General features: G+C 39.8%; 2 protein-coding genes, 2 long non-coding RNA genes and 1 pseudogene across 4 annotated transcripts; 1 reads left to right on the top strand and 4 right to left on the bottom strand.

The window, feature by feature from the left end:
• Positions 1-316: 316 nt before the first annotated feature.
• On the top strand, positions 317-28,120 carry LOC103720202 (annotated as a pseudogene).
• A 2,588-nt stretch (positions 28,121-30,708) lies between these two features.
• Positions 30,709-53,512, bottom strand: LOC103720192. The gene is made up of 4 exons (XM_008809792.3): positions 53,179-53,512; positions 48,768-48,962; positions 33,963-34,147; positions 30,709-31,196 (listed from the first exon to the last, which is right to left on the bottom strand). Exons 1-4 carry the CDS (start codon positions 53,465-53,467, stop codon positions 30,876-30,878), a joined length of 990 nt encoding a protein of 329 aa, XP_008808014.1. The 5' UTR covers positions 53,468-53,512; the 3' UTR covers positions 30,709-30,875.
• Positions 53,513-80,041: 26,529 nt separating this feature from the next.
• Positions 80,042-83,735, bottom strand: LOC103695638 (protein LONGIFOLIA 1-like). Its single transcript, XM_008777011.4, has 4 exons — positions 83,425-83,735; positions 81,962-83,335; positions 81,656-81,860; positions 80,042-81,258 (listed from the first exon to the last, which is right to left on the bottom strand). The coding sequence occupies exons 1-4, from the start codon at positions 83,584-83,586 to the stop codon at positions 80,657-80,659; spliced, it is 2,343 nt and encodes a 780-aa protein (XP_008775233.2). The 5' UTR covers positions 83,587-83,735; the 3' UTR covers positions 80,042-80,656.
• Positions 83,736-119,838: 36,103 nt separating this feature from the next.
• On the bottom strand, positions 119,839-122,111 carry LOC120111573. Its single transcript, XR_005512784.1, has 2 exons — positions 122,006-122,111; positions 119,839-121,247 (listed from the first exon to the last, which is right to left on the bottom strand). It is a non-coding gene; the product is annotated as an uncharacterized LOC120111573 (long non-coding RNA).
• Positions 122,112-122,639: 528 nt separating this feature from the next.
• LOC120111778 lies at positions 122,640-124,325 on the bottom strand. The gene is made up of 3 exons (XR_005513183.1): positions 124,288-124,325; positions 123,417-123,465; positions 122,640-122,656 (listed from the first exon to the last, which is right to left on the bottom strand). It is a non-coding gene; the product is annotated as an uncharacterized LOC120111778 (long non-coding RNA).
• Between the last annotated feature and the right edge of the window lie 19,854 nt (positions 124,326-144,179).

Genomic DNA, 144,179 nt, shown 5'->3' on the forward strand with positions numbered 1-144,179 from the left:
CAACATAGATGTTGATATGTCTTAAGTTTACAAGCTTTATAAGGGGATCTTTTTTCTAGCGAAGCAAATGGAGCGTAGCCCAATAAGCAAAGTGAGCGAAGTTGAAGAAAAAAGATCCCTCCAACAGCTATACTTGTTTTGTTTGGCTGCACTATTAGTTAGTTAGGGGTCCAAGGGTGCGAGGATGGAGCTCTTATAGGTTGGACTAACTTGATTATTGTAGAACACCAGTTCAAGTCTAAACTGACGTAGTCTATTATATATATATCTCTTGTAACCCTAAAGAAATAAAGAAATTAAATGTTCTACATATTAGATGTATTGGGGGATAAGGTTTATGAGGAAATCTTGTACTCTATAATGTTCAATTTTTTATAGTAAAACTTTTGTGTGATCTTTGCCTATGGACGTAGCTCAATAAACTAAACTACATAAATATTGTGTATTCTTATTCTTTTCTTTTTTTCCTTCTTTTTTTATTATTCTCTCTGCCTATTGCAACAATGAGTCATCATTCACCAGCAAAACTACCATCTATCAAGAAATTCTAAAAGCATGCTATTTATTAAAAAAACTGAATTTCTAGATTTAAAAAAGAAAAGAAAAATAATTGAATTGCATCCCTATTTTAAGGAGGAAAGTTTCCAGCATTCTCTCTTCATCTTTGATCAAAACCTACAAAAATTCTAATTCTTTTCTAAGAGTAACGGCACAAGAAATGTATATAAGATTGATCCTATTCTTTTACAGTTTATATATATAATTAGAACCAAAAAGGAAGAACCATGGGACCAGAATAAACATGATTCACCTCAGAAAAATTAGAACCAAAGATTTCGATCGAGTCCCTCAAACTTTGACCCAACCTGAAAATAGAAGAACCATGGGTCAAATTTATTTTGGCAATCTTAGACCCTAACCAAGGTTTATATGACATTTGGGTCAAGCTAAGCCTAGAGTCGATTCAATCCACGTCGAATCACCAGAAGGTTAATTACCTCTTCTTTTGTTAGCTTCTTGTTTCTTTTTTTTTGTCCTTCCTTGATGCACAAAGATCAATTATAAAATAATAATAATAGTAACAATACAAAAATTAGATCCAAAGGTATCGATCCATTCCCCATCGTCATATTTGAGGGAGATTTTTTTTGGATTTTTGCTGAAAGACAAGGTGCCAACATAGTTGCGGACATCATTCTCATCATAGAGATAATCCCATCAAATCCCATCGTTCACCCCCCATCAAATGGTGCATGTTCTACGATTTGTTTAACCTCTCCAATCATAATGTTTGAGAACGAGACAGAAGTGGAATCTTAGAACAGTGTTTCACACAAACTAATGATGTTTCATCCCATTTAGTTCATTACCATTCCCTTTATTCCCCAACTCCCTAACCGGAAATGCTCTTGAAACCTTGTTTGTTCTTTCTCTCGCTCCCCCACTTCTCTCTATATTAAAACCATACACAAACTTGCATATAAACTAACCTCTCTCTCTCTCTCTCTCTCTCTCTCTCTCTCTCATATCTCATATGGAATCCAGTCTTCTTCTTCCCTATGGGGGCTTCAAAGCTATTGCAAAAATCGACCGGAGACCAGCCTACAAGCTGAAACCACCTTCTTTGGTCGTCGCAGTGATGGCCGAGCCTAAGAAGGCGGTCGGCGGAACGACACCGGCCAAGGACAAGACAGCGTACAAAGACAACTGCTTCGACCGTCTCGCCATCCGCCACCTATCGGAGAGCGTCCAAGCAACGACAGGTTTATCATGGATTTTTCGGTTTAATTATTTTGGCGATTTATATTAATGAACAGAGAAAGTTGACGAGATATATATATATATATATATATATATATATATATATATATATATATATATATATATATATATATATATGTATGTATGTATGTATGTATGTATAAAGAAAAGAAAGAATCGTCTGAATTATATCCATGGTTCTCTAAATACCTTCCTCATGTCATTATGGATTTTATATTGGTTTTGGGGCCCTTTGGTTGCATTAAGGTTAGAATTGTTACAACGTAATGATGATAATATCACTGTTATTACACTAGTTGTTTCTTGCGTGATGTGAATTTGTTCTTCGAATGATGTTAAGTCTTTCTTTTAATTTCTCTGAGGGGCTAAGAAAACATAAATGTTCAGTTATTTGAAAGAAAATATTTCTTTTGGGCTTATACTGTTATAGACTATAACAGTTAATATTGGCCACAATGCAAACCAAAATTATAGCAGGTTTTGAGTTCCACTAGGAATAATTTTCTTATTTTTTTGTTTTTTAAAAAATCATCAGGTTCAAACTTAGCAAAGCTTCGTAAAAATTTGACCAAACCTAAAAAATAATAATGATAATAGTAGTGGTTATTGTTGTTGTTGTTGTTTCTTGCATAAATTCTTTTGATTTGCTTAGAGTGTCTACTATTTAATATTGATGGCTCCCAGGAATGAGGAACAAGAAGGAAGGCTATGAAAGCCTAGTGGAGGCTGCGATGATGGTTATGAGGAGCTATGATGCCAAGGGACAGCAGGAATTGGTGATTCAATCACTCAACAAGGCCTTTCCAGGATTCATACTAACAATGGCAAGTCTCCCTTTTGCTTGGACAAGGATCTATAATGAAGTTGATACTATAATTCTGTTTACGTAACGCATACATGCACTCGAAAAGAAAAAAAAAGGTTGGAAAATCATCTTTTTACACATAAATATCTCGGCGCAAATCTTTGGATCTGTGCTATATCATGAGTTTAATGCGTTGGACCCAACCATTTTGCCACCATGTGGCCCTCCATTAGATTAATTTTCATGTCCATTAGGGCACAATTTAGGTCCACTCTTAAGTCTAATGACTTTGTTTTTATTGGTGTAGAGTGTGATACAAACAAAAGACTTTGAGAGATCTACATTGAGAGAATGAGGCCAACATTGTTAATAGGTCATTGTGAAAAAAAATGTTGATACATCCTCATGAAAGTTGTGATTATGTGCTCGAGACTCAAAATTCGCCATGCATCGACATCAATAGACCCATACTCCATGGTTGAATATGCTCCAATTTTCGGAAGAATTAGGTGGTGCAGCCATTCACAAAATTGTGCAAATTGGTGGGTCCCATCAATCCATGATGGTCTCGATTTAATTAGCTATGCCTATATGAAACATGCACTACATCTATGTTCCAGTATGTGGGGAATATGCACCACTATGGATGGTAGGTGATGGATGTTTGGACCCTCAAGTGTGGTTCCAATCTCAATCACTAATAGCAATAAGTACGTATGTGAGAGGTGGTCTCTTGGACACATGGTTTAGGGCTGTTGCATGCCTAGTGAAAACTTCATACAACGAATGATGTTTATTTCACAATGACGGCTAGAGACACTATCTACAGTTGGTCCCTTAGTGAAATAAAATGATTCAACTGCACCATAGACTTGCTCACCAAACAACCTCTTACTTTTAATTAATTGGTTTATTATATAGCATATGCTTCATGGAAAATTCCATCTATGGATGAGATGGAAGGAAGCAGGTAGGATTCGCCCATTCACCTTTTTCTCAAGTCATCAACATGGAAAATAGTGATGGTGGATGCATGCATCTCCACATGTGACACCATAAAAACGAGATTTGGATATTAGATGGGCAGTGCATGTTCTCATTCTCCATAATTATACTTTTATTGTTATAGAAGGATGGGAAGGCATTAGGAGGGTAGGATTGGTTTATAGATACATATGAAACAAAATTGATTTAAAACAAGTTTCTAAAACTAAAATCGAAATGAAGCCAATCATATACAAAAATCGATCTGAAATTTGGTTCTGCTTGGTTCGATTTATCGAAGTGATATTTAATGAGTTGAGCTAAAAAGGACGGGCTAAGTGCAAACACAAAAATTTCATTTTATATATTAAAAATATTAAAAAATAGAAAAAATAATATATATATATATATATATATATATATATATATATATATATATATATATATATATATATATATATATATATATATATATATATATATATATATATATATATATATATATATATATATATATATATATATATGTACATACATAGGTCGGTTTAGTTTAATGTTTTTTTTAGAAATTCAAACCAAAATCAAACCAAATTTTTTTAATTCAAGCCTTTCTTAAATTGACACCAAACTGGATTTTTTTATTAAAAAAATGATATAAATTAAACCAAAAGGACCAGTTCGTGTTGGGTTCATGGTACAGTTGATGTTTTGCGCACCCCTAGAAGGCATCAATCAATAACTCACATATGTTCCTTGAATCAACTATAACTATCGAGGATCTAAGCTTGAACGAGCTAAGCCAAGCTCAAGTTCCAACGTAAGCCAATTATCAATTGAGACTAATATCGATTGTTCGTGAACAACTCTTTTAAGAGATAGGATAAAACGTCAAGATCTTTTTACGTTATATGTGATGCGGGATTTGCACCCAGTCACCAGCAGAGTCCCCACCGATCCGAGCAGCGGAAGAGAAAGTATCCCTCAGAAGGTATTGTCCGCTTTGGGTCCGATTCGGAGGTCGAGCGTACCCGGAGCCCTCCTCACGGCGCCTCACGGTTTTGCCCCACAAAAGGCGCCTCCTAAGGGAAGGGTTATTGAGCCCCCCATTATATGGCACAGACCTTCCCGCTACACGGTCGATGTGGGACTAAATTCGGGGAACCCCTCATAACACAGCCCCCCAGCGGGGAGGTCCTGTGCCCAGGTCGGCTCCTTACTGGATAGGCGGAGGGCCGAGGCCCTTCCTCTAGCACCATCTGATGCGGGATTTGCACCCCGTCACCAGCAGAGTCCCCACCGATCCGAGCAGCGGAAGAGAAAGTGTCCCTCAGAAGGTATTGTCCGCTTTGGGTCCGATTCGGTGGTCGAGCGTACCCGGAGCCCTCCTCACAGCGCCTCGCGGTTTTGCCTCACAAAAGGCGCCTCCTAAGGGAAGGGTTATTGAGCGCCCCATTATATGGCACAGACTTTCCCGCTACACGGTCGATGTGGGACTAAATTCGGAGAACCCCCCGTAACAATATGTTTTGAGATAATTAGTTTACATGAGCTGGCTCATGTAAAATATCGCTTGTTTAACAACCTTAATTTTATATATATATATATATATATATATATATATATATATAGAGAGAGAGAGAGAGAGAGAGTATGTGAATTAGGCTAGAATACTTCTGAGAGCATTTGGCTCCAAATGCTTCCTAATCAAAATCATTGAAGGATTTTTCAAAATAAAAATCAATATCAATGATGTATAAAATAGCTAGAAACCAAAAATGATTTAATTTGGAATTCTCTTACCTAAGCATCTGGCCAGCAAAAACAAAAGATAGTGTTGCTGGTGGTCCAAACCGAGAACGATTGACACGACGGTGTGAACGGGGTTCCGCCTGAGTTGTCTTGGTTGGTGTTGGTTGCGCTCCACCTTCCGCCAAGGAACCTGCAAACAAGCCTTGCACCACCACCAGGGTGGTGATGGCCCTCCGACGGTCAAGTCAGAGGAGATTGGAGGAGGAGAGATGATAATCACAAGTGGGAGAGAGTGCTCTGGGAGGTATTGCTTACCCCCCCTTCTCCCCCCAGCCGCATATATACCTGGCTGGGAGGTCTCTCAGGGGGGTTTGTCGTCGTGGGGCACGATAGAATGGCCACTGACATGGCCGTTACGGGGCGTCGTGGAGCAGCGCTGGGTACGGTCATGGCAGGGCGTAGTGGAGCTCCGCTTTGTACGGTTGATACAGGAGATCGTGGGCAGCATCGGGTACAGCCGTTGCAGGGAGTAGTGGAGCAGGAGGCCGCGGCGTGCCTCTGGAGAATAGCCTGTCGTTATCAAAAGATCTCCGACTCGGGGTCGGAATGCTGGATCATAGGGCAGCCGACCCGGGGTCGGGCTGCGAAGCCGAGGAGGTCCGACTCGGGGTCGGAGTGCTGGATCATAGGGCAGCCGACCCGGGGTCGGGCTGCGGAGCCGAGGAGGTCCGACTCGGGGTCGGAGTGCTGGATCATAGGGCAGCCGACCCGGGGTCGGGCTGCGGAGCCGAGGAGGTCCGACTCGGGGTCGGAGTGCTGGATCATAGGGCAGCCGACCCGGGGTCGGGCTGCGGAGCCGAGGAGGTCCGACTCGGGGTCGGAGTGCTGGATCATAGGGCAGCTGTAGCTTTCCTGGATACGCGTGCCGATCACGTGGGGCATGGCGGCTCAATTCCCCCATAACAGTAGCCCCCCACTTCCGAGCCTGGAACCAGAAGGGGAACAGGTGAAGGGAGTGATGTTTCGAGATTGCCGCCATCCTTCGGAGAGGCGCGCGCGCTTCAAGCTTCCCGCCTTCTTTATGGCGTATGGCGGTTGCTGCTGACCTGGCAACCTGAGGATTTCGGCGGACATCCTTCCTTAATGGTGTCGATTCGCCTTTGGGGTGCGAGCGACCCTTCGGCGGCCAGGCGTCTTCTGGCGTCATCGAGGTGTCACTTGCCCTTTCGCCTATTTAATCGGGGGCCCTCCCCCGTCCGTCTTCTTCTTTACGGACATTTTCGAGTTTCTCCTTTGCGCTACCATTGTTGCCGCCGAAACGTTCGCTTGCTTTTCCTTTGACGCTCTCGGAGCCGTTCTTCCTCCTCTTCAAGTGAGTTTCCCACTCTTCTACTTTGAGCTCTTCATACTTTTTCTTTTTGTACTAGTGCACCCCAGTCGTTCCGGCCTTTCCCTCCTTCTTGACCCCGTCCTGACCGTAGATTGGCCATTAGGGATGGGCGAAGTGGGAGCAGATAGCATCAAGTCAAAACTGGTCGCCGAGGACTTAGACGGATTTGTGGCTCGGTACCACCTTCCCGAGGCCTGCAATGTCACGCTCCCAGGGCCTGAGGAGAGGATGTCTCATCCTCCTCGAGGGAAGATCGCCATCAATGAGGGCATCCTCCAGGCCGGGTTCCGCTTTCCCCCTTCAGACCTAGTCTTACAGGTGCTCCGGGGTTTAGGAATGGCACCGACGCAACTGGTGCCGAACTCGTGGCGTGCTCTGACGGTCTTCCAGGTTCTCTGTCGCTTGCATGCGATTCCCGCCACCTTGAACGTTTTCTGGGAGCTCTACGGCCTGAGCGGCCACCCCCAGGACAAAGGGTGGTGGTGCTTCGCAGCGCGGCGAGGGTGCGGCCTTGTCAAGGAGGGTCCTACCTCCATTCACCACTGGAAGGAGCGCTTCTTTTTCGTTGATGCAGACCCCTCCTGGGAAATCAGGGCAATCTGGGGGACGCCGGTGAAGTCCCCAATTGGCCTGTCGAAGTTGTCGAGGGAGGATTCCGAGGGCGTCGCCGCCTTGAAGGGGTTGGTCGCCGAGGGCCAGCTTCCCCCGGTGGGCCGCCTTATTTCTGAGGATACCTTGGTGAACGTCGGTTTGAGCTCGGTCCCCACCGACCGTGAGTCCGCCATCGTTTCTTTAGCTCTTTTCTTCTCTTTCGTTCCTTCTTCCTTTCGGTTTCTCAGTCCCTGACCATCCCGTCCTTCTTGCAGAGGTCGACGACGTCATGCGGTCGGTGAAGTCGAAGGCTGTTGGTAGGGCGTCCCTGCTGGAAGCAGTCCGGAGGAGGAAACGAGCTCTTCCGAGCGGGGCCCCACCGGCGAAGAAGTCCCGTAAGGAGATACCTCCGATGCCGACCGACGAGTCCGGGCCCACCGGTCAGGGAGATGTCGTGGGCACCGACCGGCAGCTGACGCTGTATCAGCCCTCCGGTGGTAAGGTTGCCGCTACTCCGGAGGTGCCACCTGAGCCTGCTCAAGACGGACGGGTCGGACGTGATCGGTCCCCGACCCGGCCTTCGACTCGGTCGGCTCCTGATGACTCGAGGAGGGACGCGCCGAGGCCCCGGCCGAGCGGGACCCTATCAATTCCTGGGGCGACCCCCGCCCCGAGCGCGATCAGCCGGACTCTTCCCCAGGCGATGGATAAGGGTAAGGCTGCAGAACCACCATCCGGCTCCGGGGAGAAATCGGGGTCTGCCTTCACTACCGATGGCGCCCGAAATCTCATCGAAACAGTGTTGCTGGAGAAGGACCGTCGGCGGGTCCGGGAGTTGGATGTCTCTGACGTTGGGGCCGCCAGCTGCGTCTGTCTCATGTCGGTGAGTGTTCTTCTGGCCGTCTTTCACCATTTATTGGCTCTGTTGTTCTCCGCCTGACTCCCTTATTTTTCCTATTTCTTAGCTCGCCCAGTACATGATTCGTCTGGAGGAGTGCTACAAGGAACAGGCGGGGCTTTTGGCGAAGGCCGAGGACCGGCTGAAAGCAATGGAAGAGGGAGGCCGGGCTGCGGCAGGCAGGACGACCGGGGACCTCGAGGCGAGGCTCCGGGAGGCCGAAGAGCGGGCACTCGGCTTCGCCGCCCTGGAGGAGCAACTGTCAGAGGCTCGGGAGCAACTCAAAGCCGCCTCGGGCCTCGAAAGCAGGGTCAAGAAGGCGGAGGAACGGGCTGAAAAGCAGTCCCGGAAGATCGCGGACTATCGAGAGCGGTGGGAGAAGGCCCAGCGGTCTGCCGACAACGCCTGCGACCGAATCCGCTCTTTTGAAGCCAAACTAGGCGAACTGGAGTCGGCCCTGGAGAAGTCATGCACGGACGTCCAAGAGCTCCGTTCGCGCCTGAAGGAAGCCGAGGCCGCTCGGGTTGCTACCGAGGCGAAGCATAAAGAGGCTCAGGCTGATCTGCTGAGGGTCTCCTCTGAGGCCGAAGGCCGGATTGTGGCGAAGGTCTTGGAGGCCAAGGCTCAGATTATGGAGCGAGCTGAGGCGGAGCTGGCCGAGAAGAGGGCGGAAATCGGGCGTCAGGCGGTAGAGGCTTATCGCCAGTCCGCCGAGTTCGCCCATGATATGTCGGAGGCAGTGCGGACCTATCGCCAGTCTGACGAGTTTGTCCATGACGCGTCGGACGCGGGGGCCGAAGCCTTCACCTTGGGCTTCGAGGAGGGCCTGGCAAGGGTGTCGGCTAAGTATCCCGAAGTTGACCTGAGCGAGATCTCCCTCCTGGACTCCTCTCCGGCGCCATCGCCTGCTGGTTCTCCTGCTGCTTCCCTACCTCCCGCGGACGAGCCCGGCGTTTCCGACCCGGGAGTTCCTCCAAGCTGACCTCTTGTACCTTTCATTGTCTTTTTTATTTTTGTATGTCGGCGTTTTGCCCAATTGTATGGGCCTCGGCCCTGAAAATTAATGCACGTTGAATATTTCTTCATCTCGCCCTCGTCCTCTTTTTTTTTTTTTTTTTTTTTTTTTTTTTTAGCTCTTGGTTGCTTCTTGCTGACTTTTGATTCCCGAAGTTCTTCCGGCGCTAGGCCAGGCATCCGAGGGTTAAACCTCAGGAAACTCTTCCGGCGCTAAGCCAGGCATCCGAGGGTTAGGCCTCAGGAAATTCTTCCGGCGCTAAGCCAGGCATCCGAGGGTTAGGCCTCAGGAAATTCTTCCGGCGCTAAGCCAGGCATCCGAGGGTTAGGCCTCAGGAAACTCTTCCGGCGCTGAGCCAGGCATCCGAGGGTTAGGCCTCAGGAAACTCTTCCGGCGCTAAGCCAGGCATCCGAGGGTTAGGCCTCAGGAAATTCTTCCGGCGCTAAGCCAGGCATCCGAGGGTTAGGCCTCAGGAAACTCTTCCGGCGCTGAGCCAGGCATCCGAGGGTTAAGCCTCAGGAAACTCTTCCGGCGCTAGGCCAGGCATCCGAGGGTTAGTCCTCAGGAAATTCTTCCGGCGCTAAGCCAGGCATCCGAGGGTTAGGCCTCAGGAAATTCTTCCGGCGCTAGGCCAGGCATCCGAGGGTTAGGCCTCAGAAAATTCTTCCGGCGCTAAGCCAGGCATCCGAGGGTTAGGCCTCAGGAAATTCTTCCGGCGCTAAGCCAGGCATCCGAGGGTTAGGCCTCAGGGAATTCTTCCGCTCGCTGGTCGGCCAAGGCTGGCGCAAGCCGAAGCGACCGGTCGGGGCTTCCGGCTAGTCTGCTCCCGGGATGATCATCGGGTTAGCCAGGCATCTGAGGGTTGTCAAGCCTCAGGGAAATTCCGCTCGTTGGTCGGCCAAGGCTGGCGCAAGCCGAGGCGACCGGTCGGGGCTTCCGGCTAGTCTGCTCCCGGGATGATCATCGGGTTAGCCAGGCATCCGAGGGCCGAGCCTCGGGAGATTCCACTCGTTGGTCGGCCTAGGCTGGCGCAAGCCGAGGCGACCGGTCGGGGCTTCCGGCTAGTCTGCTCCCGGGATGATCATCGGGTTAGCCAGACATCTGAGGGTTGTCAAGCCTCAGGAAAATTCCGCTCGTTGGTCGGCCAAGGCTGGCGCAAGCCGAGGCGACCGGTCGGGGCTTCCGGCTAGTCTGCTCCCGGGATGATCATCGGGTTAGCCAGGCATCTGAGGGTTGTCAAGCCTCAGGGAAATTCCGCTCGTTGGTCGGCCAAGGCTGGCGCAAGCCGAGGCGACCGGTCGGGGCTTCCGGCTAGTCTGCTCCCGGGATGATCATCGGGTTAGCCAGGCATCCGAGGGCCGAGCCTCGGGAGATTCCACTCGTTGGTCGGCCTAGGCTGGCGCAAGCCGAGGCGACCGGTCGGGGCTTCCGGCTAGTCTGCTCCCGGGATGATCATCGGGTTAGCCAGGCATCTGAGGGTTGTCAAGCCTCAGGGAAATTCCGCTCGTTGGTCGGCCAAGGCTGGCGCAAGCCGAGGCGACCGGTCGGGGCTTCCGGCTAGTCTGCTCCCGGGATGATCATCGGGTTAGCCAGGCATCTGAGGGTTGTCAAGCCTCAGGGAAATTCCGCTCGTTGGTCGGCCAAGGCTGGCGCAAGCCGAGGCGACCGGTCGGGGCTTCCGGCTAGTCTGCTCCCGGGATGATCATCGGGTTAGCCAGGCATCCGAGGGCCGAGCCTCGGGAGATTCCACTCGTTGGTCGGCCTAGGCTGGCGCAAGCCGAGGCGACCGGTCGGGGCTTCCGGCTAGTCTGCTCCCGGGATGATCATCGGGTTAGCCAGGCATCCGAGGGTTGTCAAGCCTCAGGGAAATTCCGCTCGTTGGTCGGCCAAGGCTGGCGCAAGCCGAGGCGACCGGTCGGGGCTTCCGGCTAGTCTGCTCCCGGGATGATCATCGGGTTAGCCAGGCATCCGAGGGCCGAGCCTCGGGACATTCCACTCGTTGGTCGGCCACTTGTCGCTCGCCGCCCATCGGGGTTTCTCTGTGCCCAGCCGCGACCGTGTTTCTCCTCTCCTCCAAGCGTTGCCTGGGGGGAACACGAGAAGGGTATTAAACGCTAATTAATGCGTTACCTGAGAAATCGGATCGCCAGTTGCTGCTGGTGAGGAGTGTTAGTTGAGCGGCCGCGATACGCGGGTTCTTCGAGGACGATGCGGCCTGGGCGCGAGCGGAGACACGTGGACCTAGGGGTATACGTCACCCGGATCGTCCTGCACAAAGAATGCGATTTAAGGAGAATGACGCTTAGGAAATTGCGGGGAGATACGCCTCGGGAGCCGGAACGGCTCCGGATTCAGTGCGCCTGCATTTATTGGAGCCACCCGTATCGGAACTACCAGGGGGCCGCAGCTTGGCTATAAATACAGGTGCAGGTACGATGGAATTTGCCAAGCCGGAGCTGCAGGTTGCCATGGATCGCGGACCTCCTCCTTGGCATATGACTGAGAGACTCCTGTCGAAGGAAAGGGGAGGCGCTCCCCTTACAACTTCAGCCAACTAGCCGTTTCATCTGGGATCAACAAGGAGGGTCTCCCCGGCGGAACTCCGCTCTAGGCGTTTCATCCGGGATCACATCTCCCCTCCTTGAAGTTCAGCCTCCCGGTTGAGCTCTGCGCCGGACGCTCAATCCGGGACCGCGCCTCCATATACTCTTCCCCCTTGAATCCCTTCTCTTCCCTACCACTGGGGAAGATGGGAATATCCTTTGGAGGCGGCGTTCCCCTGGGGGCAGCGGGAGCTTCTTCTGCGGCGGCTCCTCCTCTTTTTGGTGAGGTGCTGGATGGCGCCTCCGGTTAGAAGCACCCACTTCTGGTGGGACTGCAGCCGCCCTGGGTTGAGGGTTTGGGTCCCCACCTCTTCTTTACTTTCTTTACTCCCTAATTCCCCTCTGGGAATTCCTTGTAATCACACGAGCACGCCACTGTAACCAGAAATTATTGAAATGAAAAGTATTGCACCTTTTTAAATTGTCTTTCTGGCCTTGTTGTTCTACTGGTAATACATCCGCAGGTTAGCGGAATTCCAGCCCCTTGGAATTTCTCGGCCATCTAGGGCTTCCAACTGGTAGGAGCCAGGTCGGTTTACCCAACGAACTTTATACGGGCCTTCCCAATTTGGCGCTAGCTTCCCACCTTCCGTAGGTTGAGATGCCTTAGCTCGCCTCAGCACCAGATCTCCAATTCTGAAAAGCTTCGGTCGGACTTTGGAGTTGTAATATCGGGCCACCCTCTGCTGATACATTGCCATCCGTACCTGAGCCATTTCCCTTGCCTCTTCCAAGAGATCCAAGTTCCCTCGGAGTTGCTCTGAATTGGCCTCGGGTCGGTGCGCGGCCACCCGAGGCGAGGGGAGTCCGAGCTCCATGGGGGCAACGGCTTCCGTGCCATAGGTTAGGCTGAAAGGCGTCTCTCCAGTAGGAGTCCGTTGTGTGGTCCGATACGCCCAAAGGACATTCTCGAGTTCCTCGACCCAAGCTTGCCCCGTCCGGCCGATCCGCGCTTTGATACCTTGGAGGATTGTCCGATTTGTGACCTCGGCCTCGCCGTTGGTTTGGGGATGCGACACGGATGTGAACCGATGCTCGATCCCGAATTCCTCGCAGAAGTCCCGGAAGTGCTTGTTATCAAACTGTCGACCGTTATCCGAGATGAGGACCCGAGGTACTCCAAATCGGACAATGATGTTCTTCTTCACGAACTTCCGGACTTGTGCCTCCGTGATGATGGCCAGTGGCTCTGCCTCCACCCACTTGGTGAAGTAGTCGATGGCGACAATCAAAAATTTCCGCTGGGCCGAAGCGACGGGGAATGGTCCGAGGATATCCATTCCCCACTGTGCGAAGGGCCAGGGCGCGGTGATTGGCGCCAAGGGGACAGAGGGGACTCTCTGGACGTTGGCGTGGCGCTGGCAGGCGTCGCATTTCCGCACGTGGTCCTTCGAGTCCTCCAACAAGGTCGGCCAATAGTAGCCTTGCCTCATGATCTTATGCGCCAAGGACCTAGCCCCCAAGTGCGATCCGCAGATGCCTTCGTGGACTTCGCCGAGGGCGTAGGCCGCTTCCGCGGGGCGGAGGCACCTTAAGAGGGGGGCGGTAAACGAGGTCCGATACAGCCTCCCTTCATAAAGTACGTAGTGGGCGGACTTCTTTACAAGCCGCCGGGCCTGATCTTCGTCTTCAGGGAGGATTCCTTCGGCGAGGTAGGCGACGAGCGGGTCCATCCAAGACGGCTCCGGATCAATTGCCATCACCGCTCCAGCCCCGTCAATGCTCGGGGCATCCAGGGTCTCCAGGTAGATTGCCCTCGACAAGTTGTGCGCGTCTGCGTCCACTAGGCGGGACAACCTGTCGGCCCTGGCATTTTCGCTCCTCGGGACCTGCTGAATGTCAACACTGCCGAGGTCGGGAATGAGTGTTTGCACCTTCCGGACGTAGCTCTGCATGGTCGGGCTCCGCGCCTCGAACTCCCCTCGAACCTGCCCGACCACCAGCTGGGAGTCGGTGAAGACTTTCAGACGCCGGATGCCGAGCTCCTTGGCGAGTTTGAGTCCCGCGACTAGGGCCTCGTACTCCGCCTCATTGTTGGTCACTGGAAATCCGAACCTCAAGGCATACTCGGCTATCACTCCATCGGGATTGGTGAGGACCAGCCCAGCCCCTCCACCTTCAGGGTTCGACGACCCGTCAATGTGGAGCGTCCAGATCGGGAGATCGAGGCTGGGTGTCTCCGGCGGCTTAGGTTCCGCCTCCTGCACAGTGCACTCAGCGAGAAAGTCCGCGAGCACCTGGGCCTTGATGGCTGGTCGGGGCTGGTAGCGGATGTCGAACTCACCAAGTTCTACTGCCCACTTCACCAGCCGTCCCGCATTCTCTGGATTGCTGAGAATCTGCCGCAGTGGTTGATCGGTCAAAAGGGTGACAGAATGAGCCTGGAAATAGGGGCGAAGCCTCCTGGTCGCAGTCAGCAGCGCGAAGGCGATCTTCTCAGCCTTCGTGTACCGCGTCTCGGCATCCCGGAGGACTCGGCTGATGTAGTATACAGGCTTCTGAAGTCTTGCCTCTTCCCGAACCAGTACTGCGCTGACTGCGGTTGGGGAGACCGCCAGGTAAAGGTAGAGCATCTCCCCCTCTTGCGGCTTGGACAGCAGGGGAGGAGACGCCATGTACTCCTTGAGCTGGTCGAACGCCGCATGACATTCGGCCGTCCAGAGGAAGTCTTTTGGGCGCTTCAACACCTTGAAGAATGGTTGGCAGCGTTCGGCCGACTTTGCCACAAATCGTCCGAGCGCGGCGACCCTTCCAGCGAGCTCCTGAACCTCCTTCACTTTGGTCGGAGGGGACATATCTTGGATGGCTTTGATCTTGTCCGGGTTGGCCTCGATCCCCCGCTGGTTGACAATGAAACCGAGGAACCTCCCGGCCGAAGCACCAAAAGCGCACTTCGCTGGGTTTAGCTTCATGCGAAACTTTCGCAAGGTGGTGAAAGTCTCCTCCAGATCTGCAATGTGCTGGTCTGCATGGCGGCTTTTTACCAGCATATCGTCCACGTACACCTCCATATTCCGGCCGATCTGCTCCTTGAAGATTTTATTGACGAGGCGCTGGTAAGTGGCGCCAGCGTTCTTCAGACCGAAGGGCATTACCTTGTAACAGTACAGCCCCCGGTCTGTTATGAAGGCAGTTTTCTCCTCGTCCTGTGGAGCCATCATTATTTGGTTGTAGCCGGAGAAGGCGTCCATAAAAGACAGTAGCTGATATCCGGAAGTCGCGTCGACCAGTTGGTCTATCCGTGGAAGCGGAAAGCTATCCTTGGGGCACGCCTTGTTCAGGTCGGTGTAGTCGACGCACATCCTCCACTTTCCGCTCGCCTTCCGGACAAGTACGACGTTTGCCAGCCACTCGGGGTAGCTCACCTCTCTTATGAAACCTGCCTCCAAGAGTTTGTCTACCTCCTGGTCGACCACCCGGATCCGATCCGGGGCACAGTGTCTCTTCTTTTGCTTTACTGGTCGGTGGGTCGGGTCGACGTTGAGGGCGTGAGAAACGACCTCCGGGTCGATCCCAGGTACATCGGCCGCCGACCAGGCAAACACATCTGCATTGGCTCGGAGGAATTCCACTAACCGGAGCCGAGCTTCCAAGTCGAGGTTGGCACCGACCCGGACCGTGCGGTCCGGGCGGCCTTCTTCGAGGGGAACTTCGATTACGCCCTCGGCCGGCTCCCCGTGCCGCAAGGCCACTTCGTCTCTGGCATCAAGTGACTCGACGCTTAGGGCCTCCATGGGCTTCTTCCCTTTGAGAGTTGCTAGGAAACACTGCCGTGCGGTCGGCTGGTCACCTCGGACCTCTCCAATCCCGGCCGCTGTGGGGAACCGCATGAGCAAATGGTAGGTAGAAACCACCGCGCGAAGGGCGTTCAGTCCGGGTCGTCCGAGGATAGCGTTGTAGGCCGAGGGGACACGGACGACCAAGAACCCGAGCCGCACCGTGGCTTCTGCGGGTGCAATGCCCGCAGTCACAGGCAGCTCGATGACACCTTCGGCCGAGATAGCGTCTCCAGTGAATCCTATGAGGGGGGTGGATGTTTTGTGCAACAATTGTCGGGAAAAGCCCATCTTTTGGAAGGCCTCGTAATACAAAATATCAGCTGAGCTTCCACTATCCACAAGAACACGCCTTACATCATAGTCCGCCATAGTGAGAGAGATCACCATGGCGTCATCGTGGGGAGTCTGAACCCCCTTTACATCTTCATCACAAAAAGTGATTACATTTCCGACCCGCTGCCTCTTCGCGACGGCCACTCCTGATACTTCCGCCGAGCCCCCTGCGTTCCTCACGGGCCGAGAGCAGCCCCCAGTGATGGTGTGGATCACTCCCGCAACGGGTCGATTCTGCTCCCGAGGCTCCTGAGGGGCCGGGTCGGCTGGACGCGGGTCTGCGGGGGGACGTCGGTCGTTTACATATCGACCGAGACGCCCTCGGCGAATGAGAGCCTCGATCTCGTCCCGAAGCTGGAAGCAGTCTTCGGTATCGTGGCCGTGGTCTCGGTGGTACTCACAGTACGCCCGAGAAGGCTTCCTCCCAGGGATCTTCTTCATCTGCCTCGGGACCGGGAGGTCCTCCCGCCCCTTGACCTCCATGAGGATCTGGGCCCGGGGGGCCAGGAGTGGGGTGTACCGGTTGAAGCGTCGGTGCGGAGAACGAGGGCGTGTGGCGCCGTGGTTCCTTGCTGGTGACGGGCTTCTGCGCCGGCGTTGAGGCGTCGGGCTCCTCCTCTGGGGTGCCTCTTTTCGCCTTTTCTTCCCGGGCTTTAGAGGGGCCTCGGCGGCCTCCTTGTTCCGGTGGGAGGCTGCCTCCTCGGCGTCTGCATACTGGTTTGCCCGAGACAACAGCTCCGGGAAGCTCCGCGGCAGGCGTTTGTCCAGGGAGAAGGTGAGTCTGCCCTTCCGGAAGCCTCGCTTCAGGGCTGAGAGAGCCACCTCCTGGCTCAAATTCCGGACCTCCAGTGTTGCCTTGTTGAAGCGGGTGAGATAATCCCGCAGGCTCTCTCCCTCGTTCTGCCGGACATCGAAGAGGGAGTCGGAGACCAGTCTTCGCCGGCTACTGACGGCGAAATGGCTGATGAAGAGACGGGTGAACTGGTGGAAGGACTGGATGGAATTAGCCTCCAGGCCGGCGAACCATGCCCTTGCCGGGCCGCGGAGGGTCGCCGGGAAGGCCTTGCAGAGGAGAGGATCCGATGCTCCATGGAGGAGCATAAGAGTCCTGAAACTCTCCACGTGGTCCCGTGGGTCCGCCGCCCCGTCGTAGGGTTCGATCGCCGGCATTTTGAACCCCGGCGGGTTTAGGGTTCGCAGGATCCTTGAGGCAAGCGCCGGCTGGGAGGAGATTTCCAAGTCGGCGAAGGGATCTTTGGAGTGGCCCTTCAGGACCTGGAGCTGTCTGTGGAGATCGTCCACCCGCCGGTCCAGGGAGCGCGACCGGTGGGTGGGAGACAAGGAGCGGCGCGAGGGGGACCGACTGGAGTGCGGGCCCCTCGAGGACTGGGGTGTCTGAGAACGCGCCCGGGTCCGCCTCTCGTACCCCGCGCAGCTCCGATGAGAAGGTCCTCGCAGAATGGACCGCACTCGAGAATCCTCCCCGCGCCGGCGCTCCTCTCCATGGGAGAGGAAGGAGCGCGGGTTGTGAGGAAGAGGCGAGTGCTCGGGGAGCAGCGGCTCCTGAGCCCGCTGCGGCACCCGAGAGATCACACCCTGCAGATTCTGCACTGCCTCCGCGACGGTGCGAACCTGCTGGGCTAGCTGGTCGAACTGAGCAGGTTCGACCGTCTGAATGGGAGGAGAAGCGGTGGAATGCTGCTGAGAGTGTGTTGGGGACGCAGCAGCCTCCCGGCCAGAGGCGCGAGAGGCTCCGCGACCGGAAGCATTGGAAGCTCCGCGACCACCTCGCCGTGCCATTACGATCGTTCGGAGGTTCAGGCCCTCCTTCTAGCGCCAACTGTTGCTGGTGGTCCAAACCGAGAACGATTGACACGACGGTGTGAACGGGGTTCCGCCTGAGTTGTCTTGGTTGGTGCTGGTTGCGCTCCACCTTCCGCCAAGGAACCTGCAAACAAGCCTTGCACCACCACCAGGGTGGTGATGGCCCTCCGACGGTCAAGTCAGAGGAGATTGGAGGAGGAGAGATGATAATCACAAGTGGGAGAGAGTGCTCTGGGAGGTATTGCTTACCCCCCCCTTCTCCCCCCAGCCGCATATATACCTGGCTGGGAGGTCTCTCAGGGGGGTTTGTCGTCGTGGGGCACGATAGAATGGCCACTGACATGGCCGTTACGGGGCGTCGTGGAGCAGCGCTGGGTACGGTCATGGCAGGGCGTAGTGGAGCTCCGCTTTGTACGGTTGATACAGGAGATCGTGGGCAGCATCGGGTACAGCCGTTGTAGGGAGTAGTGGAGCAGGAGGCCGCGGCGTGCCTCTGGAGAATAGCCTGTCGTTATCAAAAGATCTCCGACTCGGGGTCGGAATGCTGGATCATAGGGTCGGAGTGCTGGATCATAGGGCAGCTGTAGCTTTCCTGGATACGCGTGCCGATCACGTGGGGCATGGCGGCTCAATTCCCCCATAACAGATAGTAATATAGCTAGTGAACAGAAATATAACAAGGCTATTTGATTTGCAATTTCAAACCATTTATCTTGATCTAAATATTTTAAAATATATACAAATTAAATTTCAGCTAATATGGATATTTTCGAGTCATAAATCAAATTAAAACATAATATCATACTATTGAAATTGTCATTTTTGTTTTCCTTTAATGCATGAGTAAAAGATCTCGAAAATTCATGAGCTTTGGTTCTAGTAATTTTATATATTATGAATCATGAGCAATAGTGTTGAATTTTATTTTGAAAGACCCTTCATTGTTGTTTATTGGAAAATATTTGGAGTAAATGATCTCAAAACATTTCAACCTAACTCTCTCTGTCTCTATGTGTATATATGTGTATGTATGTGTTATTCTGAGTCATTTGTCTTGACTTATTTATTCCTCCAATTGACTCCTTCCATAATTACTTAAATCTTTTGGAAGCAAAGTACTTAGTTAATAATATACAATACTAACTTTTGTTTAGTATTATATTACACATATTATTTTTATAAGTTAATTTTAGAACTATACTGGTTAAAATATAATATAATATATAGCAATATCAAGGCATCACTTATAAGATTTTGTTTCTTTTTTTGTTTTTTTTTTAAAATAAACAGTGCCTTTCAAAATTTATTATGATCATGAATTGTGTTAAAGAGGAGACTCAAACTTTGGTTGGAAGAATCCAACCTCTAATGACTTTACCGATCAAATCAACTACCTTTAAAATATCACTTTTCATGACTATATATTATTACATATATCATATAGTACCTTATACTGTTATAGTTGTTTTTGGTGGAGTGGAAAAGAGGGAGATCATTTCTTAATGGCTAGGTAAGCATAAAAATAGAAAGATATAATTGACATATTAGATAGAACATAAATACAAGCATGCTAGCATTCATATGTACCTATGTACATACATATTTACATGTATGAATTTACGTACATATACGTACGTACATATATATGTATATATATATTATTTGTATGTGCGCACGCACATGTGGGTGCACGCATGCATGCGTGCATGCGTGTGTAAGGTATGCATTTATATTAAAAAGGAGACAAAATCAAAGTGGGGAAGAAAATGAAAAGCTCCTCTTCCCTACCCCTTCAGTGCTAATCAGAATGATCCAAATCTTCTTGCATACCTTATCAAGTATTCTTTTATGTTTTACAATTACATAAATGTCCCTAATTCTTAATAGATCCAAACTTAATTCTAATACCATCTTTATCCAGGACTTTACATTAAAAGCTTTCTTATTCCTTTCCTTTCCTTTCAAATTGACTAACAAACAACTATGGCTACTTCATTCCAGGCTTCTATATGGAACTAGAAATTCCCTTTTTGCACTCCAATAAGTAGCAAGATGCCACTTTTACAAGTTTGCCTTTTACTCCAAGTAAAATTTTTCAAGGTTTGCCAAATGCTTTTGTCAAAAGTAAAATTAAAAGATACACAATTCATGCTATTACATAGAATAGTTAATATTAGAATAATATTTTAATCAAAATAAGATTCGCTAAATCTATTTTTGGTTTTACAAAGTTCTTTGGTTGGAACTAACCCTCATTCCCAAAACTATTTTTTTAACAAACATAATCCTGCACTTTGTGAGTAAAACGTTACCTTGTTAAAGAATGTCATAAGATTTACAAATGATATATTATTTTGATGTTTGTTTTAGTAATACAATATAAAATTTCTAAAATATCAAATATCCTCATCATAATATTTGCAGTTTTATATTTGTTTCATAGCAATAAAATTTATCTTATAATATATATCATCTCCTAAAGATAATATGTCTCTCTTTTTCTTTAATCACTTCATTTTTATTTAATTTCAAGGATAATCAGTGATAATTTCTATAATGTTAGGTATAGCTAATAAAGAGTGTGCTCATGCTATATACATAATTATAGGCAATGTAGTTATGTCAGCATGCATTATTATTATTAAGATGTTCAAGTTTAATGTAACATAAATCTCGTAATTTGATATTAAAAAGTAACAATTCCTTCCATATAGTTAGTAAATATAGATATTAAGCTTCCGATCTTTTAATTGGAATTTACTATAAGGAGATAAAAGAGTGAAACCCCCTTTTTAAAGAGCTAAAATTGATTGTACAATCAAAACTTTGATCAACCATTTACAACTACATATCTCAAATGAAAAATTAATTTTTATATTTAGAATAAATTTCTAAATTAAGCTTTTTAATCTACCGTGAAATAGATTTTTATTCAATTAATCCTATATTGATTTTTGAGAATGATAAATGTACAATGAGAAACAAACTTCAATTATTGATACAAGGAAACCTATACGTAAGAGTTTAAAGTTTTTAGTATTCTTAATTCTTGAATCATGATAAATCAAATCCTCATGTAAGAAACAAAAATACTTACATAAAGTATTCTACAAATTAATAATATAATATTTAAAACTTATGATTCTCTTGCATCTCAGATAAAATTTTTATTGCCGCCATCGAAATTTTCAAGGGAATACTTCGCTACCTTCACTACAACATTTTTCTCTTGGCTAGTCGGATATTGTGAGGTACATCAACTTGTTGTCCTTTATATTTTCAGATATTAATTTATGACACCATTATTTAAGAAGCAAAGGCTAATGCATTCTAAATTTATTCTTAAAATGGCATTAATGTATAGGCAAATAGTTAATTAAAGTTAGCAATACAATTTTTGTTATAACTTATTGATAGTATTATAGCCAGGTTTGTCATTAGTTTTGTGCTATATTTAGATTATGCCATGAAAAGCCATGATAGAAAATACGCTAAATTCAGTTATTGTCAGGGATTTCAAACAAAAAAAATCAAAATTATATTTTTCTTTTAGAAGTTAGGAGAAAGATATACTCAAAATGACTTAAAAGTGAACAGAGATCTAACCATTAAAAGATTTATATGACAATATATAGGGTACATAACTCATGAAATTTTAATAGCATAAATAACATGATCCATTTCAATGAATTTAGCATCACTCTGCGCCTAATTTTTCACCAATAAAGAACATTCCAAGATTATGCTTATCCAGAAAGGCAAAACTTACCATGATGCAAAAAGAAGAAGAAGAAATACAAAACTTCACCTAAAAATTGTTATATGCCCTTGCCTTTTAATTTTTGAGATACCAAAATTATATTTTTCAGTATCATTAAATTTTCTATTTTTGGTGAGCAGTATCATTAAATTTGATATATTCAATATGAACATATAGCTGACCAGAGTTGCACTCAATCAAATGATAACATATTCATATGTTCCTAAGACAAATTATAGTTAAACATAGTATCCAGACAAATTATAAACACATTACACGTAACTTTTCCAGGAGTTAGTTTTACTCAAATAATTCTTTGTGTTTATATATAATTAAAGAAAAATTGGAACTGATGAAATCACCATCAATATTTCATGACAATATGGTAAAGATATTTGAGTACATAATTATATATAAGAACAGCCTAATTAGATTCACAGAACATTACAAATATGATGCCAACATTTGCATATGCTTACATATAACTTATATACATGCGTGCACATACATAATATCTTTGATTGTAATATCCAAAACATGAAATTTCATAGAGAGAGAGAGAGAGAGAGAGAGAGAGAGATTTACTTTACTCTACTTATAGTTTAAATGAACAAAATTACATGCATATACAAATACACATATACGTGTTTTGATATTTAGAGCAGTTGCTTAGATGCTGAAATGAACGGTGATGTTTTGAGATAAGGTCAGGGAATCAGAAGTGCAAGGAAAAATAGAGAAGAATGTAGTCTACATCCCTAAATGCAGGTACTCTTTAATTTCTCTCTATTACTCACAATATGGAAAAGAATATCATATCATTTATGATTGAGATAAACCTCGTAATCTAGAGTTCTCTACAAAAATAAATACCAAAAATTCTAAGGAAACTATTCCTAACATAACATTAGTTTTGGTCCTTACTCAGCTTTACCAACCAATAGAGCATCTAGATTCCAAAAAATACTAGAAAGATAACGATTCAAGACATGTGCCAATAATCTAACATTTCATAATATCTCTTTAGTTCTTCAGAATATATTGTATATCCTCGTAGATATCCCACTTTAAAAAAAAATTAATCTTAATCCATCTCTAACTGCAGCTAGTTTAACAGCACTCATTAGCATCCTATATTGTTTTAAAAGAAACCTGTAAATAATGAGCTACAAATCAGGAGGTAGCCCTCTCCTAAATACCTCTAACCCTCCCAGAATCTAGGTAGAAATTTGAATCTAAATCTCTAGTCAAACCATCAAATACAGCCATGGACAGACCTTACCAGCTTGGTTAGCAGGCATCTCCACTAACGCTTTAGTTGCATGCATGTTTGGGTATGCACCACTTATCTCCATTAGTTTTGCAAACTCCAAACTTCACCCCTAATTGAATTGTTTTCAGATCCGGAAATATTTGTGATAATAGTTATAGGAATTAAGCTCATTTGCTTCACCAGTGTTTCTACCCCAAATCGACAACCGCAAATACTTGTGGCGGGCTTCTAGGCCAGGTGAAAAAGTAAGTGGAGAAATCCAATGCGCAGTGCAATATTGTCAAAAAGTTGAAGGATGCCCGTTGATCTGTTCACCATTTAAACACCAGCCGTTGGAATGAACACCAAACTAAATGTCAAACCTAATTCACCCAAACAATTTCATTGAATTGGTGTAGATCAGACCAAATCAAACCTAGGTGAACTCAATTTGATCTGACTTGGTTCCTAAATCATGACTCCCTGCTGACTTTGATCGGTGCTGATCATGATTTAATCAAACTTGACCAAACCAAAGATCTAGCCCGTAAAAACGAGCAAACCGTCTCTATATGCAGCTCAATGCGCACTCAATTAGTAAACAAGCCAAGTGTGAACCTATAAACCAAACACGAAATTGTTTCAAACTGATATGAAAATAAACATAGAACATATAACTCGGATACATTCTAGAAAACTAATTATGTTAGTTTATTTATTTCAATACCTAAAATAGTTCAATGGATGAAGTTTTAATTTGGTGGATAAAGATTCCAACTGTTGGAATTAAGTTGATCGAATGAGATTAATTGTAAGTATCTACACAATCGAATCTATCGACCTCATGCTTTTGCAAATACTTTAAAAGAAGCCACTAGCAAGCAGCTCGAGTTCTGCTAAATATCAGTTCAGCTTGGTTAAACATTAACCTCAGCCAAAATGAAGGAAAGACATCTAGTTGTCACATGATCTGACTCGGGGCAAGAGAAAAAGCCTCTACGAAGTATTATCTTATCCTAGAAAATTGGGATTCAGGGAAGTTAATGAGCTGCCCTCCCACCTGTTTGGAGGAATCAGGGGGAATGGCAGATTCAAACACCCAAAGAGACCCTCAGGCATTCAGAGATAACAGAAACTAGTTACTTCTGCATTTGCTACCACCAGTTCTGTTTTTGTAGGTTCTTGGAGAGCACCAATTGCATAGGGATGTGCACAAACCTATGCAAGATTCCAACTCAAAGGTTCATCAAAGATTCACTTGGGATGCCCATCAACATGGTTCCAAGTAAGCTTCTGCTCCTGTCACATTAAATTGCCCTGTGATGCTTAAAATATTTGACATGCACACACCCACTGTAGTCGAAAAATCAAATCGATCAAGTCAGAGTCCACTAATCATTCGGTTCCAAGCAAAAATTGGTGCAATGTGAACCAATGGTGCGGCAACCAACACTGTGGACCAGAACCCATAGCAATCATGCCTCACCCAAGCCCACCAGGTCCAACATAGCACCGAGTTTCAGCACCAGTTGGCTGTCTAATTAGATCCAGTCCAATTAAGGTTGACCAAATCTGAACAGACCACCTGATTTAACCCCACCAAAATCAAACCCTAATATGTAATCAAAACCATAGGCCGAAAAAAAAGTCTGGTTGGCTGTGGATGATTCTTGATGTGATGATTTTTGAAATGATTCTTGATTTGATCATTACATATGACTACTTGAAACTTGCAGCAAGGAAGAAAAATAGAAAGCGATATCAGACATCAAATGTCCCCACCAATATTGACCCCAAGGAGACAAGCCGACTACAATTACATAAAGCACTACTAATACTACCAACTAGTGAAAATTCAATGCATACAAAAAATAATCAATAGCAAACACACTGTTCAGGTGGAGCAATAGCCTTATGAATGATGAAGTAGTATGACAAAGGGAAAAGAACAGGTATCAGGATCTTGACGTGATCAATTCCCTGGAAAAAGATCTACCACAAGGAAAAAAAAAGAACCACTGAAAAAAGAAATAGCACAAAAACATTAAAAAACAACACATCAAAAGAAAAATTTCAACCATCTCTATTGACAACCTTCAACCAGAATGTTCTTCAGTGCTTCGTGATCTTTAATTGTGAGCCAGTCAATTTACCAAGGCAGCAAGTTGGAAGAACACACACAAATTGCAATGCTTGAAATGACATCTTGAGAAAATTGACCATAACTAGCATTGTATTTCTACAGTACCTCGGAAAAAGCTAGGCTAACTGAACACGGCATATGCAGCATAATTCATAAATTTAATGATGCAATTGCTAGGTCAGGGGCCACCAAACAACCACTTAGGGAACAGTAAAGACTAACTGAGATCCACACAGTGAGTAAAGATACTTAGCATCAACTTCTCCATTTACATGCCAAAGAAATGAAAGGTCTCCCCGAGTCCAGTCCTACATACAAAGAATGTTGGGAATTCCCACCAGCAACCATTTTATTCCACTGATTTCCATTCATTAAGTGCTTGACTCTACAATTTTTTATTAATGCACTGCAATGTGTGTTCCATTGACAAGCCAACATCCCCAAATGCTTGTCTCCCAATTCTGTCAGATCTCACTCATTACAAGCACTTTCAGGGTAAATATCAGATCTGAATGCCATGCATGCATCCAAGCATATCTATAGATATATATAGAGTATCTTGTATATTGTCAAACTTGTAGAACTTATGATTCAATTCATTGGAATATCAAACAGTAAACGTCATTATTTAACTGTATGATACATACCATACAGGTAAATACAATGCAATTTAGATAAAAAGCATGCCAAAGTTTACTAACTGCAAGCAGTATAAAATTACAGCCATGTTCAGCGAAGAGAGTTACCATGAAGTTGCCTTTAGCAAAAAGCTTCCATTGCTATTTCACTATTTATACGTATTTTCTCTATTTGCAACCCATTAACTAAAAGAGAATTTTGTGCTGATGATTATTCTACCCCGCCTAGAGATAGAGCAATCACTAAATCTTCAAGGAAAATTACAGTTTCCCCTGAATAACATCATACGAACTCTGAAGCTATTTTCTAAACAATTATATAAAATCTCTCAAAATACAAAGCCAAGAGTAATTATCTTTCAAAGATTCTCAACAAATCTTATGACTTATGACCCATATCTACAATTTAACTTGATCTCCTCCAAGAATCCTAATCTATAATTCATTTTTTTCTAACTTTGATATAAATATATTGCCGCTTTCCCAAGTTGCAGAACTGCTGAACAGCTCATAAATATATCTAAACAGCAAACCAGTGCCGGCTGCATTTATGTCATTAGCTAATGATGATTATTAGAATAGTCCGCAAGTTGAAGAGTACATCAAATAAATTATGAGGCTATGCTTGGTAAATTTCAGATTTTGAAGATATGAGCTGTGAGATGATCTTCGGCCAGCACCCTCCAGCAGATGATCCAACATTGAAGCAACCTTGCTTCCGGACATCATGTAATGCCCCACTAATTCTAGCATGCATACAAGTGAAACAGATTCACTCTTTCATTTCTAGGTGTTTTATGCTCTCCTTGTACTTTGCAGGCATAGCAAAGCAAACACATGGTGTGAATTGCTCCAGTTGACAAAGGCTGAAGTGTTATGATCTGTTAGGATTATGTACAGGCAAGAAAAGTTCCAATCGTTTTAGAGGCCAATACAATTGATTTTAATTAATTGTTTCAATTGACAAATGTCACTGCCAATAACAGTTGTGATGTATAATAACCGACTTCTTATTGTCAGCAGAGGGCCTAAGAGCATCACTCACAGATAAACCTCTGCCACCCAAAATGAAGTTCCTAAGACTGCTAAAACAGTTTTGTGAAGCAGAGGTTGGAATGAAGTTCTTTTGTTGCATTTCAATGCATCCATACACCTCCATAAGCATGATGCACAAATACATGACTCTGTGAAGGATAAGAAGAATATAAAATTCAGAGAAATATCTAATTACAATAAAAAAACCATCTTATAAATCATGGCCAAATATTGTTTGTGCTACTTCTATCATCCAATTATATATTCCAACGGGATGCTATGATGTCAGACATTCTGTAGGTCATTCTACATTGGCCCAGATGGTCGCTCAACATTGGTCCCAGTTGTCCACAGGCAGGCATAATGAGATCCTCTAAAACAGAGACAGTATATCACCAATTGATGGTTTTAAATTAAAGCAACAGAAATTTTGTCTCCATAATTAGGCAACAGATATGATTCCCCAGCAGACTGCCGGTAGATTTAAAAGTGGGATGCAAACACAGTCCTGTAACAGAATAATGCTACTTCTAGCATTCTGAGATGACCGATATGCCCACTAAATCTTCAACAGATTCTATGCTTCAACATCAGGATTCAAGTGGAATAGAGGGTCACCTACTCTCTCATGCAGTTCCAACAGCTGGCTGCAATCCCAGGAAAGCTTCAAGAGAACAAGCTAGATCCAATTTTAGTTTTTTCATCTCGGATAATCTGCACTCCTTAGCAGTAGAGAAGTCAAACGTCCATACCACTTCAATGTCTTAGAACTTTTGAGGTTCTAGGTTATAGCTTGTTGGGTAGAATATCCTAGAGATATGAGAATGAAAGGCTCAGAATTTGACATCCTTCATAGACAATTGTCCTAAACTTGATAGCTGAAACAAATCTAAAAACTTGAGGAGGCGCAGTGCGTCAGCTCTCATGTTTCATGGATGGTGTGTAGTAAGAACATCCATTAAGCATAGAATTAGCAAAATAATTACCCAAAAACATCACAACTAATGCTTAGTGAACCCAATGATTATTCCTTTCCTCCTACCAAATTATGATGAAAGATTGCTGACCATAAATACCATTGTACATGCCTCTCAAGAGAATCAAGAGTGAACAATAAATTGCGATAACCATTCTTAAATAAAAATAATGATCTTGTCCAAGAACTATTGTGTCGGAACCGAGCCCCAAACCAGTTGTCCTGTGGCACAGGTCGGTATGGCCCCGTGTCGGTCCATACCGACACCATCGAGGGGGCGAAGGAGAGGAAGAACAGAAAAGAAAAATAAAGAGAGAAGGGGGAGAGTAGGAGGGAGGCTGACGGCCCCTTGCCGACTTTCGCTTAAAAATCGTAAAAAAAAGGGGCCCCCCTCCAGGAACCGGAGGCGAAACCCCTTCTCCATCTCCTCCGCGCGGCAGCTTCTGGCTCTCTACCTCCTCCCAGGCTCTCCGCCTCCTCCGTGCTGCGGCTCCTCGACCCTCCGCCGGCTGGCCTCCACCTCCCTCTCTCTTCCTTCATCTCCCTCTCCCTTCCTCCCCCGCTCTCTCTCTCTCTTCCTCTCTTTTCTTCTCCTCCCTCTCCGTCACCAGTTCTCGTCTTGGTTGCCGGAACCATCCCGGTCCGCTGCCGGTACGACTCGATATGCCCCGAACTGAGCAGTTTGGGACAGCTCCGCCAACCATGATCTTGTCTATAGATGAATAGTTTAGGTTTGTTATAAAGATAATCAACTCATAACTGCATTCCTAGAGAAAATGGTACGAGAATTTTGAACTTGAAGTGAGAAAATTGCATTTTCCATATTGCTGCACACACCTCCCCTAGTGCTCTGACAGTATAATGTTGGTGAGAGATTTGCTCAACCCAAATCCAGATGTGCTGTATAAATTTCAGTTCAATATTTAAGTCATTTCAAACCATTGTATAAATTGGTTAAGTCTGTAGGGCAAGATTTAACAATAAGGTCAAGTTTGGTTTCAAATACATTTAGAATCTAACATAACTTTGTGCTTAGTTTAAGGTGAAGATTAAATTTCATAAGTGTCAATATCACGTCTTCCTTTGCTTTTCTTTTTTTCTATAGAAGTAGGAGCAAAAAAAAACAATCATTGCTCACTACATGAACAGTTTTAATGACAAATCCTTATTCAGCATCTTTTTCTTATGGCCATAGTAAAAGTTGAACCACCAAATTTCTAAATGTTTAGCCGAATATGTATGACATTGAACCAGAACTTATAGTTTAAGAAGGTGCAAAAATTTTCTACAGTAACAATGCACTGTAAAAGTACATTGCAATTCATAAACCATGCATGCATTCATATGTAAGTTGGTGAGAGTCTGGTAACTTTTGGTTAGGTTCAATAAACCACAAGGTGCATTGACACACTACTGTCAAGTTAGGCTGACACAGGAACAAGTTATGGGTGATTCAGACCAAATACTAAATAGAATATTGATCAAGATGCCAACCAGTCCAACCCAAAAAACCAAAGGGTTTGGACTCGGTTGCTCTTATTAGATATGGGTCTAAGCCTGATTTAAAGGAACATGATCAATATGCTTTTTGCTTTTATATAGAAAGTTTAATTACCATATCGTTCCATAAAATGTCTATCATGGTGCCCTATTCCTTGGAACCATGCACAAGGCCCATATCAGTACCTACCAATATTATTTGCCACATCTAGCACATTGTAGTGGCATAATATAACCCAATATATGTCGAATCATAATTGAACTGCACATAAATACATTACAGACTATACTTGAAGCCAATTATATAATTTAGGAGGTTCAAATATTAATTTTCCGCTACTAGCACTTGATCTCTTGTGAGCTTCTTCTCTTAGTTATTACTTGCTCGATGAATATATATTTTAGCATTACTTATAATGATCATGGAAAAGCAGGTGGTACTGTACCAAAAAATAGTAGAGTTTCCTTTGGCTGCCAATGCCACCTATTCTAACTTGAGATGCAGTGGATGCCTTGAAATACCTACTATATTGAATATAACTGGCATGCATCTTAAGGTTCGATAAGCAGCATCAGCAGCCAGTGGAAAGTCACTAATCTAGCCTCGCTACTGGAGACAACCACATCCAAAATCAAGTTTTGGTGTTCAAAATTGTCTATTTCTCACTAGGAGGCAATAAAAATAACTTGACAGCAGAAGATTTCATATTATAGTTTAGTGTGCTTATTATGTAACTTATGGCAATCTACTACATCTTTCTGTTTGTGCATGCACAATGTCAGTCTGGTAATATAATACCATACTATGTTTGCCATTGACAGCAGAGGCACGAGAAATAATACTCTAATGTTCATCTAATCTAAAGAAAATTCAAAAAGCAGATACAATAACAAAATGAGAAAAACGGAAAAAAAAAGAGCTCTTGTGCATAGGTAGGCTATACAAGGGATTATGACATCTGCACATTAGTAGCTCAGCATCCAGTCCGTACTCATCTAATAATTTAGCCATAAAAAATTCACTCTGATACAAAGATGGAAAAGGAAAATGTATGAAAACTGGCAGATTTGTAAGGCAGCCTCCTTATGTTGTGTGGAGTTCAACTTGCTTTTATATATAGGTCAATGCATATCCATTACACTGTCATGGTACAAAGAATTTGACAATGAAAGATGAAAAGAAAATCTTTCCTTTTTATTCTTCTTTTGAGAAATATGGGTTTCTTGCCACCATCTCAAGTCAAAATCAAGATCTCTCCAGACCTCGCTGAAGAGCGGTACCAACTGGCCAAGATAAATCCAGTTGGTGAAATGAAAAGAAACTCAAAAGCAGAAATTACATCTTACTTCAATGGCTTAAGTCTGGCTTTGCTTACATTCATCTACTACCGCTTTACTAAAGACACCTGACTAGGTTCTAACCCCAAAACTTAAACAATGTCCTGCTTCAGACAAGCCCATACATGAACTGTTATTAACAGAGCTTAATAGCTGGTGAAATGTTATTAGATTAAGCTAGATTTATACCTTAAAATGCAAAATGTTTAATATGGAAAAAGTTGAACCACACTTCATCACAAGGGGAGCAATCAGGTAAGGGAACAATATATAAAAACAGAATGCATAAGCGAACTAAAACAACCCACATAAATTATTGAACATCAGTTTTTCTCCATCACTATATTGCATTCAGAAAATTGAAGAAGAAAGTTTATATTTGCATTAAAAGAAAACAGACAGATGCAAAAGAAAAACATGTAAATCTATAATATGTGTGTATATATGTAGAAATAACCATTTGCTTCGTGACACCCTTAATCAGTTGACTCCACTCCCCATATCAATGAACATAGGATTAGCTTCAAGTTGTTCCACAAATTTCTCAAGGATATTTTTCACAACCTCTTGGAATGAGACTCTTGTCAAATCTCCAGTAATGTCATTGATCACTGAGAAAATTTGATCATAAAGAAGAAGAACTGCTTCATTAGATTCAGGTGGAGGCAGACCCAACTTACGTCCTTTTGCCACAAAAAAACCTTGCAATGTTTCCTTGTTTCCTTCTCCACTTCTGTAAGCAATCCAATCCTGGAACAAACCCTCAATCTCATTGTCAAATAACTCCTTATCAGCCAAAATCTGCAAGTTTTGTTTTCAAAATATTAGTAATTATTTCGTAATGGAATATGGAAGCACATCCACAAACTGTAAATGAAACTTCAAAGACAGAGTTCTAAAGAAAACAAAATATTCATACACCATACTCAGCAACAAAAATTTAATTCTTGAAGTTTATAGCATGGTACAAATCATGGTTCACCGTACCAGCCCGAATCAGACTGTACGGGGTGCGGCACCAGTACGGAGTCCCATACCGAGACAGCAAACCTTGGTACAAATAGTTGTTAATTCTTCTTGTTACTTCTTCGTCGCAAGAAAGGTAAGCACAGAGCTAACAGGCGAAGGATGGTTTAGATTTCTGAATTTGAAGAGATTAAATAAGAGAACAAAGGAGGCTCAAGCTAAAGGAAGTGGAAAGGAAGAAAACATGAACCCCTCATAATGGTAAAGACTAAAGCCCTGAACAGATGGTATCTCAAATGGATTCACAAAGCTGGCTCTATACATAGGATGATGCATGCCAGTATTGTCATGGTTACGGTATAACAAGTAGCACAGTCCTGATGGTATTGTTCTGTGTATCATGAAATCGAACCACAAAACTCATACAACACAAATTAAAGAACCTACATGCTGTAAGAAATGTTACTGATGTGCAGAATGCAAGCCATAAATCAGAAAACATTGTGTAGATCATACACTACACCTTTAATCATCATAATTCTCATACCAGACGAATTTACTTGATACAAAATTGCTCAGACATTCTATCTGTATTGGACAACATGGGCATCTTTCACTTCCAGGAAAAGAGGCCTAGTGTTGTAACTGCTAATAACATGTACAAGAAGAGGTGACGAAGTGAGAAGACTTGTAGTGCTGAAAATTAATTAATGGAAAATTTAAATTCATAAAGAAAAACTGAACAGATTCTTGATCTTGATTATGATTATGTTGAATTGTTGATGCTATTGGGGAGGTCTGACTAGTAATATTAAATTATAAGCAATAATTGAAAGACTTAAAATGCTTGAAACGGAAAAAAACTATTAATGAAGCAGCATGAAGGTCAAAATCAGAAAATCTGGCCATTATCAAACATTACAAATGTTACAATTGTTGTCTTTAGGTTTAACAGGTCTATGCCACAAATGTTTTGGTTATCCATTACACCAATATAGGATAAATGTGCATGTATGATTTCCAGAAATGGAAGCTTTGTGTTGGATCTTCTTGGAAAGAACAAGAATAGATTGATTAAACTGGCAAGAACTTTATAAGGAAAAAATTTAGGTACTCATACAAAGCAAAAGATATATTTCTGATGACAAAAACAGTTGAATGTAGAAAAATTGAATGACTGTACTGACTGTAGTTATAACTATTCATACAACTAAAAGAAATATGTGGATAGAATTGTCCATTGAATAAGAAAGTGAAACTACAACATCAAGCACAATGGTTTCCCAAATTGTTGTATTCTTAAGACTTCTATTGCATATTATAAAAAAGAAAATTTAAGGTGCCAACTGGCATCAGTTTTTTTTCTCAGAAATAAAAATAGAAATTTTGTTTCTATTTTTTTCTAAATTTTTAACATATCAACATATTTGGCATAAATTATTTTTAAAAACAGAAACATAGCGATGATGGCGGTGATGGTAGTAACAAGGAGGGTGTTGATGGCGGGGACGGTCGAGGTATGGTAGAAGTGGTACTGGTGGTGACATGGGCACCACCAATGTGGCAAAGGCGGATGGCAGCAATGGTATGGTGGAGGTAGTGGCATCAGCAATGATGGTGGCGAGAGTACTAATTATGTGATGGAGGAGGCAATGATGGTGGCGTCGGTGTGGTCACAATGACAACAATGGTGGCAAGGGTGCTAGGACGATATGCCACAGGCGGCAATGCTAACGAGGACGGCATGGTGAAGGCAGCGACGGTGATGGGCGCGGTGGTGGCAGCGATGATGGCTGTAGAGACGATGATTGTGGTGGTGGCAAATGTGATGGCAGTGGTGGTGAAGATTGTGTTGGTGATGGTGGTAAAAAGATGAGTTTCTTATTTTTGAAAATATTAAAATTAAAGATTTCATACTTTTATTTTTTCTAGAATTCATGAAAGTGACTTTTGAAAAATAGAAAATAAAAACTATAGCACCAAAAATTATTTTTCTCGGCTTCTAATGATTTTATTTTTAAAAACAGAAAACAAGAAAAAAAAGTGATGCCAAACAAGCATTCAGCTTTCGACTTCCGAAGCTGAACATGTAGTTGTTAGAAACAAAAATCGGACGTGCTTTTTAAAATGATATGTGCGGTGAAAGTCTAAACATGAAAATGTAAATGAAGCCATACAATACATGGTTGCAAATTTTATGCCCATAGTCCTTTAACGATTGTAAGCCAGAGGGCTTCTCTGACCAGCATAACGGGATGAAAAGTCATATAAAACTAACAAACCCAAGAGCCACACATAATATCAAGGTTCAGCAACAAATATCCTTTATATCAAGGTTCAGCAACAAATATCCTTTATCAGTGTTACTTAATGAAGCCTCATAAGCTCAAGGTCTAGAGCTTCTATTTAATCTTTAAATTTATTCTTTAATCTGTATGAAGAAAAGGAAGGTCAGGGAGATCTCAGTCAAAATTTTCAATTGACAAGCAAAAGCAATTTTTTTTGTTCAATTTATAGCAGAAATATCTGAAAAAGTTATCCAGATAATTGAAGGAAAATCAAAACTGATATAAATGAAAATGAAAAGCAGAACTGTAGTACCTTTTTTAACTTTGAACCATTAAAAACCTTAACATTTTGGATAAAAGTTACATGCTTTTTAGCCAAAGCATCAGCAAGATCTTGTAGAATGGCTTGAAGTAATTGTGCAAATTGAGCCTGGCCCAATTGTTCTCCGCCCTCAGCTCCATGTTTCTTTAAAATGTTCTTAAGAAGATCGTTGGTTTCTGTTTACATCACCAGTACAATGTAGTAGAAGTCAACAAACCATTGAATAGTATAAGAATAACAAATTGCTAGCAAATGGTTGAATATAATCAAAATCAAAGTACGTCGTACCGGCCCAAACCCAGAACCGGACAGTAAAAAGCGTACCATACCATACTAGTTCGGTACCGGTATCCAGTACGGATGGTGTACCGACGCTCGGTATACCAAAAAATTCCATACCATACCGTACTAACACTGTGCTAGTGTGACACCAGTACGGGATTCGGTACCGAAATGGTGAACCTTGATCAGAATAATAGTACTATGGAAACTTATGAAGTAAAAGATGTTAATTTAATGCCTGACTGAGAGGATAAGAAATGCAACTTGACTTTTGTATCATGGGTGTCTGACCTTCTTTAGAATATATAGCTCCTTGTGCCCACCTCTTTAAATTCCATAGAACAATATTGCATCAAGCACTTTGCAGTGCTGCAATGATTCTATGCCGGCTGCTAGAATTGCTGATGGAATATAGTTGCATCATATATGTACTTACATCGCACAACTAACAGCTTGTATATCATCTGTGAGTAATGTTTGTGAAAGCTATTGGTAGTCAGTCAATATGTTTTGTGTACTCATTTGTCAAGCATTTCATTATCAATTTAATTTTTCTTCTAAAGAAGTTTATAAGAGAAAAAGTGAAACACAAGCCTATCTTCTGATCATATGACTAGAACCAAACCCATGTGAATAGGCAGAGAACATCCATACCATTACACCAACCAGGAAGCAACAAAATTACCACAAGTTCTTCAGTTTCAAACCGGCAAGATGCAGGATCTTGATGCTCAGATCTCACGATCAGGGCACCAGTAACAAAATCAGACTCCCACATATCCCATCTCTTAGCTTGTGGCTGAATCAGTGAAAGCTATAGAGCAATGTTGTTTTCAGTGGTCAAGTAGGAAGAGAAGTAGTTTTCCTATACCAAGTAAGTAGGGCTGTCAACGGGCCGAGCTGCTCGGGCCCGGCTCGGTAAAAGCCCAGCTCGAGCTCGGCTCGTTAGTCAAACTAGCCCGAGCCCAAAATGAGGCCCGTTTAAATCCGAGCCCGAACTCGAGCCTGAGCAACTCACGAGCCCAAACGAGCCTAAATGAGGGCTCAGTCCAATTAACAATTTAATTGGGTCCCAATTAAACTTGGACTCAACCCAATTAAATTTTATTTGGCTTAATCAATTTAAATCCGAATCTGATTGAACCCAGTTGGATTTAGATCAGAACCAACTTGACTGATTGAACCCAGTTTGATTTAGATCAGACCCAACCCGAGCTAACCCAAATCCATTTAATTTCTTTAAATCAGATTGGATTGGTTCGGGTTCGGACTCAACCCGTTAACCCAAACCCAACCCATTAACCCATTCCCTCCTCTTTCTTTTTCTTTTCTTCTCCTTTCTTCTCGGTTTCTCCAGAACCTTCCCAACCCCACCTCGACCCCCACCCACGACTCTGTTCTCCTCGTCCCCAAGCCCGAAGTCGATGCCCCCCTCCCCGCCCTCCCCTCCGACAACGGCTACGACAACAAGGACGACGACGGAGACGACGGAGTACACCCGATCCCAGCTCTCCGAGAAGCTCCGCTACCTTCGCAAGAAGTTCCGCATCATGTCCGGCCGCATCGCCCGCAGCCAGGACCCATCCTGCCTCACTCCGCATGACCGCGACCTTCACCTCTGCACCCGCCTCTAGCACCCTTCCTATGCCTCCTCTTCTCCCTTCTCCGCCCCCGATGTTGCTACCCCCGGCGGGGGAGGCAACAAGCGCCACTGCCCCCAACCCCCGCGCCCCATCCGGCCATTCCCGCGCCGAGGCTCCTACCTCCCAGTTTTCACTCCCTCCCCCGCGGCCGAGCCTGCGGCACCCACGGCCGTGCCCGCGGCCGACGCCCATGTCGGCGATGCTCGCGGCCGAAGCCGGCGGCCGTCGCACGCGACGACGAACCGGTGAGTCCTTTCTCTTTTCTTTTTTCTTTCTTTCCTTCTCTTCTTTTCTTTCTTTCTTTCTTTCCTTCGTTCTTCTCTCCGACGATGAACGGCTTTCTTTCTTTCCTTTGTTCTTCTCTCCGACGACGAACCGAGCTCGAGGATGGGGATGGGGATGGGGTGGGCTCAGGCTCGGGCAAACGAGCCTTCCGAGCTCAAAACCGAGCCGGGCTGTGCCAAGCGAGCTCGAGCCCGAGCCTAATATAGGGCTCGATACCGAGCCCGAGCCCAAGCCTGAAATTTTGTAGAGCAAGCCGAGCCGAGCCCACGCTCGGGCTCGGCTTAGCTTGATAACAACCCTACAAGTAAGAGGCTAATATTAGTTATTGTGTTAGGTAGTTTGAGTTAGTTATGTTTTTACTCTCAAAACCTTTTACTCTAACACAACACAAAAAATAGAGTTGTAACAGAATTGCATTATCAATTAGTATAATGGTGAATAAGGATTGCATCCAGGGTTGGCGGAACCATCCCGAACCGGATGGTTCCGGCCGCTCTGAGCCGTTCCAGCAGCAAACCGGCATGATTCCAGCAACGAAAACAAAATCCATTACCGGAGCGGGAGAAGAAGAAAGAAAGAGAGAAAAAGAGAGAGCGAGCGAAGGAAGGAGAGAGAGGGAGAGGAAGGAAGAGAGAGAGGTGGAGGCCGTCCAACGGAGGGCTGGCGGAAGCTGGCGAGTAGTGCGGAGGACGATCCTCCAGGCTCCGCAGCCAAAAAATAGGACAGGTCCTCTATTTCGTTCGAAATAGGGGTCCGGCGCTTTTTTTATTTTGCGATTTTTAAGTGAAATCGGCAAGCAATTTGCCGACTTCACTTAAAAATCACGAAATAAAAAAAAGGGGTCGAACCGCTGTTTCAATCGAAATAGAGAACCCGCTATGTTTTCCGACTACGGAGGTTTTCTCCGCCTCCTGCCCGAGTTACCGGCCTTCGACGGCCCTCCGGCAGCCTCCATCCCTCTCTCCCCCTTCTCTCTCTCTTTTAATCTCTCCCCCACCTCCTCTACTGTGTCGATATGGGTCTGACACGGTACAGTGCGGACCCGTACCATCTCGTCCCGCCGGAAAATTGATACGGTGCTCGGTACTAGTTCCGCCGACATTGATTGCATCATTATTATACTTCAAAACTTTTATTTAGATAATCTTTATTGTCGACTTCAGAGTCCTATGTTAAGTAGGACCTGGATGCAAAAGTCCTACTTTAGGTGTATGATGGGTTAATTCAGAGAGCTTTTATTGTTTGACTTTTTGTTGTTTAGATGCCTTCACATATGGGGATATAAGGGTTTCCAAATTTTGTATTTAGAAAAGACTTCAGATACAGGTTATTTAGTTTACAAAAATCCTAGTTTACTTGTAAACAAATCATGAAGAATCTATAAAAGGGCTTATTAGGATTGAATAGAAAGTCACTCTATGAAATTTGTTTTGGAAGAAGAAAGGGATTTATTTAGACCAGGTTCAACCCTTTTTATCTCTCTCTCTCTCTCTCGCCCCCTCCTCTCTTTGCTTGATCTCTCTTCTCTGATCTTCAATCTTTACTAAATTATCTGTCTTTGCTCTTCTAAACCTCACTGTTGTTTTCTTCACAAAGGTAAAATCTATGACCTAAATTTCTATTATACAAGTACTAAGGACCATTACCAGTCGATAAGTTTTCTTTAGTAACTTGTTTTTTGGATCTATCCCTCATCTAAAGATTTTAGCATTCTTGAATTTTACATTGCCAAAAGACACATTGTTTCCCCTTTTTTCTATAACAAGATAACAGATAGACCTAAACTCTTCTCTAATCCTTTTTCTTATGTCCACCTCCTTCATAGGCCATCCCTAATTGGTCCTTTGTCAAATTTAGTATCAGAGCTAAGGGGTCCTACGCTTTTGTTTTTTTCTTTCTTTGATCTTGGTTCTTTCTCTTTCCATTATGTTATCAAACGAGGAGTTAAGTTCCAGAATTTCTTAATCAACATAATAAATTCAAGAGGAATGGTTTCTCGGAGATACATGATGACAATTACATCAACAAAAAATGATCTGCCATCAATCAAAGCTACGTTGTAAACATATGCTATATTCCTAAGCATGCGTACAACAATACATTCACATAGATGAGGATTCATCACAACAATGAAAATGTTGCAACTAAGGACTTATCCATGGAAAATCTTAGAAGAAACAATTTCCGGCCATTCCAAGTCGGACCCTTACTAACACAACAGAGAGCAAGGAAGAGGGTTTATGGGAGGAAAAGAGAGAGGGGTGGGTGAGGGGGAGGGAGGGAGAGGGAGGAGGGAGGGAGAAAGAGGAAGAAGGCCGGCAAAGCGCGGCCTAACACAGCAGAGAGGGCGACAAGAGGGAGAACGGGAGAGAGGGAGGAAGGGAGGGAGAGAGGAGGGTGGTAGAAGTCCGGCGAAGACCGACTGAGGGTCGAGGAGTCATGCAAAGGGGTGGAGGAGGGGCTCTGTCTCTAGTTCCCATCTTTTATTCAAAACAAGAGTTCCGGAGGGGGGGCCTTTTTAATTTGGAGAATTTAAAATGAAGTCAGTAAACTCCTTGCCGACTTCACTTATTTTTTTCAAAATAAAAAGAATACTTTTTATTAAAAAAATAAAATTTTCAAATTAAAAAGTGCCCCTCCGGAACCCCTGTTCCAAGCAACTGGATGTGGACCCCCTCCTTTACCCCTACGCATGACTCTTTAGCCCTCCGCCATCCTTCCCCTCTTCCTCCCTCTCCCTCCCTCCCCCACTCTCTCTTCTTTCCTCTCTTTCCTCCTTCCTTTCCCTTCTTCACTGGTATCTCAATTTCATTACCGAAACCATCCTGGTCCACTGTCGATACGGCTCAATATGCCCCAAATCAGATGGTTCGGGACAGTTCCACCTTCCTTGCTTATAAATACTTCATTACTAACCAAGTGAGGCCAGAAGTACTTGAATTACGGCAAGGACTTTGGATAGTTCAGATTCAATGGGACTATCACCAGAAAATTAGATTGCATTGCATTGCAAACTAAGGAAATAATTTTTCTTGTTTGGAAGAATATTCTTTTTTGATGTAGCATAGGATGCAGCTAATAGGTACTATGAACAGCTAAACTGTGTTGAGAGTCGCAAGAGCTAGCAAAGTCGGTGAAGACTTCAATTGGCAAATTTTTGATTTATTCCATTAGGGACAAATATTTTCATTGGATTTTCTTATGAATTTTTCATAAGGGACTATCGAATTTTAGCCAAATTTTCATATTTGCAGTAGAATAATTATAGCATGTTTCCTTATTGTCAAATTCTATTTTGAGTATGATTTTGTATAGTGTTAAGTGCCTGAATTAGGGTTAAGAGATCATGCCATATATATATATATATATATGCGTGTGTGTGTGTGTGTGTGTGTGTGTGTCTAATACATTTTATATGGTAGTCTTTTAAGATATTAATAAAATATTTTTCAAAAGAATTTCCTTCACCAAGCGAATGGTTCTTCAATCCAATTTACTTCTACTTGCATGTTGATCTTCGAAGTATAACCCCATCGACCAAATCGCCTCTTCTTCCTTTCCCGCTGCATTTCCACTCTTCCCCTACTTTGGAATAGGTAAAATCCAAGCTGGGAAATGGTAGCAATATTCTGTTCTAAGAAGACTCATGGCTGGGAGAGAGCCTTTTTGTGTAATCTCTCCCCATCTTTATGCCAAATATAGGTAGAATTGAAGAAGGTTTTTGATCTTCGCCATGGAATTGACAAAGTTGAAAACATCAAACACATCCTCTTCCTTAAGCAGCAACCTTAGAGATGAATGAGTTGCTGAAAATTTTGAGATATATTAAACAACCACCATGCTGACATTATTATCTGGATGAACCGCATTTCGAATGCCTCCATTTCTACTTCAATGTACAATTTCTTAAATTTAGGTGGACTCAAATGTCCCTTTGCCAACACTCTATGGACTATGCCGGTACCTCTCAAGGTCAAAATCTTCTTGTGGTTGTGTATACCTAGTACTTAAAATTAGAAAGCATGTTAGGGCATTTAACTTCAATTAAATTTTAAAGTTTGTAAAGTGAAAAAACAAACAAAAAGACAAATCTTTATATCTATAAACATTAAAGGAGAGTCCGGTGCTCTCCTAGTATGCCACGTGCGAAACTCTGGACACGCCACAACAATCATTGTTCCTTTTTTTTCTGTTAGTAGCTTGGAGAGGGGCGCTACCCCACCCCCCACCCCCCACCCCCCCACCCCAACAAAAAAAAAAAGTGTGTCCATCATCGGGAGCCTATTGCCCCTCAAAAAAATGACACACAAACCTACCTACTGCATGTCACGCGTCCATCATCCACTGCCCGAAAAAAGATATCCAGTGGTTGGGAGAGCGCAATGCGTCGGACCCAAAAAAAAAGAAAAGTGTGCAGCAAGGGCCATCTAGCGTCTGGCAAGTGGCAAGCTTGGGGGAGAGGGGGACTCACCCTGGACCCAGCCTCTAGCACCCCTAACTAAGGGAAAAAAGAGAGAGGTTAAGTCGCATGTCCATCATCGGGACATCATTGTCCCTCAGAAAAGCGACACACGGACTTACCTATTTAGCTATCCCATACCACGTGTCCATCATATGCAGCTTGGAAAACAGTCATCCAGTGGCTGCCAGAGGACCACATGTCAAGTGTGAATCATTCTGGACTTCACATCCGCTGCGGGTATGGTTGCTTTAACTTTGATGCGCCTCCACATGGACACATGCTCTCCGAATTAAATTCCCTATCCAATGTCCTATGTCTTCCATTCAAAGAAGCGTGTATGGTCCCGGATAAGCACCGAACACCTGACAGAAAAAAAATAGCTGAATGCCAGCTGTTGACCTGAAAAAAAGGATTGCACACGTGTCCAACTGTTAACCTTTTTTGTCTCTGTCTCTTACTCCGGACGAATGGATGGGGCCTCCACCATAACCCCTCTGTTTAAGTGTTTGGATCAAGCTGAAGGGGTGCGGGCAAAGGTCAAATTGCCTACCCTAGAGCAACGTACCCCTTAACTCTGTTTGAGGTGGTAACCGGGCATGGCCACGGTCACATCACCATACCTAGGGTTGGTGGAAGCATGCTTTGACAAGCGTCGGCACCCTATTTCTTCCTGTCCAAGCAATGACTCTCTCCCACACCCTATACTTGCTCATCTACAGCCCTGTGGAAGCGTCCCCTAACTCTAACCCATAGGTCCGGGCTCTCCCTTAGTTATATTTCGCCTTCCCTTGCCTTAACTCATGTGCATGTGGGGGGTTGCCGCTATGGGAAGCAGCCTTCCTCTTCCCATGGCCCCTTCTATGGGAAAGGATGCAAAAGCAGCGGAGAGAAAAAATGGGTCAAAGCCAAGGTTCATCGAACCGGTACCGAGATTCGTAACAGTTGACGATCGGTACGATTCGGTACCAATTCGAACCGGACGGTTCCGGTACCGAGATTCGTAACAGTTGACGATCGGTACGATTCGGTACCGATTCGAACCGGACGGTTCCGAACCGTCCAGACCGTCCGGTTCCATCAATTTTCGGCCGATTTTGGCCATATCTAATCAGGTTCCAGCCTCCTAAGGGCCGAAACCGTTTTTCATTGGAGAACCGACCCGATCAGAGACCGGGTTGGCTTGGTTCAGGCTGAACCGGCCGGTTCAGCAATCATTGGTCAAAGCCGATGTAGGATGAGAGACACGGGAGAGCCAGCTTCACTATATGTATTGGAGTTTCCAATACAAAAGAAAAACAATTTTTTTTTTTTTTGCAAAATAGGCTACTGTGTCGAATTTTTTTGAGTTATTTTGCTATATCCAAAAAAAATCCTGCATTTGTTTCAAAGATTTTGATTGTGGTTCTACTTAAAAAAGTCGGTTTGTGGTACAAGGGAATAGACAAGAGAAGCAAGTTTTCTTTTTTCCTTCAAAAATTAAAAAAAAATTATGTAGTTGTTCTGATTTACAAAATATTTCTTACTTCCTTCTAATGTTCAGCAGAAAAAAGGCTTTGGGTCGACAACAATAGAGGATAAAAGGAAGAAAATAGGAGAGAAAAAATGAGAGATTTGTGCAAAGGGTGTACTAAAAAATTTGGATTTGACGTGCAGGGGAATAGACGAAAGAAGGAACTTTTTCCTTCAGAATAAAAATAAAAAAATTCTGTAGTGGTTATGATTTACAAAAAATTTCTTATTTGCATGTAATATTCACCGAAAAACTTTGGGTCGACGGGAATGGAGGAGAGAAGGAAGAAAATAGGGGAGAAGAAAATGGATGATTTGTGCAAAGGGGAGAAGAAAATGGAAGATTTGTGCAAAGGGGAGAAGACAGGAGGGAACGGAAGAGGGGAGAAGGGAGAAAAAGGGAACATTTGCAGTCTAAGAAGGGAGATGAAGCAGAGGAGAGGGGGGAAAGAATGGAGAATAGGACGGACGAGTAAACTACTGGCATGGCGATCGTGCCTCGCCGGACGCCCTCCTTGTACTATCTCCATCTCCATTGCAAGTACCATGTGTCCCAATAGAAGAAGGACGGCCCACGGATGATGAGAATGGGGTGATTAGGGCTGGTAAGAAGCAAAGCACTAGGGTATTGATGTTTAAAGAGGGGAGGGTCGCTATTCTGCCCGTGCATGGGACACGCGGCGATCCACACCAATTTTTTTTTCTTCCTTTTCCTGCTTCGGTTTGCTAGCTAGTGCTGGATTTTGTGGGAAAAAAGAACCGAGAAAGCAGAGGGATGGATGGTTGCGTTGGAGTTACGAGGGCTCGGTGTCAGACTTTGCATACCATCCAAAATAGGTTAAGTGTGTGCTATAAAAGACTTGCCTTGGAGTTTTGACCACTGGACACCAATGGGCATTAGAGAGGATACTACTTGAGAGGCTGATGAAAAAAAGTAGAATTAAGAGATTGGTAGAGATTATTATTTATTGCAAATGTCGTGTCATAGCATTTCATTTTACCCACATTCATAAATCATTATATGAGTTTTTTTACTAATTCTAAAGTGAATAAGAAATACAAATTTTAAAACCTTCATCATTAACAAGTGTTAGCAGCAAGATCCGCCGTACCAGTACCGGTCGGCGTACCGGTGGCCGGCCGGTACGTACCGACCGGTACCGATACCGTACCGGCCGGTACGCGGTAGTTTCAAAAACCACAGTGCCGTTGTGGTTCTAAAAAAAAATCGTACCCGGTACGAGGCCGGTACGGGCCCGAAGGCCGGTACGGGCCCGTACCGGCCGTATCGGCCAGTTCGGATAAAAAACCGAAAAATACCCGTTTTTTTGTCATTCTGGTGCCGGTCTAGGGCCAGGCCGGTACGGCATTCCATGGTTAGCAGTGCTGCCTAGACTTTGAAAACTAGGATGCTTTTTAATCTTAGAAATTATGTGACAATCCACAGTAAAAAACCCAGACATTCATAGTACAGGAATTCCATGTCTAGAATTAGTTTGAATCATTTATTATTTAATTTTTTATCAAATAGCCATTAAGCTTTGATTTGGGCTAACATTAGTCCTACACAGCCTGGCCTACGCTTTGATTTTGGCTATGTTGGGGTGGTATGTGATGCACTTGGGCTGGCATTGGTTTTGGGAAATGTCAACCCTGGTTGCATATAGATTGAAGGGTAGCAAGCTGGACAATCTAAATTTGATAATAAGATAGATTTTGAAGCTCCAACATGATCCTCCTATGGGTAATCCAAATTCTACAACTGCCAACTTGATGCAAATTGAACTACTCATATTTTTAAAATGGATTTCAGCCATGCTTGAACTAGCATGACGCAAAATAAATTATGTTTGGATTGATTATAAATTAATCGTCCCCTTAAAACTTAATCCCAATCATTTAATAAATATATTTTTTTGAGATAACTTTAATCATTGTCTTACCATTCCCTTGCTTATTTTTTCAATTGTTTCTATTTCCATTCCATTACTGAACCTTATCAATTGAATAATACTCTAATAGAATCTTTTCTATTATTTTTTCCGGTTCAAGTCAATAACCTTCGGTTGATGAAGATTAAGACCAACCTAAGTTCATTAACTAAAAAACATCCTATATCTTTCACCATACAAAAAATATTGGCAAAAAATTTGGGATCTTTTTCTTTCATTTCAGTTAAACCATACTAGTTCTTAATTATTTGTTAGAATTTGATTCTTTTATCTATCTAAAAGGATAATCAGATTGGTATATTTCAAGCAGTGGTGTACAAATATCAGAAATTAACTAGGCATGATGTTCATAAGTGGGCTTATCAAGATACGTCAAGCCGGTACCGGTAGGCGTACCGGTCACCTACCGGACAGGTTCAATACCGGTCGAACAGTACCAAACCGGCAACAACGTGTGGCCCGCGTAGCATAATGCCACAGCACGCGGGCGCGCTATGGACAATGCCACAAAGTGGCATTTAATGCCACACTGTGGCCTTAAATAAAGTTTGCCACAGAGTGGCATTAAAAGAAATTGCCACAGAGTGGCAATTATCCGAAGAAGTACCAGTGCAAACCGGTCCGGTTCGCACCGGTACAAAGTGGTTTCGGACTTGTATCGGTGCAAACCAAGCCGGTTCGCACCGGTATGCCCTCCATACCGCTCGACTCTAGCCCTATAAGAACCAGAACTATTTTTCACCATTGTACTGGACCAGTTCCGTACGGGCTGAACCGGCCGGTATGGGTCGGTTCAACATACCATGGGGCTTATAATGGTGGAAAATATAGATCCAACATGCTTTTCTTGCTATATTTCATTCATCTATTTTATAGTTGGCTCATTTTTGTATTTTTCACATAATTTTATATTTTTAACATTATTCAAAAAATCGGTAAAGTTCTTGTGATTCGTGATCCGATCCACAATTGAATCTGATCTAAAACCCTCTAGATTTTTGACTTGATCCCAGTCCATATCTAATACTTAAACATCTTGAATAACTAATGCATGATGCTCATTTCAATAGAATAGGCATTCAATATACTAGCTTATGATGGTAGAAGCTAGTGTTCTATATCTGGATATTAATTCTACTTTATAGTGGACTCATTTCTTTTCAATTTTTAATTTCTTTTTAATTTCTTTTTAATTTCAAAAATGATAAGAAAATGAAAAAAATCTTATGATCCAGAACTCAATCCACCATAACATGTTTCCCAATTTTCGGTGATATGTAAGTGTAGATCAGTTCCAACTTCCAAGTAGGACAGGAGATTACCAGTCTAGATATCTGTTTGACCTGGACTCAGATTTCGACCAGGCACCATATATTCAAAAAATTGATTTTAATTTTGGTCTACCTGAAAGGCTAGACCAACTCCTCTTTAGTCGGATTTTAAACAAAGCAATAAACATGCCTAAGGCATAAACAAGATTTCAAATTGGTTTGGTTTTATTTGAGTCAACCCAAATTTGGCCTGGTTTTGACTCTTTTAAAGCACTACAAAAAGAGTCCAAATTGTCCAAATTTAATAAGTAAATCCAACCCTGTTTAGACCCAGTCTTGAAGCCCTGTAACCTAGATCATTCAAATGTACAGGCTAGACCAAGGTATGCTGAACCGACCGGAACCGGTCGATTCAGCCTGTACCGAACCGGTGCCGACGAGCACCGGTACGGTACAGCGTATAAAAACGGTTCCGTCCAGCGTATAAAAATGGTTCCGACCCAAACTCGGTCGAAACCGGTTGGTTCCGTACTTGTACCGGTGCCCCGATTCGCACCAGTACAAGCCGGTTTGCACCGGCCCAATTACTTTTTTCCCGCGCGCCCGCACGCGGGGAAAAGCGCCTACGCAGGCTCCAGCAGCCCATGTGGGCCACTTAATTAATGCCACTCTGTGGCATTTAATGCGTCCGTGCGCGTCCGTGCGTAGATTTTTTTTTTTTAGGAATTGCGCGCGGATGCATGAGTGGAGAATCGCACGCCCGCGAGCGGAGAATCACGCCCACACGTGGTTCCCTACGCGGGGCAGCGCGCCCACGCGGGAATGCCACTCTGTGGCACTTAACGCGTCCGCGCGCGCGGACACATTTTTTTGTTTTTTTTGTTTTCTTACGTCTGTGCACACGCAGGGCCGTGGACAAGCACGTCTCCGGTTCGGTACTGATTCCAAACCGGTACCGAACCGGTGCCATACCGGTACCGAACCAGTGCTCACCGGTACGTCGATCCTTGGGCTAGACCAATCTGGTTTTAAAGCCCTATAGCAAGAATGCAGATTGTCCACATTTACAGACTTGAAGCTGACCTGGTTTTACATTTGGGCTGTTTTTTTCCTTTCCAGAACACACTTTCAAACAAAGGTTCTATCATCCTAACTCATTGTATTCCAGGTTAAACCATGCAATCAAACAAAAATTTACCATGCTTAACAAATGATTCAATGTGTTTGAGATAGGTGCATTGGTTGTGGTATACCTTAGAAGTGTGAGGATCTTAATGGAACACACACACAAAAAAAAAGATACAAGCAAAAGATGATCAGAGCTTTCAAAATTCTAAACAAGATTGATAACAATTCATATATCATCATGGCTTAACAGCTTGTGTGGATATCTTCTTCAGTGGGTCTGACTTGATACCTTGAGAACAAGTTCCTTCAATGTAGAGATTAATGCAAGGGTCCCATGATATTACTCCACGAACATGGAGTCCCAAACAAGTCACATTGATGAATGAAATCCACATTCCGTATCCTATCTAATGGCTGAGAGAGCAAAGGTGGTTCTATAATCATCTAGATTTGAGAAGTTTTGTTGCAGTAGAAGCAGTATTTTATATAAGAGTGTGCATTTGGTGTTTGAGAGGTGGTCTGAGTTGGCTCCATTTTTCACTTGTGAACAATGGTCTAATATAAAAAGGCAAAACAGTTGTAATATGACTGCGTCATTGATCAGCATTGGGACAGTCTCTCTATAGGGACCCATCAAACAATGCACCAAACAAGAGAATGAAGGACCTAAAAGCCTATGGTAAAGAGAGATTAGGTCGATGACTCATTTTTGTCTTAATAAGGACAGAAAGAGAAATTTGGCAGCTCATATAATAATAAAGCTATAGAAAATTTTGTTTTAAAAGTTATGGTAAGGTATCACAAAATTATGGCATAAAAGTAACAGCTTAAAATTCAAGTGGATAACCACACAGTGCATCACAAGTTTTGTCAGCAAAGCTTCATACGTGATAATTAGTTTAAGAAATATAACTCGTATTGAAGTCAGGAATGTTCAATTGGTAGAGAGTGGGGCTAAGATGGTTAAATTATATGAAATAGAAAAGGGTTTTATGCATGTATACTTTCATAAATATCTGAAATTGCATGTATACCATTGCAAATTTACTATTTGTTTGTATGCCCTTATAATTATTCTTTTCGCACGTATACACTTATAAATATCCTTAATTGTATGTATACCCTTGCAAATGCAGTATTTGCATCCATAACCTTATAAATTATTTCTTTATATGTATATAGCCTTGCGAATTTACTATTTTCATGAATACCCTTATAAATTATTTTCTTCAGGACATCTACCTTTATTAAGTTAAGGGTATAAACTCAAAATAATTTATAAGGATATACACACACAAAAAATATTATAAGAGTGTACACTGTAAAAATAAAAAAAAATTATAACGGTATACAAGTAAAAAGAAAAAAATACACAAAGGTATATGCAAAAGTACAAAATTTGCAAGAGTATACATACAATTTTAGATTTTTACATACATGTAAAATGAATAATTTATAAGGGTACACCTGCAAATAGTAAATTTGTCAGGGTATTCACATAATTTCAAATATTTATATGGGTTACATGCCAAAAACCCAATAGAAAATTCTAGTGCTTCTCTTTGTGTTTAGCCTCTAAGCTTCAGAATGCCTCAAACATACATAAATTAATACAAAAGGAAAAAACTAGTTGGGAGCATATTTCCAAAAGAATATCATAGTTTGGACTCTAGGTCCCTATCAAATCTTGATAAGTATGACATATTCTTTTAAGCAGCATAAGCAAGGCCAAGAGTTGAATATCAAATAATAAATTAATCCCTGCCAGCAGCTGTCTCAATTTAAACTATAAAATCATCGTATATAGCAAGAAGGTGAACTCTTTATCTAAAAAAGAATGGAGAATTGTGTAGAAGAGCGGCATATATTCACTAGACAACAATAGAACGATCCCATGTGAAACTAAGTGGACTCTAGAATAGTACAGAATTCCGGGGTTATATGAAAACTTATTAAGCCAGAAGTAGCCTGATAGTGAAGGTAGAAATTTTCATATTAAAATGATAAGTTGGCAAATGTCTGTGACTTGGCACATCCCCCATATCAGCAAAGCAGGCACATGAAACACAAAACAAAAATGACAAATGTTGGTAAAATATCCCCTCACAACCAGCACAGCAGCATATTTCAGCCTAGGGATAAGCATATAATTGAGAGGGAAAAAATCTTATTTCTGTTTCCTAATAGCCAACTAGAACTTAAGAAAAAAGCACATATGCTATACTGGCCATAAACAAAATACATATTTAAATTGCATGACTAACCTGGAAAAGGAGGGACTCCCATTTCGACCCCCATGTGAACAAGAGCATTCTGTATCTCATTCTTACCGAGCTTTCCTTTGTCATCAACATCCAGTTCAGTGAAGAGGTTTTCCGCCAACATTGCAAAATCATCTTCGTCATCCAGAAAAATTCGAATAGCACTTCCATCCAAAACCAAAACAACAAGAGGATCATCTAAAAAGGAAAACGGAAAGTAAGATCATGGTCAAGTGATAATGGACTCATTTGCAAGAACATAAAAACAAAGAATATAGAGTTTTAGCTGAGGAAATGTGACTTGTAGAATATAACAACTGCCAAATAATGCTCAAGAGTAAATGAACAACAAACATGTCCTTCAAACTTGGTAACTGAGATGCCAATTCCTGAAAGGCACATGATATATAACAACAAACCATTGGATATGCCCTACTAACATGACAAAAACCAATGAACAATTATCATCATTCACAATGCTAGTTAACATGTAGGCTCTTCTTTCTAGCTATAGTTTTACATAGAAAATGTACAAATTCAGAAGAGGAAATACCTTTGACTGGCGATATTGGATTTATGCATGGAAGGATTTGATATGCACAGAAACAAGCTGACAATAATATTTTGTATTTATCTCTTGAATATTAAAAACACATAAACAAGTGTTGAGAACAGATCGTATAATGTATCTCAAGGAAAAGACATTGTCTTTTTTAAAACCTTATAGTTGTACAGAAGACAAATCAGATAACAGTATAGCTTGTTCCAGTTTATAAATCAGTAAGGCCTCATTTGGATGCTGTCAAAAGGTAATCTGCAGATATTGTGTAGGCAAGGTGAGGCAAAGCAGAGAGAGAAGTCTGGAAAAAAGAGCAGCAGCTTGACTGAGGGAGCGGCTGAATTCTAGATCCATAATTTTCGGCGGCAGTGTAAATCGCCAAATCCCAAAATTTCAGTGATAATGTGATCAATGGCCTCTCCCCATCTAAATTACTTCTTCCTTTGTCCTTTCCCCACTTCGTCTCCTCAGCCCCTTCTACAGATGCAAGACGTTATCTACGGACAACTAATGCCCGCATCCAAACAAGGCCTAAGAGCTTCACAAGAACACAACAACAATAAAACTTATAAAAAAAAAAACTCATTAGAACATACTGAATATATGTGATATGGAGAGTTGACATAAACATGTGCATGCAGCACAAATAGCATCAATTGGATGATCAATATGCACATTTGAACATGCACATGCACATGTTGAAAAGAACTACAGCTAAAACTAAGTAGAAGAAAATTAAAGGAAATGTATAGGGACTCGTCATTTAGTTATAGGAACACTCCACAGCATACTAACATGTGATGCAAGAACTAGATACATGAGAGCTCCCTAGAACAATCAACCTTTATAAGTTTAAGAACTTTTTGCTCTTAAGTCCACATGAAGTCTCTCAATTGAATATCGCTTCATTTTTGAAAAACTTGTGCCCAGCATATGCAGGCACATATGTAGTTAGTATCTTTAACTATATAAAAATAAATAAAATAAAGTAAGTGCAGTAAGAATAACAATGACATTAGTATTTTTTTTTTTTGGATGTCAATATTAATAACAATAACAACTAAAGATCGATGCTTATTACTTCATACACAAAACAAATAGCAATAGTTATAACATAATCGAAAGCTACCTCCAACCTAATCATTAGTTTTATTATGCTCCAACTGCACAAGCCCATATAAGCATGTGGCCTCTTATTTGGCCCGACAATGCTAAGTGGGCTACAGGCAGCAGCATGATGCTAAATGAGATGTATATACGGCCATATAGTACAATGCAGAGAACCTTTGTCAGCCCATTGCATATAGTAGCCACATATAGGCAATTCGATGCAATCAAGGGATTGCATCCACATATTCAGCTGCCTATGCAGCCTATTGTGCACCATGTTTTAAAACACTGGGTTAACGTATTTGAGCGATTTTTCTCAAGGTTCCAAATGGGTTATCCCAGATCTTAAAAAAAAAGTATTAAACATTCTAGACAAAACTGATTTCATGCTAATAAAACACCCAATCAGATCCACAATGGCATAATTTTTAGCCAATTCCTCCCCACATACATGAAAAGTGGACAACTAGCAAAGAAGAATCCTTTTTCAAGAACTGCATTTAGTTTAATCCATGAAAGCTCATTCTCAAGACTGTGAGTGCAGGTTTCAAATAAGCAGTGTTAAAAGAGATAATGAACCCCAACAGGCCAAACATGGCATAGGAACATGTGAATAAGAAGCTCCACCTTCACTGAATTGCTTTACTAATCAGTAATCACCCTCCAACTACAGACTTTTGGGGGTGTTTCATGGCCATGGCAGTATTCTTTTCAGTTTACTTCAATATCTTCCCTACATAAGGATATTCCAAAGTTCAAGTATGAGGAGATCTGTGCCCTTTCCCATCTTTCTTACCTCTCCTTCCTCAATCTTTGTTTCTAAACTAAGTGAGCAAAATATATGTTTAGAAACATCACGGAAGTCATCCAGAAACCAGAATAAAGTAAAACAAGAAAAAGTAGTCTTCTTGATAGGGAAAACCAGTTTTACACTTAGCACAAGTGCCAAGCATTTAAGAAGAAGACAAGAGAGGTAAAGCAGAGTTCTGTCTCACACAGAAACTTGGAGACCTTACACTTGATTCATCACATGCAAATACACAACCAGAAAAAAGAAAAAAAGGTTCTGCTCAAGCATAATAACAATATGCAATAAATACATGCCTTCGTAAGGGCTGGTCGACAATAACAATCAATCTAGAGGCTATAAAATAATACAGTTAAACAACTTAAAATTCAAAGGTTCACAAAATATGGTACTTACATTGCTAACTAATGGCTGAGATTAAAACGTGTATATGATAATCTAAAGGACGGCCTAGCGCATGAGGCTCCCACCATGACCTCCACGTCATGATGGAGCATTACCATTACACCAAGGCTCACCTCTATGTAGACGATAATTTAGTGGGAATTAATCCACCAACAAGCTAACAAAGAAAACCTAAATTTAATAAATTATGGATCAAATGTGAATCCATTAAAATATGCAGCAGAATTGACAATTGCAATCAAACTCAGCTGCATCACATGCTATTAAACCATAGGACCGATGATCAAACATCAGACTATTTCTTGTGAATAAACTCGAAATCTGCTATCTACATCTCCATTATAAAGACATCTACTTCAAATTATAAAGAAGCTAGTGTAAAATCAATCCTCCCGCCAGCAAAATATAAGTGTATACACCCCTTTTCCCTGCTTCAAAACATTTATATAATCAAACTCCTCAAATAGGCTTTATTTAGAAAATCATACAAGGCCATTAGCAAGAATGATAACAGGAAAGGCCGTTGGACACAAAATTAAGCAATAAGTCTGCTCACCAAAATAAATCATTTCAAGCCAAAAAATGCCTCTACTGTTTGCCTTTTCTCACCTATGCTTCCTCCTACATCATGCACATCAACCATAAAGGAGCTTATTTTCCACCTTCCTGGGTCACCCAACACCCTCTGGCATCAAAATACATAGTTTTCCATAAGGTTTCTTTTTTGAAAGCAAGATTTTTTTCTTTGGTTGAAAAAAAAAAAAAAGTAGAGTTAGCTAAATCTTCCTAAATCAGATTGAAATCAGCGTCCGACTGATCCTGATGCCACCGATGCCTTTCTACTCTGCAGCTCATGTCCTTGAAGAAGCTCCGGGAGGAGAGGGATGTCAAGGGATTGTTGAGACCTCAGGGCACTGGGGAAGCAGCAGCTCTGAAGAAGAAGAAGATGAGGAAGAGAGAGACGAAGGCAAAGTACCAGCAGATCCTACTGGGCAAGAGGAGAAGCCTAGGGATCCGATTGTCTCTGAAAAGCCATTAAAGATCGCCAGGCTACCCGACTCAAACAACAACAGATCAGTTTTTCCACAATCCAAACCCAATGTCCCAACAAACTTCCACCCCGATGACCATTAAAACTCACTCAAAAAGAGTCTTTACACAAAATTACTACAGAAAATCGACCATCATCACGAGTTTCTTTTCCACTCTATTTAGTCATCCAACACCATCTCACATCAGAATCCATTGACTCAAACAACAAAAGAACAGTTTAATTCGCAATCCAGACCAAATCTCCCCACAAATTTCCACCCCCATAGCACTAAAGCTCGCGTCAAAGAATCTTTAATCAGAACTACCACAAAAAATCAGACCAACATCCAATAAAAATTCCGCAAAGTTCCAACAATTCCCACCAAAAACAACACAAATGCGATCGAAATCGATTCATATTTTAGTCACTAAAACAAGATAAAAACAGAAATATGGCAATGGGCAAGCAAAAAGGAAGGATATTTAGAGAGTAAATCGACCTTTTAGCTCATCGGCAAGGGCGACGAGGTACTCTTCGAGCTTCTGCTTCATGGATTCAGCGTCACTGAACTCCTCCGTGAGGAAGATGTCAACGTCTCCAGCCATCCGCCGGAGGGCGGCGGATCGCAGGGACTCCGGCAGGGAGAGGCCGAAGAGGCGTGCGGCGGCCTCCGATTCCGCCAGTTCCACGAGGTGGGCGCCAGTGACGGTGGCGCCAGGGAGAGGGAGACGGAGATCGCCGTCTCTGAGCTGGTTTCCGTCGATCAACATTAGACCTCCGTCGGCCATGATCCCGTCAGAGAACTGGAAGAGAGACGCTCGAACCACCGGGTTCTGTAAGTCCATCTCTCTTACATTAAAAGTAGACTAACTACTGTCTATTGCCCCTAAGATTTAAAGAAACTACACAATTACCATTTCTTTTTCTTTTCTTTTGCCTTTTGCTTGCCCTTCTTACCGTATTCTATCCACCTCCTACCAAAAAAAAAACATAGAATAAAATAAAATAAATCTGGCCTCCCTTATGGTTTGAACCACTTTTCTGTCTGCTTTTAGGTAAAAGGCAGCCAAGCATTCAAATGTGTCCCCTTTGTTGCCCAATCTATTGGAAAGGATGGACGAAGATACGGTGGGGAAGGAGAGGGAGGCAGCCAAGCATTCAAGTAATGGCGAGTCTGGCTCTGCACCGGCAAGGTCTGGAACTATTCTAATATGGTCTGGACCAACCATTAGATTTTGGCAATGGAGTAAGTGATCATCTAGAGGTACTTCACCGGCGTGCTGGAAGCATCGCGTGGAGAAGGTGGAAAAAACAAGGAGTTTCTGAGCTTCCTCTGCGGTGATTGTAGTGGATTGGATAGGTCGGGAGCTCACATTGAAAGGAAAACTTGGGTACAAGGTCGAAACCTTCCAGATGGCTGAGGACCACATCATTGTGCGCTTTAGGAGGGAGGAGGATTGGGAAGCGGCGATCGTGTGTGATCGTGGTTGGTCACTGGCCAACTAGTGGCCATGGAGCGGTGGTAGGCTGATTTCGTCCCTCGGGTGAAAAAGTCAACTAGCTCCTGGTTTGGGTCCAGCTCCCTAGATTACCGCTGGAGTTCTGGGATACGGACTCGATCTTGGAGGTGGCAGCGGTGGCGGGTCGTCCGATAGCAGTGGACGGCTTCACCAAGGGCCAACATTAAATGGGATTTGCTCGAGTCAAGGTAGAAGTGGATGTGAGCCTCCCACTAAGGCTAGGCGTGTTCCTCAAGGATCGGAGTGACAAAGTTTGGCAGGCTTTCGTTTACGAAAGCTTGCTGATATTGTGCTACCGGTGTGGTCTCATCGAGCACGGAGAAGGGGACTGTCGGCCGACCAAGGTGGTGTTGGAAGGGGTAGCAGATGCTGAGGGGATGGGAGCCTCGGAGGTCAGGGAGGTCTCTGGGACATGGGGCCAGCCGGAGAGGGGGGTATTCGGGAAAGGCGGTGAACGTGTATTCGGTCCGTGGCTCATTACTAATTAGATCAGGGCGTCAAAGCCGGTTGTGATGGGGACAAGTGCGGGAAGAAAGATGGAGAAGTCATCTGAAAAGTCAACCAGGCAGTCTGCAGAAGAAGGTGAGATGGGCTCAGAGACGACCAGAACGACCTCACTAGCCTCGCCACCGGACTAGGATGGGTGGCAGAAGCCGACAAAGGTCGCCCGCTAAAAATCGCCGGCAACCATAGCCAAGGAAGAAAACTCGAAAGCAATAGTGGGAGTGTCAGGTGCACTCAGGCAACTCTAGCAAGTCGCAGGGCTGAACTCGAGCCCAAGTGGCAGTGTAGGCCAGACCCAATCGGACGCCCTGACTAGGGGAGGAGAAAGGGAACGGGCTAACCTCTTCGGGCATGCTAGGCATTTGGGCCCGGGGGCGCTGAAGAGAGCCCAAAGCCTGGCAATGGTGGGCTCGACAATTGGGCTTATGAACGTTGCAATTGGGCTGGCAGGCCAAGGTCCGGGCCCGGGTGCACCAGGTCGGGAGAAACAAGCTGGGTCGAATCGTCGATGGCATAGTTCAGAGTTACTGGGTGGGCCGGCCAAAGCAGCGGGTTGTGGCAACATGGGCGCCCAAAAAGAGAAGGCAAGCATGGACCGGGCTTCCACTTTGAAGGCAGTGATTGAACCGGACCCAAATGGGCAGTCTAGGGTTCGGAGATCGACCTTGGCAATGGAGGTACCTGGTGCAAAGGAGGGAGCCGTGGACTCGAAGAAGAGAAGAGGGCAGGACCAACAATGGGTGGCCCCGGTCAAGCAACTTCGGGGGTTGTCATTACCCCCACAGCAGATAGCGCAACATTGGTCTAGGAGCTAGGGGCGGTGTCGGAGGCCATGGGGCCACCCGTGACGGTGGCCAAGCATAATTCGACGATGGAGAAGGAGAAGGGGCCTCAGGCAGAGCAGGAGGCGGGCGGCATGACTCGTGGGTCGAGCATGGATGGGGTTTTTAGAAGAAGACCATATGGGCTTCAGATCCAGGAGAAAATTGGGAACACTGGCACGACTGGCACAATCTCCTTTGGCACGGTTGACATGGGGGGGGGGGTGTGCAGGTTGACACAGTGAGAGAGGAGAAGCCAGGGAAGGCTACTGTCCAGCATGCCCAGATCCTCCAGCAGCTCAAAAAGGCCTTAATGGAGACACGGATGGGAGTGAGGGGGATGGGGAAGTGGTGGATGAGATGGGGGTAGAGCCCGAGGAGGAAGGCTGTACCACTAGACCGAAAGCATGAAGATACTTTTATGGAATTGCCAGGGGGGCTGGAAAGTCATCTTTCGCCTTGGCATTTAGGAGGGCAACGCAGAATCATAACCCAGAGGTTTGTCTTGTTTGAGACTCGATTATTAGGGCAAAGTCTATAGCAAACTAGGAGGTCCTCGTCGAGGGGGTGGGGGTCGTATGCTATGGAATCTCAGAGTTTGTCAAGTGGTATTATTGTGACTAGGAGGTAGGAGAGTGCAACCTAAAATCGATGGCCCGCGGGAGAAGATAGGGGAGAAGACCTTCACCAACAAAAAAGAGGTTAGGGAGTTCCAAGAATTCATTGCTGGGAATGGGTTGGTGGATCTGGGTTTTGTAGAGTCGTGTTTCGCATGGTGCAACAATCGGCAGGGGCATGCTAGAGTATGGGAGAAGCTGGACAGAGCCTTTGCAATGACAGGATGGCTACAATGCTTTTCGGATTATCAGGTGAACCACCTACCTTATATTGCTTCGGATCACTGCCTGATATTGGTGAGAACCTCAGCCCCTATTGCCTATCAATGCCTTTTCAAATTTGAAAAATTCTAGCTTTCTTATCCTAGATCATGGGAGATAGTTTGGGAGGCCTGGAGAGTACCAGTGTGGGAGGCGGTGATGTACATGGTGTCTCGCAAATTGAAGATCACAAAGCAGCAGTTGAGAAGGTGGAATAGGGAGGTGGAAAATATTTTTAGGAGGGTGGAGGAGGTTGAGGAGAGCATAGCCGAACTACAATCACGGGAGGAACAGAGGGGGGGACTGATGGAGGTGGAGATGAGGGAGCTCAGGAGCAAGCTATCCATGCATGACTCTCTTGTACTGCAGGATGAGGTCTTATGGAAACAAAAGTCTAAGATATAGTGGATCAGGAAAGGAGACCAGAACACCAGATTCTTTCACCAGTCGACAATCATTTGGAGGAAGAAGAATAGGATCAGAGTTGCTAAGGGCGAGGATGGGCAGACTGCAGAGGACCCAGACGCCATCAGGCGGATCTTTAAGCAGTTTTTTCGGGCTAAGTGGACAGATTAGGTGAGTAGTGGGAGTCAGCAGGCTACACAACCCCTAATGACTAGAGTCTCGGAGGAGGAGAACGCAGAGTTGATCAGACGGATTGCTGTGGATGAGATCAAGGTGGCATTTTGGTCTCTAGCTGAGAATAAGGCTCCAAGGTCAAATGGCTTTTTCCACATATTTTTCAGGAGATACTAGCCATCGATCAGACGGAATATGGTGGAGGTCATTCAATAGTTCTTTGGCTCAGGTACGATGCCGGTGGATTGAAAGAAGATTTTTATCACACTTATTCCGAAGAAGCAGGATACCACAGAGTCGTGTCACTACCGACCTATCAGTTTGTGCACTACCCTATACAAAGCCACAACGAAGGTACTAGTGGACAGATAAGGTGACCCTTTCGAGGCTTACTAACCCAAAGTAGGATGCTTTTATTGGAGGCCGGAGTATATCCGACAATATCCTTATTGCCCAAGAGTTCATGCATGATCTACATAAAGCCCTGTGCCGGAGGAGTCTTATGGGAATCAAGTTGGATATGGAAAGGGCCTATGACAAGGTGTGCTGGAAGTTTTTGCAATATTTATTGGTAAGCTTTGGCTTTCATGAGGATTGGATAGGTTGGGTGATGGGGTGTGTTAGGTCTCTTTCCTTTGCCTTATTCTCAACGGGATGCCAACACACTTCTTTGAGTCCTCAATTGGACTGCGGCAGGGATGTCCACTGTCCCCACTATTGTTCATCCTGAGTTCGGATGCGCTGTCCAGAGCTCTTCGGCGTGCTGTGGAGACTCAAGCCCTAGAGTCATACAGCCCGCAGGCGGCGACCATTCAAGTATCATATTTGTTTTTTGCTTATGACTGTCTACTTTTGGCATGAGCTACGAAGCAAGCGGTGTGGACTATACGGAGGATTCTGGAAGAGTATTGCGCAACATCGAGTCAGTAGGTCAATCAGGATAAGTCAGTTATTAGTTTCAGTCCGAAGATCAAGCCGCAGGTGAAGGCATCCATCAAGGAGATACTGCGAGTTGGGGAGTAGGAGAACACTATGAGGTACCTGGGCATTCTCATCACGGGCCGACACCTCAGGGAGTTCAGTGACGTTGAGCTCAGTATCAGATGAAGGATTGAGGGATGGTAGGTGGGAGCACTGTCGATGATGGGTAGAGTTACACTAGTACGATTTATCATTAGCTCGATCTCAATCTATTTGCTATCAAATACCAGCGTGCTGGTATCACTTTTGAGATATGTGGAGCAGCTATTCAAAAATTTTATCTGGAACAAGCGGGAGGGAAGAAGGGGTGTTCACCTGATTGCATGGAACGTAGTTTGTCAGCCAGTTCGTCAGGGAGGCCTAAGGATTCAATCACTGGGAGCAAGGTGGGAGGCACTGGTGGTGCGACATGCTGCTAGATATGTGCTGGAACCTGAGAGTTTATGAAGTCTTCTGCTAAGAGCAAAATATGGAGTCTGCACGATGGCAGCAGATTTTCAAGCTGGGCGTCGGTGCTCTTTCATGTGGTGAGAGATTTGCACTCATGCACCGACGGTGCTAGCTGCAGTCAAATGGGAGGTTGGGGACGGGCGATCATCGGAGTTCTGGAGGATAGTAGGGTTCTTGAGCAGTCGCTTTGTCGTGTGCCTACCTCAGCAAGGTTGGAGGGTTGTAGGGTGAGCAATCTGATGATCCCGGGGCAGAGAAGGTCGCATGAGTCACTGATCAGGGAGGTCTTCAGGGAGCACCTGGCGGAGAGGGTCTTGGCCACTCTGCTACCGATGGAGAGGATGGCGGATAGGCTAGTCTGGGCGGCCACAAGTAGATCCAGGTGTGGGCCGCTGACTTGCAGGAGGTGATGGGAGGCTACCAGGCAGTTGGACGGTAGTGGATTTGGAGGATGCATGTACATTTCCGGGTAGCTCTGTTCCTATGAAAAATGGCATGGGGGTATCTCCCAAGCAGGAGTGTGCTAGCAAGGAGGGCTGTCAGGATTATGTCGACATGTAGATGGTGTCCGGATGAGGAGAAGACCATCAGCCATGCCTTACTTGAATGTCCACGGGCGATGAGGAGAAGGCTACCTTGGCCTGGCCCCAGCCTACTCGATCAGCTGATGACCTTCTTCATCAGATGAGGGAGGCTATATCGAGCTCGAGGACGACAGCTTGGGGGGTAATGAGTGCCGACTTGGCATATTATATATGGCTGGATAGGAAAGCTCGGGTGTTTGACGATCCACGGGAGGCATCGAGGCATATTGTAGAGGGCTTTTATCTAGGCTGCTGAGATCATCAGGGCCATAGAGACGGTTTCATCTAGGATGGTCAGGATCATCTGGGACTCTCACCTTGCTGATTCAGCGCCTAGGTTCGTTCTTGTTTCTTGAGAGCCTCCACCCTTTAGCCATCTCAAGGTGAATTGTGATGGTAATACTACTGGTGATGGAGATAGAGTAGGAGTGGATTTCATGATCAAGAGGCATGACTCACAGGTCATTGCCACACGGGGCAAAGCACAAATGGACTTTCAGCTATAAGGGTGGAGCTCAGGGCAGCATGGGAAGGTATCTCCTACGCAAGACGGAGGTTGAAGGTGGAGCATATCATCCTGGAGGGTGACTCGACTACGGCGATCGATTGGCTGTATGAGGAGGGGCAGAGGAGGGATGGGAGTCCTCTACTTGGCAACATCCGGCAGATGGTAAGAGACTGCAGTGACTTTCAAGCAGTGCATATATATAGGGAGGCAAACAGGGCTGCCGACTGGATTGCATCCTATGCAGCACAGCACTCTAGAGGGATTCTATGAACCGACCAAGATATCCCTCTTTCACAATTTTGTCAGATTGTTGCTCTTGATTCTACTGGCTGTACCTATACTAGAATAGGATGAGCACTCGTTGTATCAAAAAAAAAAAAGATCCATGCATGTCATCAGGACCTGTTTTGCACACATGTGCACCAATCACATGCCTATAACACATACATAGCAGGAATACATGCAACAAAAAATCCATGTTCATTATCAATTTAAGCTTGATAAGACATTGATACAACACATGAGCTAATGAAAAAGAAAATGTCTTATGAATTAGAATTTAAATTAATCTTGCTATGAGCTAAGAAAACATTCTTCTTGAAGTTCTCCCACTAAATAACTATCAATCTACATCATAATAAAGGGAAAAGACTTCATTTGGAAGAAGATATTCTTCACATATGGATACTTGACTGCTCCAACATTGGACAAGCTTCTATGTTTCTCGTGTTCCATGATGATCATTGAGAGGATTCTGCATCCATGTTTGGTTTAAAGTTCTCCAATGCAACATCCTATTGTACCTTAGAGGAGATCGACAAAATACCAAAAGGTGTCCCATTCTAAACCTTTATTGGTTTATCCCATTCTCTAGTATGGGGATCATTCAACTTTAAAAAATACTTATTGGTGCATTGAATTATATTTCTTCTATGTAATCAATCGCGTCACTATTATTTCTCTACCTATGATTGTTACTTTGAGTTGTTCTCATCTTATCAAAAATTGTAAAGCCCTCTTACAGATGCAGAGTTTGCCACGCCCTGGATCCGGATCCGTGACACGGCCGTGCTATTGCCGACTACCGCCCACAATAGCACGAAGCCTCATACATGGGTAACAGGTAGCCAAAAGCAATCAAACTTTCATATATTAAAATATATGCATTACAACCTGCTAGTTGATACAAAATATAGAGCTTCTACACAATTTATGTATACAAAAATATATTTGTTTCACCCAAAAATAAAGAAGCCCTGTTGCAAAAGAAAGGTGCCTCTGGCCGCTATCACTGGTAATGATCTGAAAGAAAATATAAATGCATGGGTATGAGCTACACGGCTCAGTAAGTAATCCTGCATAATCTTATTGGATCAACTATAATGCTAAATATGTTTAAATAGGGTTTGAGAAGCTATCATGTACACTATCTAACAATTCATCATGATAAAATATTTATACTGAGTACACAAATCGGTGTTTTATGTCAACAAGAATTTTCGTAAAAACTGTACCCCCGGCATGCCGTAGTTCATGCACTCGGATGCTACTACGAAGTCGTTATCGGCCACTGGTGGGGCTGGCTCAGTCATTCTCGGCTACTGGTAAGGCCGGCTCAGTTGTATTTGATCAGTAGCATCTAAGAGCCCATTAATAGTATCTCTTGCAAGTAGTACCTCTTAAATGCTAGGGCGAATTCATTAACGGTCACTGGCGGGGCCAGCTCAATTTTTTATCAGCCACTGGTGGGGTTGGCTCAGTCATTCTCGGCCACTGGCAAGGCCAGTTCAGTTGCATTTGGTAGCATCAAGAGCCCATAGTATCTCTTGTAAGTAGTACACTTAGCTAGATGTAATTTACTATATCAACTTGCATGCATGATACTTTAAAAATCAGCATAAACATGATGCATGCATAGCCAAAATTTATGAGGTAAGGCATGTTACTTACTTTTCATAGTATGCTATACATAAAGTATGTATATGAACAATACTTAGAAAATCTTAATAAACATGATGCTCACATGATCCATATTAAGATTAAAGAACATGCTACTTGCATACAAATAACTTATACATTGATAATTCATGTAACATAACATGATCCATAACAGAATAAGGCAAGTTACTTATATACATGATCCATAGAAGGTTAGGACAGGTTACTTACATCAATTTGCTTTCCAAATTTCACAAGTCCAGGTGACAAATCCTTAATCACCTAAAACAACATCATAGGGATCACATTATTTCCTAATTATTTTTATATAATTTCTTAGTTCATCATATTATGAACTTACTAGCTTGGATCCCATCCAAGGATTTACCCCAAGTCCAATTTACCCAATTTGAAGCCTTTGGGGTTCGATTTAAAATCAAATTGGGTCCACGTAGGTTAATTGGGTTTTTAATTAAAGGATTGGGTCTGGATCATGATTGTGTCCAGCCTTTTCTAGCCAATTGGGTCCTCTGATTTGGTCAATGTGGCTCATTTGGGCCTGAGCCAGAGTTAGCCCAAGGTCAATTTGACCTTCTGTCAGTTGAATTGAGCTTGAATTGGGCCTGATTCATAATCAACTAGGTCTGCTAAGACCAACTCAGCTTAATTGGGTTCGGACCCAATTCAATTTAACTTAATTTGGGTTCGGATTTAACCCAATTTATAGTTTGGGCTCGTCCAGACTTAACCCAATCTGATTAGGCTCGGGTTTAGTCAAATTTGGCTAAACCTATTTTTTTTTTTATTTGGGCCTAATGGTTTCACTTTGATTCAGCCCAAACTGATTGGGCTCGAATCTAATTTGTTGCCCAGAGGTGCAGCCCAAGAGGGGGGGTGAATTGGGTTTTTTACTATTAATAGCGTGAAGTGAATGAGTTATAGTAATTCTCTAATAACTTGTAGATTTAGCAGCGAAATTAAAGTTGCACAAATAAAGCAGTGAATAAGATAAGGAAAGCAGTTAGAAATATGCAGTGGAAGAAGAGAAATAAACCACACACGCAAACACTAAAATTTATAGTGATTCGGTGCACTCCCAGCACCTACATCCACTCCCCAAGCCTAGCTTGAGATTTCACTATAACCCGGCAGATTACAACCTGATTGTTTTTTGGGCTCACAATCAAAAACCCAGTTGGTTTTTCCAGACAACCAACTGAAAACCCATCATCGTTTGTTTTCTGGGCTCACAAACAACCCAGTTGGTTTTCAGATAAACCAACCAAAAACTTTACACCGTTTGTTTTCTCGAGCTCCCAAACAATCCAGCTGGTTTTCAGACAAAGCAACCAAAAACTTTTTTTTTTGCTGAATACTTTCGATTCAGCAACTTCCAATCAAGGCTTGGAAGAGCTTTTACAAGTTTCAGACAGTGAAACTGTTACAGCAACAAATTATCCATGAATGTTGTAACCAGAAAACTTAAAGCTTCGGAGTATATAGAATGAATCAATAAAAAAAAACTGACACCGATGAAGAAGTTGGCTATGGAAGAATATTCCAATGCTTGAGCAGCAGCTCTTCTCGATATATGAGAAGCTTCGACTGATTTCCTCACAGAAGTCAACTCAAACTTGTCCTTTTTGCGGGGGTCGACTCATTGACTATGCCACTTGAAGAAAACATGCCAGAGTCAACTCAAACTTGTCCTTTTTGCTTAGGGGTCGACTCAAGTTTTTCAAACAGAAAACTTTAGATTTCATCTTTGATCTCCATGGATTAGATTAGGATCATTTTTCTTTTAGAACATATCCAATGAAGTGTTTGCGAAGAACTTATGATTTTGCAGTGCTTCATTTCTTCTAATTTTTCTTGACTTATAAAACTCCACAATTAAGCCAACATCATTAGTACACAACATCATCTCAAGTGTTTTGTAATCATCAAAATTCATCCTTTAGGGTTGACATAATTAACTTTAAAACCCATCCAAAACCTATTTCAGTGTTACTGGGTCTTAGACCCAATAGCCTAGATCCAACCCGTTAGGCCAGATCCGTTAAGGGTTATTCATTTCTTTTCTAATCTTTTCTTTTCTTTTCTTTTTCTTTTCTTTTCTTTTTTTTCTTCTTTTCTTTTTCTTTTCTTTTTCCTCTTTTCTTTTTCTTTCCTTTTTCTTTTCTTCTCTGTTTCTTTTCTTCTTTCCGAAGTTTCCTCTCCTCCTCCTCCTCTCTTTCCTTCTTTCCTGATCCTTCTTTTCCTTCCCCCTTTCTTCTCCCGCTAAGGGAGGAAAGCGAGCTCGGGAGAGGTCGGGCCACGGCCGGCTGCGCCTGCAGCCGGGCTCGCAGCGTCCTCGGCCGTGCCTGCGGCCGACGCTCGACACCCGCATCCTCGACCGGCCTGCGGCCGATGCCCGCGTCGGCGGCGTTCACGGCCGAAGCCGGTAGCCGCCGCACGCGTCTCACACCGGTGAGTCTCCTCTTCCTCTTTTCTTCTCTCTTTCCTTCCTTCTTTTCTTTCTTTTCTTTCTTGCCTCCCTTCTTCTTTTCTTTCCATCCCCCCTTCTTCTCTTCACCGACGCCCTCAACCCCACTGAAGAGAAGAAAGCCAACGGGACTCCGGCCCGACTGCAACCCCCGCCCGAGAGCCGGGAACGGCTGCAGCTAAGGCCGTGGAGTTCCTCTGTTTTATTTCAGGAGCAGGAGAGAGGAAGGTAAAATAAAAATGACATGATCAGGGGCTTACATAGCTCCGAGGAGTAATAGTGACGACCCCTGCTTCGATGCCTAAGCTGACGGTTCCAGGACCCTATTCTGAGAAGGGAGGAGGAGGACAATGAGATCCATATATAGGGGGCATTTTGGGGCTTCTTAAGCGGTGGTCACTGCTCTTAGCTAGGGTGAGGTGTCACCCCCAGCTTCCCCCGAGCGAAGAGCCTAACAATTGGGACCTCCACAGATTTCCAGCTGGCCCTACCCTAGTCACATCCATCCTCAGGGCATGAGGTGGCAGCCATCAAATGGGCTGCCAACCATGGGCCCCAATTGGTCCATTAGGTGTCATGGCCCAATGCTCAAATATAGGCCCAAAAAGGAGTATTGGGCCTAGTTGATTTTTGGGCCCAGGTATTACAGAGTTGAACCTTGTCTCGTGACAAGTCCAAACTCATTGATCTATTCACTTAATCTATCATGTCAACGACTCAATTGGCCAAAGTTTAGCTTGTCAGAAACATTTTTGGCATGCCTAATGGGATCTAATAGGATGGAATACGGAAAAAAAAAGCTCTAGGAAATTAAGCTTAAATGAAACTTTCCAAGACAATAATTACATGGACATTAATCTCGCAATAGATAAGCATAAAAACCATCCTTGGCAAAGTAATTTTTTTTATTGTTGGAGAAAAATGGAGGGGAAGAAACTTCTGATGCTTACAAAAAAGCCTTGAACAGTTTGTAAGATCAAAGAGTGATGGAAATTTGTCAACAAGGCTAAAAGTTAGCCAAAGGGATGGCACTTGGAAGCCACAGAATTGCCAATGTATCCCATAGTGAGATTTCCATTTATAAAATTAACTAACTACGAGTACAATTGAAGAGGGGTTTTGGCGACCTATGCAGGCCAATGAGTGCTAATTTCACAATCCCTTTTGATCTTGAACTTGTAGGGTTGTTACAATAGGTTTAGAAAAGCCAATCAATTGGCCGTTCAAAGGATATGGTTAATTTATTTAAAGATCAGCCATACATGCAGGCCAACGAGTGTTTATTTCATATGATCTTTGATTTTAAACCCTGGTGGCGTTACGAACATCAAAATATTGGAGCCACCATTCAAATTGGTTGGAAAAGGCTAACATACTTAGGCCCTATTGGGAGAGCTGTTGGAAGTAGAGCTGTTATAGAAACCTATTTGCTGTTTGGTAACTACATTTGTAAAGTGCTGTGGCACTTTAACATATATTTGGTAAATAAACTGAGAAAGTACTTTTGTATGAGAAAATTACCATAAAGGATATTACATAGTATTATACAATAGAACATAATAAAACATAACATATATTAATACATAAATATACGATATAGTATAATATTATTGTAATATAAAATAATAATATTATAATATAGCATAATAGTAAAAATATAATTATTAGAGTCAATTAATTTTTGATAATATAACATAATATTAAATTATTTAACATAACATATTAATGTATTATGATATAATGTAATATACATTATATTTATAGTATAATATAATAATAAAGGTATAAAATATTATAATTATTAGTATAAATTAATTTTTCATAATATAACATAATTAAATTATTTAAAATAACATATTAATGTATTATGATGTAATGTAATATAATATAATATTTATAATATAATACAATAATAAAGGTATAAAATATTATAATTATTAGTAAAAATTAATTTTCCATAATATAACATAATATTAAATTATTTAAAATAACATATTAATGTATTATGATATAACATATTATAATATTATATTTATAGTATAATACAATAATAAAGGTATAAAATATTATAATTATTAGTATAAATTAATTTTCCATAATGTAACATAATATTAAATTATTTAAAATAACATATTAATGTATTAGGATGTAATATAATATAATATAATATTTATAGTATAATACAATAATAAAGGTATAAAATATTATAATTATTAGTATAAATTAATTTATACCGAGGAGGACCTCAACGTCGGCCGCGAGGTCGATGAAAAAAAAACAAAAGATGAATTTTGGAAGGTATGGAGAAGAAATTAATTTTCCATAATTATTAGGGTTTTTAGCTCTAGCAGATTTTTAGGTTTATAAAGGGACAAACTATGTAATTATTATATTTTAATATGAACATTTTTATCAAAAATACAGCTTTCCTACAAAGCTGAAAACAGTATTTTTGGAAAGCTTCAAATTGGAGCTTTTCTCCAAAAGCTGTTTTCAGCTTTCCGAAAAAGCTGAAATAGCTTTCCGAAAATTTTACCAAACACTATTTTTTTAATCTAAAAGTATCTTTGGAGGGCCAAAAAGCATCCAAAAAATGCTTTTTGGCCCTCCAAAAGCTCTCTCAAATAGGGCCTTATTCTAGCAAATGATGTATCCTGAGTCATAATTAGTATACAAAGTCAGCATCATAAAGTTCATCTTCTATTTAACTAGTATTAGTAATTCAATCAACTTTCATTCTCTCAAGCAGAAAATATCCAAGTAATTCAATTTTTACCCGCAATGATCGATTGGGTGGCCAGAAAAGCTAATAACTTTAAAGCTTTGAATTGGCTAGAAAATGTCAATGAGTTGGACATCAAAATACCTTTTGCTAGAACAAGTACATTAGCTTTGTATACCAATTCTGATACACAAGCCAAGAAGCCACCTGAGAAGGTCAAAAATTGTTGCAATCCTTTTTTAATTTTTTTTTGCTATGACGGATGATTCATATCTGACAAGTATGAATACACCCAATAAAGTCAGAAAACAGAATATCTCGGAATGCCCAAGGTAGTTTTCCATTTCCAGCCCACACGGTACTACCCATATGGCTGGTCACATAGGCAGTCATCCAATCCGCAGCCTCATTAGCTTTACGAAAAACATGCTTGGCGTGAAAGGTCACCAATCTCATGTTCTTCTGTGGCCTTGTCAACTCAAATAGACCCCTCGCCCTACCATCCATCAGCCGGCCTCCTAGCTCACCTTCAATGGTCACCCCAACAGCTAGAGCACAAGAGCCTTGATGAAGAACAAGGATTCCCAGGCCAACCATTGCTTCGAGAAAAGAAAAGAAGAAGATAGTTCCCTTCCATCCAAAGTCTCCAACATAAAGCAAAACAACACAATCCCTTGGATCTCTAGCTCACTTTGGGGCCCTCCGCTGCCTCCAGATAGTCCAAAGAGACTTTGCCAATGTAGGTCAACCCTTTACATTGAGTCAAGATTTAAGATTGCCATAATGATTTAAGGAACGGGCACCAAAGAAATAGATGATTGGATATTTCAATTTGTTGATGTTAGCAATTTGTTATGAACTGGAATCCATAATGAAAATCTTCACTAAGGCCTATTTGGATATTTCTGTAAGACAGGGCTATTGACCCTTCCAACTCATATCTTCTAAGGGTTTGCTCTAATCCCGGCCTAAATCTTGATCTGTAGATTTATTGGGCTGCATGAAGAAAAAAAACAGATTCATGGAGATTTTTTCTATTTGAGCTGTGAAATGTTTGATTGATAGAGCCATGTTAAATTGGACAATGCAATTTACGAATTCAGTAAGAAATTCAGTTCAACTTTGCCGGATTATCCAAACAGGCCCTTAAGAGATACTAAACAACCTCGGATACTTTTTGACTAGAATAAAGGTCCTACCCATAGGTTGAACCAAAAGCTTGCTTGAGAACCGGATGATAACCCTTTAAAAAAGGTGGGTTGCTATATTTTAAGGGGCCCTTTAAAAGGCTGACAATTCTCTACCAGCTCTTCAGCCTGTACTTATGATTATAATAGGCCACTCAAATTAAACAGGCCCACTGCTCCCACCTACTAAAAGCCACTTACCAAGTTCACCAAAAAAAAAAAAAACTATTGACCAATAAAAGGCTTAGTTGAATTGTTTCAAACCAACAGTACCGACACCTCCAGGTGACAGAGGCCTACAAATATAACCCTAACTCTCTAACTGAGATCGTCAACGTGAACTCCCCTTGTCATTGATCTCTCAATTCCCTGATTTGTTTACCTTATCTTTCTCTATTTCTTCGTTGCAGAAATGTTTTTTACTTGTTCATCTTGAGAAAACACTAATAATCTAATTCCACATTTCGCATCACTTCCAATTATCAATTTTTTATTTTTTAAAAAAAAACAAAAACTAAGGCAGAAATGATGTTTGGTAGACCAATTTCTATTTTCCGTCTTTTGAAAACCCTTTCTTAGCTTCTAGAAATTGTAAAAATTAAAAATTTAATAACTAGACTCTAGTTTTCAGAATTTTTGAAAGCCAAAACCAACTATGGCCACCACTGTTGGCTGTTTCACCAATGCCACCATCATCCTTGTTGGCTTATGTTGCTGCTAGGAATCAGTCCAACTAAGGTGCTAAGCTGGCTAGGCTACTATAATACTCGGACAATTGGATATTTAGATCTATAAGTCGTTCGAAGATTGTAATGCATCTTTGAGATGGTGATTTGGTGGCTACTGTGTTCGAGTGGTAATAGCTCCGATGCCAGTCGCTCCCAAGGTGATGCTGGCAGAGAAGACCGTGCTCAGACCTTCGCTTTAATATCGCATCCGACCTAAAACAACAAAGATAGAGAAGTCCTCTTGTCGGAAAGTGTCTGACAGGGGACCTTTCTTAAAGAATAATGGAGGTGTTGTGAGAGCACCAAAGTGGGAGAGCAAGGGCATAAAAAGGCTTGAGAGCAATAACCTGAAGGATCCCTCGAGAATGGTTTATATAGGCGAGGGTTGGTGCTTATCGCTGAGAAATTCGGGCATGCGGATCAGTCATTTTTGTAATCGATCGCATGTCCCGAATATCACGCACGAGCACTTTGCCCGCACATCTAGAGCTGGAAATAGGCTTGGGCCGAGCCAACTTCGGGCGGAGATTCGGGCTAGACCCGAAAAAGTTCAGACTGGGTTTAAGCTTCAATGTAGAGCCCATTTATTTTTTGGGTCGGGTTCGGGTATGTCATCAGCTCAGCCCATGCCCGAGCCTGAATAAGGCCCGAAACATGGCATGAATTCAGGCCCAAATTCAAGCCCAAATCAATTTATTTTTGTATGTTATTATTTATAAAGAATAATGAGGAAGTAAAGGACAAATTAAAATGAGTTTAGCTAAGAATAATATATCATATATCATTTACTTACGTTATAGGAGAGACCCAATTTTTAGCTAACTTATTTACTTATGAAGCAATATTATGAAATATTAAACTTCAATCGAGTTTGAACATACCTACTTTTGGCCCAAACGGGTAATTCTGACCAATGCAATCGGGTTTGGGTCAGGCCAAAGCCTGGTCTCGATCTTGGATTTTTTTAAAAATTTTCTAGCCTAAGATCGACTCGGAGACTGAAAAAAAAATTCGAGTCGGGTTTAGGTAGGGGCATGACCCAGCTCAACCCGGCCCACTTCCAACCCTATGTGCATCACGCTCATTCGTCACGCGGTTATGGAAATCATTCTTGATCGTGGCTAAGCTATCGCCAGCTAGGAGGAGAGCTTGAAATTTGAAGGACTCTCCATCCGCCTCTGCATCGGCTTTGTGGCGGGCTTTGACTGATCATTTCGAGATTTCGAAGCAAACTCTCATTGGTCGGTTCTGAAGTGTATCCTCCATTGTCACCTACCAACCACCACTAGCCGCTGCCAATTGCTACCACCACCTCCACCATCAATCACCATTTGCCACCATTGACTACCTCCATTGCCACCAAATGAAATACAAGTGACAAACCAAAAAAAGAAACTAGTTTTAGTTTTTTGAAAAAATTGAAAAGTACAAGTGATACAAACCATACCATTGGAGTAGGCCAAGAATGAAATAGATGGAAGGAGAAACATATTTTCAACAAACAAGTGGCAAAAGTCTAAGCACCGACAAGTGACAAACCAAAAAAAGAAACTAGTTTTAGTTTTTTGAAAAAATTGAAAAGTACAAGTGATACAAACCATACCATTCGAGTAGGCCAAGAATGAAATAGATGGAAGGAGAAACATATTTTCAACAAACAAGTGGTAAAAGTCTAAGCACCGCTCATTTTTGGTGCCTGAGAAAGCCTAGGTTATTTAAGTAGTAAAGCCAATAAAAGGCGGCATGGTCAATGGGAGCAATGGGTTGGGGGTTGAAGGATGAGCTGATTTTTCTAAAAAAGAGGATGAGCTTGTATTTTTGATGATAATAAATAAAGAAATAAAATATGATGGTAGAAAAAATTGCAGGCAATATTCTAGGTAGAAGTCTAACATGTCGTCCAAGAAGAATATAATTAGAGATGCGCTTGAATATGGGTTATTATGAAAGAAACAAAATGAAGATGTGCTTGGCAATGTTTTACTATGAGAAGAGATCGAATGAAAGTATGCTTGACTCTACAATGCTCAAGAAGAAGCTGAATGAAAGTACTAGGGAGAAATGAGGAGTTAGAGTCCAATCAAGAGAAGGCCGTGATATACAATTCAAAACTCAATTCATCCTAAAAGCTTAAACTGTTCAGTTTTGGTCCTAGTAATTTATATCAATCATTCTTTATCCCATTAGATAATTCATGTAGAACTAAATGTCGCATAGAATCCTCACATTCTCTCCCCTTAACTTATGAGCCAACTTTAATTTCTCTCAAGTCCAATTTACTATTCTTGATTAAGCTCCATACCTGATTACCTGTTTGAGTTTACCATGTGTTACCGTTCCAACCTAAGAGCTTATTCTTTAAAACTCATACATTGCTCAAGACCAAGAATCCCCCTCTCCAAGAGCCATTTCACTGCACCATTACAAAAGTCCCCTCTTTCAAAAGTCATGCCCTCCAATGCTCAGACCAAGCATCTTGCTCTATCACGTCCAATTGTTGCACCCACTTGACACACCATGACCCCACAACGATTCTATGCTACTATTTCACTACACCATTATAGAAATGTCCTCTTTCAAAAATCATGCCTGATCCCGCGCACAGACCCAACAACTTGCCCTATCAAGTCCAATTGTTACACCCACTTGACACACCGTGACCCTACTATTATGACTCTATGCTACTAGCTTGCATATTCACACATGCGTGCATGCATACATAAATACATACATAAATACATATATATACACACACACACATATATATATACATATATACATACATACATACATATATATATATATATGTGTGTGTGTGTGTGTATGTATGTATGTATGTATGTATATATGTTGGAGAGACAAGTGTCTATACGTAAGGGATTTAAAATACACCTTGGAATCCAAGTTGATCCAAAAGCTTAAATCATTAGTTCTAGGCCCAACTAGTATATCAACCTCTTTACCTTTTCTTTACTATCTGATGTGGGACTGCTTATTCATACATATATTCCTAATAATTTTTCCTCACGTAAACTCTGCTCACATCCTTATTAACTCTTCGTTGCATCTGAACCACTATTCTCAAGTTGATTCTATTTGAGTGCATCGCATGCTCCTTGCGGTGCTCCAACTATAAAAAACTATTCCAAGTCTAAATCTATGCTACATCACATCCGAGTTCACTAATCATGCATCCTTCTAAGTGCACCACCATGTGCTAAGGTGCATTTGCTATATTGCGAGCCTAACTCTTTCAAGAACTATGCCCAAGCCTGCTCTTACAAGAAGGCATCAACAAATTTATTCTCTTCAGAAGTGACTACAATTCTCTAGAAAAAAATTTTCATGCTTTACCATTAGCATATTTATGGAAGAATGCTAAATTTTTGTTGTCTTTTTTTGAGCAAATAACTTGTATACATCTTTATATCCAAAGAATTTATTCTCTAGAGAAGATATCCTGTAATTCAACTTGGAGTTGGCTCCTATCAAACAGCTCCTCATTATCCGAAGCTCTTTGTTCCCCCTCAACATCTAACCAATGAACTTTCTTCAAATTCTTATTCTTTCTTCTATTATATCCACTACCCACCATCTATTGGGTAGTAGATAGAGAAATTTGCTGCGGTAGCACAGAAAGCTAATAAATTGCTACTCTTTAGAAAGATAGGTATAGAGGATCTATGAGGAGAGAAAAGTAGAGGGGGAGTGAGGTTGGAGAGGTTTATATGATAAATCAGCTATGGCAAAAAATACAAAATAATAGAGGAAGTCTTCTCTCAACAAGGTCAGTTTGTTGAGAGGGAAGGAAACAAAAAAATGAGAAGAGAATGCATGATTAAAAAAAACTTCTCTCACAAATTCATAACGATAACCAGACTTTAAATAGCCAAAGTTAAGCCTAAAACATAGGACCAATCAGCAACAACCTAAAAAATTGACTAATTCAAATGACCCTATTCTTACTCCATCTCTAACAAACCAAGAACAGCAAACTAGTAGTGGGCATGACACGTTGGTCTTATATTGACTTGGTCTCCGGCATTACTTCAACACTCCCCCTTAACACAGAGACTTTCACAACTCCTAATTTATCTCTGAAATACAAAAAACTTTCTACTGGCAATGCTTTGGTGAAGACGTCAGCTACTTGCTCCTTGGTGTTGCAATATTCTAGCCTAATGCTTCCATTTGCCACAAGTTCACTGATGAAGTAGTGACAGAGTTCGATGTGTTTAGTGCGTTGGTGATGCACTGGATTCTTTGTCATGGCTATTATTGACTGGTTATCGCAGTAGGTGATTGTTGGCCCCTCTTGAACATGCTTCATGTCGTCTAGAATTCTTCTTAGCCAAACACCATGACAAGCTGTAGTAGTAACATCGACATACTCGACTTCCGAAGATGACAGCGTCGTCGATTGTTGTTTCTTTGAACTCCATGAAATTGCTCCTGAACCAAGATTGAAGATGTAGCCTGAAGTATTCTTCAATCATCAATGGAGCCTGCCCAATCACTATTAGAAAAACCACATAAATCAAATTTGTTAGTGTTAGTGTATAAAATACCATGGTTATCAGTTCCTCTAAGGTATCTCAACACCCTCTTTGCTGCAACGAGATGAGCCTTGCTTGGATTTTGCATAAATCTTGATAACAAAATTGTTGCATACATGATATCAGATCGAGTGTTTGTAAGATATAATAAACTCCCAATAAGACTCTTGTAAATATGAGCATCAATCTTTTCCTCTTTATCACTTTGACTGAATTTTTTACTGGTGTCCATTGGAGTCTTCATTGGCTTGCAGTTTCCCATTGCAAATTTTTTCTAGAAGATTTTTCAGATACTTCTCTTGAGAGACAAAGATACCACCATCAAATTGTTTCACTTCCAACCCAAGAAAGTAACTCATCATTCCTAAATCATTCATCTCAAACTTCTTTATCATACTATTTTTAAATTTAGCAATCAATTCATTACTACTACCAGTGTATATCAAGTCATCTACATATAAAGAGACTATTAGCACATCTCCATTTGATTTAATATACAAAGTTGGCTCACTCATGCTTCTTTGAACGCCATTCTCTTGAGAATGCTTGTCGATCCTTTTGTACCATGTTCTAAGAGCTTACTTAAGGCCATAAAGTGCTTTTCGAAGACGATACACATTGTATTCTTCATTGGCAACTTCATATCCTTGTGGCGGATGTACATATACTTCCCCACCCAACAAACCATTTAAAAAGGCTGATTTCACATCAAGTTGAAAAACATTCCAATGATAATAAGCAGCTATGGCTAATAGAGTTCTAATTGTATCAAATCTAGCTACTGGAGCATAAGTTTCATCAAAGTCGATACCTTCCCATTGCATGTAGCCTTTTGCAACAATTCTTGCTTTCAATTTCTAAACTAAACCATCTGCCCTGTACTTTATCTTGTATATCCACTTCAAACCAATGGCCTCTTGATTAGGTGGTAGATTCACCAACTCCCAGGTGCTATTTCTTTTTTTTTTGTTATTTCTTCTCAAGGATGAGATTTCATCATCCATGGTGGCACACCATTCCTTGTGTTTCACAGCTTCTACAAAACAAGTAGGCTCTACAACTTGAGTCAAGTGGCACCTCTCATATTTTTCCTGCAAGGATATCATCTTCTTAGGTGGAGAACTCATTGAAAGAGAAAGGAAACTCATAGAAGAAGCTGCTAGTGAAATAGGATTTGAGTCCACAAGTTCTCCCCTACCATTGTCATGAGTCGTTGATGCCTTTTCTATTTGAACTTCACAAGTATTCTGCAAGTCGGTCCATTTTTCATGCATTCTGCTCATCAAATACCACATCCCGACTAACAACAAGCCTTTTGGTTAGAGGATCATAAAACCTATAAGCTTTGCTTTTAATACTATAGCCAATAAAAATGCATTTCATGCTATTATAGTCTAGCTTTTGCCTTTTCTGAGATGGAACATGTACATAAAGAAGGCACCCAAAGACTTTAAAGTGATTTACCTTAGGCTTCCATCCATTCCACACTTCAAACGGTGTCTTGCCATAGAGTGAAGAGGTAGGACTTCGGTTAAGAACATATGCTGCACTATGAACAGATTCAGCCCAAAAATTATTAGGAAGTCCTTTAGCCTTGAGCATGCTCTTAACCATCTCGACTAAACTTCTATTCTTTCGCTCGGCCACTCCATTTTGTTGTGGTGAGTAGCTTGCTATCAATTGCCTGTGAATACCATGATCCTCACAAAAAGAAATAAATTGTTTTGAGAGAATCTCTCCTCTATCAGTTCGCAGTACCTTGAGTGCATATCCACTTTTCTTTTCGACATAACTTTTGAATTTCTTAAACATATCAAAACATTTAGATTTTTCTTTAACAAAATAGACCCATACAAATTTGCTGAAATCATCAACAAAAACAGCAAAATATCAATTGTTGTCTAAGGATGGAGTTTGCGTAGGCCCACACAAATCAGCATGCACCAATTCAAGATGTTTTGAAGCTCACCAAGCCTTCCCTTTTGGAAAAGCATCTCGATGATGTTTTCCAAGCCAACAACTTTCACAAATCCAATCATCTTTTATAATTCGAGGCAACCCTTTCACCATATTCAGTTTTAATAAAAGCTCCAAATTTTTAAAACCCAAATGCCCATATCTATGATGCCACAACAAAGAATCATTTGACAATGTAACAGTCAAGGCATGTTTCAAACTCTGATTAATTCTTAGAGAAAATATTTTTTTTCAGTCATGGAAACTTCAACAATGAGCCTACTCTTAGTCTTATCTTGATAAACCTTGCATTTCAAATCTTCAAAAATAAGAGAATAACCTTCTATCAAGAATTGTCCAACACTTAACAGATTTGATTCCAAATCAAGAACATACAAGACATTTTTTATCAGCTTCCTACCACAAGAATTAAGTTTCACAGTACCTTTTTCTTGAGCTTCTCGAATAGTGCCATCATCCATCCTCACATTTGTTGTAACAGATCTGTCCAAGCAAGAAAAGATTTCCACACAACCTGTCATATGATTGCTGCATCCACTGTCCATGTACCACATATTATTAACACATTCTTTTGCAATAAAACATGCAAGAAATAAACTTTTATTTGTTTCCTTTTGCTCTTCTTCTACAAAGTTTGCTAGCTTCTCTTTCAATCTGCAAACACGCTCAATGTGACCATACTTTTTGCAATAATGACACCGAAGAGGATGCCGATACTTTTATTACTTTTCTTAAGCCGATAGAATCTTTCAATATGACCATACTTCTTACAGTAATTGCATTGAAAAAGTTTAGAGTTCTCACCTTGACCATTACCTTCGTTAGAAGCTTGATGGATTTTTCCACTATATCCTCCATCTCTCCTTCCTCGTAAGGAACTTCCTCCTCGACCTCTTGCTGAGAAATTTTTCATGTTGCCTTCCTTTGAAACATTCACTTTAGATTGGAAAGCCTTCTCAATTGAACCTTCACTTGGTCTTTTCAATCTGTCCTCATGAGATTGTAGAGAGCCAAGCAATTCACTAACTGAAAAATTAGTTAAGTCTTTCGATTCTTCGATGGTAGCTACAACATGATCATACTTAATAGGCAAACTACGTAAAACCTTCTCAACAACTCTCTATTCAGGTCTAGTTTCACCATAATTTCTCATCTAATTAATAATTTCTAGTACACTAGAAAAATATTTATCCATAGAATCACCATCCTTCATGTTCAAGGTCTCAAATTTTCGACGAAGAGTTTGAAGTTTAACAGTTAATACCTTTGCATTGCCTTGGTATTCAGATTGTAGGAGATTCCAAGCTTCTTTTGACTTTGTAGCTGTAGAGATTCGAGGAAATACCGTGTTGTCAATGGCCTGTTGGATGAAAAAAAGAGATTTGGCATTTTACATTTTGATCTCCTTGATGTTTTCCCTGGATGCTCCTTCATCTCTATAGCCTTTTTCCACCAACTCCTACATATCCTTTGAGATGAAAAGAGTTTTCATCTTTTTGCTCCAGAAATCATATCCTTCACCTTTGAAAATGGGGAAGGATGAATTGATAGTGCCATTGTTGTAAGCCATGGCTCAGATACCACTGTGATAAATCAACTATGGCAAAAAATACAAAATAATAAAGGAAGTCTTCTCTCAACAAGGTCAGTTTGTTGATAGGAAAGGAAACCAAAAATGAGAAGAGAATACATGGATAAAAAAAACTTCTCTCACAAATTCATTATGAGAATCAGACTTTAAATAGACGAAGTTAACCCTAAAATATAGGACCACTCAGCAACAACCTAACAAATTTGACTAATTCAAATGACCCTATTCTTACTCCAACTCTAACAAACCAAGAACAGAAAATAAATAATGGGCATGATATGTTAGTTTTACATTGACTTGGTCTCCCGCATTACTTCAACATTATATACGAGATAAGAAGATACAAAAAAGGAGAAGCCACAGACACGAAGTTAGTGGAAATTATTGGCGTGAAAAGAGAGAGGAGACGTGTCTCCATTTGCTCCTAAATTTTCTTCCAAAGGGCGAGGTATCTGACATTTATTGCACTCGTGATGACTGGCATCATTATTTTTTTTTTCTTTGCGATGAATTCTTATTTGCCTTGGTTTATTTTCTTTGGTTTTAATGGGTAACTAGGCTTTTTTTCTTTTTTTTTTTTGGTGGGACAAATGGGCGACTAGCCTTTGAGGCTAAGTGACCGCAAATTTCATGAGTAGCTACCGTGTGGAGACCAATTGGCTGGCGTTGGTGGCCCACAACGTTGCAGCCATGACTAGGACATTGATGGGCTTGTCAAAATTAGCCATTAAGAGCCTAGCATTTGGCAATGGGAGGTCACCATTAGTTAGTTTAAAGTTTTAAAAAAAAAGCCCAGATCAATTAAAAGGAAAAGGAGAGATGAAAAAAAAGGTAAAAGAAAAAAATTTGTCAAAGAGCTTGATCTCTAAGGACACAATAGGTTTGCAGAATTTTTTTTTAATCCAAATATTTTTTCTAAAAAATTAATTTCTGAGCACATAATGTTTAGAAAAGTAATTTGGTATGTTTGGTCGGCTATAAAAAAGTGGTATGTTTCCCTCCCTCAAGTTCACCATGCCAAACTGCCTCTCTCTTTGGCCTTACCTATTCTTCTTCACTGGAACCAGAGGAATCCCCAGGGAGTTCCCATTTTCTATTCCATGGGAGAGCTGGTCTGCTGCTATCAATTTTCTTACTTACTCATGCTAAGCACATTCAATCTTTTTGAGACACTCATTTGATTGGAATGTAAAGCAAATTTTATGTGATACTGATATGTTAATAAATATAAGAGGTAGTTTGAATACACTGTGCATCAGTGCTAGGACGAAATCACTGGGGGCATAACAACCAAATATTCTCCAGTGCAACACATGGTGCCATTTGAGTCTTGACTGCTGTTTATAAAGGTGGGACCAGCCCCAGGCAAGAGTCCTCATTTGGACAAGGACTGAAGAAAGAGAACCTGGTAAGGTAAATGATCCAAAAGTAAATGCATGAGGATATACCAACACCCAATATTCAGGCCTGGTAACTTAAACTTTTACAAGAAGGGCATGGCAAGTGGAGCATTGCTCAGTTCACATCTACCCTACATAGTCATCATTGCCTCAAGACCTCACCCAAAAAGCCTACCTGAAAAATAATATTTGAATTTTTTAGTCTAATATTAGTACTCAAAACCTCTCCAATAAATAATAATTCTTTTTACTTATTCGTCCCATTTAAACCCTAACATCTTTACCCTACCAGGTTAAAGACTCAAATCTATTCAAAATATGCAATATCGCAATGAACTGAATCTACTCATATAACATTTGTAACAACTCATGATCTCACTCAAAAAAAGCTAGCCTTTGGATTTCTTAGTTCCGTGTAAGTACTCAAGATTTTTCCAGCACCTAAATATACATCCATATGAATCCTCACATACTCTAACGAATAATTATACCTCCAAAACCGAAGCAATGCAACGCTGGCTTATCAATGACAAGGCCTAACAAACTAGCCCAAGTCCACCCTGCTTAACATACTGGGATCAAGCCCACACCAAGGCAGATGGGGCTTGGGGCCCCGGCCCGACGTAGCCCATGTGCATGCCTGAAGCCCTTTCTCAGAGCAAAGGTGGTAAAAAGTAAAAGCTGCCTTCCCAAAAGGTAAAATCGAGGCAAGTCCACTCATTGCAAACCCCATCTGCCAGTGAAGAATCTTTTAGCCAAATCAAGCAGGCTCAAGCAAGGCAATATCTTAAAGGCCTGCGTTCTTAGCAATTCTTCTTCACCTAACAATGTAAGTACTTTCCCTGATATACCTCTCTTATGTCATCATGGAGTGCTTATTTTCACCCCACATTCGCTTCTCCAACTCTCCAGCCTTTGTTTCACTAACCTATCTTTGATGATTGTGGGGTCTCAGCCTACTTGATAGAGAAGCCATCCAAATAAAATAAAATAAAATCTACAATTCAAATGCAGAACATGTTAAAATAATTTTAAAATATAAATTTTCACTGATTGCATATTTTTATTTTATAAAATAAATTAAACGTATGGCTCATAATGATACTATGGTTAAGCTCAATATGGTATGTGATCATTTTGTTTTATGAGCTTTTGATGACTGTGAGATCTCCACCTAGTTGATAGAGAAGCCATCCCAAAAAAAAAAAAATCTACAATTCAAATACAGGACATGTTAAAATAATTTTAAAATATGAACTTTCACTGATTGCGTATTTTTATTTTATAAAATAAATTAAACATATGACTCATAATGATACTATGGTTAAGCTCAATATAGCATATGATCATTTTGTTTTATAAGCTTTTGATGATTGTGGGGTCTCAGCCTAGTTGATAGAGAAGCCATCCAAAAAAAAAGAAAATAAAATCTATAATTCAAATGCAGAATATGTTAAATAATTTTAAAGCATATTTTTATTTTATAAAATAAATTAAACATATGGTTCATAATGGTACTATAGTTAAGCTCAATATGGTATGTAATCATTTTATTTTATGAGCTTTTAATGCACCTTGAATATATAGGATAAAATCCTATTTATTATGGTAATTTTGATAAGCAGTCTAGAAAGGCTATGAACCATATGAAAAAGAAGAGAAAGACCTAACCTTTATATAGAAAATATAAATAAATGTTTTTATTAAAGGCTCCAAACCCTAATTTGATTTTCTAACCTACATACCAAAATTATCACAATAAATAGAACTTTATCCTATACATCCAAACTGCACCAAAAGCTTATAAAACAAAATAATCATACATCATATTGAGCTTAACTATAGTACCATTATGAATCATACGTTTAATCTATTTTATAAAACAAAAATACTCAACCGGTAGAAGTTCATATTTTAAAATTATTCTAACATAGCAACCTCGGCACAATCATAAACCAACAAGACGCCGAAATTGGTCCCCTCATTTCTTTTTCAGTTTCTTTTGCCACCCAAACAAACCCAACACCTCCACCCATCTTACCCCTGGTACAATGCCATCAGAGCAGGGCTTTTGTGAAACAGACAGCACAACTACAACTGACTGATGCTCCAAAATGCAACGATGTCAGCGTCCCCGTCAAAACGAGACGTCGATGCGGACCCGAAGCTGCTGCACTCCGGCTCAGTAATAGCGTTGCTAGCCTCCAAAGCCGGTGAGATGGGGTTTGCATCCTTGAAGGACAGCAGCCATACTTAACCTCTGGGTCCCGAATAATTCTGTCAACTTCAGCGGCCCCCTTCCCTCTGAGGCCTCTGCTACCCTCCAAACGATACAAGTAGATCACAAGCTGAGCATGACAAGAACACGAGGTGGGCTCCCATAACTATTTCAGCCCACTGGGGCCCACCTTATCACCCACTATCCAATCAGAGCCGTTAGAAAAAAGAAAAGGCACCTAAATTAGCGTTACTGACTGTTAATCCGTTACACCGGTCCGGTGGAAGTAGCTGGCGCTTTGGAAATATTTTTTTTTAAATTAATAAAAAGGAAAAAGGGGAAAAGGGGAACTAGAAGAAGAGCTTGCGACGGGGGCGAGAAGGGGGCGAGGAGGAGAGGTCGGCGAGGTAGCGGATGGTCTCGGCGACGAGATCCTTGAAGATCTGCCGTTCGATGTGGAGGACGGCATCGGACATGTCGGCGGCGGGGCAGGGGCCCCAGCCGCGCTCGCCGGCGAGGTCCTTGCGGATGGCGCCGCACGTGACGTCGTTGAGGTCGTCCGCCGGGTGGACCGGCTCCCGGATCCGCCGCACCTCCACCCACACCTCCCGCACCAGCGGGGCGGCGCCGCCGTCGCCGTCGCCGGCGGAGGGTAGCGACCTAGAGCGCGTGAAGGCCTCCCAGGGGAACACGTGGCGCTTGCGGTCGAGAATCTCGGCGACGGTGTCGAAGACGAGCCGGCGGTGGAGATGCGAGGCCTTGGACGAGGCCTGGTGGCGCTTCTCGAGGACGGCGAACCCGTCGGAGGTGTCGCGAACAAGATCGGACACGCGGACGATCTCCGATACGTACACGTAGTCGTGGTCCTCCGCGTCGAGCCCACCTGCACCGTTCTTTCTGACAGCTGGCGTTGCCGGGCTCCAGTGGCCGTCCTCCCATTCCGCCAGTCGATCTGTGGACACACGCACATGGAGATTAAAAAGCAAGAAAATCAACCAAAAAAAAAAAAGTACATGATAGCATCTTCCTATGCTTTCCGATAGCATGCGCCAAAATCTCCGGTTGCACGTTAGGTCCAAGTAAGAACGATTTGCTAAGATGCGCGGGCAGCAGAGCGTGAGGGAGGGCCTTCGTCGTACTTTCGAAAAAGAAAGTGACGTCCACCGGCCTCGACTGTCGCGCGTTGATGAGGGGAACACGTTAGACTCAGGGACTGGCCTCCCACTAGGATGCGCGCCGCGTGCTAACATAAGCCGCCAGCACGGCTACAGCTGGAGCACGAAAGCGATGCTTACGTGGGCCGATGGAAGCGATGGGGACAGGAAACATTGGCTCATTCCCTCGCTCACCTTTAAAGTCGATGGAGCGCTTGGTGACGGGTGACGGCGAGCTCTCGTCGCAGAGGAAGGACGAGTCCAGCACCGACACCGGGCTCGGCTGCTGCTCCACCGCGGTAACCTGCTCCGCCCCCGTGATCGCCGCTATACTGTGCAACAGCTTGTCGCACCTCTCCAACAAACTCCTCCCCGCCCTGTGCTCCTCCGCCCTCGATCTCTGCGCATCACCACCGTCCAATTTTATTTTCTCACCCCCCATAAAACCTTTAAAAGTAGAAAACATGCAGTACATAAATTATTAAACAAATAAAAATATACCTCGAAATCTAATTGAGAAGGGCAACTGATGCTGCTCTCGGAGACGATGGTCGAGGCGTCGTCCTCCGCCGGCGAGTAAATCCTATCCTTCGGAGAGACATCAGGGGTCACTCTCCGATTCCTCGGAGATCGGATGGCCAGCGGGTCCGGTCCCGCAAGCCTCTTCGGACTGGCCTTGGGGGATTGGACGGCGGAGATCCTCCGCTGGGGCTGCGGGCTCCTCGGAGGCTCTGCATTTAAGGGCGGCCTCCGCCTAACCGGAGAGATCGGCTCTGGGGACCTCGGGGTCCTGGTTCTCCTGTCATTGATACCTCTCGGGTTCCGATCGAACTCCGCGCGGTCCCGCCTCGCCCTCGCAGGCGGGAGGCCGCCGTCCGAGCATGCGGTCCGGCGGGCGGGCGTGGATCTGGAGGGATTACCAGGCGGCTCGCTGGCGGGTCGCCGGGAAGGCTTCGCCGGCGGCTTCATGACGGCAACCGGGAAGTCATCCGCGGGGATCTGGGAGTCGTGGTGTTGGTCGTACATGAAGTTGCGGCGTCCGTTGATCTGTGGATCGGAGGGCTTGGTGTGGAGGAGGCCCTTAAGCTGGATCGCCTCCAGGATCTGCTTCAGAGTCTCCAGATCCTTGGCCGGCTCGTCGATGCCTCGCATCCGGAGGCGCCTCTCGATCTCGCCGTAGAGCGATCCCGTCCGCTTCGGCGGCTCCGGGAAAAAGTCCCGGGCGTCGAAGAAGCTCTTCCGCTGGAGGGGCGGAAGGAGAGTTCTCGGCGGCGCGTCGAGCTTCGCATCTCGGAGCCGGAACTCCCCGAAATCCGGCCAGAAGAACTCCTTGCCGGAGCTCGCAGAGTCCGGCAGCGGCTTCTGGAAGGAGCTCACGTCGACGAAGCGGTAGTCTCTGGGAACCCGCGACTCCGACGCGGATCGCCGCAGCTCGGCCCTCTTCGGCTCCCCACCTCCCCCGCCGCCGCCTCCCACGTCCGGCAGCGCCTCGAGCCCCATCAGTCGGGCGACGACGCTCGGGGACCGACGCTGCCCCTCGCTCTCATCCGCCGCCTCCGAGGAGTCGGATTGGTTTCCGGAGGCCGCCGTCCGGATCTCCCGCGGGCGGAGCTTGCCCCTGGCATCCACGACGGCGCGGCTGTCAAGGGAAAGCCTCGGTGCTTCTCGCAGCCTCCAGGAGGACCTCCGCACGTCCTTGAAATCAAATACAGGAAGCGGGAGCGGGAGGGACGGCCTCGCTGAGGCCTCCGCCGCCCGATCCCGGCTCTCCGGCGAGGACGGGCACGCCTCCGGCGACGGGAAACGCTGGATCTCATTCAGGAACGAAACCGACGAAACCTCGGATCTGTCCGACGGCGACATCGATCCGGCGACCTGTACACACTCACCAACGCACCATCAGAAAACCCCAAAAAACACATAAAAATCACAACTTTATCAAGAAAATGAGCTCGGATTCGAACCGGAGACGAGGGTAGGCGCCGAGCGGCATAGATCCGCTTCCCGGCGAGGACATGGTGGCGATCGAATAGCTGGAGGAATCCGGCCATGCACCCCATCTGCCTCTCGAACTGCCTCTCGAGGCTCTGGTCATTGGCGATCCCCCGGCCATCGCCTGGCATCATTTTCAGCGGCGGCGGAGCTCGTCGGATCTCCGGTGAGATCTCTCCCCTCTCCCTGCCTCCCTCTCTCTCACACACACTCGCTCACTCTCTCTATCTCCTTCTCAGTTCACACACACACGGGGCACCTGTGCAAGCTTTCATCACGGCTCCCGCTTTGGGGCTTTAAAAGCCGACCTCGTTAGCCTAAATTCCCATATTAGCCCTAGCATATTTCCGTAATGACGAACGTGCCCCAATTCGGGGAGGGGGCTTCGTTTGGATTTCGGCAGTTCTGGGATTTCGTGGGAAAATATTTCTCGCGGGCTTTTGCGGGGCAGGGGCCCCTACGGGCTTCTTCGGGCTGCGGGGGGGATTTGACCGGAAAAAGGACGAAAGTGCCCTTGTAGTGTGGACTGGAGTCTGACTGCTGGTCCTCTACTGGCGATTAGCAGGAGTCTGTGAGGCTGGTAAAACTAATCCAACTGTAGTCTAGCACGAGGATGTTGATGCCCAGATCACCAATCACAACTACAGTTCACACCTACATAACATAGTTGATTCAAGTTGACATGTTTATGTCCCACACCTACATACAACTAGTAACTTGGGATGTTTACTTCCATGATTTAACACATTGCTTGTGTCAAGTCGAGTCGATATGAGATCAACAAATTAAACATGTCAATTTGACATGTTAACTATGTTATCGTAGATTTGATGCAGCATGATCTATTGATTGAATGGGTTAAATAGATCAAAATATGTCTAAAAATTTATAATTACTTATAATTCAAAAGAAAGACATAAGATCAAAATGACCAAGTAATTTAACCGTAGAATGTGTAATTCGATTGCATAAAAACGTCAATTCCTTGATGAATATGAAATCCTACAAGGCTATATGATAGATATTGATTACTTAGTTTTAACCATGTGATGGGTGGTTGTTTTGCCTTGAAGGTTTCATGTGAATGGTACATTAATTAAAACAAGTAAATTTAAGAGCATGATATTTTGGTTGAGGGCTGCATTTAGTCACCTGACTAACTTGCCCAACATAATTAACCAAATACATTTAAGGTTCTTTTCTTCTTTAAACAACTCTTTGCAAATATAAACAGAATATAGGTTCAAAAAAGTATAAATACTTTCTAAATTTGCATGAACGGTCACTATACAAAAGGGATGTGTAATTGTATCTTTCCAAGTGTAGTCATACTTTAACCAAGCCAAATTATTTTCAAGACAGTCGTTGGATGAGAATTGGCAACAAGAGTATAGTCATACTACTAAAGCAAATCATAGATTTATACAAGTTATAAGTTCAAGGTAGTGTATGCATCAAGGGTATATAGTCATGGAATTAAGCTCTATTTGGAGGAGCTTTTAGAGAATCAAAAAACACTTTTTAGCCCTCTAAAAGTACTTTTGGATTAAAAAGAGTGTTTGGTAAAAAATTCGAGAAGCTATTTTAAAACAACTTTTTGGAAGAAGCTCCATTTTGGAGCTTTCCGGAAAAGCTTTTTTGAACTTTGTCGGAAAGCTGTTTTTTTTGACCAAAATATCCATAATAAAATATAACAATTACGTACTTTATTCCTATATAATAAAGAACCCTAGCCATGGATCAAACTCTCTTCTATGCAAGAAAAAGGTATTCTTGTTTCCTATTATTATTTTATATTTTTATTATTGTATTATACTATAAATATAATATAATATTAATATGTTATGTTATAGTAATTTTGTCAAAAATACTTTTTCAGCTTGTTTACTAAATATATGTTAAAGTGCCACAACACTTTAGAAATATAGTTACCAAACAGTAAACAACGTTTTATAAAATCTCTATTTCAGAAAGCTCAACTTCCAACAATTCTATTTTCAAAAATTTTACTATAAACAGCTTTCCCAAAGCATTGAATATATAGGTGAGTCTAAATTTTCATCCTTTACGCTCCATAGTTTCACCAAAGCAGCTACTGGTTCCATGTTAAGGCGGATGTTAATAGCATTAATGTTGGCTTTATGATGCTAAATTTAATATCACATCTCAAATTAGTAATCCACACAATAAAGTTAAACAAATAATCAAAACTAGAACTATCAACATATTGATTCACTTTTCTTTTCTTTTTTTTGGGGGGACCCGATTCTCTCTCCGGGTACCGCTGACAGGCGGGTGACCACACCCTGCTAGCAGAAGCAGCAGATAGGATGACGTTGATGACGATAGGTGATGGGCAAACTCCCACCTAATCTCTCATCTCCCATTTTTGATCCATCTCCTCGTCCCACAGCAGTACCACTCACTGCCTTCTGCTCAAATCGTGCCCACCCAGCTCTTCTTACAGCGATGTGACTAAATGTTTTTGTCTGAGTCGCAATGATTCCCCTACATGTACGAAAAGCTTGATAATTTCTTCTTCTTTTTTTCTTTAATGAACGGACTCTTTCTTCGTTCATTAGCTTGTTGGTAGGACAGATTGATACCTGACAAAACCCCTTTTAAATTTTCAACCAATCGAAATTTCCGTTGGAATATCAATTTATATTCATTCTTTTACTCATAAAAATTAGTTATTAAATTTATTAAAACCATATGATTAATTAAAATTATTATTGATTTGTAATTGATTATGTCAATTTTACTAAATTTTATCTTAATTGATTTGTAATTAATTATATCAAATTTAGCCGGTCTTACCAAATTTCGTCAGCCTTCTACTATTGTATAAAAGTTGCTCCTGTATATTGTAATAGACAGATAGAAATATAATTTTTTTCTCTTCTTTCTCAAATATTTTCAACAAAAATATTATGTATTTATCAATATTAATCATGAGAGTTTGTTATCTTAAAGTAAATGATATTAGTTTATTTACTATTTTTTTTACTGAAAATTTTGATTTTGTAGTATTGTAATTTAGCCGATGCTTGAATTTTTAATAATTTTTAGCCTTTTGTGTCAATTGGGACAAACTAAGATCTCACTTTTAAGTGTATGATTCAAAAATAACTAAAAACTGTGCTTGGCCATGATCTTTGTTTGATTAAACACTTGTAGAGGTACCTTTTTAGCCCTAAATCTAGTTGTTGCATATGTTCACAAGCATGTTTATTTATTAAAAATTAATTCAAACCATGGCATGGCAGCCATAAATTTGACTTATATTTTGTTGGTACAAATAAATATGGATTATATAAATAGAATTTTTTTTAAAAGATACGGAAATGCAATAAAAATTTGATGTGAAACATGAAAACAAAAATTAAAAAAAAAAAATCTTCATAATCTAAAGAGGAATAGAATGAAAAATTTCCTGATTTTTATCAAAATGATGAGAACAAAGATAAAAAACAATTGAAAAAATTATAAGATGTGAAAGAAAAAAAAAGCACACGACCTCGGTAGTTGATTAATTATTTAAGCTTCGCTTTAATATGCTTTAAATGATATAAACATCTCTAATACTTCAATAACTGCAGTACTTCTCTAAATGATGCTTTTAATGAAGTGTTGTTTTCCAAGCACTGATTTAGACATTTTCACAAGGCGATGCTCCAACTACTTTTATCTGAAAAATAATAAAACTCTCATAGATGACTTGTTTGTCTTGGCGATGTGGTGCACAAAGAGTGTGCCCTAAGCTACAAACATCCAACATGGCAATGTGTACTCCCTCTCTAGCCTTTTGCCTTGCAGCCCATTATTCCCAATTCCGGCATCATTCTCTCAAGAAAATGGTAAGCACCTCATCATTTTCTTGAGACCCCAAGTGCTCTTCTAGGCTTTGCCGCTTTAGCAGTAGAAATGTGAACACAAGTATATCTAGAGCAGCAGAAGCTAGACCTATGAGATCTTAGGCATGGAACCATGTAAAGATAGATAAGATCTTAGGCATGGAACTATGTTAGATTTCGCAAAACGTCTTTCTAGTAGTTGAGTGAATGGAGGGAGGGGGGGGGGGGGGGGGGGGGGGGTTGCATATATATAGAGTTCTGTAGGTTTGTCAGCTGTGCTGTAACCTTAAACGGAGATTGGGATGGAATCTTTTGCAGTTTTTATTGTTTTTTTTTCAGAAAAAATGAGTGGTCCGAGTGTGGTCGACTGCCAATTTGGCGGTTCTCCTTGACAGAGGGGGCAGTGGTTCCCAGCCTGCGAACAGACTCTCTGTGGCCGGTATTTCTTTGATGATCGCTTTCTTCTATTATTTCCATTTATTTAGCTCATTTATTCATCCTCAGGGCTAATTATTAGACAAGGAGATGAGCCACAGTCTCTTTGTGGGAAATGATGCAGTTGGCCTAATAGAAATAAAGGGTGGGCACAACGACAAGTGGGTGCCAAGGTCTCCTATTTACTGCAAACTAGTAGATAGAATCAAATTCAGCAGTGGGGAGGATTGACTACTTTGTATCGAAAGCGAATATTCTCTTATCCCCCCCCCCCCCCCCCCGAAAAAAAAAAAAGCTTAAGTTAGTAAAAATGGTGCTCCATATCATAATCCCATAGTGAATAATAAAAATTTTACTACATAAGTTTGTTAGTTTGGACCGATCTTTCTCCGAACAGCTTAAGCTTCTGGATTATAAGCCCATAACAAATAATATCCAAGCCAAATCTATGTGCATCACAATCTTTATTAACAAATGGAGCTCCTCATTGAAGGTTACTAGGGTCGAGGAGACAGATTATGGATTGGCTCCTTCTCTCAAGTAAGAGCTAATCATAACGAGGGCATTACAAAATTGGGCAGAAGGGTCATATAGGTTTATAAACCTGAACTAGTCTATTGCATATGGTAGGCATTCTAGGGAGTGATATATAATGATTAATGACATTAAAACTTGTAGAGTACAGCTGAGTTGGGTCTGGTTCTATATATATCATTTGGATCTTGCACTTAGGATTAGCTAAAATTGTGTGTATACAGAGGATAGAATAATTTGATATTTGCCTCATGATCGTCCAGTGCCTTAAGATATATCATGTGTGAAGAAAATTCATACAGATGCAAGGCATCTCTATATTGGTCAAAAACATGCCTGTGAAATTCTGAAACTTGATTCTAGAGGATAAGTGGAACCTTAACTGCCGGAATTGATGTTCATGTATCTTATGTAATCTCTAACTTACAACCCACTTAGTTATGTGTACATTGAGTAGCGATTGCATGTTTATTTTAGATACACGTAGTGGTGGACAAGTTTACCATTTCATCATATACCTGGTGTATTCTGGAAAAATAATTTGAATATCTTAAACTAAAACAAAGGTGTATTCTAGAAGTAGCATTAACGTCCTTAATGACTGCTCATGTATGGTATTAAGGTACCCTCAAAAGGAGTGTAACATTGTGTCCCCTCTCTCGCGTCCCATTTCCTCTCCAGCTTTGACCTCTCTATTATTTTTACATTTCACTTGCCATTGAAATTAAAGGTGGCTCACCCCCAATTTACTAAAAGAATATTATAATACTTAAATACCTTTTAGCATCATCTTTTTATTTTTTTATTTTTAAAAATAAATATAAAAAATTATTTATTTATTTAATTTTAAAATGATAAATATATCAATTATTTTTATAAGATAATGATGAAGATATTGATAATTAGAGCGGAGGCAGACAGGCAGTAGAAGTGGAGTAGTTTTGGTTGCAGGAGTGCTGGTGATAATGCTGGAGGAGGTAGTGTGGTGGAGGTGACAGTGATGATAACATTAGCAACTATGATAGCAATGGTGATGGTGGGAATACCGATAATATAGCAGAAGTAATGTTGTTGTAGCGGTAAAAACTTGTATTTGAAAATATTAAAAGCAATAGTTTCTTACTTTTATTTTTATAGTAATAATAAAAATATTTTTATAAAATAAAAATAAAAAGAACTAAATATATATATATTTTTGTCTTTTTCTACAAATATATTTCAAAAATAAAAAATAAAAAATAAAAAATAAGAGCAATGCCAAAAAGGCTCTTAGTTTTTGAACCTCAGGAAGTTTTAATTGTGTTGCCAATAGGATACAATCATACAAGTCATCCATTTACACGCATTTACATAGTATGAGTTAAATTACGGTCCACAAAATGATTCACACAGATGATATCACAACAAAGATCAAATGCAGGTTTTTATGATAAACAATCCTGTAAATAGATTACTCAAGACATTTTTGAGTTTTTTTTATTTATCATTTATTTTAATATTGCAATCGCCTATACCGGTTTTATCTATGGTTCTCATGGTGTAATTAAAAAGATTGGCAGTTTTCTCTATATCGACGTGGACGCATGCATGGGTCGAAGAGCCCAGAGGCCATGGCACAATAAACTATCCCTATATGCTGATGGTCACATGATCTGGGCAAAGTTGGTCTAACCGGCATCTATCATGTCATATCAGCCCAGGCTGAAAGCAACTTATCATAAAACCATAAAAGATCAAAACTTGAAAGATTTTCTTCACTTTTCTATATGGCTTGACAATATCCAACCATCTCTAGAAGGGAAAAAGAATAATGTAGATGATAAAAAAAGAAAGAAAGAAATACATGTCCATTATTAATGATATACCAATTCTCTTCAACCTTGTCTAATGGTTTCCCAACAACCTATTTCTCATGGGGTCAGAGCCAGCTTCTACAAAGCAAGCATGTGGCCTTTACTATTCCTGCCCCAGTTGCACCAATTAATTATGATTCAGTAAACATTCTTTGCTTAGGGTTAGGACTCGTGGGTGGTGGCCTAGACTGGTGAGGACTATTTAATACCTCATTGGTTAGCCCTCACTCTCCCACAACCTCTACTAAAGCTGGGGAGCACGGATCTCCTACGGTGTGCGCAAGTGCGCGAGGCACCTGAAACTATTGTACATTCATAGATGGCCGCTATTAAAGGATGGATGGCTATCAAACATGATAGCTCTCTATTTCTTGACGATGGCTATTAAGAAATGCACAGCATTCTGCAATGCATCGACGGCCCCGGTCTCTCTCTCTCTCTCTTTTATATAATTCTTAACTTCAATCTAATCTTTTCATCCCCATCTCCCTCCTTTTATGTGTCTAGTAACACACATGATGATGAAGACTCCATTTTTTCTTTTTATTCTTAACTTCAATCTAATCTTTTTATCCCCATCTCCATCCTTTCATGTGTCTTGTGACACACATGAAGGCTATGAAGAGCATGCATCGCTTTTTTTCCTCGTAGCTTTCCACTGATCCCACCCACATGCATACACATGCAAACCCTAACGTGCCCACCCTGACCACCCCACCAACCCATGAAGCTCAAAATAGTCCGGCCCACTTTAGCTCAAGACAGATCCTATGGCCGTGAGATCCCCAACCTACAAAGGGACCAAGGTCCTTAAAATAAAAGGGGTTAGGTACCCTTAGCCAGTCCCTATGAGCTGGTGATGTGAATGTGGACGACACGCTACAAGGGCAGTGCACGGTTTCCAACCTCAGCTTCCATGTTCTCTCACCCACCCCTTTTTCCCTTCTGCCTACATTCCTTAGATCTTCTTTCCCCCATCTTTCCACTGCCTCCTCACTCACATTCCCTTCGTACGATGGGATAAAATAAGGTGGTATAGGTGCGATAAAACAATAGGCGGTACTGCATGAGCATTGGTCCTCCCTTTGTTTTATGTCCTTCATCCCTTTGCCCAAGGAGCTCTGCCCATATTTTATGTTTGATCTTTTGGCTTTGTGTGGCCAATGGAGATTTGGGAATGGAGCTTCAATCATGAACAAATGGGGGTTTGATTCCCATTAGAGGGGGAGGCTCCTCACATCTATGCACCATACTACCAAAGCCAGCTAGATTTTTGTTAGTACAACTTTATATTCTAAAGGTAGGAGCCATTGGGCTACGACTAGGACGAAGACTAGGGTTAGGGTTGGCATTTGGTGAACTGCTCTCAATTTTTTTTTTTGGTGTGGAGTACTGTGACTTGGTGTATTTAGGATTTTTATTTGGAAAGCTAGCATGTGCTATGTAGTTACAATACTGATAGTATTGGGACCTCGACAGTAACGAACAAACCTTGTTTTTAGATTAGGGTTTTGAGTAAGCATTCGAATTACCTTGGCAAGTAACATCTCAGCAACATTCCTTGCAAATTGCCCTATATCGTAGGATAACCTGGGCTAAAAACCAAGCTATAGTTACTAAATTCTGCCAACTACCAATTGAATACTTCTTATAGATGTAACCCCTAAGATTAAAATAATTGAGGCTTTGACCGTACAACTGCAATAGCCGCATTTTTCTAAATGGCCAAGATGATAGAATTCTAGTTAGGTTGCTTGTTGTCACAAATTAAGATATGATATTTTAATTTATAGAGAGCTAGCTAGCTTGTATTTTTCTTTCCTTTGCCTTTTCTCTATTTTCTTTCTTTATTTCTGATCAATTTGGTGTTGACTAGCTAGTTAATGAAGTTCTTCGGTATCAATACTTAAAATTCAGTTTGTGTTACTCTATTGTCATGATGAAAGTGATTACAGAATATTATTTACTTAAAAATATAAAACCTAGTATTTGTAAATAAATCCTTGAAGATAATGGCTTAACATGTTTTCAAGAAAATGAAAACTGCAGCCAAAGGAGGCTCCACCGCTGCCTTCTTTCTGAATGCTTGCTAGAACCATGAAAGCACTATTAATTTCTCAAAAGGATTTGATATAACCTAACACCAAAAGGTCATATAATAGTTTAAGTCTATTCTTAAAATTATTGTTTGTTACCGTTGGAGAGTTTATCCTAGTATTGCAAATTGACAAGTTTGCATATCGTTAACATAAAAAAAAATGCCATGCATAAGCATGTCACATATCTTCATTTTTCCTACCCAATACATCGCTTCATTTCTAAGTCACAGAAATGCCTCCAATCCCGAGAGCTTTAAGGAATTTATGCATGTAATCTTTTAAAATTTAATATCTATAATTAAGTCAAACATCTTTACATATATCTAATGTTGCCATTCGTTATCCTATGTATTATCATGGATAAATGAGTTTTTTAGATGCCAAGTATATGGCACAGGCACATAACAACCACCAAATATATATATTTGCTTTACACAAATACTACAAGAAAAAGAAGCATTAGTGACACTTTTTAAGTCGGTAAAGAGGTTTTCGACGCTTTTTAAAGCGTCGCCAAAGCATCGCCTATATAAGAATAGAAAAAATAAATACCGACACTTTTAAAAAGCGTCACCAATTAGCGACGCTTTGCCGACGCTTTTAAGTATTGCTAATTAGCGATGCTTATTAGCGTCGGCAATTAGCAACGCTTTAAAGCGATGCTTATTAGCATCGGCAATTAGCAACGTTTTAAAGCGACGCTAATTAGTTAAAGCGTCTCTAATTAGAGCCAAACTAGCGACGCTTTAAACGTCGTTAATTATGATTTAGCGACGCTTTAAAGCATTGCTAATTGTACAGTAATTCTGATTTTAATGATACTTTAAAGCGTCGTTAGAGTAATTTTTTTTTGTAAAAAAATTATTTAAATTTTTTTAAAACTCTGTATATAAATTCAAACACATACACAACAAAAGCTATATGCACATATCATAATCAAGCATATTTGTCGAAATATTCATACTGTCAAATATGATTACATTTATATTATCAATTTATATTTACAATGTGCTTCGAAAAACATAAAAAATATACATATAAAACTCCTAAATAAAAACTATCAGGGGTTGATGGCATCATCATCTCTATGAGCAGATGAAGTATTAGCAAGCTATAAGAAAAAACTTAAAAAGTTAAGAATACAAAAATCATTAAGCTCAAAAGAAAATATGATACTTATGTAAAATATTCAAGTAGATGTAGTTATTTACCTGAGGAGGGACAAACCTATGCAACAAAGATGTAATCTGGTCAAGCTGAGTCCTCAAAGATTGTATTTCTGTCTGATAGCTCTGCTTCATTTCCTATATCTCTGCCTTCAGAATATTAACCTCTACAGTACTATTACTCTGTCTGGCATCTTGAGTATATCTGTCCACTGCAGACAACTGAGTGGGGATAACTCCAACGCTATAACCTCTCACTCGACCATAATGCTCCGAGCCCATCAATTCGATAAACACTCGAGCTTCGATACGACTGATGTCGCTGGTTGAAGATGACTCTCCGATATGCTCTGAAATAAGGGATGTAGCCCTGTCGTATATTTCTCAAAAGAAGTCACATATTAATTTTTGAAAAAATAAAACTAATAAAAAATTATTGCACAAATCAGAGATGAATACATACAACTATATCTCTTAACTCTTTCCGGACAAAGCTACCATCTCGGTGGGTGTGAGCCATCCTATAGAACTCCACCTCACCAGGCTCCCTCCCATGTTCTTCCATCTACAACAAAAAGTATATTGCCAAGGTATATATCATGATACATGCTCTATAGTACAAGAGTTTCAAAGAGGTTCAAAGAAACTTATGAATTCAGCTCTACGCCTCGCATAACTCTTCCAGCCTGAAGTGTGAGGATTTGCTTGAGATGTTCGTATAGCTCTACCAATGTCGGAATATGTCTGCTAAAAATAAATAAATAATGTAATATATTAAATGTATTAAATATAATATAAGGTACAAGTTGCTTTCATTGTCTTATTGTCATTTTCTTATCCATATACGTTGTCATCATTCTCGAAAAAGTTGTTAGTATCCTTAAAAACCTCTGATATTAACCCTTCCTTCATTGAGCTGCCAACATCCTCCCTTCCTCTACTTTTTGAATATTTTGAGATCTTACCGGGTATATAATTGGTGCCATGCATTTGTCGAAGAACTTCAGTTCTAGTTGGTAAAAGATTATTTATTTTGCAAGGAACATAGCAAGTTGGAAGAATTCAAGAAGGCCTCCAAAGCTCTCAAGAAAAGTTAGAAGAAAGCCACACCTCATTGGCCCAAGATTCAAGTTCAAAGGCTTCAATTTAGAAGAGCAAGTTTTTAAGAAAAATTCAAAGGAAAGGCACTCGAGTCGACTCCTACAGTTCCGAGTCGACTCCAAGGAGCAACAGACAGCCGGACAGAAAGATTCATCTCAGAACCTGTCAACGAGTCGACTCCTGAAGAGCGCGAGTCGACTCCGATGTTCACCGAGTCGACTCCAGGGTAGTATGAGTCGACTCCTAGGAGTCACAGGCAGAAAAGTCTGAGAGCAGTTTTCGGGTCTGAGATTCGAGTCGACTCCAGTGGAACGCGAGTCGACTCCGATGGTTGGCAAGTCGACTCCAAAGAAAGTGAGAGTCGACTCTCAGAGAAATACAAGGCAAAAAGTCAGAGAGCCAATTTCAGACACTGAGAGCCGAGTCGACTCCCGCAAAGTCCGAGTCGACTCCAAGACAGCGCAACCCCAAAGACAGAAGACGGTATTTTCGTCTCTGAGAGGCGAGTCGACTCCAAGACAGTTCGAGTCGACTCCAAGGCAGCGCGACCCCAAAATACAGAGGATCAGTTTTCGGGCTCTGAGAGCCGAGTCGACTCCAAGAGAATCCGAGTCGACTCGAGGAAGAAAATCAGAAAGTATATCCTCTGAATTCATGAGATGAGCCGACTCTAAAGATGCCAAGTCAGCTCCAGATGTTGGCGAGTCGACTCCGGGTTAAGACGAGTCGACTCCCAGTCGAGGATGCACAATAATTCAAATTTGGAACAGTGGCCGAGTCGTCTCCAGTAAAGCACGAGTCGACTCCTGCAACAGACGAGTCGACTCCTGATCACGCGAGTCGACTCCGATCCCAACGGTAATATTGTCAGGAAGTGCAGACTATGTCCAACGGCTCTATTTTTGTCTCTAACGGCTAGATTCTTGTTTCCACGCCATCAAAAGCTATAAAAACAAGAGGAGAGCTAGGGGAGAAGGTATGGAAGTGGGAGAAAACATCTAGGAAAGAGATTACAAGGGAAATCTCCCATAAGCACAAAAGGGCCATTCAAAGCAAAATAGAGAGAAGAAGAGCATCCAAGTGAATCACAAAGCTTCCTCTCCATCCGTGTGCTGCCTCGGTGATCCTCTACTTCGTCCCAAATCAGAAGAGGGTCAAGTAAAGAAGAAGCCGAGCTCCTTCATCTTCAAAATTCGGTTGAGGGCTTCTCTTTACACTATTTTGTTTATATTGTTATATTTGTTTGTTTAAGAAGCTTTGATTTGTTCTAAACTTTGTTTTTAATATCTTGTAACTTGATTCAATCAAGGGATTGAATCAAGGGGTTAAGGTTTGTTGGTGAGCCAAAGGAAAAACCAACGGTGAGAGGTTTGTTGGTGAGCCTAGGTTGAAACCAACGGTGTAAGGGTTTGATTGTGATCCCGGAAAAACAATCGGGGTGGTTCTAGTCGGTGAGCCTGGGAAAACCGACCGAGTTCGTTGTGCGCTCGTAAAACAACAAGTTGGGTTGTGAGCTTGTAAAACAACCGGCTGTAATCTGTAGGATTATAGTGAAATTCCCAAGAGGTCTTGGGGAGTGGATGTAGGTGCTGGGGTGCACCGAACCACTATATGTTTGTTGTGTTTGTAATGCCTCCTGTCATTGTCTAACTAACACACTTACTTACTTAGATAGATTGCTTGTTTAACTGTTATCCGCACATCCTTTAGTTGCAAGCATATTCAATCAAGTCACATTCTATACATCAAACTGTTGCTAAGTTTGACTTTCACTGTGCATCCATACAACTTAGCATAATTAATCAAAAACTTTCAGAAGTAGGTTAAAAGTTTTAAAAGACCCAATTCACCCCCCCTCTTGGATTGTATCTACTGGGCAACAAGTGGTATCAGAGCAGGTGCTCTAAGTTTAATTATTGATCTCACGATCAAGAGCCAAAGATCATGACAACTCAAATAGATAGTTTTCTAGGAGAAGGACAATCAATTGATACACCTCCACTATTTAATGGCATAAACTATACACATTGGAAAATACGCATGCGCATTTTTATTCAATCACAAAACTATTATTTATGAAAAATCATAATAAATGACCTTCACACACTCTCTCAAACTATTAATGAAAAGGACTTAGCACAATTGAATGCTAATGCTATGAACATATTATATTGTGCTATTCAAGAAACAAAGTTTAATGAAATTTCTGCATGCTTATCTGCTAAGGAAATCTGGGATACTTTAGAAAATATTTATGATAAATCTCAGATTAGCTCACATGTGCTTCAATTGCATACTAACAATGAGACTGCAGAAAAAGGTGTTGAATCTTCCACCTCAGTCGAGTCGACTCCAAGTATTTCAGAGTCGACCCTCAAGTTAACCGAGTCGACTCCAATTATGTCCGAGTCGACTCCGAGGCAAATCAGCTTCCTAAAGACAAAGAAGAAGAGGAAGCAAGAAGAAAGAAAGAAAGAGGTAAAACACAAGAAAGCCTTGACCAAGAGAAAGTCAGACAAGGATTTGAAAGTTAGGAGCAACAATGAACCACAAGAGGTAACTAATTTATGTCTTATGGTACAAGAAGATAAAGTAGAATCTGAATCTAATCTTACACCAAATGAATTTCATGAAGAATATTCTTATAATGAACTTTTAAATGCTTTTCATGAGTTGTATGGTGAATGTAGTAAATTAGCTATGAAAAATAAAAATCTTAAAAAGCTAAATTTGGAAATTTCAAAAGAAAGAAATTCTATTGCTGAAATACACGACAAACTAAATTCTGAAAATAAAAGCTTAAGGTCATTTTCAGAAGAATTGATTCAGAAAAATCATAGCTTAATTAAAGAAAATCAAAACTTAAGCAATGAAATTAAACAATTAAAATCTGTTATTAACAAATTCACCGTAAGCTCTGAAAGATTAAAAATGATGTTTGAAAGCCAACATGCTGATTTTGATAAATCAAAATTTAGCTTGACTCCTCCACTTAGCCATAAATCTCTAGAGAAAAAGGTTATCAATTCACCAAGCAAACCATTAAATAAGATAACTTATTTCAAACATGAAAAGAATGGGCATAACAACTTTACCTATCGTTCTAACACAATTAAATCAAATGGTAAAGTTACTACTATTAAACAGATTTGGGTTCCAAAAGGAACCATATGTCCTAACTCTCAAGGACCCAAGCAAGCTTGGGTACCCAAAATGAGGATATACACATAGGTGTGCCAAGATACCCATGGAACAAAAAGAAACTTAAAAAGTTATTAACAAAAATAATAATAATGAAATCAGTAATCCTTGCATCTCATCATTATTTTTGCTTTAGTATTCGATATGAATTGCTAGTATTGATCAATTTTGTGATATAGAAAATACTTTTGGAAATATAATCAAATCATTTCATTTTATAGTATACTTTACTCATTATTGGATAAGTTGCTAAATGATTAATCAATTTATTAAGAACAACTCTATGAATTCTCTATATGCTTGATTGTGAGTTTTTATCCTTGGCATTATAGTTTATTGATCTTAGATATGATAATGTGTACTTGGTGTGCATTTGAATATATGCACTATGAATATCATGATTAAAGAAACCATGTTTGACATATAAAATCAACTCATGCTAGTATGTACTTAATCTCAAAAGACCTTGCCATTGGCTTACTTAGATTATCTTCTGAAAGGTCAAAGTTTGCTATGCATGTTAACTAAGGAAACAAACAAGAATTAATTTCTAAATCTAAAGATGTTGTTTCCATCACTAAGTTTTCAAAAGCTTACATTGGATTTGTTCTTGGCAAACAAACTTGAAATATTTTATGTATTTGCTAAATCTTGTAAAAGTGTTTCAAATGATAAAGGTTTCCAAACTGTGAAGATAAAGAGTATCATGACACAGTGTTGAAAACCAAAATCCTGATAAAGTTTATACAGAAATTAATTATTTCAGCACCAAGAACACCATAAGTTAAAATAGGATCAATAGAATCTTTGAAGAAATGAAGAAGGCAATGTTGTATGATAGTCTGATTAAAAGCTATCATCATTGCTTGTCATATATATGGTATCTATTAGGTCTATTATTGATGAAAACTCCATTTGATCTTCTGAAAAATAGAAAATGATCTATTGCATATCTTTCATATTTTTCAGTAACTTATGATATGCTTGATATGGTCTTTTGAAAATAATGCCAAATCTGATACAGATATTTTTATCTTTGGATATCATTCATCAAGCAATGCATATAGAACATTCATGAAAAGATTCTAGTTGTAGAAATATGAATTCATTTTATTCTCTATGAGACTAATGATTTATTATCAAGATACTAAAATTAGATTATATATGTATATGGTTAATCTTTTATATATAACAATCTGAAAACTTGTTAATAATTAGAACCAAATTGAGCTTTTCAGAAATGCACTCAATGAAGAAAAATTGATGACTACTAAAAGATTCAATCAAGAAAAGATGAATTAGATCTTGATGAAATTCTTGCATGATTAGAAGTAAAGATCACCATTATCATTTGCTTGCTTCATGAGCTTTATATTCTGTCAAATGAATGTGTAGAATGCACTCCTATGTGGTTATTTCATTATAAAGGAGATCTATTGTTTTTAAAGCTGTATTGAAGCATGATAGAATAATTATCTTATCATACAGCTAGTAGACCAGATTGTATGCTCATTATGTGCAAGTTTTCAATCTAACTCTAATGAATCATAATTTATTGATAACAAATAAATCATAATCTAAATTTTGATAGAAACAACTGTTTAAGATAATTTGATAAAACTTAGCTAGCATGTCTTATTGATAATTATCTTAAGCAAATAGAATCTAAGCTAAAATTGATTCTGAAGATAAAAAAAAAATGATTTGACCTTGAGGAATCTTCCTATTACCTTGTAAGCTTGTCCTTGAACCATCTTGGTCAATGAAACTATCTCTTTAGTTCAAGTGATATATGCTTGCTTACACTTAGGCAATCTCTTGAGTAAAGTGACTCAACATTCAACTATTGTCATATCTTATATTGAGTCATCTAGTTAAAAATATAGTGGATGAATGTTTTGTATCTTGAAGAAACTAATGACTTTCTTTCAAGAAAGAAAAGGAGTTTGTTAATAATGCAGGATCCTTGAGCAAGAAAATGAGAGATTTCAACTTGAAGGACACCTCCATGAAAGGTACAATAAACATTCACATGCAAACAAGAGAGAGAACTTTCTTCAGCCAAAAGGTTACACATAAGAAATCTAGTAGGTATTTGACTTGAAGAATGCAGAATGATTCGGTAATTTTAGATACCTCTCTCATAAATTAGCTGAGCAAAGTCATTAACTTAAATCTTACTATGGCATGATTAAAGTCTTTAATTATTAATTTCTTGATATCATGTCTATATATGTATTGATTGACTTATGCTTATAGAAATTGTTTCATGGTTTGCCCAAACTAAAATATATCTTTGCCTATATCATAACCATGAACTACACAAGTTTATGCTTAAAATTTTGATTTAAAATAACTTGTGAGAAGCTATGAATCCTTGAGCATAATGAAAATGTTGTTTGCATGATATACATCTATATGATACATAAGATTATTTCTTTATTCTGCTCTTTCATGTAAATTACTTGAGAATAACAAAAAGAGAGAGAGATAAAGAAAAGGAAATGAACATTATTCAAGGGATGTAAAAATCTAAATAAAGGCAAATACTTCATCTTAAGGAAAAGCAAAACAAGCATAATATATTTGACTTGTGAAAGGAATAAAATCCGTAATTAATTACACTTAAACAGGGAGAGTTTGAAGTGAACATTTTAACATTTCTATATTGCTCATCATAGGGATGGTGCCAATGGGGAGGCTAGTGGTAGTACCCGGCACTATTTGACCGAACTATTCGGTGTAGGGTATATTAGGGACGGCACAAGAGGGAGGCTAGTGGTAGTACCTCGTGCCCCTTCCAACTCCACCGGATAGGGAGCAAATAGAGTATAGAGCATAAGAAAGTTAAAAATGAAAGACAAAGTAAATGAAAGTATATAAGAAGAATCAAGTCAAATTTTTAATCACTTGAAAACACACTTTAAGGATGAAATCAGTGCAAAATTATATTTAAATAGGAGAGTTTATTTGAAAATAATTGATTTTGATCCTTGACATTCTTTTTCTTAATATTTTAATGCATGACTTAACACATGATATATTTTGCATATGGCATGATATTCTGAATTATGGATTCTCAATATTTTGTAATGTTCCATGATTGGATAATCTGATTGAATGTTTGAAATACTATATGAAGTTATTTTATTTTATTATTGAAAAGAAATTTCAGATTTGTCGCTCACAATCATCTCTAAAATCTGAAAGTTGAATAAATTTGTAAAAAGGAGAAGAGAAGGATATCTCTATTTAGGGAAAATAAATTGATTTTGTTCTATCCTTCAACTTGCCTAAATTTGGTATATAATGTTCTAATTCGTACCAAAACTCAACATTAAATACAAAGATTCTGAATATGCTCTTATATGTTTGAAATATGTGTTTTCAATCGTAATGATTTAAGATGAGCTATAATGTGGAAGATACATATCTCAAATTATGATTTTGAAAGCCTCTATTGAAAATCCTATGTAATTCAGAATCTGATTTTGTATAAAAGCTTAAACTCCATATGATTTCTAAATAAAATCTTAATGTAAGAAAAACAGAATTAATTTTGATGCCTTTGGTTGATTGCTCCGATACGCATCCGAAACATATCATTTCTTATCTTTAAAGTGTACTAATATTGGTCCAAATGATGTGTCTTTCGATGATCTTGACCGTAAATAAAAATTTCTAAATATATGATCTTATTTTGATTTTAAAAAGATTTAGTGTGTTTCATGTATACATTGGTGAAAAACTATGATTAAGAAATTGAGTTCTATAAATGTACCTCAATGATCATCTATATGTTTTTCTCTCCTACATTCTTAAAGACTTCCATCAGAATATATATAGAGTGAATAATCTTAAAGCTAGAAATATTTCAGCTCACTCAAATGATTCTAAAAGAAAGAAAATGTAAATGCTTTTGAAAGAAACTGAACTTCAAATGAATCATTTTCTGATTAATATTCTCTAAGATTAGGAGAAAGCATAACTTGTTCTTAAAGGATTAGAAAGAGTGATTACTATAAATTTTGAATAATTCTAGATCACTCTACATTCTCGATATCATAAGAAAGAATGATTAAAGAGGAATGCATCGTTTGAGGGGGAGCTTTAGATATTCAGTATATTATCCTAAAATTACTTTAATTTGATGCATACCTTGATTGATTTTGATGAACCTCCTTATATTGCAAGACTTGCTTTAATTATATAATAAGTTTATACCTTGAGATGAGTTCTATAAAGGTTGTCTTATCTCAAACATTAAGTCTTATGACAATAAGCTGAAACTTATAGAAAATATTTTTTTGAGATTGACAATTTTATTGAACATTATCTTCAAATTCTAAACTCCTAAATGAAATGTTTAATTAAGGAGGAGAGAGAAATTTTTAGGAGGAGAGATCATATGGAGCTAAATCGCATAAATCCATAACTAAAGGAGAGAGAAAGAATACTAAATGAAAAGTAATCCTAATGCTCTCCAATATTTATCACCTGAAATTTAAATCTGAAAATTTTTACGATACACCTTGAGGCTTATTATTTGGTTAGTATATCTTATGCATCAATCATGAACCAAATTGCAATTCAAATAGTTGAACTTAAGAGCCTCTAATTTAATGAAAAAGGGGGAGAATAACGTGTTGAATTTGCTTGAGTATCTTTTAGAAAATCTATTTTGAAATTCACTAATGAGTCCTAATTGGCTTGCTCTTTAGAACTTAAATTGTGTGCCAATTCATATTTTTTATGTATCAAATTGTGCTTATTTTCTAAAAGAACAAAAGAAAGTCTTTAAAAGAGCTCTGAGATGAATCATAAATTGCATGAATTCATATTTTGGTATTTGTGCCCCAATGCTCTTATTATCATAAAAGAACTTTGAAGTCATTAAGAATTAATGATCCAACATGATGATATGTCTTTCAAATATATAAGTTTTGATCTTTTACTCTGAAAATCAATTAAATTGCTCTCATGTTGATAAAATACTTAATAGATTGGGCAAAAGGTCTTAAATGAACAAGCTTTCATACTTATTAAAGAGAGGTTAGATTTCCACTCATGTGTTTCCTTGAATATCATTTGTGGTACTTCTCGTATTAACCTAAGGAAGATTCCACCTATACTTGATTAGAAAACTATCTGTGGTATCAAATTAGAAAACTTCTTGAAATCACATTCGATGTGTTCTGCTCTGAAATTATCTTAATTGGCTCTGATCTATGCTCATTAATCTGATTCTAATATTATTGCCTTGAGTTTTATGATTCATATCCTTGCAATAATTTGACATGCAAATCAGAGTACAATAAGGAAATGAAATATTTGAGTATTCTTATCTTTGTGCTTAATGTTTCACTATCTTTTTGATGTTGTCAAAAAGGGGGAGAAATATCTAAGTATATGCTCATAATGCTTTATGTTTTGAATTGAATACAAATCAGCTTAAATTGAAATATGTTGATTGTGTTAAGCTGATTAAATCTAAAGCATTATCATGAAGTATGTTTTTAAATATATATGTTTTCTACTTCATGCAACTTAGCTATGTATTACTTCTAGAACACAATATATTTTATATTGCATATACTCCAAGTTTTGTCATCATCAAAAAGGGGGAGACTGATGACCCAAAGATTGATTTAAAGATTGATTTTGATGATCACAAAACCTTGAAGTATAAATACTAATGTTTATGGTGCAAGAAGAAAGATTATTTATTTTGCAAGGAATATAGCAAGTTGGAAAAATTCAAGAAGGCCTCCAAAGCTCTCAAGAAAAGTTAGAAGAAAGCCACACCTCATTGGCCCAAGATTCAAGTTCAAAGGCTTCAATTTAGAAGAGCAAGTTTTTAAGAAAAATTCAAAGGAAAGGCACTCGAGTCGACTCCTACAGTTCCGAGTCGACTCCAAGGAGCAACAGATAGCCGGACAGAAAGATTCATCTCAGAACCTGTCAACGAGTCGACTCTTGAAGAGCGCGAGTCGACTCCGATGTTCACCGAGTCGACTCCAGGGTAGTATGAGTCGACTCCTAGGAGTCACAGGCAGAAAAGTCTGAGAGCAGTTTTCGGGTCTGAGATTCGAGTCGACTCTAGTGGAACACGAGTCGACTCCGATGGTTGGCGAGTCGACTCCAAAGAAAGTGAGAGTCGACTCTCAGAGAAATACAAGGCAAAAAGTCAGAGAGCCAATTTCAGATACTGAGAGCCGAGTCGACTCCCGCAAAGTCCGAGTCGACTCCAAGACAGCGCAACCCCAAAGACAGAAGACGGTATTTTCGTCTCTGAGAGGCGAGTCGACTCCAAGACAGTTCGAGTCGACTCCAAGGCAGCGCGACCCCAAAATACAGAGGATCAGTTTTCGGGCTCTGAGAGCCGAGTCGACTCCAAGAGAATCCGAGTCGACTCAAGGAAGAAAATCAGAAAGTATGTCCTCTGAATTCATGGGATGAGCCGATTCCGAAGATGCCAAGTCAGCTCCAGATGTTGGCGAGTCGACTCCGGGTTAAGACGAGTCGACTCCCAGTCGAGGATGCACAATAATTCAAATTTGGAACAGTGGCCGAGTCGTCTCCAGTAAAGCACGAGTCGACTCCTGCAACAGACGAGTCGACTCCTGATCACGCGAGTCGACTCCGATCCCAACGGTAATATTGTCAGGAAGTGCAGACTATGTCCAACGGCTCTATTTTTATCTCTAACGGCTAGATTCTTGTTTCCACGCCATCAAAAGCTATAAAAACAAGAGGAGAGCTAGGGGAGAAGGTATGGAAGTGGGAGAAAACATCTAGGAAAGAGATTACAAGGGAAATCTCCCATAAGCACAAAAGGGCCATTCAAAGCAAAATAGAGAGAAGAAGAGCATCCAAGTGAATCACAAAGCTTCCTCTCCATCCGTGTGCTGCCTCGGTGATCCTCTACTTCGTGCCAAATCAGAAGAGGGTCAAGTAAAGAAGAAGCCGAGCTCCTTCATCTTCAAAACTCGGTTGAGGGCTTCTCTTTACACTATTTTGTTTATATTGTTATATTTGCTTGTTTAAGAAGCTTTGATTTGTTCTAAACTTTGTTTTTAATATCTTGTAACTTGATTCAATCAAGGGATTGAATCAAGGGGTTAAGGTTTGTTGGTGAGCCAAAGGGAAAACCAACGGTGAGAGGTTTGTTGGTGAGCCTAGGTTGAAACCAACGGTGTAAGGGTTTGATTGTGATCCCGGAAAAACAATCGGGGTGGTTCTAGTCGGTGAGCCTGGAAAAACCGACCGAGTTCGTTGTGCGCTCGTAAAACAACAAGTTAGGTTGTGAGCTTGTAAAACAACCGGCTGTAATCTGTAGGATTATAGTGAAATTCCCAAGAGGTCTTGGGGAGTGGATGTAGGTGCTGGGGTGCACCGAACCACTATATGTTTGTTGTGTTTGTAATGCCTCCTGTCATTGTCTAACTAACACACTTACTTACTTAGATAGATTGCTTGTTTAACTGTTATCCGCGCATCCTTTAGTTGCAAGCATATTCAATCAAGTCACATTCTATACATCAAACTGTTGCTAAGTTTGACTTTCACTGTGCATCCATACAACTTAGCATAATTAATCAAAAACTTTCAGAAGTAGGTTAAAAGTTTTAAAAGACCCAATTCACCCCCCCTCTTGGGTTGTATCTACTGGGCAACAAAAAGCATCAAATGCATTAATATCCTCCCATAACTATTTCAATTTCTTTATTAAAGGCCGCAAAAACATCAATATCATTACCTGAGCTCTTATTACTTGGAATAACCATTGACAGAATGAGTAAAGAGTGTTTCATACACATCCATGGTGGCAAATTATATAGAACCAAATAACCAGCCAAGTGTTGTATATAGAACTCATCGTTCGGAATGGATTAAACCCATCAATAGCTAAACCCAGCCTAACACTACAAACATCAGAAGCAAATTCGTGATAGCTATCATCAAATATTTTTCATGGTAAACTATCTGCTAGGTGTCTTAACATTCCATTCTTTGTACGACCTTCATCATGCCATCTCATTGAGAAAGTCGTCTTCGATGATGCATACATCCTTTTCAATCTAGGTATGAGAGAAAAATATCTCAAAACTTTACCCGATTTTTTCTTAGTCCATGCAGTATCCACTTCATTCAACAAATCATGCTCGTCTTCTTTATATTTTTTCCATCGTGAAGATCTACATATTGGGCATGACTCTTCATTAATATTTTCACCACGGTATAAAATACAGTCATTCGGACAACTGTGTATTTTTTCGTATCAAAGATCTAATTCTTTTACTAGTTTTTTGGCTTCATAAGAAGATGATGACAAAGTAACACCTTCCGGAAATACATCCTTTAATAATTGAATAAACATAGTAAAAGACTTGCTAGACTACCCATTCAAATATTTCAAATAAAATAAATACACAAGAAAAGAAATCTTTGTAAAATTTTTATAACTCGGATATAGTTCTTCATCACAAGCTTTCAACAAGTTATAATACCGAACTGTGTCATCATCAGAGTGTATAAGTTCCTCAACATGCATAAAATTAGTAACTATACGCTCATCACCTATTGCAGCAGCTTCTTGTCCTCTACTAAAATCTGTTAAATTTCTAATACTATGTCTAAGAGCATTTTTGAGTAAGCTCTTTATATCATCTTCTCCGACAAGATTTCTTTCCGTGTTACTATATCCAAAACTAGAGGTGCGTTCTATATACAAGGGTTGGTTATATGGAGGCGACAATATAGACTCTCCATGAATACTCATTTAGTATAATTCTTCGTAAAACAATTTTATACCAAATGTTCTTCAACAGTTTTTGGAGTGAGAGAAGAAGAATTTATACATTTTCAACATGGACATAAAATCTTCTCATTCATATTAGATTTCTCAAAAGCAAATTTAATAAAATTTCGAACTGCATTCAAATATTCGGCGCTGGATCTCGACTTATTTATCCAACTTTTGTCCATTCTATTAAAATACTGCTTGAACTGCAACTTATTTAAAAAGGATAAACAAAATTAGGATATGAAGAAGGATGGCATAAAAGGGATCGCACAGGGTATCTTAGGGCTTAACATTAGAATATATTGGTTTATCTATCTAGAAAGGAGGTTTTATTCAATTAAAGATCTTCTTGCCATTATGTTCTCTAAACTCTAATCGCTTTTCATAAGATAAAAATGATAATGAAGACTAAAACAAAACAATAAACAAGCCGATTATAAATGATAATGAATTGTATGACCTTCTTGTATGGCCTTCTAATGCCCTTTTATCTTATGAAATCAGTACGAAGCATTGGTGTACCAAAAATGCTTTCCAACAGAAAAGAAGCTAAATTATTTGAAGGGGAGAAGACTATCATATTAGAAAGTTGGGCATGTTGAAGTAAATTCTATTATAGGTGACCACAATCAAAAGAAGCTCAGCATAAATAAAGCAAGTATTCTATTCTAGCATAACACAATAATGTTTCCAAAGGAGTTCAGCAATAACTCAATATGCAGAGTTCCACGACAAGCAGAGTAATGATTTTGAGTCGAGATGTATTATAAGTGCACCATGTACATCTCCAGTTCCTCCTTGATATTAAATCTAGAATTGTATCTATGAAAAATAATAGTAATAATAATAATTCTAGAAAATGTTTGGAATCACATACCTTTTGATCACCCACCTTCCGCCAATATCATAAACTGCACAAATTCGAAAACACAATTCTTGTCTATTCTAACCTTAGATTTGTTTAACAAGGAAGACATGAATAAAAATGGGCTAAGCCCCTGCTATAAACCTTGGGCTTAAAAAAATTAAGCAAAACTATATGGACTTCACCAAAATAGCAGCTTCCATTCACCACCGGCATCTCCGATGGCGTTTGATTTGCCTTCTACACTTCAGTTTTCCACGTGGAATTTACTAGACTTATGAAGAAAGGCGAGATAGATGCAACTTGTTATGATATATGGATGTAACCTTTGAACCAGAAATTTGACTAGAACAATAATCATATCAGTGCTTTATAAAGGGCAGAGTTCCAATAATGAGTGAAAACAAACAAAGTTTGATTGCATAATCAGATAAAAATAATAAAATATGAAACAAGAGAAACTAGAACAAATCTCTAAACAATTCGATTATAAAATAAAAAAAAATTCAAAAAATTCAGAATTTAAAGATCGAAGCAAGAGAAGAAGATTCCAAACCTGGCCTTGTCCTTGTCTTTGCCGACTCCAAAATTCAAATGCCGTGTGAGTGCAGAGTAAGAAGTTTAGGAGGAGGAGGAAGTTGGCCAAGGAGAGGAGGCCAACGGAGAGGGGGAGGAGGAGAAGAAGATGCAGTGGAGGAGAGCGATTTGGGGTTGGTCAACAGAGGAGAAGGGTTGAGATTGGTGAAAGGGGGCTGAGGAGGGGGTCTGTCAGCGCGGGTTAGGAATTTGGGGCTGATGGAGGGGGTCAAGTTTTGTCTAGGAGAGAAATGGAGTTCGACGATGCTTATAAGTGTTATCGGATTTTGGCTTTGGCCGACGCTTATAAGCGTCGGTAATGGGTAGCTTCCAGCGTCGTTAAGCAAAGCGGCGGCAGAGCTTATTTTTTTCGACGCTTTTTAGAAGTGTCGGTATTCTTTGTCGCTGAAAATTTTTTGCCAATACTTCTATCGAGCGTCGGTAATATAGAGTCGGCAATTATAGTTTTTGCTATAGTGAAAGCATGGAACTGATTACATCATAAAATGTGGTTCTTGGCTTTAAAGTGTCTTCATGTATTAGTCTCTACAAAATCTCAAGTCCTAGTTTCGAAACCGGATAAGTCATATGAGAATGAATTGTTACTATTCCAGCTGAGTATAATTAATTCAAAACTAAATCGAAATGAGCCATTTTTTCCGCTAGTAAAGAAATTTTTGGCCATTTTAATAATACAGGTGGGATAAAAAAGGGTTAACCCTGATTCCTAGGTACCTAAGGAACCAGCTATCCTTGGTTTGATTGAACTGTCAATATTCAGTTGTTTCATCACATTTTCTTTTTGATGTTTTTGGCATTCCTCCTAGGGATAAGACAGGATAAGTAAGTGCCTTATCCCCCCTTTTATCTGGTTACCAAAGTAAGCTTTACCTAAAATTTTATTACCTTTAGCTTTGGACATTTTTATATAATTGATCATGTGACATCTGGTATGGTGACCAAGTTTCCCAACTTAGGCCTAGTTTGGGAAGTGGATAAAAGGTGGGATAAGGCATCTATATTCAAGTTGGATGAATGCCAAATGCACCAAATTAACAAAGGGAAGGACACGATTGATCCTTGGGTCAAATTAGGGATAATCTAGACCTACATTTCCTTGGGTACTTTAGAACTGGGATTCTTCCCCTTCTAAACCCACCTATCTTATTGTAATAATCAATAAATTATTTATTAGCAAAAAAGTAAGCAAAAAAAAGAGCTTTTTTGTCTTTTAATCAAAAGATAATCAGTACCATATACAATATAATCATTACTTTTTAAAGAATTAATTATACTATTCAAGAATTACGGCAACTTGTTCAAAGTTGCTTATCATGCTACTATAGTAGGCCTTATGATCGTGAGCTGAATGTATTGTGGACATGCTAAACACTAGTTATCTTAGATGGGTTGGTCTGGCATTGGTTAATAACAACCAAGTTGAGTTCACTTTTGGTTTATTTTGATTCATGAGGATCACTGGAATCGTTGTAGACCAATTTGGACACTTTAGATATTTTGGATAGGGATTGAGGGTAAGATTTTCCACATCACCATAACTTTATCATACTATATCTATATTTAGAGTTCTTTCTAGATGCCAAAATGAATATCTTGTTAAGCAATACAAGAGTGTGACCACATAGAGATTTGTCACACCCTGCTTAGATAGAGATTCCACGATATTTAGGGTTAGAAACAGACTAGTCAAAGTAGATATTTTCTTTTCGAATAAGACTCTGATTAAGAATATTTTCAAATTCTAGAACAATTAAGTAATATCAGAAGGTAAAATTAATGTAAGATTTGAGATCTAACTCTTGGATGAGTTTTGTTTTTATAAAATTTTCTTAGCATTTTTTTTATAAAAAACTTTTACCTCTTTTAATAAGAAAAGGAATCTGGCTAGATTCTAAAGGGTGGACTTCAATAATATAAATAGAGACTTTTGTAACAATTTATCATAAATTTGAAACTCTATTTTCAAAAAAATATTATTTTGTTCGAGATATCCTAGCTAAGTGGATAAGGGAATTACTAACTTCTCTTTCCAATCAAATTAGATTTTTGGCCAAGGTTTTTCAAAAACAAGATATCGGTCACTTCATTGGCGACAAAATTGAGATGAACTAGGGTTTCGATTTATCATTGAGATTGAAGGTGTGAAATTTGAGAAGTTTTTTTTTAAAAAAAAATCATGATAGAAAAATATCATGCTACATATTTATATTATATTGGTTGATGTCTCGGGATTTATCGATTTATACTAGTGGAGATAATAGAGTTGAAGAGATAATTTATATATCATCAAGAGTGCCTAATATCACCGCAAATCAAGATTATTGCTAAGATGGAAACCATTTTCAGGTTCAATTCATATTGGATTGGGTGGGGTTTAGTGGATTTGGCTCAACAACCAATTTTAGGTTTCTCTATGATTTAGTTGGTCATCTTGCATTATATCTACTTACAATTGATATTTCTCTTTAAAGAATATAGCTAGAATGCTACATTTTGGTTTTCTTCGAAGTTAAATTAAAATACCTATTTGGAGATTCAATTAAAAGAAAAAAAACACTTAAAATTTTATGTAAATCAAACAGAATCATATGTCATCAACTTGGGGGTTTCACTTCAAGTTAGGGGTGGTAATTAGTCTATTTTGATTGGATCAAAAAAGTCTCAACCAATACCTCATCCAGGCAATCAAGCTGACAAATATGAATTCATATCCAACCTAGTTGAAATATATAAACCCATAACCAACCTAGTAATTTAATTAATGCTATCCTCGTCGGTCATATGTCTTACTACATGAAAATAAAATGGTGGAGGGAAAAAATGATAAACTTTAAATAAACCATTCCATCCATTTCCCCTTTTGACTATGCTTATGTTTTTTTAGCCATAATTTATCCAAAATTCTTACTGGGCTAAGTTTGGGGATAAAGTATAAAAAACTTGTTCAACCCATAATGATCAATAGGGCTAGAAGCGCTAAATCTGTATCCGATCTATTTATAATTATATCGAGGGATGTTGGCTAACCAATAGCCAACCTAATTACAGAACACCGATCCCAGGATCCATCTATTCTGAGTTGGTTCATGTGGATTAGTAGGTCAAGTCAAAAATTACCACCACTATTCGGTGTGCAGGTATCAATAAAACTAATTTAGGAACCAAATAAAGCACAATCCACTAATCTTTTTCGAGCATGATAATGGAGAAATGGGAGTCCATACCATTATTTGAGAACGACTTGCATCAGATCCAGTCATGCTGTGGCCCCAAAAGTACCAACTTTGAGGCACTGGAAAAAGGAATCCATCACTTCAAGAATCCAGACGACCATGTGTGAGAAAGGGAATCTTTTGAGAGTGGCACAGAAGGATGCACCCTGCAATCTCTGCTATGGTGACAGTGTTTTAAGGGTGCCTTTTTGTTTTTTTTAATTGGCAGAGCCAATGAGTGCAAAGGATATGGTAAGCATGAAGACCAAAAGGTCTCATGTTTACATCATCTCTTTTAAAGGATGGGTGACTTGGTCTTTTTCTTCACTTCTATGCTTGGGAAAGTGTAGCCAAAAAATTTAAGCTTTTTCAATTTATTTGCAGGGAAAAGGTGCCCACATCACATGGGACTCCAATGGATTTGAGATTATTTGGATAAGGTGGCAGAAGAGAACTAACTTCCTATTGGGAGACAGCCTGCGTGGGAGTAATTAATAGAGGCTGACGAAGAACAATATAATAATGCACTCATGTGTAGATAACAGTCATGGTGATGTCAACTTTTACCTAGCAAGTCTAAAATACTTTTCTTAAAAAAATCTTATAGCAGAGTGAGGGTTCATGCATCCACTACTCCTTGTGTTCCATCTTTCTCCTAGCAATGCTCCAGTTAGAGGCAAAGGCAGAGGCTGATGTATCTTTACAGAGGTCTGTAATTATTAACACCCAAGATGGTTGTCTCTTGTGAAATTTGACAATGAATACACATGAAAGGTTCTTATTACCTGCAAGATAAATATGGAGAGGATTTCCATTATCATGTTATTTGGATACTTGCATCCATGTCCAAAATTTTATAGACCAAGAATTTTAATATTGTTTGACAGCTATATTCCTCCAACAATAGATTTGATTTGCCGGTGCGGTATTGCAAATGAACTTGATCGATGAATCAGGTGCGTACATAGTTTTGGAAAATGTTATTTTTCTAATAAATGACCTTAACATCTGGCCCCTGCGTGCTTTTTTTGTTTTTTCTCCTAAGGTATTGTTTAGTCCCATCCACACAATTAGACTTGTCTTATTTTTGAACACAGTCAGCTTATACACACTTATGCATGAGTTATAGATGAAACATAAAATGGACATCAAAGACAAAGGCCATGAATGAACTTTTGGCCAATAGGAATTAAATATAAGATAGCTATCAATCCAAAGAGCAGACCTCAATTTCTTTATTCTTAAAAATTTAAATTAATTGAAACATTATTGACTTAGGATGGCAAAATTATGGTGAAAGACCTTGAAAATAATATTTAGATTTTTAGTTAGATTTTAAATATTGTATATATGCATATTTATATATGTACATTTATATATAATTTAAGGTTGCTAATTGGTCTAGTAAATTGATACAAGAGACCTAGGTTCTATCCAACCTTTACTTAGACTTTCAGCCAGGTTCTCACCATGTCCTACTTCTCAAATTATATTTGGTATAGTTCTTGTAGAGCCACACCTTTTCTTTGGATTAGAAGATGAGAGTCCACCCAGATTATCTAAGCTAGATATAATCTGCTATCTTTAAACTATTTTATACCCCAAAAATCATGTAATTTGAAGCCCCATAGCTTACGCATCAAGCGAACAAAAAATATATATTATTTCATGTTATTTGAATAGTCTAATTTTTTATCACTTGAAGCATGAGTTAGAGATCTCTAAATCATACGATTCCTAGTAGTAGATTAAATTCCATGGTTCAGATCGTCGATATAAGACTCTCATTATTCAATTCAAAAATAGTTGTAACTCTGTTAAGAGTTTCACTGGATCTCACTTGAACTTGAACTATTTATACATATATACATATGCATGTGTAATATTACATTGAGATATATAGATATACAGTTATATATAATTATAGTTATCCTTTTTCTTGTTGCCCTTGTATCTCTTTCGTCCTAGATCTTAGGTTGAGCTATATATGTGAATAAATATTCAAATCTGTTTGTCCGCATGCAACTTTACTATTGTTACAAGAAAATGATGAAATTATGAAAGTGAGAAGTAATCTTGAGTCTCCATATCTCTCAAAGAAAGAAAACTTTTGCATGTACAACTTTTCAAATATGTTTGCTTGCTTGGTTTCATGTTTATGCCTTCTAAAATCTAAAATTTGCATATTTGCTCTTCGAAAAAACAAAATCTTTCCTACATACATACCCTTCGAATTAAATGATATGTACAAAACATATGTAGCACTGTTATATTATCCTTTTATTCTTTCTATTTTTTCGCATATATACTCTTCAAAAGTTGTTTGATTGCTTATTATCCTTTTTTTTAAAAAAAAGAATAGTACATAAGTACTGTTGGCACAAATTTTCAATTATATTCCTTAAATTTTTTGAAAATAATAACTAAGAAAAACATTGCCAATAAATAAGTTACCTTTAACAGCAAAAAAAAAAAAAAAAAAAAAAAAAAGTTACCTTTAACTAATCTCACAACAATGAAAGTGAACATAATATGATAGGAAGGGGGTGCACGTGCAAATTTTAGACTTTTGAAGGAATATATAAATTATGTGTACTGTCAACTCATGAAAAATAACTACATTATAAAAAAATCTTTTGAGGGTATAAGTGCAAAAGATTCCAAAAAGAAGTCTTAGATATCTGGTACAAAATTTTAACAATTCTTTTTTCCCAATATATTGATGTTAAAATTTGTCACACAAACATTCTCAAATTAGAAGGTATAGATATCTTAATCGAATATAGAGTGGCCTAGAAAGAATGCACATATTTGATTGCATTTCTTGGTCATGTAATCCACAATTTATTGCCCTTAATTCTTTTTTACCAACATAATTTTCAATTCCTAGGGGGCCTTAATCTTTCTCCACTAGTCCATCTTTCTCCTATGCCATGGCCTCTAATTTTCTCTTCCAATTAGCCCATTTCCCCCCTCTTTATAAGCAAAGAGGAATACAATTCGAAATTCATGGTGCATCTTATGTACAATGATTTAATTTAAGTGGGCTGGCTGAGACAAAATTAAATATAATTTTGGACTAACACATTCTTTGGTGGTATCCAAGAGGTTTATTTATTCATACTATAGATATGGATGACGTGAACTTAAATCAACGGCTAGTTCCGGTCAAAGAGCATCGAGATGCAGCTTACTTTTGGAGTCATTCTCTCTGCTTGTCTGCACTAATAAACCGTCAGCACGTGTGAATGCTCCCATCCGCCCAATGAACAAGTGCCAAGTGTGCCACCAGCTTCTTTTGTGGGTTTATCCTACCAAGGAAGGCTCGTTACTGGGCTTGAGGTCTTCAGCGGTTCAAGCGATGGGTCAAACCTCCATGTTGGTGCCAGGAGCGATGAAACATCGGCAGACCTGGTTGTTAATTCCATCGTGCACATGATACATCACAAACCGCAAATCGAGGTTCGCCCCACTGAAGTGATGGGCCCCACATAGGATGCAATTGAGCTGGGTCTGAGGTGGATTAGTTTTGCCGTGCTGGGGTTTAATGCAGGTAGGTCTGACAATTGGGTCGACTTGGATCAGATACGAATTGGATATAGAATTGATTAAAAAATTATCCATGCAAATCTATTTATTAAATAAGTCAAAAGTGTTGGTCAAAATTTAGCTATTTTATTTAGATTTTTTTTTTCATGAATATCCTTCTAAAAATTCAAATTTACATAAATACCCTCTTAAAATTTATATTTATTTTTGTACCCTCATAAAATACTGTTTTTGCACAAATGCTCCTAACATAACGGTTTTTCTAACACCGTTAATAAAAGCCATATTTATTTTAATAAAAAATAAAATAAAATTTTGAAATTATTTTTTTGTCCTCTATCGTGATCCTCTTATAAATGTTTATTTTTGCACATCTATTCATTAAGGGTATTTTAGTCATTTTAATTTGAAACCATTAATTTTTTAACTATGTTAGATGGCGGGGGTACGTATGCAAAAACAAGGATAAAAAAGGGTAGAATAGCAAAATAAGTGTTTTACGAGGATGTACATGCAAATATCAATTCTGAGAGAGTATTCATGCAAAATTCGATATTTTTGAGGGTATTCATGCAAAAAATTCTTTTATTTAATAGGTAACACGTGATCTAATATAGATTGTGTCACGCCCCAAATCCGGATCATGACACGGCCGTGCTATTGCAATCTTATACACACAATAACACGAAGCCACTTAAAATTTCATAACCAAAAATAAATAGTTTCATCTACTAATGTTATAACATTATTCATGAAGTTGGAACAGTACAGAGCTTCTAAAATTTGATTATTACATAACATTTTCAGTTACCCCAACCCTGAATAACACCAAGCTCCCTGCTCCTAGTAGTCTTATTCATCTGTAGGAAAAAAAATAGATGAAAAGATATGAGCTACACAGCTCAGTAAGTAACCAGGTACTATCTTATTAGATCAAGTACAATTATGCCAATGCAGTGATTAAAAAACCAACAGTTGTAGTAAAATAAAACATTTTATAGATGATATACACAAATCAGGTCATAAAGCAATGCATGTTCCATCCATAAAAGTTCATAATCATGATAATGCAAGTCATATAGAAATATTGCCATTTATCCATACTTTATAAAACATACTCTCAGACGGATGTGCTGCTATGGTCACTATAATCCCGTGACAGGGCCTGTTAATCTTAGTCGACTAATTCTGTTATTCGTTACCAACTTTAACCCGTTGGCAGAGGGCCTGTTATTCTTTGGATGCTAGCTCCAGGGTGTCGACTGGCCTCTATTTCTAGAGGTGACATAGCTATCTGAGAGTTTATAAATCATATTCTTTTTCTTTCATAAATCATAATCTTCATAAATAAGTTTGAAAATGATAAATGGCATTATATAATTTAAAATGCATAAACATGCCTCAAATATCATTTTTCATACAGTCTAACATAATCATAATTTCATAACTCATACACCATCAAATATTCATGAAGGATGCTCTTTAATCAAATTCATGAATTACATGCAATCATATACTTGATCCTAATTTTGAGAAAAATATATCATAACCAATACATTTTTATAATTGTAAATAAACAGTAATTTAAAAACTTTAAGATCAGTGCCAAGGTTACTTACATTGATTCGCTCACGAATCCCTAAATACAGTTGGGCAACTCCACTGTACCTATTAATATCATATAAAATCAATTATTTGCTATTCTCAACTTTACTATTTATTTTATTTTATTTTATTATATTTATTTATTATTATTTTATTTCTTTTCTTTTCTTTTCTTTTCTTTTTTTTCCTTTCTCTTTTTTTTTCTATTTTCTTTTTTTTTCTTTTTTTTTTCTTTTCTTTTTCCTTCTTTTTCTTTTTCTTTCCTTTTCTTTTCTTCTCTTCCTGTTTCTTCCCGAAGCTTCTCCCTTGCTTTCTTCTTTCTTTTTCTTCTCCTCCTCTTCTCTTCTCCCGACTCCTCCTTCCTCTCTTCTCCATTCTTCTCCCACGAAGGGAGGAGGGCGAGGTCTGCAGGAGCTGAACCATGGCCGGCGGCGTCCATGGCGATCGGCCCTCTCCTTCTTCCCGCGGAGGAGATGCGCACGGGAGAAGAAGAAAAGCCGCGACGGTTGGCCTTCTCCTTCTTCCCTTTTTCTTCTTCTCTTCTTTTCCTTTCACGATTCATTAGATCTCCCCTCTTTTCCCGCGAAGCAAAAGGGGAAGACCTCCATGCCGGATCGCTTGGGAGGTGATCGGCCGAGGCCGACGACGCCCGCGACCGGCCAGCAGCGCCCGCAGGACGGCTGTGGCTGAGCCTGCGACCGCTTCCCGCGATGGATCCGCCGTCGAAGACCACAGGTAAAGCCCTTCCCCTTCCCTTCCTCTTCTTCTTCTTCTTCTTTTCTTTTCTTTTCTTTCTTTTTTTTTGTGTAATTGATCTATCCTCCCATGTGGATCGGGAGGAGGAAATGCAGGAAAGAAAACAAGGTGGTCAGGGGCTTACTTGGCTTCGGGGATGAACTGCGACGCCCCTCTCCGGCGGCATCAACGTGGGTTCAGAAAACCCTATCGCTGAGGAAGGACGTTTGAAGCTTTTATAGCCCCCGAAGAGTTAGAGGCCGCAACGGCCAATAGGCCTGGCCCACTGGTTTAGCTGTATGCGGGCCGGTTAATGAACTGGGCTCTCACATTCTTCCCTCCTTAAAAGAAATTTCGTCCTCGAAATTAACTTACTTGAACCTTCAAACTTTGAAGGTATGTAACCATAATATCATTCTCGAGCTCCAAAGTAGTCTCGCTCAGAGAGTGCTTACTCACAAAATTTTTGGCAAAATCATGGCATCTCAAAACTAGACCCTTTCTACCTGTAACACATAGGAGTTGTTTTGATCTCTTCCAAAAGAAAACTAATCTTTCAAATACCATAATTCTTTGCCCAAGAAATTAATTGTTTATGATTAATTCCAAACAGAAATCATAATCGCTTAATGCAAATAGGTTAAAGCATTAGCATCAAATACTTTTCATAATCTATAATTCTTTTTCTTCTCTTAACTTTACCCATGAATTAATGATCAACCTTTATCCTAGAAAAAACTCAAACCCTTTCATTTAGATAGATTGACAATGTCATAACTAGGAGTAGGGAATGAATATTAAAGCATTCCAGATCTAAGCCCAACCAAGGAACTGTCAGTCCGTTAACACTAAATTTAAGATTCCCAAGATTCTCCCAAGAATAGTCAACTATAACAGAACCCATTGGTGAAAATTATATAGCTACCTCCAAATTATCCATAGAATCAACAACATTCTTCTCCACTAGAAAACTAACTCAAGTCTTCCAATAATTCTACTTATCAATACAACTTCATCATTAGATTTTATCGAAAGAATAAGGTTTGATACTTCCACATTTGATTCCTTTGGTAAGCGATTTAAATCAAACTTTTCTCTTATAAACAAAAAAAAAAAAACAACGTTTTAATTCTGAATAAGAACATTAAGTTTCTTTGTCAAAATATCAACTTCTCTCAATTAACCGATCTATCACAAGATTAGATCATAAACAACTCTAATCCACCATTGATAGATATTCATCAAAGTTGATTGACAACTGCAATTTCTTTCAATCAGATAGAGGGTTGATCTTAATTGAAGAAATTCAAGCTTTAGATTTAGGAGGGAGGAGGTCTATACCAATATATTCCAAATCCAAGATCAAAATTGATGATCCATTAATTCTAGTCAAAAGATGCTAAGAATTTCTTAACACGACATAAAAATGGAGAATCTAAGATAGCACAACGACATCCAAAAATCAGAACATTTTTCTTTCATTTATCAAGAAAAGTTCTACTACACAAGAAAATAAATCAAATCTTTTATTATTAAAACTTTCTGAATCAAAGAAATAATACTTCTGACCAACTTAGATAAATAATTTAGATCACTATGTTTTCGCTGCGCACTCTGATTCAAAACATCAAAATCCTTTAGATTCACTAATAACTTTTGATCAAAATACTACTTGTCTACAAATAAAACTATTAAATACCCCATTTCTCTGCTTTTTGCATATCATTTTGATGAACTTGTTTCTCTTCTTTGATTCCTTCCTTGTTAATAGCAGAAACCTTTTTTTTTTTTTAGCTGCTAAGGGATTGAGCATCCTACCACCTTTTTTTTTTTTTGATACTTACTAAGTTCATTCATACAGTTTGGAGAAGCAGTTGATGGATATTGATTGAGTTGAGGGCTACACAGGCAGTTCTAAAGTTGTGACTTTTCTCCTTTAATTCATATAAGCCAGTAATGAAAATACCACAATTCTCTTCTTCACTCTCTGTAACTCCATAGAAAAATTGCTTAGCCCATCAAACTATAATTTATGTGGTTTGTTAACAAAATCATCATAAATATTTCCACCACATGTGTATTTGCACTTCAAATCTTTCCTCCATCTTGATCGAATTTACTTAGCTAGAATTTTTTTTTTCCCTTAAATAAGTGACAAATGCTTTAAACAAATTTTCCATCTTCAACAACTTCGTCCGTAGAAAATGAGCCTTCTTTCCTAGTAAGAGATGAACTTTCAAGTCATCTTGGAAAATTTTAAGCTCGGAAGGTGTAAACTTTCTAAAATTGTTTCTCAATATCCTAATATGTTATATTACGTATCCTTAAATTGCATGAACAATAATCTACCCTATTTTAGCATTGCTAGGTGATTCTGGATTTCACATATCCATAAAAAAAAAATAAAAAAAAATGCATACTTTTATCGTAAGATCTCTATTTAAAAAAAAATCTTCTTCTCTTGTGCTCCTTCCACTAGACGATGATATGTGGAATTATTATGCATAACTTTCACCTTCCTCATGAAACAATTTAAACTTGCTTCTCAGTGGTAAACAAAGGCATTTAATAATTGCCCATCTATTAGAGATGAAACAATTTATTTCAAATCTTAGAAACAGGGATCACTAAATACAACTTATGAAACATCATGTGCTATTGAACATGTTCCCATATCAAACTCTATTGCTGATTCCACTTACATTTCCAATTGAGCCCATATCATCATCATTTTTTTTTTAATATCCAAGCATTTTTTTTTTATATCGTTGCTTCCGATGCATACTAGATCAAGGTTAATCCTCGAGATAATTGCCATATTTGCATCATTGAATTATCATGTAATCATATTCTAAATCCAATTCGAGCTAAGCCAACTCTAAATTTCCTTGATAATTCCATTCTACAATTTGATATTGATTTCTTTTTTTTTTAGAATATTAATTCTATACTCCGATGAATTAAAAGATTTCAAATTAACTTACTCATAAGCACATTCAACCATCCCGAATCTTTTTTTTTTTTGGTTAAACTTATTTAGGCCTCCCACGAAATCACATTAGTATTTCATCAATGGTGATACAAAATCCAAAATCAACTCATAGCCTTGACTTATATATTTTTTTTTGTCAAAACATTAACTAATATTCATTTAATTGATTTATTGCAGGATCATAAACTAGTACACTTTATCCATAGTCGAACATTTGAGCCTCAAATATTTTTCAAGATTGATAATTATTCTCAAAATTTACTAAATGACTTTCAATCAAAATACCAATTCGCATTGTAATTGGAAAACATCTAATATTTCATATTCCAAGTAAACAAAGGAAAAACTCTTAAGTCTCATCCTCAAATATATTTTCTTTCTATATAACAGTTTCATGCATAATTGTCATACATATTTCATTCTCGAAGAATATAAAATCTTTTCTTGTCCAAGCCTTAAACAACTTATGAATGAACCCTATCTTCACATCAAAATAATTAACTACAAACTAGAAGTATTATCCACAGTACCCGATATCAAGTTGATCTTCCAAAATCACTTATATATAAATACACAAACAATCACAATGTACTTTAATATTCCATGGCTAGTACTCCACTTAATATTAGTCAAAATCTAATTTAATCATAATTTAAAAAATTGCTATATTTCTATCACAATCACTAGTGATCTTAAACTTTAAGCTCTCATATATTCCTGTCACATTCCCTATTGCTCTTAAACCTTTGTTCCGATTCCAATTTTGTTACAATCCTCAATGATCTTAAACTTCCAACTTAAAGCCACTTGTGCCACAGTCCTTAGTAGTCTTAAACCTTAAGTTCTTGTATCATTCATATCGCAATCCTAAGTGATCTTAAACCTAGCTTCTGATAGTTTAATTGTCATAATCCCAATGATCTTAAACCTAAGCTCTGATACCACTAAATGTCACGCCCCAAATCCGGATCATGACACGGCCGTGCTATTGCAATCTTATACACACAATAACACGAAGCCACTTAAAATTTCATAACCAAAAATAAATAGTTTCATCTACTAATGTTATAACATTATTCATGAAGTTGGAACAGTACAGAGCTTCTAAAATTTGATTATTACATAACATTTTCAGTTACCCCAACCCTGAATAACACCAAGCTCCCTGCTCCTAGTAGTCTTATTCATCTGTAGGAAAAAAATAGATGAAAAGATATGAGCTACACAACTCAGTAAGTAACCAGGTACTATCTTATTGGATCAAGTACAATTATGCCAATGCAGTGATTAAAAAACCAACAGTTGTAGTAAAATAAAACATTTTATAGATGATATACACAAATCAGGTCATAAAGCAATGCATGTTCCATCCATAAAAGTTCATAATCATGATAATGCAAGTCATATAGAAATATTGCCATTTATCCATACTTTATAAAACATACTCTCAGACGGATGTGCTGCTATGGTCACTATAATCCCGTGACAGGGCCTGTTAATCTTAGTCGACTAATTCTGTTATTCGTTACTAACTTTAACCCGTTGGCAGAGGGCCTGTTATTCTTTGGATGCTAGCTCCAGGGTGTCGACTGGCCTCTATTTCTAGAGGTGATATAGCTATCTGAGAGTTCATAAATCATATTCTTTTTCTTTCATAAATCATAATCTTCATAAATAAGTTTGAAAATGATAAATGGCATTATATAATTTAAAATGCATAAACATGCCTCAAATATCATTTTTCATACAGTCTAACATAATCATAATTTCATAACTCATACACCATCAAATATTCATGAAGGATGCTCTTTAATCAAATTCATGAATTACATGCAATCATATACTTGATCCTAATTTTGAGAAAAATATATCATAACCAATACATTTTTATAATTGTAAATAAACAGTAATTTAAAAACTTTAAGATCAGTGCCAAGGTTACTTACATTGATTCGCTCACGAATCCCTAAGTACAGTTGGGCAACTCCACTGTACCTATTAATATCATATAAAATCAATTATTTGCTATTCTCAACTTTACTATTTATTTTATTTTATCTGATACCAAATGTCACGCCCCCGCCTCTGCGAGGCACGTGAGGCACCTAGTGCCCACGTGGGGGCCACATGAGGGGGGAACACGGGGCTCCCCTGCCAGATATTGTCCGGTTCTGGGGCTTCACGCAAGCGTCCTTCACCCCTCCCCGGTTTTGTTTTCCACCCAAAACGCGTCTGCAGGATTTGGAGTCACCCGCCTCATATGCCCAGGCTCTAGAACGAGTCTTTCCGATGTGGGACTATTGGGCCTCACACCCTTCCCACCATCGGACAAGAGCCATCCTCGGCTCTGATACCAAATGTCACGCCCCAAATCCGGATCATGACACGGCCGTGCTATTGCAATCTTATACACACAATAACACGAAGCCACTTAAAATTTCATAACCAAAAATAAATAGTTTCATCTACTAATGTTATAACATTATTCATGAAGTTGGAACAGTACAGAGCTTCTAAAATTTGATTATTACATAACATTTTCAGTTACCCCAACCCTGAATAACACCAAGCTCCCTTCTCCTAGTAGTCTTATTCATCTGTAGGAAAAAAAATAGATGAAAAGATATGAGCTACACAGCTCAGTAAGTAACCAGGTACTATCTTATTGGATCAAGTACAATTATGCCAATGCAGTGATTAAAAAAACCAACAGTTGTAGTAAAATAAAACATTTTATAGATGATATACACAAATCAGGTCATAAAGCAATGCATGTTCCATCCATAAAAGTTCATAATCATGATAATGCAAGTCATATAGAAATATTGCCATTTATCCATACTTTATAAAACATACTCTCAGACGGATGTGCTGCTATGGTCACTATAATCCCGTGACAGGGCCTGTTAATCTTAGTCGACTAATTCTGTTATTAGTTACCAACTTTAACCCGTTGGCAGAGGGCCTGTTATTCTTTGGATGCTAGCTCCAGGGTGTCGACTGGCCTCTATTTCTAGAGGTGACATAGCTATCTGAGAGTTCATAAATCATATTCTTTTTCTTTCATAAATCATAATCTTCATAAATAAGTTTGAAAATGATAAATGGCATTATATAATTTAAAATGCATAAACATGCCTCAAATATCATTTTTCATACAGTCTAACATAATCATAATTTCATAACTCATACACCATCAAATATTCATGAAGGATGCTCTTTAATCAAATTCATGAATTACATGCAATCATATACTTGATCCTAATTTTAAGAAAAATATATCATAACCAATACATTTTTATAATTGTAAATAAACAGTAATTTAAAAACTTTAAGATCAGTGCCAAGGTTACTTACATTGATTCGCTCACGAATCCCTAAGTACAGTTGGGCAACTCCACTGTACCTATTAATATCATATAAAATCAATTATTTGCTATTCTCAACTTTACTATTTATTTTATTTTATTTTATTATATTTATTTATTATTATTTTATTTTATTTCTTTTCTTTTCTTTTCTTTTTTTTTTCTTTCCTTTCTCTTTTTTTTTCTATTTTCTTTTCTTTTCTTTTCTTTTTCTTTTCTTTTTCCTTCTTTTTCTTTTTCTTTCCTTTTCTTTTCTTCTCTTCCTGTTTCTTCCCGAAGCTTCTCCCTTGCTTTCTTCTTTCTTTTTCTTCTCCTCCTCTTCTCTTCTCCCGACTCCTCCTTCCTCTCTTCTCCATTCTTCTCCCACGAAGGGAGGAGGGCGAGGTCTGCAGGAGCTGAACCATGGCCGGCGGCGTCCATGGCGATCGGCCCTCTCCTTCTTCCCGCGGAGGAGATGCGCACGGGAGAAGAAGAAAAGCCGCGATGGTTGGCCTTCTCCTTCTTCCCTTTTTCTTCTTCTCTTCTTTTCCTTTCACGATTCATTAGATCTCCCCTCTTTTCCCGCGAAGCAAAAGGGGAAGACCTCCATGCCGGATCGCTTGGGAGGTGATCGGCCGAGGCCGACGACGCCCGCGACCGGCCAGCAGCGCCCGCAGGACGGCTGTGGCTGAGCCTGCGACCGCTTCCCGCGATGGATCCGCCGTCGAAGACCATAGGTAAAGCCCTTCCCCTTCCCTTCCTCTTCTTCTTCTTCTTCTTTTCTTTTCTTTTCTTCCTTTTTTTTTTGTAATTGATCTATCCTCCCATGTGGATCGGGAGGAGGAAATGCAGGAAAGAAAACAAGGTGGTCAGGGGCTTACCTGGCTTCGGGGATGAACTGCGACGCCCCTCTCCGGCGACATCAACGTGGGTTCAGAAAACCCTATCGCTGAGGAAGGACGTTCGAAGCTTTTATAGCCCCCGAAAAGTTAGAGGCCGCAACGGCCAATAGGCCTGGCCCACTGGTTTAGCTGTATGCGGGCCGGTTAATGAACTGGGCTCTCACAGATTGAATCAAGTTAAACGGATTAAACGGTTAAACATTGCCACCTCTATTGCAAGAGAAAAAAACATGCAAGGATTTATTGAAATTTTGAATATAGTATTTTAACCAAAAAAAAAAGAATATGGTACACGGCCACTTTTTTAAATAAAATCAATAAATGCGAAGGAGTGGATAACACTAGAATCAAACAAAACATTAGTATATATAGAGATATCTAATAATATCTATTGAAAATCAAATTTTGACTATGACGTGATATGGAACTAAACTAGTAAACAAGATTCATAGCTAACATAAGAGAAAATCTGGAGCATATCCCATAATCCAAACTCTAAGCTACGCCTCAGCATCAAAATGATGATAAGAAAAAATGAAACCATCAACTAACAACCCTCTAACATCTCTATTTGGATTGGGCATATAAATAAAATATTTAAATAAAAAAAGATAGTTCTATGAGTCTATAAAGAAAATAATTGGAATAAGAATACTTGTGTTTGGCATATGAATAATCAAATCAAATGTTTTGGAGCAAGCATTCTTTTATAATGGAAGTGCAATAGCTAGTTTTTAATATAAAATTTTTGAGTAATAAAACAATTTTATAAAAATTCAAAAATATAACTAAGCAATCCTGCTCTCAGTCCTTGTGATTACAGCCATGATGAGGCTTGAAATCATAGTTGGCCTTGTGGTGTAGGTTTGAAATCGTGTTTGGCAATTTTTTGAGTAATAACTCCATTATGACCTTTCTTCCTAAGCATTTGATTTATTTCATCTTTATTTCTTGTTTTTCCCATCTTCTCGCTTGAACCATCTGCATTTCCTTATTGTTGATAACAGATATCTACACTTTTAACGTTTCGATTGATTTAAGGAAATCCTTTCCCTTTGGAAGCGAGAGGATACCTTCCTTGATATGCATGATCTTTTTTCTTTTTATTTTTGGTATTTGCTCCCTAATTTTACGAAAAAGGCAAAATTTTTGCTATTGTATAGATAGGGCTTCCAGGTTCCCCCAACACAACCTGTTGATTTGCTCTAGCCAATCAAGTTCTACTCAAACATAAGTATATTAAAGCTCATTTCAAAGTTAATTGAGCTTATCATTCTTAGGATAGAAATTGATTTTGATTTGAGCCTCAAAGAACTAGCTTGATGGCTGCTTAGGTAGCTAGCCACTCTGGTAGCACCCTGTGGGCTGGTGATGAGGAGTTGCCCCCGACACTCTAAGGTATTTCTATATTTCAAACCCATGACATTCAAGTTACAATAGAGCGATTTTACCATGTTTCATAATTATTGAGAATATATCCAATGATTGATGTTGAGGTACTTGGATTAAAAGGGCAACCTAGTGCACAAGGCTCCTACCTTTGCAAGGTTTGGAAAGGGTTAGATGTACCAAACCTTACACTCATATATAGAGAGGGTATTCTTATGTTTTAAACCTATGACCTCCACCGTGTCACTACCATTGCACCAAGGCTAACCCTTGATTAGAGCATTTGGGTTAAGAAAGCTAACTCTTTTTAGTCCGCTCTATTCTATCTACTTGTAATGCCATCACCTTTTCCTCCACCATCCACTCCTCTAGGCTTTTAATCTTTGACTGGGGAGGGTCAGATGTACACATCCTTACCCTCGTTATAGAGAGGCTATTAGTATGTTTTGAATTAGTAAACTCTAGATTATAATGAAGCAACCTTACTATTGTGCCAAGACTCATCCTTGTTTAGAGCACTTAAGTTAAGAAAGTTAAATCCTTCCAGTCCTCTCCATCCTTTTAACTTGTACTACCATCACCTCCTCCTCCACCTTCCACTCGTCCCGGCCTTTAACCTTTGGCTGATCCTCCCACTAGCAACCTCCAATACCTAATTTATCTCTCACATTAATTCTAATAGTGTTGATAGTTTACCTAGAGTTTTTTTTTGTGGATATTCATGGTTTGTGATTAATGATATGGTTAGTCGATATTGCCAGAATTTGGTTGTAATTTAACTCAAGATCGAAATGAGCTCTGAATAAAATTGGAGATAAGCTCAAATTGATTTTTGCTTAATTTGGGATCATCATGCTGATCCAACAAGCTCATCACATCTTCGTTTGAAATTAGGCTTGTATAGGCTTTGTTCAAATAATAAAAAAAAAGCCAAGTTTGATCTAATACTTCAGGTTCAAAGGGAATTTCATTCTGAGATCGACCAGATCTGAGCTTGATCAAGCCATGCTGGATTATAAACCTTGATGATATGCTGGATTATAATATATATTTATATTAATATTGATATTTATATTTATATTTTTATTTATTTATATGGGGGAATCACTGCTTTCCTCAGCGCGCAGCAGCAGCAGCTTTATTTGTATGACTTCGCTTGCAGTATGGAAGATTGGATTCGGCAGTTTTCATTCATTGATATTCGAAGACTTTGTTCAATTGGTTAATATAAAATTTCCTGACCCTCACTCACTGTGGACAAGCAGGGGAAAAAAATGAGGAAGAGATCATTAGTTGCTCATTTAACCAAAGCAGCCATATAGAGGCAAAATCCAAGTTGGAAACAAAAAGAAAGATATGGCAAGATTGAACATGTAGATCTTAAAATCAGATATAACTAGCAGTTCTTCCCTCACCAGGTTATGCCTTGCCACTAGAAATCTCCGAACTCGCTGTAATCACTGCTGAATATCATGGCCTTATACTGTGCTTTCCCAGCAGCTTTGATTGCCCCTGCATCCTCCTGCACAAAAATACCACCCAAACCCTGTATAACCAGCCAGCTCTTTAAAATAAAAGCATTACATAATGAGAAAATAACGACTGATTAAGTGCTTAACCATATGATGGCAACATGGCCTAACATAGGCAATCAAATTTCATCCATGATGGGGAGCGGCAACTTCGGAGACTGAAAATATGTTTTTTTTTTTTTATGGTACAAAAAAATTTGTCACTTCGAGCGCTTGGTTAATTGCATTCTTGGGCTAGATGTCATATAATGAGAGCATCAATGAAAACTAGAATATTTAACCATATGGGAGTTATGGTCTAATATAAGCAACAGGAATTTATTCATAACTGGAGATGGCAGATTGAGAAGATGTGATTTTATTCCTTTTCTGGATGACTTAGTTTACCACTTACATGAGCTAGAAAAATAGTAATAAACTGGCATGGACTCCTGGACCTGGCGGAATACCAAGCTCTGCATATAAATATGGGCGTCTGATTTCTGATAAGATGTCCGTATGGAAAAAATAAGCATGGTTTGAAAACATTGCTTCCAGTTCCAGCCAAATAAATATAATATAAATTTAGATCAGAAGAAAAAGAAGATATATCATGTATTGGTTAAGACCTAAGAGTATGTTATATCATATACTGTTTGTAGTTTCAACAGTACTCTGAAAACATCTGAAAATGGTCAAAGATAATAAACAAAATAACAAAACATGGAACTCTCAAATTGTTGAAAAATGATGCAAGTTAGAAAGCTAAATGACACACCATCTTTAAGTCGAATTATTTGGTAAGAAAACCATGCACAAATATTATGCTGTTAAGACAAAATAACAACAGTTTCTTCCTTAAATACAACAATATAAATCATAAGTATGTCAATTCAACTTCATATATTTACAGGATCTTGCTAAGTTAGAACAAATCTTACTAACTAAGATACATAATGTTTAAAAAAAGGATTGTGCAACTTAAGCTTAGATTTTCAAAAGGATCATGCCTTCAAATTACTCGAAGCTCATAAAATTCACGATTTGTTTGTAAGCATGTTTACTAGAGGCAACCACAGCCCCAACAAAAATATAAATAAAACAAAACATAATGAAGGCATTACATGAAAATGAGGCTTTTATTCTCATATAACTTGGTGACAATCCAAGCTACTTAATTTCGGCCATAACAACCAAAACTATACTGAGTTTGTTTCAGTTCAAATATGCTAAAACTATAACTACACTACAAAAACAAAGCATTGGCATATCATCTTGACTGAAAACAATTTGTTTACACTGAAAAGTTTCGATGTTGACTGGATCTTACATTCTTGCTTTTAAGTGTAGGCAGCCTTTGGTGTATGATACAAGATTGACCATGAACCATAATAAGACTTTGAATGGCTCAACTTCAATAAAAATAGTTTGTACCAGAGGTGCTGCAAAATCACTGACCAAGGCCTTATCATAGAAGAGATCCATATTTTTAAAAAAATGAACCAAAGAAAAAGAAACTATATGATCAAGAGGCTAATTTAAAGTATTTTTTCCCTTTCTCTGGGCTTTATGGATGTTTAAATTTTCTCTTGACAGATGGACCACCTCAGAACTAGATGATCTGCATGGATACCTAGATGCTAGGGATGTCAACAAAGATGGATACCTGAGTATTTTACTTGTCCCCAAACTGAATGGGGTGGTTTTAACCAAAATTAAAATGGGGATGGTTTCGGTGATGGGTTTCAAAATTAAAAATTGTTTGGTTTTGATTTTGGTTACAGTTTTGGTGATTCTCCGACCTAAAATCAAACCCAGAACTAAACTTGGAACCAAACATACTATATTTAATATCCTTAATACCCTTCATATTTAGTGAATTATATTATGAAAATTATAAATGATATCTTTAATTTGGTTATTTGTATTTTTGAAATTTTGAAATGAATAAAATGGTTAAACAACTTTCAGTTTTTCAGTTTGGGTTTATGGGGGCGGTAGTGGATTTTGGTTTCAGTTTCGGATTTTCAGTAACCAAACCGAATCCGTCTGATTGACATCCGTACTAGGTGCTATCTAGGCCATCAAGGGTCTCAATTACCTCAGGATACCTGACAAACCTAAGCTCAAACTATTTGCATCTCTATCTAAATTCGGTACAAATCCCCAACAAATCAATATTAAAATCACTTAATGTATATGAAATAGGCTCCAGAATCCATACATGCATTTGGACACAAAAGCCTGCATAAGTTATCCATCAGACTAGAAATCTAAAAGGATGCCCAAGGGAACACCTTCCGCAAGCCTTCTATACCATTTAGCAGCCTTCCTTTCAAGAAAAGCATGCGATTACATGTTGTGGATATTAATACATTTAGCTACCTGCTTACAAGTTGATTATACACTTCATATCATAGCAACACCCCACTTTGTTTTTTTCCTATCTTAAGCTGTCAAGAGACTGTATTTTGTTTACAAAATAAACTATTTTAATCAAACCCTTTTGCATTAAACTACAAATACCTTGCAAGTTGCTTCCATATCTAGATGATCCTCTCTTAGCCTATTGCTCATCAATATTGAGTTGCTAGCAGACTGAGGAGCCTCTTAGTACCATCTTCAGCCACCAGCAAGCAAAATGTCATCCTAAATTGTCCACTGTCACTGATACCCTTTTGACATCTCTAACCTCACTACATCATTCTCAATTTGTTTGCTCATTCTTTTTCCACCCTTCCTGACCCTTTGTTTCACGAGCTTTCGCACCCCACCACTATCATGTTGTAGTGTTGCTACCATTCCAGTAGCTAACAATTGCCACCACCAACCACTATGCCCCTCTTTCTGATGCAACTCTCTTAGCTAGAGGATCTAATACATGGTGGTTTCATTCTTGGGCCCTAGGATTCCAAATTGAACCAGAGCTTTTATTGCAATCCCCTAAAAATACTGGTTAATCTTAATTAATTTGAGCCAAGTCTAGTTTAAAATGATTATGCTCGTCTCTGAAGGTATCTAGAAATGATGCCAAATTGAGGTGTAGAGAAGACAAATTCCCAAAGTAAATGGAACTGAGGTAGGTATAAAGCTAGCTGATTTGCCACTTAGTGATTAAAAAAAATGATTGGATATAGAGAGCAAACATAAGAGAAAATGACTGCTTGCATGTGAAAAAAAAATGCAAATGGATAAGAAAAATCCAAGAACATGGGAGATGGCTACAGGATTATGTATGCAAGAAGAAATAAGTCAAAAATAGAGTTTCAGTAATAGCGGAGAGGTATATAAAAAAGAAAAATTTAGAAATTAAAACGAAAAGGTTAAGAATCACTGGTAGCTATTTGGCATTATTCAAAGTGACATGTATATAGTTGCACTCATACATAACTAGGGACTATTTGGGAGAAAGCATTCTTCAGAAGATATTGCATTGCAGAAATTGGTTTGAAGAATGAAATACGCGGATTAAAAGAACCTTGAACAAGCCTTTCTAAGCAACAATTGCAAACTAAGAGTGCATGAAAAATAAGAATATAAGAGTAAATGGTAAAGAAAAAATGGTTCAGAGCCCGAGATCCACTGTTAAAAAGGGAGCATCAAATAACTATTGTAAAAAAAATCTCAATTAAAGAGTACACAGAATTCACAAGCCCTTGCATGACGGGGCAATAAAAAGCATAAAGTAATATTACCAGGCCACCCCAACCCCCCCAAAAAATTCTGAGTCATAGTAAGATGACATTGCAAGTAAACTTGCTGTCAATGAACATAATGTTGAAATTCAACACTAGGTAATATGATAAATGTTCAGTTCAAGCTATGAATAAAATGAAAAACAATGAGATTTAGTTAAAATGATGGCTGGAGATACCAGAATACTACTAGCAGTCCTCTGTTATTATCTTTGAAACAAACAATTGAGAACAAGGGCTTATCCAAGTTGTACACCCTTAGCAACCAAAGGTTCTGGCTTCAATTCTTGGATGGTGCATCCCTAGAAATTTGGACCTGAATAATTGTAGTGTGGTGGATCTCCCACCCTTTCTCTCAAGAAAATCTTTGAAAACAGCAATTCAAATGAAATATCTAATATGTAGGCAAATTAGCAAAGAATAAGCACTGAATCCAACAACAAAAAGTTCATTAATCAAGTGAGCAACAACCACCAAGAAACCTGTCACAAAGTATCAAATGGGCATCAGATCAACATAAACCAATATGGTAAACCACTGAAATTTCCAATTACAAATCAGAATTCAAACTAAAGAACAATAACAGTAGATCAGATGAGATAAATAATGTGCAGCAATGGTAAACCTTTGAAAGTGGCTTGTCAAGCTTCTCTTCTTGGCCTTGACAAGTTGACCCACCTCCTAGCAGTCTTCATGATCTTCACAGAAGCAGTTTAGGACTTAACGACAACACATGGCTCACTCTCTTTCTCCGTCGAACATAAAATGATGCAATACATTGAGCGATTCAGATCTTGACACATACTACTTGTCTGAATAGGCAACTACGGTCAAAACTCATGAGATATTTTGAACTAAATCCTTTGTTTTATCTGATCCCGAGTTTTCATGAATGCTAACTCAGTTTAATTGCAAACCTAGAATCATATGCATATGATAATAGAACAAGAAAGTTCAAATTTACAGGATGTGATAAGAAGGATCGATATATCATTCTTTCTCATTCAATGGCCAACTTGTGGATGGAATTATACAGGATTCCACAAGATTGGTAATAGGACTAGTTATTTATATTACCCCCACAAGGCCACAACATCCCCAAAACTGACACAACTAGGTTTCAAGCTTCAGTCAGCAGCATATGCACCGAGAGTAGCAGCTCCAAAGATGGTTGGGATTTGATTATTCCCAGTTTTTGGTGCTTTTGTATCTTTGGACAAAATTGAGATTATAAAAGATAATGCTTAACCTTTTCTCTCCATCGTTCTCCACTCTCCTCTCCACTTTTGACCCCCAGGCCTCCCCTTCCCTGGCCCTCCTCAATGAAGCTCGGCACCCATGGCCAAATATGCTTTGTTGGGGCCCCACTTTCCTAGCTCTACCTTTGTGCCCCTCTTGCTTAACCCAAGTTTCTGTAGGCAATGAGCTCTATGACGTGGGGTAGGTAGCCCTCTCCCAAAGAACCCTAAGGCCCCAAATCCTGGTGGAGGTGAGATTCAATCCCAAGTTACTTTGTCCAACTCCTAAGGACTTAATCAGCCTGATAAGCTGCCACCTTCCCTTTCCTCTTGATTTTTGTTTCGATAAAATACTAAAAACCATTTTTAAAATATGGTCTTTTGCTTACATAAAATTATTTTTAAATTTTTAACAGTGCCCATGAATCTCAAATCAGTGGGAGTTTTTTATGATACACGTCCACTTGTCTATATGTGTCAAGATACACACATACATACACATATAAAATGCCAGGTTCATGCTTAGTGTAAAATCATAAATGCCAATGTTTTGGTACACTATCTTCATCCACATTGAGCACAATGCCAAAACTATGGTGCATTACATGTTAATCCATGCTAGCACAAACCAAAGACCCATGACATATAGATTATGCTACAAATAGTAAGCAAAGAGAATGTGCCTGGGCAATTGCTTGACATGATTTCCTTGATCAAGAATTAGATGCTGAATGGTTATTGGCTAAGAGACTGTTTTGCTAACTGATAACATCAAAGAGATAGAAAACAATATACAAAGGATCTGCATTGCATGCTCAACAACTTTACTAGTAGCAGGTGTTAGTCATCTTCTTTAACAAAGTCCAACTACCCTATATTTAAGATCCTTACCTCTTATGTGGAGATTTGACTTTCTTCAAGTCATATTGTTTGAACTTACAGTCAAGTTGTTTCAAAATGCACCAGGTCACTAACCATACTAAATAAATCCCCTTCGCTTCCTTTTTCTTATTTCATTCTTGCTTTTGTTATCTTTCCTCGACCTTACTTTTGTTGCAAATTAAAAAGACTTCTCTTTGTTGAGGTATCAAGCCTTTTCGCCTAATCCTTTTACTGATTGACTGATTGTATTTGATCAATTAACCATTGAACTGCTATATTGGTTGATTGTAGTTGATCTTGCATGCCATGTACACAAATTCTTCAAGGAAACATGTTGATACATTTTTTGTTATCTTTTCGTTGCGTTTGTATGTGAATATAACAATCAAAGCAAGAAGATAACAAAATTGTTATCAACAAGTTTCCTAGAACAATGTGTCAAAACATGCCGTATCATTGTATCAACATGTTGTGATTCCTATGTGGCAAGCAAAAATTGGAAGTTGCATATTAATATAGATGCACTAGATAGTCAAAATTTATATTCCCAAAAATGAAATATATAGAAGTGTCGTAAGATTGACAAAAAGTGTTTTTGTATTATCCTATTGATGGTTTAAAAATATAATTTCAAGCCAGGTTATTTATCCACAAAAAAAGCCAGTTTATTTAGATGGCGTACAATCAATCAGCATAGTACCACTTCTAAGGTAATAAAGAAAGTTTATTGAACATGACCTAGGCTTTTTCATGTAGAACCAATAGAATAAGAAATTATTTGGAGGTTCAACTGTATAATAAAATTTACACTATAGTAACAGTGCTTTCCAGTAATCAAAGCAAAGATAAACATCTGATGATCTAAACACTTGCTAAAGCATCATAAAGAAAAAAGATATTAAGAGAGATGGCCTTGAATAGATGTTATGTTTTACTACTTGGCATAACTATGCCGTACTACTTAACATAAACAAATGTAATATTGACAACAGTAAGGGTAGCAGATAAATATTATAAAAACATAGCAAAAAAAGGGGGCAATGGTGTCCAATTACAATACAAATTTTGATGAGAATAACCATCACACACTTCAAAATGGTAGAGGATGTCAAAGCCCCCAAAGGAAAATTACATTTATATACAAATCCTTAGAACAGTTTCAATTGTAATCAATAATGAGGATGCAAAATCAATGGCAACCCTTAAGAATCAGATAATCATTCCATAAAAAATAACTACCATACCAAAGTCAATTCATAGAACACCTGTTAACTTACTGACCAGCATAAGAAAAGATGGCATAGAAAACCAATAATGACCATAACAATTTGAACATGAGGAAGCCTCTCTATGTTCAAAAGCCAAGCAAATTATTTGCAAAAACCAAAAGGTCCTCGAGTTAACCATCACAGGATGCAAAATTCAATCGGATGTTTAATCAGAAAAGTTATTATGATAAAAATTACTAGAAGTCAGGAAAAAAGAAGAGGAAACAAAGAAGAAGATAGAGAAAAAGAAACCTTCACAGAAATCAACACAGGATCCATCATTCTTGAAAAACAGAGAAATCTTTGGAAAAACCATCATAGGATCTAGAATTGCATCCAAGGTTTCCTTCAAAAAATTATTACACAGAAAATCTTAGAAAATCAAATGGACTGAGCACAGCATAATCATCACTGACCTTGATTCACCAAATTGACTGAGGCACCAACTGGAATCTATCTAAGACGTACAGAATTGACAAAATCAAACACCGTGGAAATAATAATCATGGGATTCAAAATTCCATCCAAGCTTTCCACACTCATTACACATTATCGGAAAATCAAATTTTCCAAGTTTCACGAACTTTAAATCAAGAAATTGACCTAGGTGCCAATGGGAACGACCATTGGAAGCCACTAATCTCAGAACAATACCAGCCAAATGTGTCTCAAAAAAACAACCCATTGAGCAAGAAACATGCATATCTAGTGATAGCTTCAAGAAAACCACCACAAAGCTTGAATGCAACAAAGCTGACTATCAACCATCCTTAAAGGACAATCCATAGACACCAAAATACATTCACAGCCTCAAAACAACAACAGCGCCTTCATTTCAGCAAATTAGCCAATCTTTGGCTGGAATGACCATTAGAAGCCGCTCAACATTGTGATATAGCCCAACCATTCATCAGAAACAAGTCAATGAACATATGATATATACATGGAACAGCTAGCCTCAGAAAACCATTGTCAAACTCCATCCAACAAACCAGGCCAACACAACATGAAAAGAGAAAAAGAAGCACCTTCCACATTCTCAACTCCAAGGAAACACTATGGAGAAAAATAAAATAACAATCGGTTCTCCCACATTCTCAACCAAAACACCACGGCAAAAACAGCTCACTTCCAATGCTGGAAAGAGACCCAGCCATTAAAACAACACCCAAATGTTAGAAAGCCAGGCTCCAGAGGACCAGCAAGTAGCTGGTAATGACAACACTACCATGTTGCATTACATCAAATGCCCATTCACCAGATCGAATGTAGAGAGAATTTTGCACTAAAGCCAGAATCTTCTGACATCCCTATTTCTCTTGTACTAATTATTTCAATTATTTTCAGCAAAGTTGTAAATGCACTAAAATTTCTCCTTCTAAATCTAAAATCTACACATCTATCTAGATGTTCTAATTCCCAAAGAAAAATCACTTGATTCATCTAAACACACAATAAATTCAGATATCAAAGCAGAAATCATTACAATTACTAATAAGTGGAACGGGCATGTAAACACTAACTTGATTGTCCAAAGACTCTGTTGTAAGCTCTGTGTTGTTTAGGGAGTTATTGGCATTAATATGCCATTCCGTGTCAAGCATGTGGCTCACTTGACATTTTCTTAGTCTATGACCTCAAAAGATCGAGCAAAGAATATTACATGCTCATTACAAAAAAAAAGGAAGCATTAGTGAGAAATTAAAATTTTTTTTCTTCCAAATTTCAAATATATAAAGAGAGACCAACATCAGATTCAATGTCAATACATTTTTTTGTTTTATTTCAAGAAGAATATGCGGCCATTGATGGCCTTTTGGCATGTCCAAGCATGAGTAGAGCTAGACTGCATTAGAATTTACATTAGGATTCACTTTTTCTTAAGATATCATTGCTTATTATTGTTCACTTCCCTAGAAGTTTTTAAAACTAAACCTGGCACTTGATAATTGGTACAGGTATGAGACAGACACAAATTTGCAAGAGAAAAAAAAGTTCAGGATATAAGAATTCAATGCTTAAATATGCACCCAGACCCAACACTCTTACTAGAGTACTACTAGAAGATTAACCAAGTTCAATGGCATTTCTTTGTTTTGTTACAAGAATGTGTAACCAATCTCAGCCTTTGGATTGTCCAAGCATGATTACTTCTAGCTTACATCACATCAGAATTTACAGTAGAATTCACTTTTTTTATTATGATATTGTTACTTATTACTGTTGAATATTGTGGATGCATTTACAGGAATTAAAAGAAAAATGATAACAATACTAAGAGTACTCAGACATGGCATTTCCACATTAGTATAGGCATCAACATATGCATACAAATATAGCACTGGTAGTGTCCATGTAAAGCATCCAAGTAGATAAAGGCATCAACCCACTCTATTGACAATAGTGAAAATGATTTCTAAAGATGCCTATCTAATGAAGTCCTAATAACTAAGATTACCTTTGATTACCTTCAAAAAAAAACTTTACCTTAGATATTTCATAATAAAAAATGTTGATTTTCCCTTTTCAAAAATATGCTTGCCCATGTGCATGTCCATGACCTGGTTGTTCTCCAAATCTTTTAGATATTAAAATTCGATAAACAAACAACAAAAAGCATGTAACCAAGACTTCATATTATCATGGAAACACCATCACCACTGGAGAATTAACAAAAATAATTAACTGTTTTACAAGAATCTAACAAAATAAAGAGTGCAGTTTTTTGCAAGCCTATCGATGAACATGGTAAGCCTTATGGGATAATTTAAAATCATTAATAGTTGAGAAACACCTTTTTAATGTGTCTCGCAACAAACAAAACAGCCCTCGAGGAGTACTTTGACACAAGAAACTTTGCAATGAAGGTAGAACTATATCCATTCATCATTACTTGTCTATTAGAGTAATTCCCATCTTTCCAGACCTAAGAGTTGATAATTCCAACTCATTGATCTAAAAATTTCTAAAGATTAATTTTACGGATAGTTAAAATCTTCAATGAATAAACACCTGAATTACATAAAACTTACTTGTCGTATACATTATTTCTTTCATGTTGTGTATCTTGGCAAAATTAGGAATTATCATGTGTTATTACAAACAAATAGGCATATTTATCAAGAAATAGAAAGTACCATGCATTTCAAAGCCTACAAGATTTCATTCCTTTTCTTGTTTCTCACCTCATCCACCATCACATTTTAGATGAAGATGTCGCACCTCAATCTAGACAAACAATCTCCATATTGTTCATTTATAGCCATTATCAAAATTCAAGATTGCTCACTGTGTGAGACAAGAATCATCTTTGCTCTTAACAAAAACATAATCTTGCTTTCCTTTCTTTATAAACTATGAAAGATTAATTTCAGAGACAAATAGTCTCCTTATGTAAATCCAAACAGTTTCTCCTTTTTTTTGTTTTTTTTACGCAATACTTCTACAATGCTTCTTGCATGAAATAAATCCATATTTAATTTTATACAACCTGACATTTCAAGTTTTCAGAGTAAAATTCCTGACTCTAAGGATTATATTACAGTTTTTAAGATATCAGTCTTTATTAAGCATACTTGTACTCATGAAATTTCTAATCGATCTGGATGATATGCATAGTTGTTATACTCCACTCTTTTTGCAAAGCTTTCTAGATTCTAAGCAATCAATGTTCATAAGACAAATAAGTTTGTAATTTAGTTTAATTAGGTTGAACCTAGACTAATCAAGCATCAAACTCTAACAAGAGAAGGATTAATCAAGGTACGATGAACATTGAAAGGGATGAGGTCATTCATGATGGGGTGATTCCTTCTTAAGATGAAAGCCCTGTCCCAGAAGAGTCCAATGAAGATGAAAATTGAGGAAACTTAATATAAAAATAGGGGCATGCTCTTATAATGACCTGAAGATGCTCAATCTTCTCTATGATTCCCTCTCTATGCTCTTCCCATTTATTCTCTAGTCTTGAAGAAGGAAAATTATATGAGCTCTTGTAGTCTCCCAATTAACAAGAAATACCAGCAGTGATGAGGAGATTTAGAAACTTGTAAGTGAGCAAAATTCCAAAAATTATTCCAACTTGATCCTTAGTGGTTTATAAGATAGTATCAAGTCACTTCTGATAATTGACAAACAGAGCACATAACCAACCAATATGGATAGTTAATTATTAATTAATTTCACAATAAGGTTTTGTCTTTAGGAGGGACCAAGTCTTCCAATATTATCTCCTACAACTAAAATCACCTTATTACAGATCTTCACAATCAGTTTCATAAATTTTATTTCATAAAGTCAGAGTATTTTGAGTTATGTCTTCTTCTATAATTATCATAAATTTGAAACAAATTGTCTAATTTTATCAACTGCAAAAATCTTCCTCTCCTTAATGTTTTGATACTATAGCATCCAAAATAAAGATTCTTACTAATAATGCATGATTTATGACTTCCAAAGGACAAGCATTTCTCTGGTTTTGTTCTCAACAAGTAATATGTACTTGAATATTTTATTTTTGAGAAGTAACAACTAACAACAATATCTCTATTTAAGCAGTAGTTCATTCAAAAAATAATGCAATTGCCAGTGTAGATTGGCTTAGGCACTTACCTGATCACAAAGATCTAGTATTCCACTTGAAAGACTCCTTGGTTGATGATAGAGATATATCTACCCACCCTATATACTCCTCTCTTTACCCAAAGCCTAGATACCAGCAACGACAGTAAATAAAAATTGAGGAGGGGGAGGGGAGCAGACATCGAGATGAGCCGCCAGGGATACAAGACACTCTTAACCGTCAACATCATGCCTGTAGTGGTAAGAATATTACATCATCGTGTTCCTAATGATTGATAGCTAGTTGAGAGTCTAAAAGTGGTGTAGCTCATGAATATCATCCTCTTCATGGACACTCATCCTAAGTCTGTTGTCAGCTAAATGTGATCACTTACTTTAAGGATCCATGCCACATGCCACCTTCATTCATATCAAACATTGAGGATGATAATCCTATGAGATCAAATAGAATGGTAATATTGACAACATTGGTGGTGCAAGGATATGGTAGCCTAGAGTAGTTGGCAAAGGACAAATCAACAAGTGATGATAAAGAACTAAGCAAAGTGAGACCAGTTTCACCTTATCAAGCTATTACAAAACTAAAATGGCAATATGAAAGAACTATCATCAATCATGAGGGAGGTTGGAGCTAAGATTTAAACATCATATTAATACAAGTAGGTTCTCTTTGTTGAGGTTATATTACATCCTCACTAATCAACTGCAAGATTATAATGAAAAATAAAGAAGTTAGAATCAAGAATAGCAGGTTGGAGGAAGGATTTATAGACAAAATTAACAGTCTTTATATTGCAAATATGGAAAATATCAAAGATGCCCAATTTAGCTTGTCCAATGCAAGATGGGTAAGAAACTCAACCAAGATCAATGTATTCCCCCATAAGTTATGGTTATCAAACCACTCCTTATTTTCTATTTCCCTGGAGATGAGAGAACCAAGACCAATTAGATAAGAAAGTTAGGGTAATAGAAAAGCAAAGTCGAAAAAAAAGAAAAAAAAAGGGGCTATCCCCTAATTTCAAGGTTAAAGGAATTCACCTGCTCAAATGAAGCAAAGCTCCAACCACCAACCTCAAAAGGCTCAAGGATGGGGCACAATCAAGGACAAGCAAGAGGATAAATGGATTGTGGAAAAAAAGAGCAGTTCATTTGAAAACCCTCACTTAGCCAAATCACTAAATGCAATCACAAGTAGCAGGGTTGCCTTCAAGCTAAATCTAATTAGCATTCAAATTAATAGTTTGAGCCCTAAATCATTAGAAAGAAACCAAATTTTAGCTTATTGGGCACAAATCTACCATAACAACCTAAAAATCCTCAACTTTGGCTAAAATAAGGGCAAATTTCTTCGAATAGATACCATGCTCTTAACATTATGAATGAGATTCTTGGGATCCTCAATGTCTAAGACCTCAGAAAAATAGCATGGGTAAGCATCACCGCCAATTAAAATTCTAGAGATATTGATAATTGAGAACATGAATGCATGGTAGAGGTATCCAACCTTTGTCAGCACAAAGATGATTAGTAACATCATATATCCCACCGACTCATCTCAACATCTGCTCTCTCCTTTCTCAATTTTCATTCCCTTTCCTGCTGCTAGGGTCTAGGGTTTACATAGGGAGAGGAGGCGATGGAGTGGCTAGATCTACCTCTTTTGCTCTCAGATCTAGGGTTTGAGGAGCACAGGAAGGCGATGGTGTAGACAAGTATATGTATGTCGTCTAGCGACGGTCATCTCAAAAGATCTCAAAATTCTTTTTAGTAATATAAAAATTAACATATAGAGAATATTTAACCAAAATTGTTAAAAAGGTGCATCTTAGGTTGGTCACACAAGAAAAACTTTGTTACCATTTAAAGACTAGCTAAAATATGTACCAATGTTTGAGATTTGTGTATGATCCTTGATGAAAATAATTTGGAATTGGAGTTATCACACTTTTGAATTAGTCCATTCTTAGTACCAACTATACATCAATTTTTAAGCATGTATTGTGAGATACGGGCTGAAGTCGGCAGACCCAGCCGACTTCAGCCCCGTTTTCCTTTTTTTGGAAGGAGCCAGAGCAGGGGATCGCAGACGCGATCCCCTCCGGCTTCTTCGGGCGCAGCGAGGGCGGGGCGCCGCGGGCGTTACGCGGCAGCCCCGCGGTCATTCCGCGGCCACCCCACGGCCGCACGAGCGGCCGTTGATTTTGCCCCACCACCGCGATTTTCGCGGCGGAGAGCTGTTGAAATGGGGTGATAAAAACCCCCCAAATCCTCCTCCCTAGGGCAAACCGAGCCCTCTTCCTCCTTCTCTTTCCTCCTTCCCTCCTCCTCCTCTCCGATCGGTGTGTCTTCCCGACCGAGCGCCGCCCGGATCCCCTCCGCGAGCTTCCCCTACTCCGAGATCCAACCCCTCGGCTTCAAACATCGCCGCCGTCGCTTGACGCCGGACCGGGCCTCCCTCGGCCGGGATTTGCCACCTCCGTCGACCGCCGGTAAGCCCTCCTCCGTCGAGATCCTCCTCTCCTCTGTTTCAGCCCAAGCAGCCGAGATCATCATCTCGGTTGCTTCTCCTCCCCGTCGGTCCCTGCAACGCCGCCGGCCGCCATGGCGGCTGGCTGGCAGTCGATCGAGGGGTGGCCCCCGGCCACCCAAGCCGGCCACCCCCGCCGGCCACCTCCCTCTCTCCTCCGTCTCTTCTTCTCCCCCTGTTCGTGGGGGGGAGTTTGGGGAAGGAGGAGGCCCATCACGGGCCAAACTGGGCCGTTGGGCCCAGTCCATTGCAGGCCCAACTTGGGCCCAGTCCAGTCCGGTTGGGCCCAGTTGGGCAATACCCCCATGGGCACAACTTGGATCCAGATCAAACCCGAGAATCCGAACCCGAACCCGAAACCCAAACCCATTTGACCAATAAACAGATTTTTTGCAGTTAAGCCCTTGGCAGTATGCTATTTCAGAAATAGGGACTCCTGTAATTTGTATTTGATCCCTATAGGAAAGATTTATTACATAAAGGCCCCCAACTATATTTATTTAGTCCCCTCACTCAAGTTTTATTATAGAATAGTACCCTGTAATTAAGTATTAGTCCCTGCAATAAATCTTATTGTATAAATGAATAAATTAGAAGCCAACCTTGGGGGCCCTATTTAGCCGAGTCTATGCGGGCCCATTGGGCCGTGCCCATTATGGGCCCTATCAGGTCGTGCCCATTATGGGCCAACTTTGGGCTTTGTTGGGCCATGTCCAATAGTATTATTTTTGAATTTTGCTTAGTCTGAAATTAACAAGAAATTAATTAAACTTTAACAGGTGAACCTGATCCGTCTACCTGAAGTAGGAATCAAGCGAGAAGAGGTAAGTAACTTAATGCTTCAAAGTGCATTTCTCCAAATTATTTGGTAAAGTAATTTATTACTGGATTAAATTTTGAAATATGTTTTGTGTTTAGTAAAATGGGTCTGGCATATTTAATTTTATTTGAAAATTTTATTATATGCTCTGAATTCCGTGAAACATGCTTGTACAGTTTATGAAATCTATTTTTATATTTATGCATTCTCAGCATGGCTATGATCTGTTCTGTTCTGTTCTGGCCCCGCCAATGGGGATTATACGTTGGACCTGTCGACTTGTATTCTGTGAGGAACCGGTTTCGACACCGCGCCACCGGTGATTAGAATAGTGGTTTCTGGACACCGTTTCCACCGGTGACTAACAATAGTGGTTTCTGGCACTCTGTGCGACCCATGCCACTGGGTTACGTGGCCGTAGCCTATCATGTTGAGATTATGATATCAGAGTTTTATAAAAACAAAAATGATATTATTTGTGATTTGTTTCAAACATTGTCCTGTATTTTGATCTGATATGCTCTGACCCCACTCTGGGGTATTTTGTTGCTTACTGGGCTAGTGTAGCTCATTATTCTGTTTTCTCCATTTTTCAGATCCAGAGGCTTGATCGCACAGGATTGGGGAGTGCGTTAGAGTTTCCGATGATTCTTCAGTTATTGGCATTTTAGTTAGTTTAGTTTGGACATTTGAATTATGTTGGCATATATTATTTTGGAATTTTGTAAGTCCGCTTTTGAACAATTTAAATAATTATGTCAATTTTTGAATAGCTGTATCTGCTTTGATTTGATCTGCTGCCTTGCACGCCTGCGCGGCCCGCCGTGTGGGCGTGCGGCGTCTGCCGCGCCTCGGGCTCGGGGCGTGACAGATTTGGTGGTATCAGAGCTCAGGTTTCAGATTCCTAGGGATTGTGTTTGAAATAGTCGGATGGAGCTTAAGTTTTAGGATCTTTAGAATTCGTCGGAAAGTTTGAGAGATGGGCAGACATTAGGCCATTAGACGAAGGTATTTATTTGCTTTTGTTATTGATAAATTTATGTTATTTTACCAGAATTTTGAAATGCAACCTAATTATGGCTGTAACCAAAGTGTGAATAAGTTATTCTGAGAGTTTTCTTGGTAGAGCAATTTGTATTTCAATGATTAATTAGATTTTGACTAAATTAAGTGAAGGAACATTAATCATGAGATATTATCGTGCAATATAATTATTTTGAAAGTTTAACTTGATATCAGGCACTGTGGATATTGCTTCTAGTTCAAGTTAATTATTTTGGTGGCAAGTTGATGTTCATTTATAAAAAGTTGTTTAAAGTTTGGACTAGAAAATATTTTATAATATTCATTGAAATATTCTTCGAGGATTGAAATTTGTATGTAGATCATGTATGAAACTCTTGTGTAGATAGAAAATATACTTGGGGATGAGACTTAAGAGTTCTTATTTGGCTCTATTTGAGACTTGAAACAATTAAGATTGATATTTTGATGGAAAGTCAATTAGTAAATCTTGAGAATATTGGTGGATTAAAATGTTTTTGGGTTGGTCGAAAATAGGACTTGTTTGATTTGGAAAAGTTCTTGATGCTTTTCCTTGCTAAAAATAATATTAAAAAAAAAAGATTGTTGGAAAGTAGAATACTTTTGATTTTGATCGATATGGATATCATTGTGTTATTAGTAGATTCTCTAAGTCTAGTAGATTTACAAGATCCCGAAATGTTTGCAGTACTGCAAATAAAAATATTTTACTTATTTGAGGAGTTGATCTCAATGTAAAATCATAGAGCTTATATCTTGGTGGAATTTCTTGTAAATCTTTGAACCATATTATTAGATTCTTGTGAGTTAAAATTTATAAATCAAGACCATAAGTTGATTGTGGATTTTGTATCACCATATGAGAAATGCAAGTGGGATTTCATGAGAGGCCCAAATAAGTTTAGCCTAAAAG

Source organism: Phoenix dactylifera, chromosome 8, assembly GCF_009389715.1.
Source record: "Phoenix dactylifera cultivar Barhee BC4 chromosome 8, palm_55x_up_171113_PBpolish2nd_filt_p, whole genome shotgun sequence".
In the NCBI taxonomy this organism is placed as follows: Eukaryota; Viridiplantae; Streptophyta; class Magnoliopsida; order Arecales; family Arecaceae; genus Phoenix; species Phoenix dactylifera.

Coding starts and splice junctions, on each gene's coding strand:
- LOC103695638 (XM_008777011.4), bottom strand. CDS start 83,586: ATGATGCCAGGCGATGGCCGGGGGATCGCCAATGACCAGAGCCTCGAG. Junction 81,861..81,961: donor CTTCTCAATTAGATTTCGAG/GTATATTTTTAT, acceptor GGTGATGCGCAG/AGATCGAGGGCGGAGGAGCA. Junction 81,259..81,655: donor GCGCTCCATCGACTTTAAAG/GTGAGCGAGGGA, acceptor GTGTGTCCACAG/ATCGACTGGCGGAATGGGAG.
- LOC103720192 (XM_008809792.3), bottom strand. CDS start 53,467: ATGGCCGACGGAGGTCTAATGTTGATCGACGGAAACCAGCTCAGAGAC. Junction 34,148..48,767: donor GGGAGTCCCTCCTTTTCCAG/GTTAGTCATGCA, acceptor TGATGTAAACAG/AAACCAACGATCTTCTTAAG. Junction 31,197..33,962: donor ATGGTTCAAAGTTAAAAAAG/GTACTACAGTTC, acceptor CAAAACTTGCAG/ATTTTGGCTGATAAGGAGTT.